Below are 143,879 nucleotides of genomic sequence, written 5' to 3' on the forward strand. Positions count from 1 at the left end.
AATCACATTTACTATAATACACTATAGGACCGGATCTGAGTGTGCATCACTTATTATGTTGTGCCGAGTGCCCAATGATTAAACAGTGTCATAGTTTCCAAAATGCTGGATCTGAAATGAAATCATTTCGGGCTCTTTTTGTTGCTGGTATTCTTAGTGACTTAGAGAAGTAATGTGATACCTATTGTGGTTTTATCTCATAATTATATAATATTATGCAGAACTTTGTTTATTGTTTGCTGCTACCATTTGGTCCCTGACCTGTTGGGCAGCTGTTTCACATTGCCAGTGCGAGCTGTCACATTTTCTTGTTGACGCTGAGAACACTAGTATATAAAGCAGAAACATGAAACACTCCAATTTAATCACCTGTGATGGGACATACCAACACCTACAGACTTTGTTTAATAGACATAATCCATTACACAGTCTGATGGTACTATAGAATGTAGAAAAATACAATGTCCTCAAGTCACCAATCCATGATTGGGATTAAGTGCCTTGCTGAAGGACAACTCAGCAGTGTTAGAAAGCAATGCTGTAGTTCGCATATGGGTCATGTCTTAGAGCATTTAGTGTTTGCATTAACTGTGTTTCAGACTATGTAAACAGCATCTTTGTGATTCTGCTTTTGTTTACTGGCCTGTTGTTTCTAACCCCTCTCTGACCCCGCACAGGTGGTGAGCTTTGCCAGTCTGAAGTTCGACCGCTCCTACGACTGGATGGTGTTGTGTGTGCTGTGGTGCTCCATCGCCCAGTCCATCCTGCTACCCATGTTCCTCTGGGCTTGTGACCGCTATCGGGCTGACATCCGCATGGTGTGGGAGAAATGCGTCGCCATTATGTCCAATGATGACGTGGATGAGGGTAAGCCACTGTCAGGCGTTTCCCTCCCATCTTCCCTCTTCCTCCTTCCTCTTCCTCTACCTGATAATGTTAATGTTGGTGACAATTCCTGTTTCCTAAGACGGCTCAGCAGAGACTGCTAGAAGAAAGAGTAGAGTTTTTCCTGTTGTATTGGGACAAGCACAAACTGAATTTGGTAAATGTGCGAAGGTTGACTGTTGCAGTCACTGTTTAAAGATAATATTCTATTTATTCATCTTTTTATGTAGTTCTCTATGTGGATAATTTGCTTACATTAGTTTTCAAAATTAAGTGACTGTAAAACACTTGGCACGACTCTTTGAATTCAAGGTTTGGACAGAGAAAATAATGTTGAAAAGAACTCGGCACTGTCTTTGGCCATAGGAATTACACTGACAAATGTGATTCATCAACCTGAATAGTTTTGTGTCTTAGCCTTGGGACAAGTTGTACTGGGGAAATTGTGAGTAGCAATGTTGCAGAAGGGAAACATATGTTAGTACCAAGCTGAGTTTAAGGCCTGATGTTTGATAGAGATCTTCAACTCTGGTCCTTGATTTACAGCATAGTGTCACCTCTGTGATTTACAGTCTTCTTAAGTGAATTTAATTGCATCGCATTTGTGCATTAGGAACTGAATCATGCTGTAATTGACGTTACCCATTTTAAAAATTGAATTATAAAAGAATTCAGTACAAAAGTGACCTCATAAAATTGTTGGACATCCATAAAAGCCAGTTAACGTCAAAGATTTGTGACAAGAAAATCAAACATTTCAGAATGTTGGAGAGAAAAGGTGCAGTTCTGTGTACTGGTCTTTCTTAGAGCGTCTGAAGATAACTCATGCTGTCACATCACAACATATCACAGAGAACATGTGTCAGCAGCCTGGATACATTTCTGTAGCCAATCAAAAGACAGCACATTATACAGTAATATGGCTGAAGTTTGGACAATTGAAAGGTGGACTTCTTTTTTTCTTGTCACCAGCCACTCACTAAAACAATAGCTATTTTTGGGAAATATCATTTTACTTAGACCTTCTCTTGTGACAGAAGACTCAGTAACTGTAAGCTTGCATTCTCACCTGAATCCTAGGTTTATCATAAGTCACTCTCCGCAGCACTTCTAGATGTCAAAACCAGCAAGAGACTTAAGAAATCTATGAAGTTAAAGAAAGAAATCTATAAACCTGGTTTCTACCTCATGGTGCTGGTTGACTCAGGATTACTGCAGCTTTAAATCATCACCCTCAATGATTGTTTGCCTTGGTGCTCTAAAAACATGATATCAGAAACTGTCATGCTACAGAATTATTGTTTTAGAAACATTAAACAGTCTGTGTTAGTCCCTTTGTTCTTGGCTTGTGTCCTATCTTTGATCTAAATTGGCTCCATGGTATAAAACAGGATGACCCTCAAATTTGCATGTTGTAAAATATTGGAATTGGCTTAAAAATGCAAACTTAGCTTTTTGAAGTCATTAATTGAAGGTATTTATCCCTATTTTGGGGAACATGGACATCCACCCTGGGCTTTAGACCAGAGTAAAAAAATAAATGTAAAAGAAATGTATCTATAAAAATGACAGTGAATTATCATAAAAAATAATTTCTTATTTTCATCCTACTTAGAGGGACATATTTAACCTTTGGTTAAGTTATCGCAGAGTGGTTAAAAACTTTTTACAAGAGCAATCATGATTTAATCTTTTGGATGTCTGTACATGTTTCTTCTTTGTTGTAGTCTGAGGTCTGAAATCAGTGGTCAAATGTTATCATGTGACCTATCATGTGACCTTTATTGTCAGAAGATGAAACTGAAGTTACAAGTGTCTGTGTAATATATAGCTTTCTATACTAAAATATATCCTTCTGTGTTTTTGTATGTGGTTTGTATTTTAAAAAATGCTTTTGCTTTACCGTGCTGTGAGATTGATGTCTATACAAAAAAAAGAAGAAATATTGCTGGACAAAGGACATACTTACCTTGCAGCACTTTTTTCACTTCAATGCATTGAAACTGGGCAATCTTCCTCTAAAATGCCCTGGCATGAGAGGATGATAATATAAATGGTTCCCTATTCACTCGTTGGGAGCCAGAGTGAAACTGGAATGCTTGTACTAAAGCTGAAAAGCACTTTCATGTCATTATGATGGTCATATTTCCCTCAAGTCACAATGGTATACACCCATGTTTTTCTGAAATAGGTATAAAATTACTTCGTTTTTATATATATTTATGTTCATTTTTAGTTTTGTTTATTTTTTGTTTTAATTTATTTTATTTGTTTTAGATTATTGTGACTTATAGAGAAAAATACTGTATCTTTTAAGGTAGTCTTATACTAATTAAATTGCTCTTAGTCAATAACCGAGGAATAGATAAAAGAGACTTCAGTTTTTCATCACAGAAATATAGATGTATTCCAAGGGGAGGGAACATGAAAGATATCACCAAGGAATCACAGACACTTTAACCAAATTTGGTCCCGAAATTAGGTCACATGATAATCACAGAAAGGCTTCTGAATTGAGTCCATGACCAGATCTCAACTATTCTTGCAAACTGATGACAGCATGAACCGTCTGTCTTCTTTTTCTTCTATTGGCACTGTTTAAACTCAACCCAATCTGAATCCCTTCTTTCCTCTTTGTAACCCTCCGAACCTTTGATCCTCTCCTTCTTGACACCCTCCCCGATAACTGCTCGTTGTCCAGCAGGAGCCACAAAACAACACAGGGCAGTCCATATTCTGTGTGATAATTAACACTGCCAGTTCTCTGCTTTTTTCCAGAGGGCTTGCCATGTATAACTCATCACAGTTGTATGTATAAGGATTGTTTCCTGTTTTTTCCAAAGCTACTGACTTGCATGCCGAGCTGCCTGTGCAAATAGCTGCCGTCATCTTTCATCTTTTGCCACACATTTTCCTCAAAATCAGCATTTTGCACCCATCTTCAATTGATCTTTAATGAACATGAATGCAGTAATTGGGAAAATAATGTAGTGGATGGGTTTTTGTACACTTTAAGATATTTTTGTATGATTTGGTTGGTTTCTGAACTCAAAACCAATCTGGGACCTTTGGATCTTCTTCCTAAACACTAAATTCTTCGATTTTTTTTTTTTACAGAACGATTTTTGATCTAAACTTAAATTCCTGAGCAGACCCGTAGGAAAAGTAAAAAAACTCAACCAGGCAGAGAACAATTGAACTTGTCTCTCTTATCTATTCGTCTGTCTGTCTGTCTGTCTTGTGTACTTCGTTGCTATCTAATCCTGACGCTCGTACTTTTCTGCACTTTGCAGAAAACAGCCAAGATGGAAGAATTCATGCCGACTTAATATATGACAGACCATATGACTATAGCTTGGCGCCTGAAATCGTGACGATAGACCGTAATGCCAAGTATGAGTTCTCAACCTTAGAAAGGGGGGTCCCGCAAGGGTATCCATTGAGGGAACAACAGGAAGATAGAATGCAGTATTTGCAGGTATATTTTTTATTGATTTTCTTCATTTCTTTTACTTGATCAATTTAACTACTTTGAATGACACTTTATTTCTAATGTGCATGGTGAAATGGCCTTTTGGGCCTTTATAGTATTTTGCTTGAATTTTCTGGAATCATAATTTTGTGATGCTATCTCTCCCAGATATGCCACATATTTTTTTGTCTTTTTTACGTGAGTGAGTCAAAATTATACTCTGGCTGACTAATGTTTGGTAAATATGACCATCGGCAGACCCATCAACATATTAGATGTGCTTCATTTATCACCTAGTGTGTCCTAGCCATGGACCAACAAGCAATTGACATTTTTACTGTGTCAGAGGGTAAGAGTTGAGTAAGTGACTTACCTTCTACATTTCAGGAATCCCTCAAAGTTTCAGGAAAGCACTATAAACATCTGCTCATGTTACCCAAAGGCATTGTGTCCATTGGATCCAGCATCCATCCCAGTCAGATGCAGAGCTATGAAATGCTCCTTTTCAGCCTGCATTAACTGCAAGAGCTTGTTCTAACCTGCAGCCTTCTAGGGCAACTCAACAAAAATGTCTTCTTTGATTCCACTACTGACTTAACTCTGTAAACTTCTAATTCTGGCAAAGCATCATATGAGTGATCAAATTTGATGAAAAATATTGATCACAGTGGCACTGATAAACAAAAAACACTTGCTGGACTTGGCCTGGAAGACTGCGGTGTGGATATGCAACTTTAGAAACAACTGATGCAATGCACACAATTTAAACTTACATTTTTGCAAAGCATCATAACACTGTGTCATCTTTGTCATAAATAGCTTAACAACTTAACAGGGGCTTCGGTTTTCTCAGTACAGCCTGCAACTCAAGCCCATATTACATTTACTAGAACAACTTGCTTATTGAATATCAAAAAATGTCAGTTTTTAAAATTTGGTATAAAATCCCAAACACCAATAATTATAAAGGGCATTTCAAAGACCAATGCTCCTACAGGATTGGATAAATATTTCATTTGAGTTTTTAAGAAGCCTTGATACAGAGATGTATACAGTAGCTATCACTTCATTAGACCAAATCATTACCTCATCCATTGTTTCTGTGTCCAATACACCTCTTCACATGACAGTAGATTCATTTGATCATAAAGTAATATTTAGCTGTGTTGTTCCTTGCTGTATATGTGTGCGATGGTGAAACAAATAAGGTGCATTTTTGATATCCGTTACAGGACGACTGGCTTAACATTCACATGATTTTTGTTGCTGCTGGAAGGGTTAAGGCCCAATTAGATCAACAAAACTCTTGTAGTCATTATTAAAGAGCACCTCCATTTGAGAAATGCTGTGGCACTTCTCAATTGGTTTGATGGCAGAATAAAGCCTCTTTGGCTTTATTGGTTTGTTTTCGGCATCTCTCTCTCTCTCCCTCCCTGTCTCCATCCTGCCAAGTCTGTCCTGCATTATAATTCATTCTAATGCTTGTGCTGCCCTCTGCTGTTCAGCCCTCCCACCTAACACACTCGTGCTACTGTATCGTCTGCTGTCTCATTTCTCTGAATTTACTAAAAGCCACCACAGGGGGGCAGGCTGATATCAATCTTGTGGCTCTTGATGTCACCTTGACGAACCCTCTCTCTCTTGCATAGTTGTCAGAACAGAATGGAATGTGAGTATAACATGTAGGAAACTATCAACCTTTAAAGTTTTCATTTCCACATAATGGAGGTGAATACTAGTTCAGTTATAAGTCTGTCAATGTACAGTGTCAGTCAAAAGTTTGTACACACATTCCCATTCACTTAAATGCGAAAGTGTGTCTAAACTTTAGACTGGTACTGCATGTTAGAATATTAAATGTTCATAGATGTCTGAGGGATTAATCAAAACAATAAGTAAAAGTAAAACATCTTGGACAAACAACTTATATGTGCTACATGTAGGATTTTCTACCAACACTACAGCTGAATCAGGGTACAAAGATACAATCAGTATAATCAAAGCTATGTCATCAGCCCAAATATTTGCAAAAGTCAGCTCATTAGGACAATTGCTTAATGAGTGCAAATCAGTCTTATCTCTAAAGTTACAGTATTCTATCACAGTGGCACTAGCAGCCACAACCTTGAAGAATCCTACATGTAAAACCCTTTATGATTAATAATGTAGTTGTGTTGCAGTCTATGATAATACATAATATGTTTCAATGCTTAGGCTTTTGATTCTGTGTTGCTGTAGAACTGTAGGTAAATGAAAATCAAAGTAATTTATAGATTGAAGGGTTCGGTCTGTGTCTTGCGTCCAGGTGCCCCCTACAAGAAGATACTCCCACGACGAAACCGACATGTGGACCAGCGACCGGATCCCCTCATACCTTCACCGATGGGGCTCCACCGAGGACATGATAGTGACTGCCCACTACAGCTCCACCTTGTCGCACCACGAGAGGCGCAGGAACAGCCTGGTCTCCTACCACGAGGAGAGCCACCATCATCATCACCCTCATCGCAAACGGCGACGCTCTGAGGATAGTATGCACTCCCTCAAGCACCTGCCACGCGTGGTTTGCGGGGGGGAGCGCTATGAGGACGAACTGCGGTGTTTCAGCCGCGATGAGGTGATCAATTATATAGATGAGACGCCACTGCCGAGCCCCAGGAAGAGCCCGCGGCGTACATCCACCATCTCACTTATACCCAATGTGTATGAACAGCACACAGTCATCCTTCCTCACTTTGCGCTCACAGACTTTGAGCGTGAGCCTCAAGCGCTCAGGCGGCTCTCAGAACATAAAAGGAGCCGGGGAAACTCGCCTGAAGGTTCACCCAAACCAGACAGACCTGCTGGAAAGAAGAGTCCTGGGGCTTGTGGCTCTGGTAAGGGGTGCCGGGAGCGCCTGCGAGATGCAAAACACCAGGGTGAAGTGGCCTCACCAGGGCGCAGCCAGCAGACTCCAGGGCACTCTGCTTGTAGGCCCAGGACAGGTGTTGGATACGGGGCCGGTGCTGGAGCTGACTGGGTGCATCAGAAGCACCTGAGCAAGGCTGAGAGTAAAGGAAGCACAAACAGTTTTGTAAGCACACCCTCGGCATCGTCCTCGGGATACATTACCTTTCACTCTGATTCTGTAGGCTCCACCACCTAAAAGCAAAGTTTTTCCACGTTAATATAGACTTTATTACTGAAGTTATCATAATGAAAACCACTGGAATATTGGTGGTTTTGGTAAAGTGACATCCTGGATTATTTGGCCTTTTTACTTGTGCCACTACTCTATTTTACTATACAGTATATGCCACCAATAAATAACTGTTATGCTAAATGGAGCTTTGGACATAATTTCTGAATGGGCCTAATGTTGATTTAGTATGTAGACGGGTGAAAAGGTTGGGTGATCCTGTTATTCAGCTTTCACATCACGAAATAGTCACTGAGGACACTTTTTTTTCCAGCACTGACACAAGTAAACTGTTTTTAAATGACGTAAACATTCCCAACACCTTGTTTTTGCTGTTTGATGTTGTTTCCTATGAAATGTTCACAGAATTGAAGGAGCTGGTTGTTAGGCTTTCTTTTTGTTTTTTTGTTTTTTTGCACTTAAGAACTCAAATTGTATTTTTTTCTTTGGCCTGTTCTGGCTACATGTATTGTTGTAAAGGCACTTTTGTTTTCAAACCAAACTTTCCCGAAAACCGCCCATATACCTTGAGATTGACTTAAGGATATGACACATTATACATTATCATTCTTATTTTGATCATGATGTAGAACTTTTCTATTAACATTATAATTCACAACACATGAGAAGTTTTTTTCAAGCACCTTTGTTGAATTAGATGACAGTAGTAATCCCAAACTCTTTAATGCCTAATACTTTTACAGTTGCTGTGTGCGATATTGAGATATAATGTGAGGACCCCTAAATTCTTAATGAAAATGTGAAGAGAGTTTTTAAAGCAGATTGACATGTCATGTATATATATATAGGGTATTGGAATTATGGTTTTCGTGTTATTTTTGTTTGATGAGATCTTTGCTTAAAACATTTCCCACAAGTTCTTATTATTCCAGTGTTTGTGTTAACTTTGGAGATCATCAGGTATAACAGTTGTTCCCCACATTGCACATTTGCATAAAGAACATCAGACTACGAAAGACGTTTTCCTTCACTAACAGAGTGTGTCAGCCCAACCTCACATCTTATATTTTTCAGTAACCTGTACGAAAGCACCAATGATGTATTTGTTGCCAATTAAGAGGTAACATCTAAAATATATAAAATGGTCTAACAGTTCAAAGTGTAATAATCACTGCCCGCAGGCTGACTAGATCTAGCATGACTTAATGTGGGTGTACCTATAGTGCTAAATCCTAACAGGGCGATTCAAATTATTGGCACAAATGAACACGTACATAGTATATAAAAATTGACTATGTATGCAAAATAATGACTTATTTACTGCAACAAAAAGAAGACATCATATTTGATTTTATATCATAAGATATGCTGACCTGATTTAACCAAGCCGTGCGCAGTGATGTAAATTCAATGTAAACATCCCCAAAGCCTCAGTAAGGGATATTGTAGGGAAATACAAATTCAGATTTTTTCTTTATTATAAAAATATATTTGTAGGGTGAGTATGATTACTTCACATCATGACAGAATATTAAAGGTAAAGGACAGAAAGAGTATCACTGAATTATCAGTGAAATGCCCCATAAGTCAAATAAGACTGACGGATGCCCCACTGTTAAATGAATGAATTAGATTCAGATTTTCTTATTTTTACCCAATAATAGTATGTGACAAATTACATCTATTGGTAGATAGTTGAGCCAATTTTGAAATATGATACATCATGGACAGTAGCTGCTACATGAATGTATGTGCACAAATAAAGTCTGAGGATGAAATGAATATCCACGTAATGAAATTGCAGATGTTTGGCACATTGGTTTTCACTCATCAGTTGTCGTTTAAAATCTGTTTAGTTTGATTTCTCATGTATTAGTGCACCTCTCAATTATTGCAGCCTATTCAATTGGACAAGTTTGCTGAAATGTATCTTTGGAAGCGTAACATCATATTCCCCTGTCAAACTTTGCTATGTCGTAGATTTTTGCATTTTGTGTTTACAATATTAAAATATAATTTGTAACATATTCAAAGATTTAAGACTCAAATGCGAATGATGTTAAATGTTATGATTTTCTTGTTTAGATGATGACTTTGTTAAAAAGATATGACTAATTAAATTCACCAGATCATGCTTCACAGTGTTTTTAGAAGTTTTATTCATTACTGTGTTATGCTTGTTGTGGAGTAGTTTGTAGCCTATCCCTTTTGGGATTTTTTTTCTAGTAAAAAGTTTACCACGAACTCCAAGCAGACATAACCACAAAGTTTAATGTTCTGAATATGTCTCATCAAGTCAGTATACTGACAGCTGATGCGCATTCAAAATACATTTCACAGAAATGAAATAAACATGAATTACATTAATAAATAAGAATATCAGAACGCTAGTGTAATCTATCTGCAGTTTGTCCTCCACTGATGTGAACCGATGAGCATCAGCCAACACGAGATAAATTCAGTGGCAGCTGGAGGTCCCGATGCTACTACCGGAAGTGCCACAACTAGCCGCTGCAACTGTGAACGTGTTGATGCAGGTACATTTATGACACTAAACGCTAGCTACAACAACACCAAATGACATGTCACTCCATATCCATGTCTGGGCATTAATGGGCTTTTCGCACTGCACTTAGCCCAGACCTCAGCCCTAAAATCACTTCTTGAACTTTCTTAGCTCCTGGCACATTCCCAAATCGGCTAACCCCGACTTTAAGCTAGGGCTTGGTGGCCCTGCCAGTTGATGTGGGGTTAACCCCTGAACATCAACTATACACAGGGCTTAAAGGTACTAGTGTGAAACGGGGTTAAAGTAAATAGTGGAGAAGTCATTGTAAATGTAGTATATTATTTCTTATTTCTTAATTGCAGGCCTCTTGTGAGGTGTAGGACAGTGTGGGCTATGCATTACATTCCAGTCCACTGAGCTAAAGAGCAGTGCTAGCCTTTTAAGGTAAAACCTATAGCAGTGGGATACATGGTGGGAATAAACAGAACCTTGTAAGGGGTTTTGGGGTTGTATAACATTGAATGGTCGAAGATACCATATGAGGCTAAGATATGATGTTCATGTGTTGTGTAGCTGTTGGATGACGAAGATTCCATAGGGGTATAAAATAACAATTGTTATTGTTTAATTGTTGGGTTTTTAATTTTTAATTTATTTTTACAGATTGTTCACTAGTATTTAAAAGCAATTTCGCAATTTCAGCACTTTCTTTTCATTTACTTTTACCCAACTTTCTCATATAATATACAATGATTAGTTCTAAAGCCATCCCATCATAAACCCAAAGGCAGCAAATTATAGACTGCATCAAGAGGTAGCTAGCCGGCCCCAACAGCTTGTGTTCTACCTCTGAGATCATTTTCAAACCAGCTACACAGTTTTTAATCAAATCCAATAGATTCCAGGCTTTTCAAAGGAATTTGATTATTGACAGTATTGACAGCCTTAGATAATTAAATAAAAAAGGGCGACACATTCCTTCTTGTTGGATTATCATTGAAGACTTTCAATGCTGTGTCACAGTCCTATGCTCAGTTCTAAATCCTGATTGATATGATTTAAAATAGTGTTGAGATAAAAATGTACAAATGAATCATGTAAATTATGTAAAAAATCATTTTGTCAAATTTAAAAAATGTACAATGTATGAACTCCTGAGCCATAGACACCCCGCAACACAAAATAGATAATGCTGATAAAAACTTGATCTGAAAATTTCATACAATGATGAAACACACACCATTTGTAGCTAAGTGGGCATTTGTTTTGCCTTTGCCATCTTACATTTTAGGAAAATGCAGCACTAAACCAACATGAAAGCCATGATAGGAGTATCTGGGGATCTGCTGTAGCCTACTCGTTGTGTTTATAGTTGTCGCACCCACTGATGCTTTGAGTTCTGAATTTGCCGCTGTCCATGGTGCTAAAGCTGCTCAGCTTCACATCATTCCAAATAGAATCAATTCAAGCCTGGAGCCTCTTTGCTAGAGATTTTTGAGTTAGATTCCTTTGTTTGTTTATTTGCTTTATTTTTAGTAAGCTCACCGTCTAGTGATCATTTTCAGTTTAGTTCAGTCTCTTCCGTTTCTGTTTATTATTTTCTGTGTAGTTCTGTGCAACTCTGCTTTTGTCTGATAAAGAGACTAAAAACCAGATCTGCACTCCATCCTTTCATTCTCATTTTGGGTCCACATGCCCTTTCTTACAATAGTGAAAACACAAAAACAGTCCAGGTCAAAACCAGCTTGTCCCAAAGCCAGTCAATAGTACAAAATCAGAGAGTTTAAAAACTCAACAAAACATTGCAGGTAAGCATAACAGGTACAGTCTCACAGATAATCACACGGATACTGGACAAACTGGAAAACACTGACTGATAACATACAGCTATATGAAATATCAGACTAGTTGGGAGTGAGCCTGGATAGGGCTTAAGCATCTAATAAATAAATGCTGCAACATCCTAAAAATAGTCAGAGGTATTTAGGGACATGCTGTAGGGCTACAAGAATATTGATGAGTTTGCTAATAACAATTTGATTTAATTTTCAATTGAATTTTAAAAACAAGTCTATTAAGCAATGTATGCATCATATGTATTACTTTAGTATTTAATTATTAAAATATACTCCAATAAAACATGTACATCATCACAGAGGTACCTGGGGACATGTTGAACAAAAATATGGTGGTGTTTGCTGGTAACAATTAACTGGATTTTCCTATGGATGTTTAAATATATGCCCATGTTGAACTGAATAGGATATTATTATGATTTTAGAATCTAATTATTAAAAAATTCTGAAGTAAAATGACTTGAAAATTATCACAGTGGTGCTTGGTCACATGTGACCTAAATTCATTCACAAGTAGGACTAGTCATCTAAGTTTCCTCACAAAACATTTTTGCGTTAAATTTGTTCTCTTAACGCTACTTTTTAAACCTCTTGCCTTTCTCCCTGCTATATGCTATTCCAAAAATGAGTGTCTAGTCCTAAAATTATAATGGAATAGGAACTACACCTTTGTTTAGCCTGGTACAAACCATTTAACACATGCTAAAGATGTCTACAGTCACTACAGTTGTATGTAAAAGTTTGGGCACCCTTTGACAAGTAACATATTTTGGTATTTTTGGAATTGAAAAGATGTAAACACAGCCTCTCTATAATATGGGAAACATATTTTCAGCAAACATTAATGCATAGACAATTTTTATGTCATGTCATTGAACTATACTAATACTAATACTAATACTAATACTAATACTAATACTAATAATAATAATAATAATAATTATAATAATAATAATAATAATGATAATAATAATACAAAAACATTACTGTGGCAGTTGGCCACCCTACATAGTCAGTGGCCGACTAAAAAACACCCCCTGTGGCAAATAGCAAAGCTTGCAAAACCTTTTTGTAGCCAGCTAAATGTGTTTCAGTTCTTGTATTTGGGATTTTCTGTTTTTCAGTGAAAAAGGCTTAATATTCTTCAATATTCTTGGGTGGCCTTGCATACATAGCTCTTTTAACATCTACCAACAGATTTTCAAATATGTTTAAGTCAGCCTGTGTCTCTTGAGGTAGTCCATAGTGTGTTGTGATAAATGTTTAGGATCATTATCCCATTGTAGAAGCCATCCTCTTTTCAGTTTCAGCTTTTTAACAGATTGTGGGATGATTCCTTCCAGAATCCATTCTTCTCTCCACCTGTGCAGTTTTCTGTGCCACTGGCTGCAACACAACCCCAGTGTGATGAACCCCCATGCTTAATTGGCAAGGTGCTCTTGTCATGAAATGCTGCTCCTTTTTCCAAACACATATATATATATATATATATATATATATATATATATTTTGCTGCTTGTGTTAGTTATTTTAACTTCATCAGTCCACAGCACTTATTTCCAAAACACATCAGGTCTCTGTAAAAGTTCCATTGCATACTTCTGATGCTGGATTTTATAGTGAGGAGGCAGGCAAGGTTTTCTTCTGATGACTATTCTATGAAGGTCTTTGTGCAAGCATCGCTGCACAGTGGAATGGTGCACCACTCCTGAGTATGCTAAATCTTCCTGCAGGTTTTTTGCATCTCTTAATTACATTTCATGCTGTGGAAACTGTAGGCTGACAATGCTTTGTTATGAGGATGCACCGATATATCGGCCAAATATTGGTATTGGCCAATATTCCCCTTGTTGACTAACAGCGGTCTTTCGGTTAATAAATACAATTCATCGATGCCAGTGGCTGATGTTCTGGTTATTTTTGGTCGGATTGTCAGACTCAGACAGTAGTAGGTATGAAAGTACAAAAATTGTTCTTATTAAGTAGGTATAGCAGGCTAGAGGGATTTTAAAGCAGTAGGTTTTTTTTTTAAAAGGAAAAATAATTTATTGTTAAAGTTATTTAAGATTGTTTCATGAATTTTTGCTTATTCAAATATTTAAAACATTTCAGTTATTTATTTTTTACAATGATTTTTTGTTTTCTTGTGGAATGAATAACAACAAAACACAATGACATCATCAAAAAAACCCAAAACGTTATGTATGTATATGTATCGGTTACCAAATTCTCATTTTAAAACTGGGTATCAGTTCAGATTTACACAGTCCCTACTTTATCTTTTCCTGCATTGTGGACATCTATAACTTTACTAATGTACAGTATTACACAGCTGCTTAGAGGAACCCATGGTTGCTAAGTGTTTTCACAAGATTTGAAAAGTCATAATATGTGTAAAGTTCTTTCAATTTATGACATAAAAAAGTGCCTATGCATGAATGTTTGTGGAAAATGTTGTGTATTGTCTGTATCCTAGAGAGTTTGTGTTTACATCGATTCAATTTAAAAATCACCAAAATATGTTATTAGTCAAGAGATGGCCACACTTTTACATACAACTGTAGATGCATCTATTGCAACATTTGATCTACTTTGTCAGCATTAATTCACACTAAGAAAACATTGTCTTCTGGTGCAGGCTTCTCTAACCAGCTGATATTGCCCTGCAGACACTGGATAAAGGAACAGCATGCAGAAAGACCATCAGCTCCAATTTCAACGTTTAGGCTTAATTAAAAGTCTTTGGGTGAGTTAAGTCATAAGTGAGTACCTTGTATGAAATTGCGACAGATAAATCTGGAGTTGTATCATAGAAAGAGTATTTAACAGCGAAATGAGCAGGGAACAGAGGGGTCTGCAGCGCACTTCTTTCACTTTTGCTCTCTTAACAGCGCTTGACTGGGCCCAGTCTAATGGTAATAACTTATTCTCTCCCTCCCTTTGGTTCTCAGCTCTAATATGCATGCTATTATAGTGCCAAACCAAACTGGTTACTTAAACAATGTTTAAAGAGTTCATAGAAATTCTTAGAAAGGTTTAAGTGCATTCCGTGTGGAAGTCACGTGGCCTTTCCTTTCTTAGATAAAACAAACGTTTCTTGTGCCATGGGCCTGTGTTGGTGTGATCAAAAGAGCTTTGACTTTGTGGGAAGCGAGTATTAAGAAGATTTACAGACGGGGTTTATGAGCTGATCTGACCGAACAAAAAGCTGTTGCAGTGAGAGATTCTGGAGCTCAGTTTGGTTGTTATTTTGCGGGGAAGAAATCTAAACAAAACTTGCACCAGTCCGAGTGTGCCTTTTTTTGTCCTCCGCACTGCACAGAAGCAGCCCTCTTCTATGCGAGCCAGCAGTGTCTTTTCACCATGTACCATGTGAAAGAGCTGTGGGCGTTTCCCCGATTCTCCTCGCTGCAAGGTGCCATCCTTTCCAGTGCTGCTCCATAAAAACGGACAGACACTTTATGACACCCCTGCCAAAGACCCCCAACACAAAAAAGCAACGGAAGAAGGCTAGAGCATTTAAAAGAGCTCGCTGATATCTTTGCTCTCTTTATGCACATGGCTTATAGCCCATATGTCGTAGTCATCAGTCAGCGTGCACTAAAATGCATCAAATTATGGTTTATCCAAGGAGCTGAAGTTTCCAGTAATTTCACCAATTTCTCATTCGATTTAGCCAATTTCAGACTTATTAGGGTTTTTTGTTTTTGTTTTGTTTTTGGGACAACTTTTGGGACATAATGAGGTCTCTTTACTTATATATGTGTGCCTAAAGCACATCTGGAAACTATCATACCAGGAGAAATTTCCCAATTTTTGACCAGGCAGTTGAACTTTGCTTTAAAAGATAGCCTACAGAGTATCACCGTCTGCACCTACTACAACAATACCATTAGTACAGACTAGTAGACAAAGGAAAGCGTGTAATTAGTAGCAGAAAATTGTTGCTGGCGGACAAGCATCTAATTTGCCCGCAATTGTTTTAGTGATGCGTGAAACCAGAGAAGAGTGAAAGAGATGACGGTCAAACTATACTATTTCCCCCCCCCCCTATTTGTCAACCCCAATAAATTGCTACTTAATTGCATATTGATTAATTAAGACAATCCAAAAATGAAAAATGAAATTGGGAAATGGCAGTCTCATGTATTTTTACGTTTCACATAATTTGATGTCTAAAAATGCACTGCGCACACATCGGCCAAAAGTAAACGCATACACAAACAACTGGTTTGGGACTCGTAGGCCGCTTATAGTATTTTCTTTCAGTTCAAAGTCTCTTGCATCTTAAGATCAACTTCAGAACGAAACGGACTTAGTTTTTATTTGATTCTATACCACTGGCATCCATTATCAAACTCCACTGGTCTTTTTTGTAATATTGAGAATCATCATCTGACTACAAATCGATCAATTAACTATACATCTATATGTTGTCCCTTTTTTCTTTTCTTTTTACCTAATTGGGAAGATCAGAGCTAAACCTATAGTTTTAAAAAAGTCAACACGTTTTCTTTCATCAATTTTATTCAGAAAATAAAACATATACAGTATAGTAATAGCATATTGTGGGAATCAATACAGTGCAATTATAAACAATCTATCAATTATATCTATATCTACAGCTTTTCAGCAGGTCTACCAAGGCCGCCAGACGTTGTTCTGAGTGTTGGAAACTTCATTCCTGCAGTAATCTGTTGTGTCAAACTTCTTGAGACTTGAACGTTTTTCATGAGTGTTTTGCGTGGACTCCGCCGTGTGGACTGCCTGTTTTGTTCCACATGATTGCAGTGCATCTTCAATCGGCAGAAAACGACAAACACTTGCACTGTGGGGTTTCACCGGTTTAGATTTGGCCGCTTTTCCCTTATCAGGCCCGGCTGCAGATGGAGGTCTCCGTGCCGGGTCGTGTGTCTCAGCTCGGCCCGGGCCGCTGTCCATGGTGCTGGAGTTGTCTCCTCGTCCCCGAGAGCAGCAGAGTTTACTGGAAAGCTGCGATAACATCCAGTGGTCGCTCCCGTTTAAGTTGTCTGCCATCAGCAAGTACTGGTTGAAGTTTGCCAGGCAGCTGCGGAAGCCTGATTGATAGTCTGAAAACTCAGAAGCAGGGGTAGTGCCTGAAAACAATGGAAAGGCATGTTTAGGTGAGAAACACGAAACTGGGCATAAAGTTCATCATATTGGGCATGAAGGCATCCATAAATCGTCTTAAATCAGGCGAGTATTTGACAATCTATTGACTTAGTTTACGAAGTAATTGTATTACTCACAGCTCTGAATCTTTTGAAGGTTCCTCAGGTGTTTCACAGTGAGCTCCAAGATGTCAGCCTTTTCCAGTTTGCGCTTTCGAATCTGAATGGAGAGAATACATCATTGAGCCTTTTTTTCTTCTTAATCATTACGCAGCAATTAACTGCCATAATTAATGTGAAGTATACATATAATGGTGTTTTTGTAAATTGAAAAATTGTAACAATTTCATCCTACTTACATTGCTACTGTAGTAGCTCTCCAGAAGAGATTTTAATTGGTCCAAACACTTGTTTATGCGAGCTCTTCGTTTCTTTTCCATTAGTGGTTTGGAGACCTGTAAAATAAAAACATTTACAATTGATATACATCATGCATCAGCAATGTCATGGTATTTAATTGTTTGCCCTTATATCCAGTTACTCTGGATTGGTTGGTCTACACACCTTGTTTCCAGAGATGGGTTTGGACTTTTCCACGCAGTCTGTTGTGGCCACCATTCTCTGTTAGTCCTTTTCTGGTTTCCTTGAAGTTAATCTCTTTCCCTCTCTGGCACACGAATGAAGGAGTTGACCCCGACTGGATTTATATAGAGACACCCACTTAACATCTCAATGCAAACACTCCCGCCTGTCTTTTGCGCCCAAATGAGCAACACTGGCGTCATTTGACAGCCGGAACGAAGCAAAGACTTCGACTCATCACAGAAAAGCGAACAATTTTGTTTCGAAAATAATTTTGATTTCTGGATGTTTTGTCATTTCTATATGACCTTGTATATTATTACAACCCCGTGCCACCTGGAATTTTCAGAGTTTAGTTCATTTTAGTCAAGTGTCACCAGCCTGCACTGTACAGACGGGAGTGTAAGCCTTTATATGCAGACAAAAGTTAAACAGAGGCCAAGAGAAATTAAAATGATAACCTATGTGCAAATCTAGTTAGAGTTCAGTAAATACAACCTACTGCATAATACAGAAGGCGCAAATACCCAAGAAACAACGTGTGGGGCAGATAACTAAAGAGAAGCGTAAAAATCAAAAACATAATGGGAAATCATAATGGTTCTTCTGGGATAGCAGTGTGGGCAGTGTGGACTGGTGTATTCACTCTTTTATATGTGAGTTTCACGCCACCAGGTTGAAGGCAGCACCGTGGTAATTCCCTGCGTGTCCCCACAAATTTCGATTTTCTGGTGGCCACTTATAAGAAAACGGTTACACCTGTAAAATGGTATTACATCAGGTATCCTACTTTCTTTTGGCTCAATGTGCAGCTAAAATTATGTACACATCCTACACCACATACGGAAAGAAGAAAAGCATAAGAGATTTTGAAAAATTAACACTTTGCAAATCTTTGGCTATTGAGCGTCACCCGTTTTTGTCTTCATACCAAGAGCATTGAGGCACCGAGGAGAATTGTGGGCCGCCCCTTGTCCTCGGTCCCTCGCCTCCCGATTTTCCACACTTCTGTCTGAAAGGGGCGAAGGCTTGGGAAAGTCATAGCAGCTGAAACAATGTATTGACTAGAGGCTCACTGCAGTCCACTGCGCATCTTGTGCTCACACACACACCATCGAAAATATAGATGGGAGGGAATTAAAGCTATAGACATCTACTTATCCAATACTGGGCTCTATCACTGTCGTAAAAGACAGGTGTTCATTGTAGCTACAAAGTCAGACAACAGAGGTGATTTTATTTTTTGCTGCTGAGAAATTTCACTCAAGGAGGAAAGTTGGTTTAGATGTACCTAGTTTTGAAAGACACGCGACAAGTCAGAGAAAGCTTTCTGACATTCCCCAAGTCCTCAGTGTTTAAATAAGTAAGGGGTAAAGAGGGGGGTTTGTATTCAGTCAGAGGCAGAGCGCGCATGAAAAGAGGCCAGGATATAGTGCGCCATTGATCTTTTCTTCTCGACTGTTTTGTGACCACAAACGTGTGGGGATCAAAGATTGGCTCCACTTCTGGAGTGAACCATACTCCTCTCTTCATTCACTTTCTGTACAACCTGCTATTTCACCTAAACTAGTTTTTAGCCTATTCAAGCGATTTAAAATGGCCAATTAAAATTGTGATTGCCTGCAAGGCGCCTCCCTGTTTTAATAACTCAAATTGCATTAACTGCATTGTAAACATAATTAGTTTTAGATTTTAAATTGCATAAACTCCAGCTAGATGCCTATTTCCGCTGTTAGGACTAGATTGATTGACCTCCAAGAACTGATACAGTAAATCAATTTTATGCTGAAGCTTGTAACCTACTGAAAACATCATTCAAACAGCACATATTTGAAGCACATGCATGTCGGGCCCGTGTCAGAGAACACTAATTGCGTAAAATGTACCGAATAATTGCAAGCTACAATTTTGTTGCTATATACTAAAGCGTTTAATCGGTATGAAATTCGGCCGAGGTGCTCTGGTGTAAGTGCGCTTTCTGGGTTCTTTTGTCCTCTATAGACGCCGCATTATCTGCGTTTTCACGCTTGGTGTTAACACAGGACCGTGGAGCGTTGATTTCAGCATGGAGTCGTGGCATCACAACAGTTGCCCGTCTTGTTATTCTGTGGAGAGATTTCACCGCTGATTACTCGGTATAATTTCAATTAGTGTTGGTTCTTTTTTTTACAGGGTCAAAAACAGGAACGAGGGTTTGCAAACTGACATGCGGGGTTGGCAGTTTTATTAAAATAACTACTGCAGTGAAGGAATGCATCCTCTAAAACGGCTTCCCTCCAATAGCACCTCACTTCTCTTAAAAGTCGTTATGTCATCATCTATCCATGAGAATGGCGCAACGAGAAACTTGTGTCCCAATTGGACATAATAATGGCAGTGCCATTAAATGACAAGTTAAGTGTATGTTTATAAAAGGGCTGGGGCTCTCGCTCCACTTTCACTTTTCAGCCCCAGGTCATTCATTAACCTTATCGGACCATTGTCATGGATGCCTGTCGGCGGGGATCTGACAAAGCTGCTGTAATAATTGGACTATTGGGGAACTTGTTAACAACAATTAGTGAGGCAATTATGCAATTACTGCAATAAACTATGTTCTTCCTAGAGGTAAACTGGGACATTTGCAAACCAATGGTTAGGCCTATATCAAACGGTATAATAGAAGTAGAATTGCATAGCATATCTGCATCTTTCTTTTAGAGCACTCCTTTAAAAAAACACAATCTAGCCTACATTATAAATTAGTTTACGAACGACATTAGATAAGAAAGAATAGAGTACTGTTTTAGCAGCATGTAAAAAGGCGTGTATATCAGGATATGGTACCATGATGACTTAGTAAACTCATACAATCCGATACCTCTATTGTATATTTTAAAATGCAATCATTAATTTACATATCTAGTACGTCATTGTATTTTGTATGACAGTTTGAAAATATATTGTAATGAATTTCATCTGTATATTGTAAACCATACATATATGATACACCGTTTCGTGATGTTAGAGCAGTGTTGTTAAAATATGCAGACACAGGCCCCCAATTTGGCGCACAGAGAGCGAAGCAAATCGATGAACCGCTTTCCATTCAGGTAGACTTGAGGCAGCGCTGGTGTGACCAAAATGTTCATTGTGAGCAACAATGCCACAAAAGAGCAGGTACATGAACAGGTGCACTGGAAAAAATATTAGAAATATATAGACAGGACTTTCTGAAAAGCCACGCGACAGATCTGTTGACGAAGCTCTGATCAAACATCAAATAGAAATGGCATCATGAATTTCTATAGACTGGTCCTCGGGTTATTTAAAGACTTCTTACTTTGGTTTGGGAACACAATGGACACTGTTTGCCTGTGTGTGCCGGGGTTACCGCATGAAAAGACTAGAGGTGCACATTAACATCGCTTAAGGTTTTCTCAAGGGCCGAAATGAACTGACTGGAAAGTAACTTTATAACTCGCTGGAGGATGAAGCCTTTGTCCAGCTCTGAACTGAAAGACACAAGTGCCTAACAAAAGGGTAGCGCCATTGTTAAACACTAAAGCGCATGGGTATTGATGCGCCTTGAATTGCAAAACATCTGCCATTTACTCTGAACCACTTGAGTAAGATTTGAATAAGAATAAAAAGCAACCCTTTAGCGCACTGTCTTTAGCCGTGCGTAAAACACCAGTTACCAGGCATATAACTAAAGTGGAAATGATGCGCTTGGTTTGAGATTAAATGCATACACTGTCGTAAATAAAATAAAATAAAATAAGCCAAGGGGAATGTCTTTATAGCCTTATTACCTCAATACCTCGGTTTGGATGATTTATGGCTATGAAGTTCAGATATAGTCCCTTTCATGAAGTCCAGCTCTACACACAACGTCAGTCTCTATAGATTAAGCCTACAGTTAGTTTTGAACAATGGCGCATGGATTAAAAATTAACTAAGTCATTGGTGAAAGGAAAACGAATGTATTGAAACTGAGTAGGTGTAAAGACAAGTCCACTCAAACATGAAGTCATTTGGTAATCAAACCGATATATTATTTAAAGCCTAGCTATGTTTTAATGATGTAACAAATAAACTGTGCTTAATTCAAAACATCATAAATGCGGAAATTGAATCATGGATGCTACTAAGTTTAGGAAAATAAGATGCCAGAACTCTCTAAATCAGCATCCCAAATGGGGGAGGGACCTTGAGTGTTGATTCAGAGGGCAATTTTAAGCCAAATCCCATATGGCCGCACCTAACATCTAATTCAAGTGCGTTTTGTTTTGCCTTGGATGCAAAACGAAGGACCAGTCTCTGGCCAAGTTTTTCCCAGGGTTTTCCCTTTATCTGACCAAAGTGGAAAATTGAAAGGTACAAGTGAAAAGCCATGGGGCGTTCCTCCGATTTTCCTCGCTCCATATTTTGTAAAACAGAAATATGTCCCCTCAGCAGAAATGCTGCGTTCGCCGTCTTCAAGAAATAACAAAATCTTAATCTTAACAAAATAGATCTGGGAATTATTTTTATTACAATATACAAAACAATGTCGGGGTAGTGCAAGTCTCAACAATTATCGTTTTAAATATTTTAAACTAAATTGTTAAATGTAGTAGTAGTAGTAGTAGTAAATGTAACGTTAAATCGGCACACCTTTTTTAAATTACTGCCGTAGCCTTCGCAAATAACCCAATTTCACATAAGTGGGTTAAATTCTGCGTGACAACGTGTGTGGCGAATGTTACTCTGAAATTGGTATGAAATTGTCAATTTGTTGGTGTCAGCGTTCAGCTCTCCAAACGCGCCATATGCCATGCTAAGTGGCACTATTTACCAATTCGTTCCTAGTTTCACGGTCCATCCTCCCCTTCTCCCTGCCAGGAACCTGAATAGCCCCAACAAAATGGCAATTTACCCTCTGGAATTGTCACATACCCCCTGCAGTAAGGCCCTTTCCGTTTCGCTTCGTGGGGCAGCCCAGTTTTACTGTGCGCCACGACATGAAACTTTGACTTTCAAATGGAGAGGAAAATAGTCCTTCTTCAGTGCTGAAAGATCACTCATTCCGTGTCCATGGCCTACTGTCAACACAAAGAAAACCTGTCAGAGCAACCAAAAGATAAATTAGCTACATCTCCTTAATACATTAAAATGGTGTAAAATACATGGTCCACATTTCTATATGGGTGATATATAAAAATGAATGCACAGCTAAAACAGTCACTGTTGGCTGAGAGGCATTCCACAGCAAAAGAAAATTGGCTTGAGGTCATTGACACACATTATTTGAGTTGAAACAGGTTTTAAATGGTTCTATAAACTTACTAACTGGTTTGTTGATATCACTGTCTGTCGGGGTATTTAATGCCTCCAAATGCAACCCTGTTGTCCATAAAACTCCTGTATTTGCATCCAGTTACCAGAGACCAGTCATGTCTGGTGGTTGTGCTTCACTGTGCAATGAAGATGTAATCCTTTACCAGACTGATGCAGTTTATAGACTGAGTGTAACAAATCTAAATTCCTCTTAGGTAGTGAGTAGGAAAATTGGTATGTTGGAGCGGACAGATATGGTAAGTGGTTTGATAACCACTGCTCCAAACTGTACCTGTCACAGAGAGCAGAAGTAGGCTACCTGTGATTATGTGACAGATTGAATAATATGCAGTATTAGAATTCCCAAGATATAGTGGGTGTGCCTGTACTTTACCCTGTAGGCAAGATCACAGTGAAGTGGGGCCATCATGTGGTGAGATCAGGATTACAGACACCTAAAAAACAATAACTGTTGAACAGAGAGGAAAACACACGTTCAATTTTCATATGTTTTTAATGAATCACTCTTACTGTTAAATAATTGGAAAAGATATGAATTAGTGCAGGATTTAGTTGGATTATCACTGAATGGCCTGAAACTGTTAAATAACACATAAAATACAGCACCAGCCAAAAGTTTCGACACACCTTATCATTCCCTTGAATGAGAATGTGTCCAAACCTTTGACAGGTTTTGTATGTTAAATCAATAATTAATGTACAACAAAATGTACATTGATAATGTAATTCATATACAACATCACAAGCACATATTTACAGACATAAGACCTTGCAAAGAAGTGTAAAGATTTGTTCTCCACAATGTGAAATGTGTTTTTATTAGGCATTGTTGCCTATAAAGACCAGAAAGGTCTAGCAAGAATACGTATAAAACTATAAATTCATCTTAAATTAGCTTGCTAAAACTGGCTAAATAATTGTCAAAACAGCTCAGAGTGAAACCATCATGGTTAGTATACATCTATTTTTTAATGCAGCCTGCACACTTGAGCAGTATCATCAAACACAATTTATCTAATCATGATTGTTATCACAATCAGAGCAAGACCAAATTTTACTTAATGTTTAAGTACTTGGATGTGTTTTAAAGAATCTCTAAAATGACTGCTTCTTACTTGTTTCACTGTAAAAAAAAAAAAATCTTGTTTTTAAGAAGCCAAATTTAACACATCAGCTTTTCTGTCAGTAGAAACACATATTTACTGGAGGATCCTACTGGCTAATTGTTTTGGTTTAATTTTAACTGAGACCTTGGAAGTACTGCTTTGTGTTTTTGTTTGATGAAAAATAATGATGTAACATTTTAGGAGGAAACACCACACTAGAAAGGATTAGAGACTGGAGAGCACTGCCACAGTGTTGAGAGTTTGGATGTACTTTCCATGGTAAATTATAGACTCAGTGGCAAAGATGATCCAGGTGAAGATCAGCAGGAGCAGGCAGAACTAGAGGATGCTCGATTTCATAGCCACGTATGATTGTGTCTAGATACAGAAACATGTCATTGTAGGGTGTGGGGGGTCCACAAGCATAGCCAATAAGAAAAATTAGTAACAAACATCACTGTGTTGACCAACTATTGTCTATGATATTTCATTCACCAGCTGTAGAGCATGGGCTGAAAATGGGGGTTGTAGTTACTGTTTCCCAATCTGATGTGAACTCTGATAGCATAGGTTTCTGCCTTTATGTTTGGAGACTCTGTGGTGGTTAAGCCTCAGTGATCATTTCCATGCACTTGTGTATGCATGATGGATCATAAATACATACAGTATGCAAAAGCATCTAAACTGCAGCTGCCTGTGGTGTATACACACACACACACACACACACACACACACACACACACACACACACACACACACACACACACACACACACACACACACACACACACACACACACACACACACACACACACACACACACACACACAGAGGTGTTAACAATATGTGCAAGTAAGTTAAATGTCTCTATCAAGGATTCATCTGCCATTGTTAGAAATTAAACAAAACATTACTTTCCTTCTTTTAGCTGAAATGCCAAATACACTCATGCTTTAAAGTTTACCAATCACAGGGTGTAATGCTGTTCAGCTGACCACGATACAATGACTAAAGCATCAAATTTGAAAATCCAACAAGTATTCCACTGCAATCGCTTTTTAAATACAGTCACCAACTGTGGCAGGTAGTTCAATACATTCTCTTCCTTCCACCCTCAAAATGCTGTTGTTTCATATATGATTATATGATGAATATACAATAATTTCTTATACACAACTTTTATGATGACTACAAAAACTTGATGTTTAAATCATTGTGTGTCAAGCCCCACTTTTAAAACTGTATGGCCCTTTTGAAGGAAGTTACAGTATAAAAGCAATCGTATGAACATTTATCATAAGAAAATACACAAGGCTGGACTCATAACCCAAGCAGCCCATTGGCACTGAAGCCCCCTCACCACCTTCATAAGTATTTTTATTGTCCAGCCTCATTTTCTTCATTTTTAGCCTTTTTTTGAAAAGCTACTTATTTGCAGGACAATTTTTATTGCAGCTACTTCAGTTTCTTCATTTTCTTTTTCTTTCTTTCTTTTTTTTGGGAGCCATGCTGAGCCTTTGGTAAATGCCAGGCCTAAACTGTCCATTTTCCACTAGTTGATAATTTTTCCCACACATTCGTTGATATAGCCTAACCACAGTGTATTGTGGCCTCCTAACCAATCATCACTTGCCCAGCCATCAAATTTGGCAAATAAAACAGTCAGTCAAGAGACTTAATTTTTTTCTTTTTCAGTGACAGTGACCATAATTATGAACATAAGGGGAATGGGTCAAGCCTTGTGTGGTATTTCTGTGGAGCCCTACAGAAAAAAAAGCGCACACCCTTTCTGCGCAAGGGTCCCTGGACACTTGCCCAGATTGTTCATATGGTAAACCCGGTCATGAAAATACATACAAATGAAATGATTTAAAACCAATATCTTCCTGCTGAAAGGCCACCTCATCTTCCAAATGATCCTTGCATGATTTAACATTGGACCACACAGGTCATTTGAATGAGGATAATTTGCAAACACTCATCAGATGAAAAGTGATAAATGGGCATGACGTTCATCAGAATTTGAATTCAGGCAATTAGGCAAAAAGGAAGGGAAGAACTCTTTGTTCTGCTTGGTAGGAAGGGATAATAGAATAGCTATCGCTTCATGTATTTAGTTAGACAACTCTGTACCGCTGTATATGACTTGTCTCCTTGCTGCAAGACGAATAAACATCAGAACTCCGGCGACTCTGTGCCTCTTTGAGAGAATTTTCGTAACAACAGTATTTGTTCATTGCGCTGTATAATGCTATAGAAAGTAGAAATAATACAGAGAAAGTTTTCAGTTTTGTTTTCTGTTGTTTCTTTGACTGGGGACTGCACAATACGTTTTGTGAAAAATTGAAATACTGTAGTTTTTGTAAATATGCATGATGCACAAAGACTGTTCTTCACATATGAAACATTGAAATTAGCCAGTTACATAGAGGAAACATGGGAAAGAGGAAAGAAGCCCTTGATCAGGACAAACTGTAGGCTTGTAGCAGTTATTTACAGTGTAATTCATTTGGAATTTTTCCACATTAATCTGAAATATCTGGCTCTTTAGCTTCTAAGTGCTTGACTATTTTGCTTACTGTGTCTGTTTGCTGTTTGGCGCTAAGCTGGTAGTGTATAGTTGGTTTTTAGAACAGCTTCCTGCTGCTGGTCAAAAGATGCTATGAGAGTGGCGAGAGTGAACCAAAACAGTAAAGCCAAGCAGTGAGCTGAAACTCACTATGAAGCTCTCTAAAGCTGAGGGGAATGAGGAGATACTTCTCTGTTAGTCCATCACTAGTAGCAATGCTTCTCATATTACATATTTTCATTTGATACATTATTAGAAAAATAACGATTATAGCCGCTTTAAAGGTTATGTCCTTTAACAGGCTCTGCTATTGGTTAACCCCTTCATCGCTCTGCCTCAGCACACTGAGACAGATCTTTGCAGTCACTGCCCAATCAGTAGGTAGCGACCACACACCAGTGCACCTATGTTGAGCTCCTTTTTCCACTCAACCACTATTCAGTAAGACCTGCACTTGCAATCTTCAGCTACCCTCCAGTGTTGCTGAGTATATCTTCAATCACCAGCAATCATTGTATCGTCTTCTCTTTACTGTTGTCTTTCTCAGGTGGTTCTGCTGCCTTGGCTGATGGTACCAAACCGGGCTCCTGCGGCTAGAACGTATAAAATAGAAATAGCAGTGACGAGTGGATGTAACAACTCTCTTTCTTATACTGGCTGAGAAGAGAACCCTTTTTCGAATGTTTTTTCTCCACTTAAATCTTTATTGGCAGATGATTTGCAATGATAATAGTGCAGTAACAATGAAAAAAGTGGGAAATTATTTCATACAGAAATAAAGCCCCATACAACTCAAAGGGACCCTAGTATTTGTTCTAGCGCGACCTACCATTTCCTAAGGCAAGGCAAGGCAAGGCAAGGCAGTTTTATTTATATAGCGCATTTCATACACAGTGGCAACTCAATGTGCTTTACATAAAAGAAACATTTAACAGAAAAAATTGAAAAAACATGGAATTTGAGAAATAAAAATAAAACCCAATCATCCAACACATACATACCCCCCCCCCACCACACACACACACACACACACACACACACACACACACACACACACACACACACACACACACACACACACACACACACACACACACACACACACACACACACACACACTAATAATAAAGACAAAGTACAGAAACATAGAAAGAGAGAGAAATAAAATACTATAATAGAGCATTAAAAATAAGATTGCAGCATAAAATAATGATTTGCTTTAAAATCATTAAAAGGACATAGAGTGCAAATGAAAGATTACAATTTAAAGTGCTTTGAAAGAGCTCAATCATAAGCACAGGAGAAAAGAAGTGTTTTTAACCTGGATTTAAAAATATTCACAGTTGGGGCTGATTTCAGTTCTGCTGGTAGTTTGTTCCAGTTGTGTGCAGCATAACAGCTAAAAGCTGCTTCACCATGTTTAGTCTGAACTCTGGGCTCCACTATCTGACCTGAGTCAGTAGATCTCAGAGCTCTACTGGGTTTATATTCTACTAACATGTCATTCATGTATTCTGGACCAGACCAGACCAGGACCAGAACTGACACCTTGCCTGAGTCAGTGTTTAACCTTATGTCATTTAACACTCTAATAAGAGCTGTTTCTGTACTGTGATGAGGTCGGAAGCCTGATAGAAATTTGTCAAAAAGGCCACTGGAGTTCAAGAAATTGCTGAGTTGATTAAAAACCACTTTCTCAATGATCTTGGCTATAAAAGGAAGATTTGAGATAGGTCTGTAGTTGGTTAACATGGAAGCATCCAGCGTTCTCTTTTTTAAGAGTGGCTTAATGGCAGCTACTTTTAGGGGTTTAGGAAACGTGCCTGATTGAAGTGAGCTATTTATTATTTGTCGCAAATCTGTTTGGACAGAGTTCACAATAGTTTTTAAAAAGTCTGATGGCATTTTGTCAAGACAGCATGTTGATGGTTTTAGATGCTGAACTGTTTCCTCTATGGTTTTTTGGTCAACTGTTTTAAATTCTGACATCGCAGTTGAGTTATTCCTGGGAGGTCTTAGGGATTGCGTCTTTTTATTGTTTTGTTGATTTGTGTTGATATTTAACCTTATGGACTGGATTTTTTCACTGAAAAAGCAAGCAAATTCATTGCATTTATCTGTGGAAAGGAGTTCTGGAGCTATCTGTTTAGGGGGGTTTGTAAGCTTATCAACCATAGCAAACAGACTGCGAGTGTTGTTGATGTTCTTATTAATAATTTCAGAAAAGTGTCTCTGTCTAGCTTTGAGTAACTCATAGTTAAAATTACAAAGACTTTGTTTGTAGAGGTCAAGGTGAATTTGAAGTTTAGTTTTTCTCCACTTACGCTCTGCTTTCCTGCATAACTGACAGCAGTTCAGCAAACTCATCAATGAATTTTCCTGAGTATCTTGGAGGTCTATAAATGATTAAAAAAAGAACTTTTGCATCACCTTTTAATAAAAAACAGAGATATTCAAAAGAGCTAAAATCACCTAATGTAATTTCCCTGCATTGAAATACAGATTTAAAGATGGCAGCAACTCCCCCGCCTTTCTTACCAGTTCGGCACTTGTTCATAAAACAAACATTTGTTGGTGCTGTCTCATTGAGAATAGCACAACAGCTAGATTCAGTCAGCCATGTTTCACTAAGAAGTAAAAAATCTAGATCATAGGTCATAATGACGTCATTAACTAACAGTGATTTGTTGACAAGAAGGGTCTCCTTCTTTTTTGAAAACACAATTGATGATGATTTTACCTTTTTAAGCTATCTATTGAAATACATAGACTTTTATTTTATGAATTCTAAATCTAAACCAAGTGGCAGTTATGGTGTTTTTAGAAGGAAATCCCCCCTGTGTTATGCCCCTGCCTTGGTTCAGCAAGCAAACACTGTCAGTGGAAGCACATAGGGGGAATTTCACATAATAAAGACTGTAACTTTGGATTTTGTCCACTTGATTTTTCTAACTCAAATCAATGAGGCTTCATAGTAGTTTCAGGCGAAATTAATAAACAAAATGTTTGTGTGAAGTGAGGACGGTGGATTTTGTCTCCAATCATTGAAATTTCTTTAGGAAGGGATTTCTTTGCTGACAGTAGGCTATGGATAGATATGCATGTCAGTATTGTTTTAAGATAGGGTAATAATCTTTTGAAGTCTGTCTTTTTTGTCATACAAGTATATTTAAGATGTGCCTTTAGCCTAGACTGTAGACAGCATCATAGTGAAAGTAGTGCCACCATGTGGTGAGATCGTGTAACAGCAACTTCACAAAAACACAAGTCCCTTTTTCTATCTTTATTAAATCACTTATATAATTGCAGTAAATGTACTGGTGAATTTATACAGTACAAAAGGGGAAACAACTGTAACATCATATGTAATTAGGTAAATAATTGGCGAAATTATTTAATGGGAAACCATAACAGTTAATTTGTAGACCCTCTTCAGTAACACCTCCACAATTAAGCAATATCATAAATAATTAGTGATTACAGTCATAGCAGAGCACATTTCCCACTGTCTAATATCTTAATCATAGGCGTCTACTAATTTTAACTACTGCTAACCTTTTAGGACGGTGTCATCTGTCTCTGAATTTTCAAAATGTGTACTTCATGTTGGACTGTTTCTAATTGTTTATTGTTTTAGCTCATTTCAAAATGTATTTCATTTTTATATATACCTAAAAAAATAAAAAATAAATAAAAATAAAACACACACACTAAAAAGATTAATTTACAACCCTTTGCAGAAAAAGACATAGACTGTGTCCAAAATCTATCCCTTAATCCCGAATTCAATACTCCCTATATAACAGACACCACATTGTTAACTCTGTAGTGAACAGCAAATAAAGATTTCTGACATTAAATAATCATTGTAATTTTACATCATCGTCATCAGCTGTAGATTTTTCAAGTTTATTTTACATATATAACACTTTAAAAAGCAAACAGACTTTGCACCAAAGTGCTTCACAAAGGCAAGCATATGTATGCACATACAAGCACAAAAGGAGCAAGGTTAAAATAGAACAAAGTTTAAGCATAACTTTAAAACCCAAAGACATCAGATAACAAATAAAACAGATAAAACACAGTTAAAAGCCAGAGAATAAAAGTGAGTCTTTAGATGCATCTTGAAAGTATCAACAGACTGGTGTAGTAAGGGGTGAGAAGTTCTATATGTAGGGACAAGACCATGTAGGGATTTATAGACGATTAGGAGAATTTTGAATGTTATCCTGTAATGAACAGGCAGCCAGCGTAGGATGAAAAGAAGGGGGTGATGTGGTCTCAATTCTTGGACCTTGTTAATAACCAGGCAGCAGTGTTCTGGATTAGTTGTAGATGTGAAATGGTATCTTGAGAGATGCCTAGGTAGAGAGAGTTACAGTAGTCCAGTCTGGATGATATCAGTGCATGATTTACTCGTTCTAGGTCAGAGGGTGAAAGGAAATGCCTGATTTTGGAGATGGTTCTGAGTTGGAAGAAGCTGGGCCTGACAGCAGAGTTTACCTGTTTGTTGAAGTTTGGATTAGATCAATACCCAGATTCTAGCCATGTGGTCTGATGTAGGCAGAAAGGTGATTGAGGTTCTTGGCAATGACAGTGGTATGATGCAGGTGGCCAAAGAGTATGATTTCTGTCTTGTCCTCCGTTAACTGAAGGAAGTAATGAGCCGGCCAGTCTTTGATGTCATAGAGACAATTTTCTAGTTAAGTTACATCAGCTAGGTTTTGTGAATTAAGGGGTAGGTAGATTTGAGAATCATCTATGTAGCAGTGAAAAGAGATGTTATGACTTTGTATGATTCTCCGTAATGAGAGCATGTAATGGGAGTTGTCATGCAACACATGGTCATTTTTACATCTTTAAGATGTGGAGCTTTGCATAGTAGGATTGTGAGCAGAAAGTAGTGTACATGCTTTGGACACTACTTTCTTCGTTCAATTGTAAACATTTTTAGGGCACTATCTAGTGGATATGTGCCGCTATCTAGTGGATATATATATTTACACATTCAGTATTCAGGCACTCAAATAAAATGATAGAGGGTAAATGTAGTACACCATATATTAAATAGGGAGTTGTTTCAGACACAGCCATAGAGACAAATATACAGTACTCTAAAAGGCCACATTTTTAGAACTGCAAGTATTGAGAAGCCCCAAAGCACATCAGCTCCTCTGTCAGTAGAGACACATTTACTGGAGGCTGCTACTGGCTAATTGTTTTGGTGTAATTCTGAATGAGACCTTGGAAGTACTGCTGTGTGTTTCTTTGGGGTTGAAAAATGATGATGTAACATTTTGGGAGGAAATACCACACCAGAAAGGAGTAGAGACTGGAGAGTACTGCCAGTGCACTAATACTTTGGATGTACTTACCATGATAAAGTATAGCTGCAGTGGCAAAGATGATCCAGGTGAGCATCACCAAGAGTAGACAGAAGGTTATTGCTTTGGCCTCATTGTAATTTTTTGGGAGGTCTTTTCCCATGTAGGAGAATATGAAACAAAGGGAGCCCAAAAGTACAAGTAAACTCACAGAGGCAGAGAATGTAAAGAGATTGATGTCACAGCCAAGTATGATTTTGTCTGGATACCAAAATGTGTCATTGTAGGGCTTGGTGGGGGCAGTAAAATAGCCAATAAGCATAAAGAGGGCCTGAGTAATAAACACCACTGTGATGACGAGCCATTGTCCATGATATTTTATCCACCAGCTGTGGAGCTTGGGGAACTTGGCAGCCATTTTGAAAATGCAAACAATTTGAAAAGAGCGCACAACAAAACATACAAGACAGACAGTATAGAACAAAAAAAATGGTAGGAACCTTAGGATACAAAAGGGAATGGTTGGCTTACCAAAGAAAAAGAATACACTAACACTACACAGACTGATGCAGCCTAAAATAAGGAAGCACATTGGTCCCCCGGCAGATCTGACCACAGGTGTGTTGTAGTTGATGGCAAAGAGAACAGACGTGGCTAGTGTGAGGCCCACCAGGGTGCAGACCCCAATCATGATCAGTATAGTCCCTCTGTCTGTGAATGGGACGTACTCCACTACCCGCAGATGACATGAAGTACTTCCTGGTGTGGACCACTCTGTCTCCTTACATTTGATGCAATTGTAGGGATCTTCTGTTTTACATGAGAGAGAGAATGACTGTCAATAAAGTTAAGGTTGAGTTTTTTTTTTTTTTTTAAAACACAGCTGAAGAAGTAGTGTTAACACCTTCATCCATTATACTGTTTGTTCTCCTACAACTGAGAAAGCCCTGGTGCACATGTCATTTTAGATACTGTCTGAGTTTTTACATCATGGCAGACATGCTTTTGTTGTTCATATTAATAACTATCCTAAAGGTATACTGTAATAATTATCACATGACAGGAATGTTTAACATGATGAAAGGAAATAGGGCATGGGATGAAGAGGACTATAGATTAGATTAGATTATGGATAGATAACTAGATTATAAATGGCATTTTAAATGGCATCACAGTGTAAATTGAAACCTATAAATCTCCCTCCAAATAAGTTTAAAGGCCTGTTTAAACCCTCTTAATTACGGAAAAAAAGCGTAACAAAAGTCTAAAGTTAGCATCCATAACGGCCAGAATGACAGCAGTGCTTTTACTCATTTTCATCCTTTAATGCATACCTGTGTTGTTGATGTAAGTTCCCTTTGGACATATTTCACAAGTGAAGCAGCATTTGTGGATTCCATTTTGCCTTTTCGCATATCCTACATGGCATTCTGGGGAACATAGTGCAGTGGGCACCTGTGCAAGACAATTATTTGGCAGCAAAGAAATGTAAGTGATGCAAAGAGAATAATGCTTAGGTCTGAGGCTGGAGGAAGGAAGTGTCAGTCACTAAAGTATGTACATCTTATACAAATTCTTAACAGGTTTTATAAAAGGTAAACATCCTAAAATGTTTTATCTTTATATGCCGTATAATGTCCTGATACACAGTACTACATCATACTATACATAATTAGGGAAAATAAAAACTTACTTTGTTATCGTACCATTGAATTTTGGTGCTGTTGATGAAAAAATGGACTACTGGATGAAATTTAGAAAAGCCAATCTCCTCTGCATCATCATTTTGGTTCCAGTAAACTATGGAATAAGATCCATACATGGGGTCACCATTCTTATCGAATTGAATACTCCGGTTTAAAAGTGTAAAGTTGGACTTCTTCAGCTCTGCTAGAACCTGATGTGGGCACCAAAAGTTCAGATGGGTATTACCTTGTTTGATTTAACAATAGATGGTTGAGATTATTTATAAATTGATTGAAATATTCTTGAGGAAGGAGGAATTGCAGTTGTATGCTACTATTTTAGGTTGGGACACCATTCATCATAGTAATAAATGATCTAATTATGTAAGTATACTTACCATGTATGGGTAGACTGTAATATTGTCATTACATCTTCCAGCTCCACATTGTAAGACATTGTGTACGGCATGAGCGATGGCATACACAGCAGAATAAACAGGAAAAGAGAAAGATGGGTCCATGGCATTGACTTCTTCTGGACTCAGGGTACTGCAGTTGCAAACCTGATTACACAATGTCTGTTGTTCTGCATTTTCACATTGAGTCTGGCTTCTAGAGGAAAATATATAATCACTGAAACCAGGTATTGTCACTACTGGCTGAGAAACCCCGAGTATTGTTCCGATATTTTTGATTCCTTTCTTTTTTTGCAGCTTCTTATTTAAAGACCAAGTATCCCCTGCTATCCACACCTTGTTTGTGACATTTAGTTCTATTGCTGAATCAATGAGAGCTTCAGAAGTTATTTCAGGAGCAAACACAACAATGATATGTACCCCCCATTCTTCTATTCGTTTGAATATTAGGGAGTAATTTATATTGTGGTTGAGCTCTTCAGTGTATGCCAGACAGATCTCAGTATCCATGATGCTCTTTTTAAACAATTCCAGGCTATCTTCACCAAAATCATTGTCACTGTTAAGGAAAGCAACCCAGCGCCATTTGAAATGCAGTATGATGTTAACAATCACTGCTATTATATCTTTATTGGAATGCACTGTTCGCAGAAAAGAAGGAAATTTCTCTTTTTCTGAAAGGGCAGAAGTAGCAGCTCCATAACTGACCTGTCAAAAGAGTAGCATAGAAACTGTCATGATTTTCAGTGAAAATCAATTCTCAAATGTCATGTTAAAAGCAGTTTTTTAGAAGTTTAAATAGCTATAAACTTATATTGAAGTAACTTCTTTATTACATGGTTTGTTTCAAAACAACAGGAGATAACATAATTTGAAAATTTACCATAGGAATAAGATCCACCATGAAGAGTGGGGCTACTGTCAGAGATTCAGTGCTTGAAAAAGGACCGACCACTGCTATCACTTTGGACACTGTAGACAGATTCCTATGTGGGTTACCCCAAGGTTGGATCAAGCCGTTGACTGAGATGAGTTTTAAAATACCTGGGAAATTCTTTGTATCTGAGCAGCGGTCAAATATCTCATAGCCTAGAGATACATTTGGCAGGAGTTTGGTAGAATTATTGATTTCCTCCACAGTGAATCTCATCAACTGAAACCTCCGATAACTTGACAGAATGAAGGGTTGACTGTAGACACAGAAACGACAGCAGAAGAGTAGCCAAAATTACTAAACTATAATTGTTTGAGACAAAGCTCCTCACTTTTGAAAGATCAATATAAAATGTTACAGCAGGAATCTTTCATTAGTTTCAACACGAGAGGTATCTGCCCAGATTTACTGTAAGACTCACCTGGAGCAGTCAGTGTCTTCCGGTCTGTCATGATAAACAGGGCCACCGGCTTGATGAATATCAAAAAGTCCACCTATCAAATAATCTCCTTCCAGTTGAAAATCTGAAGCTTGGACAGTGCATTGTGTCAAGCTGTGGAGAAAAGATCCCAGTAGATACAGAGAGGCAACAATCATTGTTGTAGTTTCTGTTTGCCAATCTGATGTGAACTCTGATTAGCCTCTGCCTTTAATAAGTAATTTGATGCTTGTAATGGCAAACCCCCGGTGATCATTTCCATGAACCTGGGAATGCATGACTTGAGATGTCATGAAGACATATGTGAAGAGGGTTGGAGGAGAATTCACAAATCAGTATGCAAAAAGCACTTAAACTGCTGCCACACAGACTGCCTGTGATGGCTGCACCCAAAGTTTACCAATAGATTAAGGCATCAAATTTGAAAATCCAACAAGTATTCCGCTGCAGTCGCTTTTTAAATACAGTCACCAACTCTGGCAGATAGTTCAATACATTCTCTTCCTTCCACCCTCAAAAGGCTGTTGTTTCATATATGATTATGATGAATATACGATAATTTCATATAGACAACTTTTATGATGACTACAAAAACTTCGGGCAACCAGCAACTCTTGATGTTTTAATCAATGTGTGTCAAGCCACACTTTTAAAACTGTATGGCCCTTTTGAAGGAAGTTACAGTATAAAAGCAATCCTATGAAGATTAATCATAAGAAAATACACAAGGCTGGACTCATAACCCCAGCGGCCCATTGGCACTGAAGCCCCCTCACCACCCCCATAAGTATTTTTATTTTCCAGCCTCATTTTCTTCATTTTTAGCCTTATTTTTTATTGCAGCTACTTCAGTTTCTTCATTTTCTTCATGTTTCTTTCTTTCTTTTGGCAGCCCAGCTGAGCTTTTGGTAAATGCCGGGTCAACACTGTCCATTTTTCACTACTTGATCATTTTCCCCGCACACTGCTGCACAGACCTCTGTGATGACTACACCAATTTTAATAATTATTGTTAGCAAAGCAAGTTTAATGCCTCTATCATTAATTAATTTGGTAATCCTAGATATTCTATACAGACGTGGACAAATTTGTTGGTACCCTTTCAGCTCATTGAAACAATGCGTCATTCCTGTTGAAAAACAATTAAGTTAAAAGCAATTGTCTCATGTATACCTGTATGTCATAGAGTAAAGCAATTTTTGCTTATTCTACAAAGATATTCTAAAATGGCCTGGATAGATTTGTTGATGCCCCCAGAAAAGATTCTTAATAATTGGATTTTAGTGATATTCCATACTAACCATTTTATTTATTTAGTGTCTTCAATCTTGTAATCTCATTCAGCCTAATTAAATGGAGAAATGTAGTCACTCTGCTGTTTGATTTCATCATGTGCACCACATTGAACATGGACCAGAGAAAGCAAAAGAGAGAGTTGTCTTAGGACATCAGAAAGAAAATTATAGACAAGCACATTAAAGGTAAAGGATATAAGACCATCTCCAAACAGATTGATGTTCCTATGACAACAGTTATTATATATTATTATTATGACATTTAAGGTCCATGGGACTGTAGCCAACCTTCCTGGATGCGGTGGCAAGAGGAAAATCGGTTCAATCAGATTGAACAGAAGGATAGTGTGAATGATGGACAAAGAACCAGGGAAAACTTCCAAAAGATTCAGCTGAACTTCAAGTTCAAGGTACATCAGTGTCTGATTGCACTATCTGTCGCATTTTAAGCAACAGTGGGCTTCATGGAAGAAGACCCAGGAGGACTCCATTGTCGAAAGAAAAACATTTTTTTTTAAATAGACTTAGAATAGAAAGAGCTAAAATACATATTGACAAGTCACAATGCCTCTGGGAGAATGCCCTTTGGAGAGATGACACAAAACTGGAGCTTTTTGGCTAGTTACATCAGCTGTATGTTCACAGGCGAAAAAAATGATGCTTTCACAGAAAAAAACACCATGCCTACTGTGAAACATGAAGGAGGGTTGGTTATGTTTCGGGCCTGCTTTGCATCTTGCACAGGGCACCTTGAATGTGTGCAGGGTACAATGAAATCTCAAGACTATCAAGGCATTCTGGAGAGAAATGTACTGCCCAGTGTCAGAAAGCTCCATCTCAGTAACAGGTCATGGGTCCTTCAACAGGATAACGACCCAAAACACACGGCTAAAAGCACCCAAGAATTACTAAGAACAAAACATTGGACTATTATGAAGTGGCCTTCTATGAGCTCTGATCTGAATCCTATCAAACATCTATGGAAAGAGCTGAAACATGCAGTCTGTTTTTTAAACAGCATGCAGATATTTCAGATTCAGAGGTTTGAGGCTGACCTATAGGGTTGAGTGGAGGTGTGTGGGGAAGTTAATTTGTGCTGTTGGACGTAACCGCTGTGAAAAAATCAGGAAATAACGTTTTATTGATATGATTCACTGGCTTTCTAGCTCGCTCAACCACAGTTGCTAATAACAGCATCCTGTAGCCTCTTACTGGCAGAGCAACTCTGTCTGCCCATTCCGTGTCCAGACCTTTTATACAGAACATCTAGGAGGAATAAAGTAGTAGTATTCCCGCATTGAACAGACTCTCTAAGAGCAGAGGAGAGCGACGTGACGGAGGCTATTGTTAGCTGCTCCTCTCCTCTGTCTAAGCGGGGCGGAGCTGAGCCTCCGTGCAGCAAAGTCAGAGATTGTGGAAAATTGTCACAACTTCATTCAATAATTTAACAATATAATCCGTACAAAAGAAGATAACGTCTCATCCTATATCTCGTTTGGAAATACGTTGATATATCTTAAAAACGGACTGCGGCGCCACAGTCTATATAATTAATGGGAAACACTGGCATCCTACTGAGCAAGTATGGATGGAACAATTGCAGTTATGTGCCAGTGATGCCAGTATTAAGACAGTACAGCAGTATATTATGGTCAATGGTGGCAAATGCACCAGTCAGATTGAGCAGAATAAGATTTGAAGAGAAGCCAACATTTGATGACTGCCTCAGCGAGAGCAGTCACAATGGAGTGGTGTAAACATGATGGTACTCAATCAGTGACTCAGAGCTCAAAATTCTTTCACATGCACATTTTACAATCCACAGTGTATATCAGTTAACTTTGAGCAAATTCAGCAACTATGATGCCGTATTTAGTTTACAACAACAATGTTATGTAATATTCAGAATATTGTTTAAAGAAAATGTTGAAATGGGCATACAAAACAGGAAAAATACTTTCATAATTAGCGGCCCCTCCCACAACTCTATCCAGTCTGTTCGCAATGTTGTCACCTCCTTCCTTTGACTCGGGTGGTGAAGTTAGTAAAGTACACCAGTATATTTAGCAAAAGTTGGCAGATTTAATTATCATGGGAGAATGATGACTCAGGCCATGGGGTTAAAAAGGCAAAATGCAGCACTCAGCCTCACGAACTACAAACCAATTGTAGGCAGATAATAGACAAAGGCAATATTTCCAGACTAATTTGATCCATGCAAGGCAAGGCAAATTTATTTGTGTTGCACATTTAATTCACAAATGAAATTCAAAGTGCTTTACATAATGCATCAAAACAAAGAAAAACTGAAAAAAGAAAAACAGCCTAAAACATTAAAATGCTCCTGAAAAGAATAGAAATGTGTCAACATGGCTGGGATGAACACCCTTAAATAAGCATAAGATGTTAATGTTCAAAAATTAGGAAATCATTCTCTAAGTCTTGCCACTCTCCTGTAGCTGTGACTGATGCAGTATTAACAGTTTGATTTTATCCAGTTATAAGGAAACCACAAGTTAGTTATTTATTTCCATGACAATAGGGTAATTACCACAAAAACAAGAAAATATTATTTTCTTAAGAAAACAAAATTTCAAATCAGCCTTCATCATTTTATGAAAGGACTACCACAAAAACTTCCACAGACACAAGTTTTAATTTTGTCCCCATTGACATGCATAGTGGGCAGAGGATGTGATGGTGCACTCGGTGGGCTGGTGGCTGGACAGTTTATTAAGGGGGCATCTGAAACAAAGCTTTGGGAGAAGAGGACACAAAATGAAGCATAAACATGTGAAAGTCAGTCAGACTGTCAGTGGTAGAACACTGCCACATTGATGGTTATAATGCAAACAATTAGAATTGTATACAAACAAATAATACATATTTTTTATGATTGCTAACAGTTTAAAGCTGTAAACCAATAACAAGTTTCAAAGGTCTAATAAAAAAGTTTTTATATTGTATGAAGATTCGATGTAAGATGAGGTTGCAGGATGAGATGGGGTCACAAGCAAATACACACAAATTTATTCATTCATTCAACCAGGCGTCTCTGGTTTATGCTGAAATGCTATATCCTCTTACAAATGAGCTGTGCATGGTTGAACGTTTGGCCACACAGGTCACCAGAGTTTGAATCCAGGAAACCTCTTTGTGAAAGGCAGAATTCCTTATTCTACTTGGCAGGATGGATGGGCTCTCATCTGCAGGAGAGCTACAGTATTGTTGTAGTTAATTGAAAGTAGTATAAGTAAAAAGATTTCTGGAAGCCGCATGGTGGGTACATTTTTTGGCACTAAGCTGTCATTGATGTTTACAGTTTACCTGCAAACGATCACTTGTTAATCAGTAGTATGGCCAGTACTGTGACCAGTACTTTATTTTGTTGGATGTTATGATGCATTTTGATTGTCTATGGTAAAATGCAAACCAATGTGGCCCTGATGCTCGTCTTTTGATTTAATATATAACACCTATATTGCTTGACTGAATTCCATTAAAACAAACCTTTTTATTACATGATAGCTTGCTATGTTGATAACAAGAATCTTTAATATGTTGTTTAAAAAAAGGAAAAATCAACAATGACTAGTTTATGTGGTTTAATTAAGTTTTACTTTAAGCTTGGGATCTGAAGTTTGTAGCCTCAGACATAAAAAAGAACAATACAAAATCTCAAAAGTCAACTTAATTGAGCGAGATACTATTCTGTGCACTCATATCACATGTACACATCGGGTTTTTATGTGTGCAGGTTGTTAGACTAATTAAATGCCATATATGGCAACTTTTTAAAAAAAGAAGAAAGAGATAAACAAAGAGGAAAACACACACAAGTTCCATTTTATGTTTTTATTAAAGCACATCTATTGTTATATAGTTGCAACACATGCACATGTAGACTACAAAATGTAAATTAGTACAGGGTTTAAAAGAATGAACTTGGATTATCTTTGAATGATCTGAGACATTTATTTAACCTAATCAGATTTTAAAGTGTAGTGTAGCCTGAATTTAACAGTAGTGTAAATGTTAATCCTTGTTTCACCATGATTCTCTTGGATTTAGTTATTCAAGGTACAACTTATCACACCAATTCTTTCTGAAGTATGCAGTTGATAGTATTCATGAACTGATGATTAGTTCAGTATTTTAGAAGTTATAGGTTTGGAAGTAATTGTCTAGGCTTATTTTCCTCACTACATTTTTTTCACATGCAGAGTGTGGATGAAATACTTACGTATAACAAGGCCAGAAAGGTATCGCATGAATGGATGTTAAACTGTGCAATGTCTTGACAACTACTGGATGGATTTCCATTACATTTTATACAGATATTTATGGTACCCAGAGGATGAATCCTGATATTAAACTTGGGTTATTTTTCTTCTAATGCAATCAGCAGGACAAGGTTTTCATTTATCTAGTAGAATATCTCAACAATTGCTAAAAGGATTGGTACAAAGTTTTTTACAGATATTCATGGATACCCAAGGAAGTATTCAGATTATGCAATCACTATCTTTTCATCTAGTGCCTCCATGAGGTTCACATTTTTGGTTTTGAGTACAATGTCTCTACAACTATTGGATGGATTAACATGAAATTGAGTTTATATATTTGTATAATCTGAATGACAAATGAAATCCATCTTATCTTATCTTATGTTAACATCAAGATTAATTTGAATCACTTTGGTGATCCTGTACAACTTATCATATTATAGTGTATGACTAAATTGCTTACTAAAGTAATGACATTCCTATCAGCCTCAGTTTTAGTTTGTGTGTAGTGTTAATTGCCACGGTACCACGCTAAGAAGCTAAACAATGATGGTATTCTTATCAAAACATTTACCTGGTTAACATCAGAGTGTATGCATTGTCATCTTGAGGATGTTAGCATACTGATGTTAGCATTTGGTACAAAGCACCACTGAAACCAGTGGTGATTAAACTGTCTTTAAAACTTATCTTTCTGGGAATAAATATGTTCAAACACAATAGTTGGCACATTTATCATTGTAATGAGATCTGCCATGAAGAGTCAGACTACAGTCAGAGTTTCAAAGTGTACCACTTTGGACACTGGAAAGATTCTTGTGTAGATTAAGCTGTTGACTGAGATGCCCCAAATCATTATTTAGGTTGTTTCTGTTTAGGACTAGGAGACGTTTCTAAAACAACAGTATGAGTGCATCTTATTGAAATCGCTATATTATTTTGGCTAATTTGAGCTCATATCAGTACATCCTTCAGTAAACAACCAATTAACCAATCAAAAATATCTGTAACACTCTGATTATCTTACAAGACAAAGAGACAAATATTTAAACTATGCTATCTACTCTAAAAAGCTGTTGTTATCATCGCATTGAAAGTATTCAGAATCGCTGAGGCACATCAGTTCCTCTGTCAGTAGAGACACATACAGACGGGGGACAATTAGAGGAAAAACCAACATCAAGTGTCTTGGTCAGAATGAACACCATTCTTCTAAAAGATATTCCCTCATTTGGTGTTTTGATGATGGTAGTGGAGAGCACTGTCTAACATGTTGGTCCAAAATCTCCCACAGGTTGTCAATTGGGTTGAGATCTAGTGACTGTGAAGCCCATAGCATGACCCCTCATGCCCTATGGATGGGGGCATTGTCATCATGGAAGACGCCACTCTTGTCAGGATAAAACATTTTCATCATTGGATAAAGGTGATTACTCAGAACAACTTTGAATTGATTTGCAGTGATCCTTCCCTCTAAGGGGACAAGTGGACCCAAACCATGCCAGCAAAATGCCCTCCACAGCATAATAGACCACCATATCCCCTCACTGTAGGGGTCAAGCATTCAGACCTGAACTGTTCTCTTGGTGTAGGCCACACATGCCCTCACCCACTTGTCCAGAATATGGTGAAGGATAACCCATCTGACCATATCACTTTTTTCCACATCTTTATAGACCAGTGCCTATGATTTTTACACTACTGAATTCTCAAATGTGCATTCATCTTTGTAATCAGGGATTTATACACTGCCACCCTATTATAATATCCCTCTCAATGTAATTGTCAACAGACTGTTCTTGCTGACATTCTCAGTCACCTGAGGAAGAGTTGCTCTTCTGTTTTTCCTTACATGTCACACTAATGCATAAGTATCATGGCCAACAAGTGTGCGTTGTTTATGATCCTATGTACTGATGTATTTGCCATAGATCTAAATGCAGATGTCACTTTAGTCACTGTCAGTCTTTGTGATTGAAACTCCTGCCATCCATGCCCAAACATTCAAACCCCTTTAAGTCACTTAGATCCTATCTTCTTGCTATTGTGATACAAAATCAGAACCAACTGGGCCTGCTCAGCATTTTATACATGCCACAGAGCATGACTCGATGTTAATTGTTTGATTGTACCATGCAGTGCACCTGTGTGGAAGCACCTGCAGACGTTATGTTTCTAAACACAATTATTCAGGTTTCTCCTTTAATATGTCTCCCGTCTGTATTCAGTGGAGGCTGCTACTGGCTAATTGTATTGGCATAAGTCTGATATACCAGTCAGGGTAAATGTAGTTCACCATATATTAAATAGGGAGTTGTTTCAGACACAGCCATAGAGACAAATATACAGTACTCTAAAAGGCCAAATTTTTAGAACTGCAAGTATTGAGAAGCCCCAAAGCACATCAGCTCCTCTGTCAGTAGAGACACATTTACTGGAGGCTGCTACTGGCTTATTGTTTTGGTGTAATTCTGAATGAGACCTTGGAAGTACTGCTGTGTGTTTCTTTGGGGTTGAAACATGATGATGTAACATTTTGGGAGGAAATACCACAACATAAAGGAGTAGAGACTGGAGAGTACTGCAAAAGCGTTAATAGTATGGATGTACCTTCCATGGTAAAGTATAGCTGCAGTGGCATAGATGATCCAGGTGAGGATCAGCAGAAGCAGACAGAAGGTTATCGCTTTGGCCTCATTGTAATTTTTTGGGAGGTCTTTACCCATGTAGGAGAAGATGAAACAAAGGGCAGACAAAAATCCAAGTAAAATCACAGAACCAGATAATGTCAAGAGATTGGTGTCACAGCCAAGTATGATTTTGTCTGGATACCAAAATGTGTCATTGTAGGGCTTGGGGATTCCTTGAGAAAACCCAATAAGAAGAAAGAGTGCCTGAGAAACAAATGCCACTGTGATGACCAGCCATTGTCCATGATATTTCATCCACCAGCTGTGGAGCTTGGGGAACTTGGCAGCCATTTTGAAAATGCAAACAATTTGAAAAGAGCGCACTACAAAACATGCGAGACAGACAGCATAGAACAAAAAAAATGGTAGGAACCTTAGGATACAAAAGGGAATGGTTGGCTTACCAAAGAAAAAGAATACACTAACACTACACAGACTGATGCAGCCTAAAATAAGGAAGCACATTGGTCCCCCGGCAGATCTGACCACAGGTGTGTTGTAGTTGATGGCAAAGAGAACAGACGTGGCTAGTGCGAGGCCCACCAGGGTGCAACCCCCAATCATGATCAGTATAGCCCCTCTGTCTGTGAATGGGATATACTCCACCATCCGAAGATGACATGAAGTACTTCCTGCTGTGGACCACTCTGTCTCCTTACATTTGATGCAATTGTAGTGATCTTCTGTTTTACAATAAGAAAGACAGAATATAAATCGATAAAATATAAACTTCATAAAAATCCTTTGTGAGTAGAGATCAGACAGCTGAAGAATCAGGCTTTGATGTTTAATCTGTGATACTAACTGTATGTTCTCCTAAAATTTGCTTTTATTTTATTTCAAACTTGCTTTAGTCGTTTACAGTTATATATGCCAGAGGTAATTGTAACAACCTTCCATAAATTACCTGTGCTGTTGATGTAAGTTCCCTTTGGACAGATTTCACAAGTGAAGCAACATTTGTGGATTCCATTTTGCGTTTTTGCATATCCCACACGACAATCTGGGGAACATAGTGAAGTGGGCACCTGTACAAGACAATTACATAGCAGGAAATTAAATGTTGAATCAGATTTTGTAAATGGTGTACAACACTAAATATCATGACATCCCTGCAAATTACACCACTGGTTGATGTTCCTGAAATTGTGGTTGTTCCTCTATCACAGCTATTACTAAACAAATCAACAAAAAAAGAACTTACTGTTCCCTTTGTGAACCATTGAATTTTGCTGGTGTTGATGAAGAAATCAAAGGATGGGTAAAATTTAGTGAAGCCGATCTCCTCTGCATCACCATTGTGGTTCCAATAAATTACAGGATGGAATCCAAATTTGGGGTCACCATTCTTATCAAACTTAATACTCTCATTTAAAAGTGCAAAGTTTGACTTCTTCAGCTCTGTTAGAACCTGATGTGGGAACACACATTTCAGAGGATTGTTACTTTTTTGGATTCACAACTATGGAGATCAGAGATATTGATTAGATACATTTAAAAAAATATTCTGAAACTGCAGTGCGATGCTCAGTTTTTGTGTGCTCATCCAATGTCTATTTATCCTGTATTATGAATTGCTTTATTAGATTGTATAAACTCAATACTGAAGGCAGAAATTAGGCAAATTTGGTGAAATTTCACAGAGATTTAATGCGACTGAGAGATCTCTCAAGCCTTGACAACGCCTGACATGACATGATCGCTTTGACACTTAGTTGTTGCTCTATTAAAATGATCCTATTACAAGCCATCATTACAATGTGAGGATCTGTTGTCTAAGGTTTGTAAGGTAAAAATCAGTCTTGATTGTATTCTGAGGAAACTATACAGGCTTTATTTACATACATATGATAATAAAAATAGACCAGTATTAGAGGTCTATAAGCTAAATTTTTCAAACATAAATGGCCAAGAGTGAGATAGTTAGAAAAAATTAGACATATTATCAACTTATTGGTATAATTTACTTACCATGTATGGGTAGACTGTAATACTGTCATTACATCCTCCAGCTCCACATTGCAAGACATTGTGTAAGGCATGAGCAATGGCATACACAGCAGAATAAACAGAAAAAGAGAAAGATGGGTCTGCAGCAATTACATCTTGTGGATTCAGGCTGCCGCAGTCACAAATCTGATTACAAAACAACTGTTGTTCTGTTTTTTCACACCCAGTCTGGTTTTTAGAAGAAAACATAAAATCACTGAAACCAGGTATTGTCATTATTGGCTCAGCAACCCCGAGTACAGTTCCGATGTTTTTGATTCCTTTGTTTTTTGGGAGCTTCTTGTTTAATGACCATGCATCATCTGCTATCCACACCTTGTTTGTGACATTAAGTTCTATTGCTGACTCAATGAGAGCTTCAGCAGACCATTCAGGTGCAAAAACAATTATGACATGTGCCCTCTGTGCTTCTATCTGTTTAAAAATCAGGGAATAATTTGTATCATCGTTGAGGCCTGTGGCGTATGCAAGACAGACCTCAGTATCCGTAATCCTCTTCATGAACAATTCCAAGGCATCTTTGCCGTAATCATTATCAATATGAAGGAAAGCAACCCAGCGCCATTTGAAGTGTTGCAGAATTTTAAGAACTACTTCTATGATGTCTTTATTGGGAAGTGCTGTTCGCAGGAAAGAGGGAAATTTCACTTTTTCTGAAAGGGCAGAGACACCAGCTCCATAACTGACCTATTAAAAGAGTAACAGAGAAAATGTCATAATTTTCAGTGACAATAAATTCTCAAATGTCAATACGGTTTTAATTAGAACAAAATAATATAAAACAGTTTTTACCATAGGAATGAGATCCACCATGAGGAGTGGGGCTATAGTCATGGATTCAGGGCTTGTGAAAGGGCCGACCACTGATATCACTTTGGACAGATTCTTGTTTGAGTGATGGATCAAGCCGTTGATTGAGATGAGGTTTAAAATACCTGGAAAATTCTGTGTTTCTGAGCAGTGGTCAAATATCTCATAGCCTAGAGATACATTTGGCAGAAGTTTGGTAGAGTTATTGATTTCCTCCACAGTGAATCTCATCAACTGAAATTTTCGGTAATTTGACAGAATGAAGGGTTGACTGTAGACAGAAAAAAAACTGCAAAATGTAAGAATTGATTTTGTTTTACCAGTCTTACCATATTTTATGAAGACTCAGTTAACACTATCAGTTTTCAGACAGATAGGGATATTTAAAAAGGGATTTCATGGGTCAAAGAGTGAGGTCCATGATGTGGATGGTAATGTACAGTAGCGGTTAGCAAGATTTATTATTAGACTCACCTGGAGCAGTCGATGGCCTCTGGTCTGTAGTGATAAATAGGACCACTGACTTGATGAACATTAAAAAGTCCACCTATCAAATAATCTCCTTCCAGGTGAAACTCAGAGGCTGGGACAGTGCATTGAGTCAAGGCATGAAGAAGAGATTCCAGTAGACACAGAGAAACTAGAAAATGTTTCATTGTTGTAGTTACTGTTTCCCAATCTGATGTGCACTCTGATAGCATAGGCTTCTGCCTTTAAGTTGGCAGACTCTGTGGTGGTTAAGCCTCAGTGATCATTTCCATGCACTTAGATATGCATGATGCATCATAAATACATGCCTATAAATGGTTGGAAGAGATTTCACAAATCTTTATGCAAAAGCATCTAAACTGCTGCTGCCTGTGGTGTATACACACACACACACACACACACACACACACACACACACACACACACACACACACACACACACACACACACACACACACACACACACACACACACACACACACACGTTAACAATATGTGAAAGTAAGTTAAATGTCTCTATCATGGATTCATCTGGCATTGTTAGAAATTAAACAAAATATTACATTCCTTCTTTTAGCCGAAATGCCAAATACACTCACGCTTTCAATTCAGGATTTATGACAGAAATTAAAATAAGAAATATTAATGTTTCACATTCATGAGAGACACTTTCATCCTGTTAAAACATTTTTACTTTATAGTTTACAGTCCTCCATAGCCCTGGCTTAAACAAACTAGCTAAAAGGGGCCAGGGGGGCGGGCTGAATGAAGGGTGGCGGATTGTCCCAAAACTAGCTAAAAGGGGCCAGGGGGGCGGGCTGAATGAAGGGTGGCGGATTGTCCCAAAACTTGCTGAAAGGGGCCAGGGGGGCGGGCTGAATGAAAAATTAGCAAAATCAAGCACAGTGGGGGCGTTGTGTGAAAATTGTGAAGGATTCTCCAAAACGGGCAAAAATTGAAAAAAGTCCCCTTAATCATACAAATGAAAGTCTGTGGAATCACTTTAATCCCAGCCCAGTAGTCATTTCTGGAGCATTCAAGATTATATTTGTGATTAAAATCATCAAAGTCTAATATGTTACCTCTCCCATCCGTAAGATGTTGAACAGACCATATCCCTTTCTCCATCCGTTCTTTAAAATAAAATGACTTCTTTCTTATCAATATGTATCGATTATTCCAAATTGGGGTATTGTGGGGAGAAAAGTTGTGTTTATAAATTAGTTTCCAATAATGGAGGACTTGCTGGTGAAATTTAGACAACTTAATTGGCAGTTTACTAATCTCAAAATCACATATTAATAGAAATTTAACACCTCCGACATTAATATTTTTGAGGGCAAGTTATACCAAAAGTGTTCATACTGAATAACAAAACTTTTTAACTGTACTGTAGTTTTAGGGTTCCATTCATGGGGTCAAAGTCGATTGCATTTAACCCCAATTCTTCTATTGACTTAACTATATCACCCTTTCTAATATAATGATGTCTATTTTTCCAAATGAAATTATAAATAATCTGGGTGATGTTTTAATCATATTGGTAGGGATAGCCAAAGAGTATGCCGGATAAATAAATCTTGATAAAGCTTCCATTCTAGATAATAAAATCCTCCCAAATATAGTTAAATCCCTTTGTAACCACAAATTCAGAATTGTTTTACTCTTCATCATAATACTTTCAATATTAGTTTTCTCTCTATAATGTAAATCCTTAGAAATAGTAATACCCAGATATTTAACCTCTTTTAATTGGAATACCTTGAATAGACATTAGGGGGTGATCATGAATTGCCATCAATTTACATTTATTCAAATTTAGATGAAGCCCTGAAGCCTTAGAGAAGATGGATAACCTTTAGAGCCTGTGGTATCTGTGTTGTATTTTTTAAGAAAAGAGTCGTATCATCCGCCAGTTGGCTTACGATTAGAGGACTTCCCATAACATTTAACTGCTGTACATTTTCTGAATGTTTAATCATAATTGCCAAAACCTCTGCAACTAAAATAAAGAGTAAAGGTGAGGCCGGACAGACGAATGGATATGTCTATGGAATGGAGTACCTACTCCAAGGCAGGGACTCGGTTAGACCCCGTAAAAGCTCTCCAATTATAGTAGTAGGATAAGACTAATAGTGCCCACAAATGGGTTTTAGTGAGATTTAAGGAGGAAGTTGTACTTAAAATGGAAGGTTAAGTATAATGACAGCATAACAGTTGCTAGTACTTGCTAATGTATTCTATTTTGATGGTGCACATTAAGTCATTTAATGCAGTCATATCACATATCATTTTTATCTTTTTCTTTTATTTCTCTGAGATTTTGTTCAGTGTTTAAAATGTTTAGTCAGTCATGAACTTTACTGAAATGGGTTCAAAAAGGAAATGAATGTGTAATGGCAGTTTGGGTGCAGTTCAGTTTTTTTTGTTTGTTTCTCCCTTAAATCCTCCATATTAATTGCTAGCACATGACAATGATAAAAAACAATGTATGAGAAATATATTGGCTAAATCAAATCAAGAATCCAGTAAACCAGTTCTGCTTTCATCAATGTCAAGTGAAATGAATTTTAACACTTCTAAATAGTATGGTGGTTGGAAGAAATAAAATAAAAATAATCTCAAAAGAAAATACATAGTTCAAAATATACACAAATCCTCCAGACAACCCTTTTGCTAGAGAAGGCAGGGAAGAAAAAAATTGAATGTTACATTCAACAACATGTGTCTGCTGATTTACAGACATATTATTCAACATGTAAGTCCATGGGGAAAAGTATTTTTGAGCCCACTACTATCACGTAACGTTGTAATTACACAGTTTTGCCAACATGTCTAATTGGCTTCAAAGTTGGGTGTTGCTCCAAGGGGTTTGGTCACAGTACTGTGCTTGCAGAATGCTTTTTGACTTGCATATACTGTTCTGTGCCCTTGTATCACATGCATGCACATATTTTTAGGTTTTTATGCATGCAGGTTGTGAGACTCATTAAAAGCCATATATGGCAACCTCAAAAGACTGATAAAAAAAGAGGAAAACACACAATAATTCCATTTTATGTTTTAATTAAATCACATCTATTGTTATTTAGTTGCTGCACATGCACATATAGACTAAATATCTAACTTAGTACAGGGTTTTAAAAAATTAACTTGGATCATCTTTGATCTGTGGCATAATCAGATTTTAAAGTGTATGTTTAAAGTGTAGTGTAAATTGAATTTAACAGTAGTGTTAATTTTAATCTTGTCTCATCAACATTGTATTTAATTATTCAAGTGCAAAGGTACAACTTGTCATGCCAGTTTTTTCTGATGTATACAGTTCTGACCTGGTAGTATTCATGAAGTGATGAGTAGTTCAGTATTTTAGAAGTATAGTTTAGAAGTAACTAAGTAGAGTGACTTCTTTTCCTCACTGTATAGATATTTTACAATTGAAATACTTGTATAAAAAGTCTTGCATGAAGGGACATCAAACTGTATATTGTGCCACTTAGTGAAAATGCTGCCTATTGTTTTAACCAGGCGGGGAGTTCCGGTCCTCTGAAATGATGCAAACTCGGAAGTAACTTAAAACTGCATTCTATCAAAAGGCCACCAGGGGGCGACCGTTTTGGTGTCAAAAGGACTTCCGTCTCTATACAAGTCAATGGAGAATTCACCAACTTCTCACTTGATTTCTAACCTCAGTAAACGTTTTCAAAATGTGTTTATGGTCTCAATCGCTAGTTTAAAGCCTTCTTCAATGCAGTATGATGTTCATTTGTGAAATTTTGGCCTCCCTGATTTTATATTTGACGATAAAGCAGGGTATGCATTAGGGCGTGGCTACGTCGTGATTGACAGGTTGATTGGTTCGCAGGTTCAGGAGGGCGCCCCTTGCTCCTCCTGATGCCCATATAAGTAGAATCCGTGTTTTTCTTTTACCCGGCATGCACCGGAAATTTTCAAGATGGCGCTGCCCAGATCCGAAACTATTCGCTTCCAAGCAGCAGTCCACAAACCAATGGGTGACGTCACGGATGATACGTCCATTTTATATACAGTCTATGGTTTTAACTAATTTAAAATTTGCTTATCAATGCATCCCTGAGTAAAACAACCAATTAACCAGTCAAAAATATCTGTGTTGCTTAAATTATCTTACAAAAAGACATAGACGAATAATTTGAAACTATACTGTCCACTCTAAAAAGCTAAATTGTTATTATTGCATTGAAAGTATTCAGAAACCCTAAAGCGCATTAGCTCCTCTGTCACTAAAGACAAGAATGCTCAAGGCCTGTGCTGTGGAACTGGGGGAGCCACTTCAGCATGTCTTCAAGCTGAGTCTGCGACTGGGGAGGGTACCTACACTGTGGAAGACATCATGTCTCATCATGTCTCATACAGGTCATGCCACATGCAAAAGTTTTCTGATGATACTGCAATAGTGGGGTGTATTAGTGATGGACAGGAGGCTGAGTACAGGAGCCTGGTGGAGGACTATGGGAAATGGTGCAGAACAAACCACCTCAGCTGAATGCCACCAAGACCAAAGAGATGGTTGTGGACTTTAGGAGGTCCAGACCCCCTCTGCTACCAGTCTCCATTGAGGGGATTAATGTGGAAGTGGTCAGGACCTAGAAATACCTGGGGCTGCATCTGGACAATAAACTGGACTGGTCAGCAAACACAGATGCACTCTACAGAAAGGGGCAGAGCCGGCTGGGGTCCTTTAACATCTGGAGCAAACTCCTCCGGATGTTTTACCAGTCTGTCATGGCCAGTGTCCTCTTCTATGCTGTGGTGTGCTGGGGAGGCAGCACTAGGAATAGGGACGCTGGGCGACTGGACAGGCTGGTGAGGAAGGCTGGCTCTGTTGTTGGTATTGAGCTGGAGTCCCTGCCATCAGTGGCAGAAAAGAGGACCCTGAGCAAGCTGCTGTCAATAATGGACTGTGACCAGCACCCCCTGCACAGCACTTTACCTGGACAGAGGAGTACGTTCAGCGAGAGACTTCTGTCGCTGTCATGCCCAACGGACAGGTTGAGGAGGTCCTTTGTCCCCAGGGCCAACCAGCTTTATCTCCACACTGTAGAAGAGGGATGACTGACTTTTCTTCTTTTTTGCTTTTTTGGACTGACTGACTTTACAACCTGACTCAATATGGACTACTGAATGCCTTAATTGTCTTCGGGATTAATAAAGTATCTATCTATCTATCTATCTATCTATCTATCTATCTATCTATCTATCTATCTATCTATCTATCTATCTATCTATCTATCTATCTATCTATCTATCTATCTATCTATCTATCTATCGGAGGCTGCTATTGGCTAATTGTTTTGGTATAAGTCTGAATGAGACCTTGGAAGTACTGCTGTGTGTTTCTTTGGGGTTGAAAAATGATGATGTAACATTTTGGGAGAAAATACCACAACATAAAGGAGTAAAGACTGGAGAGTACTGCAAGAGCGTTAAGAGCCTGGATGTACTTTCCATGGTAAAGTACAGATTCAGTGGTAAAGATGATCCAGGTGAGCATCACCAAGAGTAGACAGAAGGTTATCGCTTTGGCCTCATTGTAATTTTTTGGGAGGTCTTTTCCCATGTAGGAGTAGATGAAGCAAAGGGCAGACAAAAATACAAGTAAACTCACAGAACCAGATAATGCGAAGAGATTGATGTCACAGCCAAGTATGATTTTGTCTGGATACCAAAATGTGTCATTGTAGGGCTTGGGGGGGGCAGTAGAATAGCCAATAAGAAGAAAGACTGCCTGAGTAATACACACCACTGTGATGACCAGCCATTGTCCATGATATTTCATCCACCAGCTGTGGAGCTTGGGGAACTTGGCAGCCATTTTGAAAACGCAAACAATTTGAAAAGAGCGCACTACAAAACATGCGAGACAGACAGCATAGAACAAAAAAAATGGTAGGAACCTTAGGATACAAAAGGGAATGGTTGGCTTACCAAAGAAAAAGAATACACTAACACTACACAGACTGATGCAGCCTAAAATAAGGAAGCACATTGGTCCCCCGGCAGATCTGACCACAGGTGTGTTGTAGTTGATGGCAAAGAGAACAGACGTGGCTAGTGCGAGGCCCACCAGGGTGCAACCCCCAATCATGATCAGTATAGCCCCTCTGTCTGTGAATGGGATATACTCCACCATCCGAAGATGACATGAAGTACTTCCTGCTGTGGACCACTCTGTCTCCTTACATTTGATGCAATTGTAGTGATCTTCTGTTTTACAATAAGAAAGACAGAATATAAATCGATAAAATATAAACTTCATAAAAATCCTTTGTGAGTAGAGATCAGACAGCTGAAGAATCAGGCTTTGATGTTTAATCTGTGATACTAACTGTATGTTCTCCTAAAATGTACTTTTATATTATTTCAAACTTGCTTTAGTCGTTTACAGTTATATATGCCAGAGGTAATTGTAACAAACTCCCATAAATTACCTGTGCTGTTGATGTAAGTTCCCTTTGGACAGATTTCACAAGTGAAGCAACATTTGTATATTCCATTTTGCGTTTTTGCATATCCCACACGACAATCTGGGGAACATAGTGAAGTGGGCACCTGTACAAGACAATTACATAGCAGGAAATTAAATGTTGAATCAGATTTTGTAAATGGTGTACAACACTAAATATCATGACATCCCTGCAAATTACACCACTGGTTGATGTTCCTGAAATTGTGGTTGTTCCTCTATCACAGCTATTACTAAACAAATCAACACAAAAACTCTTGAAAAAAAAGAACTTACTGCTCCCTTTGTGAACCATTGAATTTTGTTGGTGTTGATGAAGAAATCAAAGGATGGGTAAAATTTAGTGAAGCCGATCTCCTCTGCATCACCATTGTGGTTCCAATAAATTATAGAATAGAATCCAAATTTGGGGTCACCATTCTTATCAAACTTAATACTCTCATTTAAAAGTGCAAAGTTTGACTTCTTCAGCTCTGTTAGAACCTGATGTGGGAACACACATTTCAGAGGATTGTTACTTTTTTGGATTCACAACTATGGAGATCAGAGATATTGATTAGATACATTTAAAAAAATATTCTGAAACTGCCCGTGCGATGCTCTGCTTTTGTGTGCTCATTCAATTTCTCTTTTTCCTGTATTATGAATTGCTTTATTAGATTGTATAAACTCAATACTGAAGGCAGAAATTAGACACAACATTTGCACCCTGTACTGGGAGCTCCCAATAAATGTAATATAATTTAGCGTTATTTCAACATCACAGAGATTTAATGCGACTGAGAGATCTCTCAAGCCTTGACAACGCCTGACATGACATGATCGCTTTGACACTGAGTTGTTTCTCTATTAAAATGATCCTATTACAAGCCATCATTACAATGTGAGGATCTGTTGTCTGATTTCTAAAGTTTGGAAGGTAAAAATCAGTTTTGAATGCAGTAGTTTTATGATAACAAAACAGACCAGTATTAGAGTCACTTTCAAAGGTCTACAAGCTAAAGTTTTCAAACATAAATGGCCAAGAGTGATATAGTTAGAAAATTATTTATAATATTCATATTATCTAATTATCGGTATAATTTACTTACCATGTATGGGTAGACTGTAATACTGTCATTACATCCTCCAGCTCCACATTGCAAGACATTGTGTAAGGCATGAGCAATGGCATACACAGCAGAATAAACAGGAAAAGAGAAAGCTGGGTCTGCAGCAATTACATCTTGTGGATTCAGGCTGCTGCAGTCACAAATCTGATTACAAAACATCTGTTGTTCTGTTTTTTCACACCCAGTCTGTTTTTTAGAAGAAAACATAAAATCACTGAAACCAGGTATTGTCATTATTGGCTCAGCAACCCCGAGTACAGTTCCGATGTTTTTGATTCCTTTGTTTTTTGGGAGCTTCTTGTTTGATGACCATGCATCATCTGCTATCCACACCTTGTTTGTGACATTAAGTTCTATTGCTGACTCAATGAGAGCTTCAGCAGACCATTCAGGAGCAAAAACAATTATGACATGTGCCCTCTGTGCTTCTATCTCTTTAAAAATCAGGGAATAATTTGTATCATCGTTGAGGCCTGTGGCGTATGGCAGACAGATATCAGTATCCCAAATCCTCTTCATGAACAATTCCAAGGCATCTTTGCCGTAATCATTATCAATATGAAGGAAAGCAACCCAGTGCCATTTGAAGTGTTGCAGAATGTTAACAATTATTTCTACAATGTCTTTATTGGGAAGTACTGTTCGCAGGAAAGAGGGAAATTTCACTTTTTCTGAAAGGGCAGAGACACCAGCTCCATAACTGATCTATTAAAAGAGTAACAGAGAAATGTGACAATTCAGTGACAATAAATTCTCAAATAGCAATGCAGTTTTAATTAGAACAAAATAATATAAAACAGTTTTTACCATAGGAATAAGATCCGCAATGAAGAGTGGGGCTACAGTCAGGGATTCAGTGCTTGTGAAAGGACCGACTACTGATATCACTTTGGACAGATTCTCGTGTGAGTGTTGGATCAAGCCGTTGATTGAGATGAGGTTTAAAATACCTGGAAAATTCTGTGTTTCTGAGCAGTGGTCAAATATCTCATAGCCTAGAGATACATTTGGCAGAAGTTTGGTAGAGTTATTGATTTCCTCCACAGTGAATCTCATCAACTGCAATTTCCGATAACTTGACAGAATGAAGGGTTGACTGTAGACAGAGAAAGGTGTTAGAATGTATATTGTTTTTACAAGTCCTACCATATTTTATGAAGGCTCAGTTAACAATATCAGTCTTCAGACAGATATGGATATTTAAAAAGGGATTTCATGGGATAAGGAGTTAGGTCCATAATGTGGACCTCATGTCTCTCAAAACTTCAGTAATGTAGAAGTTAGCAAGATTATTAATATTATTAGACTCACCTGGAGCAGTCGATGGCTTCTGGTCTGTAGTGATAAATAGGACCACTGACTTGATGAACATTAAAAAGTCCACCTATCAAATAATCTCCTTCCAGCTGGAACTCTGAGGCTGGGACAGTGCATTGAGTCAAGGCATGAAGAAGAGATTCCAGTAGACACAGAGAAACTAGAAAATGTTTCATTGTTGTAGTTACTGTTTCCCAATCTGATGTGAACTCTGATAGCATAGGCTTCTGCCTTTAAGTTGGCAGACTCTGGTGGTTAAGCCTCAGTGATCATTTCCATGCACTTGTGTATGCATGATGCATCATAAATACATGCCTATAAATGGTTGGAGATTTCACAAATCAGAATGCAAAAGCATCTAAACTGCTGCCTATGATGTTTGTATGTATATATATGTACATACATACATACACACACGTACGTATATATGTACATATATATACACACGTTAGTATGTATACATATACACACACACACACCCTTTTGCTTTCAAAACTGCCTTAATTCTTCAACAAGGTGCTGGAAATACAATTGGCCGAAAATGTGCCAAGAAAATATCTCCCACACCACCAGCAGCCTGAACTGTTTATAGAAGGCAGGATGGATCCATGCTCATTTTCTTTGTGCCAAATTCTGATCCTACCATCTAAATGTTGCAGCAGAAATCACTCATCAGACCCGGCAACGTTTTTCCAGTCTTCTATTGTCCACTTTTGGTGAGCCCGTGCAAATTGTAGCCTGTTTCCTAGTCTTAGCTGACAGGAGTGGTCTTCTGCTGCTGTAGCCCATCTGCTTCAAGGTTCAACGTGTTGTGCATTCACATCTTCTGCATACCTTGGTTGTAACAAGGGGTTGTTTGAGTTAGTTGCCTTTGTCATCTCAAACCAGTCTGACACCAACAACCATGCCATGTTCAGAGTCACTTTAAATTACCTTTCTTCCCCATTCTGATGCTCGGTTTGAACTTCAGCAGGTTGTTTTGACCATGTCCTCATGCCTAAATGCATTGAGTTGCTGCCATGTGACTGATTAGATATTTGTGTTAATGACCAATTTAACTGGTGTACCTATTAAGGACGATTCATCTGGTATTGTAAAATTTATCATGAGTTTGAGGTGTTTGTTCAGTGACAAAAATGTCTGGTCAATCATGAACTGTAATGAAAAATATATGTATAAAAATATGAAGCAAAGACACATATGTACTGTTTCAAGGGACACAGCCTCTTTAATAGCATTTGGAGTGAAAAAATTACACTTAAGTTATTAAAATCAAGGTTGTTTTTTTTTTTTATAACTTTAGCACAAGAAAACAATAACATGCAATCCATGAGAAACATATTAAATTAATCAAATCAAGAACCCAATTAACCAGTTCTGCTTTCATCAATTTCAACTGAAATGGATTTTAACACTTGTAAATAGTATGGTGGTTGGAAGAAAAAAAAAGAAAAAATCTCAAAAGAAAATTCATATTTTAAAATATATATATATACATAAATCCTCCAGACAACCCTTTGAAACATCAACTTTTTACAGGAAAATGTTTTGATCCCTTACTACAGTGCTGATCAAAGTTCAGTAATGACAGAAAATCCCCAGCATTGATAAAAATGAAGAAAAAAAAAATTACAGGATTATAGAAAAGAAAGTGTGATCTCCACCCACTTCATCCATTTGTTATAATAAAAGCTCTCAATCTCAGTTTTCTTATGTTTCCTCTGTAAAAGAAAGAGAACAACAGTTTGCTTGGAATGACTATATTTACCATAACTGTTTTCAAAGTAAACACAGATTATAAAGGAGTACAACAGCTAGTCTACACAAATCAAATGGGCCTCAGGCTTTGAAACACAGATGGATAGATGTTTCAAAGAGAAAAGGTCAGTCAGGGTTTTATGGAATTGCTTGACTATTACCTCAGATTATACCCTGGTATAAATTGGACTTAAATACTGGGTGCGCACTTTGAAGAAAAGGTATGTTTTTAATAATTTTCCAAATAATGGTGTAAAAATCTGAGGTAAAGCAAATTTGTCAACTTGCCATTTCAAGCAAAATGCCCCCTAAAATGACTGAATTTGGTTTATTGGGGATGTTCAAATGACACAGTATCCCATCTGCCAAAATCTACAATGGTGTCTAATCAAAAATAACTGATTCTTTTAAAAAAAGGTAGACTACAGGCTACAGGAGACTAAATGGGTTGGGGTTAGTGACACTCATCCTGAATTATGCATCCAATGATGTGGTGGGTGAGAGGATTCAAATTTAGTCATCAATACTGGTGGTTGCTCCACTGGCTACACCAGTGATAATCGAGTAATATACAGAATTGTATTTGTAGCCAATTCATGATTTATGACATTCAAAAATGATTCATTTTGTGAAATAATTTCAAGAGATTACAATATGTGCCTATCAAGAATGCATATTCAAGTGAAATGTGACTAGATTCTCCAAAGTGTCTGCATTACTACAGAGGACAACTGGCAGAGATACTCGTAAGCCAGAGCAGCAGCAGTAGCAACACACTTTTAGCACAATTTTTCAACTTGATGACTTGCATTTCCTTCAAATTTAGTCTAATCACATTATTTTGCTAATAACACAACTTACTTTCAATATATAACTTGTTAGAAATGTGTAGCCTCCAATTTATCAATCAAAAGTTTTCCAATTTATTCACTTGGGACCAGGAGATGTACTGAAATCACCAATCACCAATGATGACTAATCACCATCATTGATTTAAAACAATTTTTGAACTGCAATGCAATGTTTTTTTTCCAGTGTGGTTCATTCTTGATGACTATACTTACCCCGTGGGGTTAAAAAGGCAAAAGGCAGCACTGAGTCTCATCTACTACTGAACAAATGAAGACCAATTCTAAAATGAGGATCAAGTCCTCCCCCTACCCTTTAATAGACAAAGGCAATATTTCCAAACTAATTTGATCCATGCTGCTCATATCGTCTTACAACACTGTCAACAATGGATCAAAATTTTTATTTTTTACGTTATGTTCTCATGTTACTGTCCCCCTTACAAAAAACAAACAAAAAAATCTCTAACCCGTGTCACCCCCCACTAGCTGTGACTGATAAATTTCAAATGAGAGGGAGGGGATGGTAAGTGGGAGTTTCTAACTAGCAAAAGGTTTCGCTGTGTCTTCCTTGCCTTTGTATGTCCTCTTCCCATGTGTGAAGGGTAGGTATCTGTACTTGATCATATGCTAGAGAAGACGGGGAAGAAAAAAAGAAGAGAATTAGTAAGTGAAATACCACTAGGGTTTGCTTAATTATTTATATTGACTACAACCCATGTGATAGAGTAGACAAGGACTATCAGATAGATTTAAAAAGAAGGAAATAACCCTTTAAACTAAGTATTCATGTATGAAAATAAAATGGATGCACTACATAGAAAAAGGTGGACATAGACAACAGGACAACAGAATATAATGCACTCAAAATAACCCCTCAAATAAATGTGACCTTTGTGAATGTTAAGATCAATTTTGCTTTGTCAGAGGGGCCTTTAATTTTTGGATTTTATTATATAGTCTAGGTGTTCCTGACATTTTATACAGCTCTTGTGTGGTGCATGATGAATAGAGTTCTCTCTCTCCTTTTGCACAAGCAACAAACAATAGATATCCCGTCTAATCCACAGAGCACTTTCTGGATAAACTGTAATGTGTGCAATGTTTATGCTGTGACTCCAGTTCAGCTACAGTGTAGTCTTATACAGTGCATGTATCTGTTAGTGAGTGTATACTTTTTACCTTGATCTGCCTCTTCATGGTAATGCAGAAGAGCATGATGAAGTACATTACAAGTATAGGCCAGAACACTGGCACATTGAAGGCTTCAAAAAATGTGCAAATCATGGCGATGACAATGCCTTTTGTCGCTGAATGCCTGAAAGAAAAGTAACAGAACTTCAGTTAGAAACAGCGTAACCACATCAGTGACAATGACGAAGCATGAGTTCACAACTCTGTCACTTATTACATGTGTCTAGACACTAATGTATAATTAAATTTCTGATCACTATGGGGAGATTAATATGCAGTCCAGAACAATCCACACACACGGGGGGGGGGGGGGGGGGACAAAAACAAAAAAACAAATGCTTTTTGACAGTTTAGAAATGAACCACATGGAAAATCTGTATGCTGACTGATGCAAAACACTTTCCTCTCTTCCTGCTTTAGTACACAAGAGGAAACAGAGTTTGCATGAATAAATAAATAAATAATATTCATGCAAGGGTAAATACACACTGTCAATGGTAGGACACAGAGAAATGTGGACTTGTCGCAGAGAAAGTATGACAGTGTAAGTTTGTCAAATCCTGCTTACAAGAGTATAATGACAAAATTTTATATTTAATGTGTCTTCAGAAAAAGTGCTATGCTCTATGATCTATGGATGACAGGGATGAAGCAGAAATTAAGTTGAGATGAAGATGTACAATCACAAAAAGGTCACAAGCAAATACAAACTGATTAATTCAACCCAATCTTTGGTTTATGCTAAAATGCCACCTCCTTTTACAAATGAGCTCTACATGGCTTAACTTTCCTAACTCATTTGCAATCACTCTGTGGATGAAAGTGATAGATGCCGAGATGATGAGCTGGACTCTCACCAGAATTTGAATTCAGGCAACCTCCTGATGAAAGGGCGGAACTCCTCGTTCTGCTTGGTAGGAAGGGATGGGCCTTCATCTACAGGAGAGATAGGTTACAGGGTGATTAGGTGGTTAAAAGGTGGCATCTTTAGTCATGAATCAGAATTAAGACCAACAATGGCTAAACTAAAACATCAAAAACATCATCCAACCAAAATTTATTATCAGTATGTTTATGTTTTAATGACATTAGTCTGAAAGGAGAAAAAAGACTTGCTAATGTGACATTTAATTTCCTTTGATGTTATGATTAAGTTTGACTTTGTGGACTGAGGGCTTTTTTTTGATAGCTTGAAACCATCCATGTTTTTAAAAAAACAAGTGTTGAAAGAAAAATGAGAAAAGAATACAAGGATGTCATTCTGTAGCATATCAGAGTGTTTCTTTTTGTCTTTTGTCCTTTTTTAAGTTATACATTTCTAACACAGCAAGTCTTTAAGAATAAATTTCAACTCCATCCTCAAATGTGTACAATAGTAATCTGCTGTTCAAACAATTATATAAACACTAAGAAAGCTTTCATATTAAACATGTTGATGCATGTCTGTATTGTGTATGAGAATGCATTCTTAGTAACATCTGATTTAACTTTGACCTTTGATGGAATTAATGTTGAAAAATTGTGACTATTCAAAAGTGTAAAATGAACAGATGGGTAATGCCCCAAGAGGTAACCCACTGCCAAGAACACAACAACCACGTCACAAATAGCTGATTCTTGATCGACTTGCCTTCGTCAAGCATTGAAGGATCCACTTTTGGCGATAGAAAAGCAATGAACAGGTTGAGATGGTAGATTCCCAAAGCATATGTTACTATATACCAGCCCTGAAAAGCAGAACAGGAAACGTCACCAAATGAAAAGAGTTCCTGAGCAGCCAGTAAACATGAAAGCGCACCTTGGTTAGAAAACACAACATACACAAATAAGTTAAAACATTTGCATGGGAACAGAACAGGCGAGTAGACAAAAAGTTTGAACTCTGATGTCACACACAAACAGGTGAATCAAATGTGAACTCTCAGTCACACTCCTAAAGCCAGAAGAATGAACTCCAACAACAAACATTTGTACAGTCACTGTCCTCTTGGAGTATCATCCAAGACAATCTTTTACCTTTGATGAAAATGAGCAAAAACAAAACACAATGAGCCATAAATGTAATGCAATCCAGTACAAATACAGGACAAAGTGCTAGTTATATAATCAGTACATGTGAATGAACACCTAATCACTGTGACAGTGTAAAATTGGACATTGTAAAATTCTGTTCAGGTATTGTTTATTTTAAGGCAAGATAATGATTTCCGGTACTGCTTTTATTGTGTGTGCTGCTTAATGTAACAATGATCACATTTTTCTAACTTCCCTGAGCACATACTGACAGACAATTGGAAAAAACACCAGAAATTAACAATTACCTGTAGTATGTACACTCTGATCATGTATACAGCAGTAAGTAGTAGAGTGGCTGCCCATCGCACTGCATAGAATGGCGTTGACTTGTCTAGCCATGACTGATAGACCTGTTACAAAAAAAACCCACAAAAGAAAATGAAAGTCAGCCATGAGAGGCAGAGAAATGTCACGTATGAACAAGTAAGAAATAACATAAGTAAATGCTGTCTCTCTTTCATTTTCATTTTCATTTTCATTTTCATTTTCATTTTCATTTTGTGGTGACACAGTATGGTCATACTGGACGTCAACTGAACATGACTATTGTCTAAATCTGTAATTAGTGTAAGGGACAATCAAATACAATACAACTGGATAAACTGGTAACTACCTCCCACCTGAATACTACTACTAGAAAGTAAGCAATTCATGCAAAGATCAGGGTTCAAAATTAACACCCCCAACCCCCCCCCCCCCCCCCGGGCAAATGAATAGCCTATTAATTAGATTACCATTGTTTTTTGGCTAGTGAGTGATTTTAGCAGCATTTGGCTGGTAAATTGTGCTAATTTTGAGCTCTGGCAAAGATTCAAACTAAAAATTCACACCATTGCAAATCTCCTGTTTCTTTGATTCTATGAAAATAAATGGAAAACATCACCAGCATCATGTAAATGGCTTCCACTATGTTGAAAGCATGATTTTTTTTTTCTTAAAAGGTAATTTGTATAAACAATAACACCAGCCGTGCAATATTCCAGTACAGAGTTATTTCCTAAAACTGCCACCACCTACTGGCATGACTAAAAGAAAGAAATGCCTTTAATTACCAACAGTTTAATTGACACCCATTTAACATTATATCAGCAAATCTCAATAATTAGCAATATAGCAATAGTTAGCAATGTAATACGACAAGTTGCTTTATGGTCACGAGACATACAATTCAGTGTTTCGGCCAGAGTATGAAATTACTCCTAATAATTTTAATGATGACGTTATGCATCACCCCAGAGATAATCATGTTACCTGTCCAATCCGTGTGAAAAAGGCAGCGACTACAGATGGTTTCCCATGGATTGACTCCCCAACACTGTCCCCTTCTGACATTCTGCAAGTGAAGAAAAGAGGATGTTTTGAGAAGCGGTGCATACATATAGGCTACTTTGGTAGTCTGACTAAAATAGACTGTATACGCTGCAATGAGCAGTACCATTGACTCCTGTAAAGTGAAATGTGCGTACCTGATTTCAGATATGGGAAACAACTTGAACAAGATTCTCCTAAATTGAAAACACAAAATATGCACACTACATCTCCAAACTGTAACATCTGATATTTAATTTCTGCCCTCATCAATAATCATGATGCTGTGCTTCAACTGTGTAGACATTATTAAAAAATTGTAACAGCATAATTACTTTTTTTTTTTTAATCTTTAAGAAGAAACTATACTTAATGTTTCCAGGTGCTCAGTTATTAAAATGATCTAGCTTCCAGTGAGGCCTTTTCGAGATAGTCCTCCCAGTAGCTATGGGTGATATCATGGCAGTAACAGTCCAAATAATACCATACATTCACCTTTATGTGTTGGCATCAAACATTTATTGCTAATATTGAACATCTGTAGTTCTGCAAGCAGTCCCAAGAAAAGATCACACAGAACAGGAAATGAAAAAGTAAATGGGTGTTCACCCAGTAAGACTAGTTATGAAGGGAATGTGCCTACACAGATATTTGTGATCAGCTTTATATACATATATAAAAATGTTAATGTGATGTACACTTTGATCTGTGATGAGGTGAGTTCAGATGGTCAGCTGTCTGCCAATACCTGCATCTGTGTGTACACACGACCAGTGGAGATATTGTTGATTACGGACAGGGGGAATGACTAGGGGAACACAATATTGCAGGAACTCAGTTAGAAGTTAAAAAGCTATGTAAACATTTTTCATCACTCATATCTAACCGATGGCGACATACAATATTTCGGCTACTTTTACGTAGTACTTTGAAGAGCCCCATTGACTTTGAACCAACTGGATTCGCGGTTGTCCCACTTTTAAAATAGTAGTTTAAGGTTGCAAGTTGCAGATATTTGATTACCAATTGCGCTGTGCTGCAGTAGCGGTCACAACACTTTATTTATTAGTGTAACATTAGCCAAGAAGGCAGGACCGTGGAGAACTACTCTTGGTTATAGCCAACGTTAGTGTTAGCTGCATAAATAGCTAACAGACCAAGGCAGACGAGAAGACTGTTATCAAAACAGTATGAGGAAACCATAACATAACGAGGGACACAGATAAATAAGTAGGCATATAATGCTATACATACTATTGATGTTTCGTCAGTGATGTTATTTTAGAGTTACTCATGTTAGCTTATGAAGCAATCATAGAAATAGCTAACTAGCTATCTATGCTAATTGCCCTTCGGCCCAAATTACGGCTTATATGGGTTATGTAGTTCCACTAAGGCTTCAGTTCGCCACTGTTGGCTCTTAGAGCAGTTTATGTGACTACATGTCCCACAACTCCAGCGCAGTGGACATTATAGCCAGGAAAAATAATTGTAGTTCACGACTCACTCTATTCCCGTTGCAATATAGGTACACCCAGAAAACGTTGAACTACAATTACCAGCAAGGGTCTGCTAAGTGACAACTCACTTCCGGAGGTACAGTACTACGTTGACAACGGCTACACAGTTAGCAAGCTAGCTCAATCAGAAATCACTCTCATTTAATAACCCCATCAGTACTTACTTAATGATACAACTGCTGTGAAACCACTTTCTTTGTTTCAACACGTATCTGTGTCATTTGTCTGCGTTTGCTATTACAGTGAAAATAATCAATGACAGTCTTTTCTTACCTGATACGGCCGCTGTGTCACTACCCGGCTCTACCTAGCTAGCTAAACTAGCCACCTCTCGTGCAAAGTCTGAACACGTCAGTACTTCCGCGAGGATTCGAACGTCCGATAGGCATGATAGCAGAGCCCCGAAAACGATAACCGACTGAACCCGAATGAAACCGGCAGAGCCCGACTGTACCCGAGTGATACCGGCTGAGTCGAGAACGCTGCTGTTTGTGAGTTATAGTTGTACATGAACTGTGAAATATTGATAATAACATTTATTGATAAACAAGAAAAAAAGCATTTCTGATTGAAGTTCAATCAATTGAAATAATGACTGATACGGTAGGCCTGCAGTACTGATGTTTATTTAGCTATTTTGTTTTTATTTATTCTCTATTTTGTTGGTGTTCATTTTTAGAAATGCTTAACAATGTTAAAAATACGCCTAAGAGACAGATCACTTTCTAAGAAGTTGGTCAATTCCAAACCAGTCATCAATTCTCTCTCTCTCTCTCTCTCTCTCTCTCTCTCTCTCTCTCTCTCTCTCTCTCACTCTCTCCCTCTCTCCCTCTCTCCCTCTCTCCCTCTCTCTCTCTCTTCCTTGCTGCTGTTGCTAAGTGCTGCTCATGGGGGAATGTTGGATTTCTTTAAATTAAAGAGTACAGTCCAGACATGAAAATTGCCTTGAGATAACCTCTGTTGTGATATGGCGCTATATAAATACAATTTAATTTAAATTATTTGACACAGTGTTCAACTGGCCATCATATGTAATATGAAATCAGATGTAGTGTTTCTGGGAAATGTAATGTGATCCCACCAATGCCTATCATTATTCATGTATAAAAACTTTACTTAACTATGAAACCTACACATAAACACTGAGGGAGGTTTAGAGAACCTCACAAAAGGGTATTTTGTTAGCTGAGAAGCTATGGCACGTAAGAATAAGATGTATCAGGCTTTGGATAAATACGTAGATCTGTTCATTGTGTGTTTTAGTTTTTCATGTAATTTGTTGACTATAAGAAATTATAGAATGTTATCAGGAATACCCTTTAAGTTGTGATTGTAGATCAAGTTTGAGACAACATTTAGTTATCTTTGTCATTATTGCCAATCAGCATCCCAACATGTCTAGGCCAGCATATATACACTCACACTCATAAACTTACCATACACTGTCCATTGACACAGGGGTTGTTGGTCTGACAGATGGTGCTGATTTGGGGGCAACCAGTTGGGCCATAACCATATCCCATATTACGCATCTCATCCATATATTGCACTTGTAAAAAAAAAAAAAAAAAACTTTTTGATTATGGTATGCTGTATATTACATGTGGATAAATAACAATGAAGACTTATCTGTACACAAAGGAAAGAACACAAACAAACAAATGTTTGTTATTTTGGACATTGTAAGAAGTTTTTCAGCCCTTTTATTGAGAGTTACTGTACAACAATTACTTGGTCAGAGAGGGGACCTGATTTTTTCTTAAAAAACAAGACCCGGACCTGAGTGCAATTGTTGCATTCTGACCGACGCAAACAAACTGAAAGAAGGGGTCACACAAACTACGGTTGAACAGAAACGCACTGTATGCTGTTGGTGTGAAAACATCCTTAAAAACACTCCTATGCACTGATTTGTTCTTAAATCAGGTGTACGAGAGATCGTATAAGATACCAACCACCTTGAGTACCAACCAGGGCTATTATAGTTTTGAAACTTTATTAGTTCTTATTTTTATTTGGTTTTTCTGATTTTCTTTTTTTTTTTAATTTCAGTTCAGTTTTAGTTAGTTTAACAAGTGATTAAGTAGTTTTAGTTTATTTTTTATTTTGAGTAAATAACCCGTAGTCTAAATATTCTCACTTCTTTCTAGAAAATCATAAATTGCACGTTCAGCATGTTCTTCTTGTGCGTTATGTGGCAGCCAGCATCCACTATGCTGCCACCTTCTGGAACCAGCCCCTTATCTCAAGAAGTCAAACTTAACAAAAGCCCCTGACTGTAAACCGGAGGCCCCTCAATATGGGTGGCGTCAAACGTTTATAACCATGGTAATTAAGAGTTGGCAACGGCAAGGACTTGTTATAACGATCCCCAACTATTAACACTTGTAGGCTTTATTAGATTAATGTTGTCATCAACTATATAAATGTGAAATAAAAACACTCTTGGTATCTTTTCATAAAGTTGAAAAAAATCTTTTCATTCACAGGTCGCCAGTGTTGTTTATGTCGCAATGAATTCTGGATAATAAAAGTCAAACGGTTGCAATGGTCCTCGGTCCTAATTTGTTTACACTACAGAGAGATAAACATGTCCTCTGTTCGGACTTTTGAATTTGAACCTGAACGCATGGTTAGTGAGGAGAACAACACAGAAGACATTACTGTGATTTTAAATCAAAGTGAAGACGATCAGAGATGAGGACTTGAGAGGAGGAGAGGCTTTAGTTCAGGCTTTATAAGTGCTACTCCTTAAAAAATCTTCTGAACACCTATACAGAACCTTACAGTAATAATGTTGAGTTGTAATAGCTAATGTGTGGTAGTAAAAACAAGCGATGTCCACTAATTAAATGCAGTCTTTCTACACTGTAAAGATGGGGAAAACAGATATTCACAAAGTTTGTTTCTTCATTTAAAATAGATTTGAGGTTTAAAACTCAAGTAAGCTGCTTTGTTTTAGGTGTTAAGCCACATTCTGTATACAAGGGGAGTATACAGAATGTTAAGACTGCACAAGGGTTAAGTGAAGCTGACTTGACACACACATTGTGTCATGTTCATGTTAAAAAGCTGATTTGGGTAACAAAAATAATCTTGTTTATTTTATTTATAAACTGGTTTAATTAATACAGTAACAAGCAACAAAGTGGCTTTATAACAATGTACATTATACATGTATTACTAATACATTTGTATTGTCATATACTCAATCACACAAGTACAGTGTGCTGTGAAATGCTGGCACTCCTTAAGTAGATTAGAGAATTGTCGCTAGTCACTGGAAAAACAATGATTTTTGAATGAGTCTTCCTCATATCTGCTTTAACTCAAAGTTTTACTTTGAAAGCGTATCATGTTGTGTCTGGTAGGCGTTAACTTGACTGTAAATCGATGTGGGTGGTGTCAAATGTCAAACACACACACACACACACACACACACACACACACATATCATCATCCAGCCATGACATACACTTCCCTAATCGGTAACAACATTTAATAAATAACCTTTTAATTTCAATACACGCCTTTCAAATAACGCTTAAATGTTGGACTATACCCTACACAATACAATAACAACTTTGATAAAGAGAGACATCAAAGCAAGGCAAATATTTTAATATCCATGATTTATAAGAAAAACACTGAACTTAACAACCTCAGAACTAGTGAACATTGATGAACAGCAATAGTTGCATAGGAACACATATTAATAATCTTAAAAAATAAAAATAAAAACGTACCAGGAATATCAAAACAAAGCACAATTTCTATTTACATTGTGGTAATGTATAATACTGATCATACTGTAAGCACAAATAACCCTAAATTATTTCACTTTTAAAGCATTAAAGTGCTCTTTTTTGACCAGTTGGTGGGTGAAAATGTGTGTTTGTAAGGGCCTTTAAAGAGAAAATGGCTGCAAGTCAGGTAGCAATTAAAGCCAAGTACTTACTACAAACAATTTTGACACCATTGCTAGAATTGCACCATGACTAATCATGCTGTATGGCAATGCAATTAAACTGGAATGTTGCTATTAAATATCCACAAACAAGTGCCATGACGATTGATACTAGGTAGTCTACACATCTAGCTGTAATCAATATATGAGGACCTTGCCCTGCAAGGTTTTTCAAAATACACAGAGAGGAACAAAAATGCTACTGTCTTATCTAGTATCTTGGTAAACAGGGATGCCATTTTTAATTTACTATTTACAATCCTGATTAAATCCCTGCTGTTAAGATATAATACTGTATTTGACTTTTTGTTTCTCAACTGTTTTGCAATGTGTTTCTATACATGACTTAACACAAGATTTTCCTATGACTTAACAAGAAAAAAAATCTATGGATGCTATGTCTAACTTTTGATATTACTTGTTGATTTTGATTTTGATTTTACATGAATACATGTCATTAATACCAAAGCCCATTAAATATGTTTTTAAACAATATGATAAACACATCATAACCATTCAAATATACATTACTATGTGTCCTTGTGGCCAGGAGTTGATTTACCACTCAATTCTATGCATTTGGTTCAAACAGCAGATACACTATTTTGAGTCTAAATGCCCCTATTCAATCACATCTAGTCCAGAACATTTACAAGATAAAATATATACATTTGTACAAGTGAAGGGAAACTGAAAGAAAAATAAATACATCAGTTGAGAACTAATTTTGTGTTTCTAAACAGAAAAATTGAAACTGGCAAGTTGCAAAATGATTGTGACATCTGTGTGATTGTGTAATTACTACACTTTATGTTCACCATAAATGTAAGTGGATGCAGTAAAAGAAAAAAAATGGCATGATTTATTGCACAGTGCAACGAAACAACATTCTGTTAATAATTAGAATTTCTCTCCTTTGGGAGCGCCCTGGTGGTCGAGTGGTAAGAGCGCATGCCACATAATAGCAGCATCCCCGGTTCAAATCTGGCCAGGGACCTATGCTGCAGGTCATTTCTCTCCTGTTTCCTGTCTGCCTCTCTGCCAACTACCATCTGAATAAAGGCATAAAAACCTTAAAAAAGAAAAAAAGAATTTCTCTTCTTTAACATACACTTATCAGAGTTCCAAAATGTATTGTCCAGACCATGTGTGTTTAGCATAGCCATGACAATGTAATGGTATTTGCTATGTAGACTTAAGATGTCCTTTTGGGTCATTTCATGTTCATTCTCCTGGGCTGAACAATTATTCAAGCACGAAACAAAGAGTGCACAGGAACATGCATGAGCACACTGAAAATGTCTCATATTCAAAATGGAACTTGATTCTCTACAACATGACTGACATATGACAGCAACATCTAAAAGCATTTTTAAAGACCCTATACACATGGTACTACTCTGTAAACAGGCTGTTGCTGACAGTGTTATTGGCAAAAACAGTCCATAGATTCTTTTTGGGCTCAGTGAACGTCGCTTTCCATGAACTCCTCCTTGATGGAGTGCTTGTTACGTGACACCTTGCAGTCGGGCATGTCGAAACCAAAGTCAGTCCACTCATCAGTAGCTCCTGCCATCCCTGACGTCCCAACAACACCTGACCTGTTGGGAATGGTAATAGTGTGGCGGACACGAAAGTGCACAGCCTCCATGACACGCTGACGCTGCAGTTCCCCACCGGCAGCCCCAATGGCTGCCATTGCTGAGGCAGCCATGTTGCTGCTGGAGCGCAGGAGCTGTTGGCCATGATACTCATGGTGATGAGAAGGGGCAGGCAGTTGGAGGGAAGCACCTTGTCTCATGTCCTGCAGACCTCGCCAGATGGCAATGCGGGACTGCTCCGGTATCTTCAGTGCACCTAAATCCTGGTAAAGCCACAAGGTTAGACATTTCAGAAATAACAGAAAGCAGGAGAAAACTAAGAACAAAAACAGAACAAGAAATGATAAGCTTTATTTGTAGAACTGTGTGAAAACACAGTTACAAAGAGCTTTACAAAACAAAACAACAAAAACATAATTCAAACTTAGAACATAAGACCTGATAAATAAAAATGGGTACAATAAGAACAAGTGAAATTAAGAAGATAAAGAGGAATAGAAACTTGACCAACTTGAGTAGTGCAGGCACATAGGCTAGTAGGGTGCTAGTAAATCTATGATATAGGTAGAGCTTTAAAGGAAATAGACAACAATTTAAAATCTGTTCTATACCTAACAGGTACCAGGTATTGTTGCAAGGATAGGAGTGATATGGTCTTGTCTCTTGGAAATGTTTGAATGAGCTGGAGATGGGAGATGGCCTATAATAATAATAATAATCCAATTGTGATAAAATTAACGCATAGATTTCTTTTTCGAGGTCTGCTTGAGACAAAAGAGTTAACTTTGGCAATATTCCTAATTTGGAGAAACCTTGGTGATTTGTATGTCCAAACAAAGTTCAGAATCAAAGGTCACACCCAAGTTGCTGCAGTGCTTAACATTGCAGGACAAGACAAGATTATTTTTCAAATCACTGGTCAGGTTAGAGGGACCAAATAAAAGAAGCTCACTGAGTCAGAAAAAGTTTTGTGACATCCTGTGTTTGATATCAGAGAGACAAGTTATAACATGTCTACATGACACTATCAGTAAGTAGTACATACTGTTTGGTGTTGTCCGAAAATAACAGACTGCAGCAAGTAAGCAAAATATGGGGCTTGCTCATCAAGACATTGCTCTACGAGTCCACAGGATGAAAACTCCACACATACACTTCTTGTCATAATTATTATTTTCACTTTGAGATGGAGTGCAGGAACAGAGTAGTTACCTCCATGGAGAGAGTCTGGAGATGGTAGATAGTTTGGATGCCTTGGGAGGTGAAGTAGTCAATGAAGTTCTGACAGCCCAGACTGGTTAGAAAACTGTATGGGGAGAAAAGCAGGGCTGCTTAGACTGACATTACACCACAGAAACACAGCCAAAAGTAGGACTTAAATATAAAAACTTCAACTTCATTACTGCTGATGAAACGTACAGGGGGAAAAAATCCTTATCTGATAGTTATGGTCATCATTCATTTTTATACAGAACTGTACAGAAAAGTCCCTCTTTCTACATCATTCCCTCACTATCTACTCATGCTATGATTACTTTATTTTAATATTGAGTGTTATAAAGATTTAGCTTCAAGTGGACAGAAACTATACATCCTGATAGACGCAGTGGAAGTAAAACCATAAACATGCATTTATATTAATGATTCATAAGGCCATTCTTGCTTTGGTGAAGAACCTTTATTATAAATACATGAAATGTTAAACTTTTGGCAACATACAGTGTAACCAAAAAAGAAGCTATCTGTACAAATTAACTGTACAATAAACATAACAATCTAGAAACCAAAGAGATGGACAAAATCTTTGTATCAAAAGTCTTGAAATTGAAATAGCAAAATGACTGCATTGACACATTATCTTAAAAAAATATGAAAAAAAAAGTTTTAAATTAAATAGAACTTGGAACATAAACAATGGAAATTTCTTTTGAAGAAAACTGGCTGTAGTGCATTGTATATACATTGTGACTGATTTTTAGATGTAACTGTATTACACACAGTTTGGGATTTTGCATGACATAACAAACCCTCTGGCAGCCATCGTGGGGGTCTATAACTCTTGAGCAGCTTGGCTGTACGAGTAGAGTAAATAGACATGATTAATGTTTTTGAATGGGAGTTGAGCAACAGATGTGCAACTATAGAGGCAAGTTTAGGTAAGAACATCAGTTGCTTTGTAAATGACTTTTGGACAGCTAACAAAAAACTTTTAGTGCATAGACATAGTCAATTGTACTTATTAAGGACAAACAGTTTTCGTCTCATGGCGTCCAAAATTTTGAAAAAAACATACTAAAACATTTCTACTTTTACTGAATTAACTTACTCCCATATCGCAACATTTCCAGGTATCTCTCTTTTTTCCAGTCATGTTTTTAAAATGGATAGACATTATTTCCATGCAGCCAGTGCTCCAGTGGATCATCTTTATGGCACCAGCCATGGTTGCTAGGAGATTTGTAATGCATTTGCAAAGCCTTTACACAGCAGCCATTATTAAAATCAACCTGACTGCATAACACATTTACCGCAAAAGGGAACTTTTTCAAAGAACAGTTTGACCACATTTGTACGCACATAGCCAAACAAAGTAGTTGTTTTGACATCAGCATGGCACCCGTTCATATTTATCCATCAAGTGCATCTAATTGTCTGCTGGCCTTTTTCAAGGCAATTAAAAGGGAGTGTCATTGGAGAGTGAGGTACCTGACAAGGCCGGGGTCAGGGTTATACGGAGGGGGCGGGCTGCAGTGGGAAGCAGACACTATTGTCTGACTGCTGTGGCCACCATTCATATCACCATTAGTCTGCATGTGGTGGCTGTTGTGCATGTTGGGGCCTGTGAGAAAGGAAGGAGAAAGGAAGGTGTGATCAAGTAAAATAATGAGCAGCAAAATAGCACTATTCTATGATTGCATAAATAGGCTTTCTTGGCATCAATATTTTCTGATATGGAAACTTTACAACAAATTTACTGAAATATGTTCCTAATGAGTAGATCTGATTTGATATATGTAAACCACACATATTGTATAAACACTCACCCATATGAGCCATGTTGGTGGGGGCAGTGGGGTGTTGCTGGGGCTGCTGCCCCACCAGCTGGTTGACTGAGGGTGGTTTGCTGAGGCCTCCGTGGCCGTGAAGCTTCATGTTGGACAGTGGCGAGTAAGAGGACGGAGATGCTATGTGGCTCCTAGAGAAAAGAGTTACATGGTTAGAGGAATGTGTGTAACATGTGTTTGGGTTGATCAAATTCAGTCACATGTAATTATGAACAATGCTGTATGTATGTGTACCAACTGTATGTTTATGTGTGTGTGTGTGTATTGGAGTGACTCACGGTCTCTGCAGCAGCTGTTGCTGTGTTTGTTGTCTGTAGGAGTCCACCAGTGGCTGTGGCACCAGCTCCACCAGCTCCAAACTGTCTTTAATCTTCATCAGCAGCTCAAAGTTCTCCCGACCACGAACCTACAGACAAACACAACACGTTACTTACGATATTAATTAGTTATAGAATAATGACTCATCAAATTTAAAACATTTTTAATTTCTGACTTATTGTACTTTGAAGAATACTTTCATGTAAAATAATAAGTGTGTGAAAGGTTCTCACAGGAATATAGTAAATCTCCTCATCTCCATGCCTCCTCTTCCTCATGTTAATGTTTGGGCTGGGAATACTTGGTGGGCTCTGTTTAAAGTCTATAAATAACAGAAACAGAATCATAGTCAAACAGGTTTCTAACACATTTCTGTTAGATCTGTAAATGTGAAGTTATGTACGTGTCATTCAGTTTAATTGAACTTACTACGCTTGTTGGCGCTGCCATTTTTGGCCACACTATCATTAAGGGCTTGTTGTTCCCTAAAGTGGTCCTCATCCGCTTTGCGGTCCCGGCCGGGACATGCACATATCCGACCTTCAAATGACCTTCGGCCCAAAACTTGACCACTGCAGAGATGTTCAGAGATAGAAAAAAAATCATCAAAACAGGAGTTGAAATGGAGGTTCTTTAATTAAGTCCACATATTGAACAAACATGTCTTTACAATTCAGTGTGACTTTAACTTGGGGGACCAATGCACCAAATGCACACTACTCTCTATGGTTGCAAACATACTTTATGCTTAAATTTTAATTAACACAATAAATAGTACTGAGTATTAAATATATGTAATTTATAAAGTAGTATGTTATTTGCTTCATATTGAACTGTGGGCTGTGAACTGTGAGCACCTTGTTTGAAAAGTCTATTTGCATGACGTATGAATTTTTGACTTACTCCCTGGTTTCCAAGGTAATGATGATGAGGATGGGTCTCCTGTTCATGCCGCCAACACAGCTGCTGTTGCACATGAAGTTATACAGGATGGTGGTACACTCTGTCCCCACCTGCAATACACAATAATGAATCCCACTAATAAGTGGATGCTGAGAGGTGATGAATGTTTGATTGATTTTATTCTATTTGATACTAGACTAAACTATTTATTTCTGCACATCTTCACTCAAGCAAAACTTCCATTTTACAGTAAATGTTACCAATTGACCACTAGAGGGAAGTGTTGCAGTGCACTAGGGGGAGATGCTTGTAGTTCATTAACCTCCTCTGGTGCTATCAGACATTTTGATTTCTCACTCTTGTACTTGTTTGGACGTGCCCGACATCTTTAATTAGATATGAGCTTTCTAGGATGTACTACTAAAATGTACAGTTTCTTTGTAACGAATATGACAGATCTATGGTGTGTCTTGAATGACAATGAATGGGCTGATGTACATAATGTTCTGGACACATTTCAGATATTGAGATGTGAAAACATGTACACAATCCACATCTCATTACAAAACAACATAATTATACACAATGAAATGTCTAAATACCCATTTTAGGTCTAAATGTAGACTAAAGTTGCTGATGTTAAAAGCTGAAGTCATGAGTAAAGTCCTAATACAATACATTGTGTGTCTCTGTGATGTACAGTTACTGATGAACCACCAACCTGTGGAGCCTCATAAGGCACAAACACACTCTGCCGGCCTGTGACAGGATCATCCAAGTACTGACTGAGGTTGTTCCCCTCCACTCTGATCAGGTGACTGGCGGGGGCTACCTGGCCTGATGACAGAATAGAATAATAAAAGGTGAGGATTCATCACACATACCAGTTAAGTGTTGTGATTAATGAATTATGTATCTTATTCTGTCCAGTCATTAACATCATAATCCAGGATTTGCAACACAACAACAAAAATGTTTTGGAAAATTATTGGTATATTTTGGGAAAATCATAAAATATCATAGGTGAGTCAGGTATCAATAAAGGGAGTGGTTCCTAATACCATCATTAAAGTCTCGTCCCAGTTCGTGGTTGGGGCAGCGTTTGACCACCTCTGTGACGTGCTCCGCCTTCTTGTAGACGGGCATGGCTCTGATGATGCTGCCATGTGGAGGAGAGGAGGACAGCTTGATCTGGATTGGACAGGTCTTGGCAATCTGACAGTAGAGCTTCTTCAGCAAGGGAGAGTACTGTTTGGGAAAATAAAACACACAGAGCGATCTCAAATTTGTGATCTCAACTAAGAAATGACAACATTGTGTGTGGTGTGCGTATATTTTTGGTATCACAAGGTAGCCCCCCCCCCCCCCCAATGAAATAATTCAATCAATCATAGCTGTTGTGTTAACATTTGTATCTCCAACTTCAGGAGATTTAGAGTGACTTATAATGAGTGTGGAAAGTAAACATACCTAATGAATAAGATTGATTAGTTAAAAAGAAAATACCGATTGATGCCTTACACTTACACATACAATTACATTTTTCAATCAACCTACAGATATGAATGATGTCAGACTTTCCTCAGTTTCATGTAAATGCTCTCAAGAAGATATTATGGATAAAACTAAGAAGGGAAAAAGGTGGCAGTGAACATGTTAATCTCAAAGATGTTTCCAGAGGTGGATTTTTATTTCAAAATGAATTTCATTTCATTTGAGCCATTAAGTCATCTATCACCAGAGGAAGTGGGCAAATAAAGTGGATCACTGTGAACACACAACATTTTAATTATCACATAAAATCTTGACTGGAAAACAAATTGTGTCATTTGGGGAAAGGGAGAGTATGAAAAGAAAGGGAAAATACACGAGGACTGTAAAGCAGTCAGACGTAATTCTAAGTCTGTGTTGTAAAGGTAATTACTGTGTTATTAGAATGAATAAATGATTATTATCTAGAATACTTGGTTTGTAGGTAGTAATGAGACACTGCAGCAGACGGGAGACACACACACGCTAAAAAGGAAAGATTGGAAAAAATTGCTTTGTCTGTGTTTGTACCATGCAGCTGAAAAATAAATGAATGGATGATCATTTTAAATTGTTCAGTTACGGTAAATTTCAAACTGATTCCTCAGTGTAAAGGCATTTAAATGTGCACATGCATACAGACGCATGCACGTATGTGTGTAAATTCCTGTTTAGATACACAGAAAGACACGAGGACGGGGGATGGAAAAGCCTTAACATGCCCTGACACAATCACAAAATCTCAAAAATCTTCCCGTGGAAATCAAACTGGGACCTTCCAGGAAAAAAAAGGAGACAGTTGTCCTGTGTGGACTTGCTACAATGGGCTTGAATACAAATGCAACAGCGTACCCTATGTCATAAATACATTCACCTCAAGATCTGCATTTCTGCCATATCAAAAAAAGGACTTTGTCAAAGTCTTTCTGAGGTTTTTAAAATTTGGTTTAAACCCCAAATCCTGTTATTAACTATCTGAATCAGAGAAGCAGATTCACTGCATCTGTCGACCAAGTGTCAGTCCTTCTTTTCTTTTGTATCTATGTCACAAAGTAAGTTAACCTGCTGGAAGTATATGCATCCACTTTCCCCAATCTTTTTCTCCACCGATTTTACAGTTGATTCTTCTACTCTGTCTTTCACTCAGCATATGTGTCTGTTGCTTCAATTTGCTTTTCATTTTTTCTATCAGTCTTTTACAAGTCCCCTAAATTGCTGCTACCAAGTTAACCCTTAAAGTCACATCATGCATACCCTAAATTCTTCTGCTCAACACTGATCATTGTTCTTTCAAAAGGGGCTTTCCTTTTTCTTCATTTTTCTTTCTAAACCATTCCTTCCCCCCTCATTCTTGACCATCCTTGGTTCTTGATTCAATTTATTTATCCATTTTAGCTCTTTGAATTCAATCCTTCTGCACCTCACCGTGACTTATAGTGTCAAGGATTTAAGATTTTTCTTCAACTTAACATACATGTAATAACTTTTTGAAATAACCTTTTCAGTCCACCGATTATCCAAACTAGTATTTGACTCACCCACCAGACAGTGTCTGTCCCAATGAGGGCTGGGAAAGCATCATTCCCACACAAACAACTGCTGGATTCATTGTTGTGACACCATTACTAAAGCCCCTTACAACCACACACACACCCTTAGCCATGAGCACTCCCTCAAGGGCAATGAAAATACCTGTACACAACATTACCTTTTCCCACCTAGTTTTCCTTGACAAGTCTCAACAGCCCGTCCATACCATGAATAAATAATTTTCCTGAGATGCAACAGCCAGACAAACGTCTTCTTTACAGACCCGGGGACTATCTCATCTTGAAAAATAATCCATTGGTCTACTTTCCAACATGATTACAACAGAAAGATTATTAACGCATTTGGCATTTGAAAAAAAGGAGGATTGAAGATTGTGATTTAATGTTTTAGCAGGCAGCATCACTGACAGGAGCCATTGATGTCCAGTCATGGTGGTAGTTTAATAGATTTATGTAAAGTTATGCAGGCTGAACACTGACTCTGTGTTTTACTTCTAATACATAATACAAATGTATTACCTTTTAGTAGCAGACTGACAAATGTCAAATTTCCTACAGCCTGTGAAGACAACAAGGAGCATTTAAAAATATCCATGCTCTCAGCTACAATATTATGTGTAACTTAAACTTGAATATTGTTCCTATTAAACAACATATGATAATTAGACTGTTACAAAGACAAAAACGTTTTTTCTTCAGGCTTACTAAGAAACAACTCAGAGTGTTTTTAAGTAGAGACTAATGCCAGATGACAAGGGCTTAGACAAGTCTGTCTTGTCTTGCACAAATATAGTCAAACCATTCACCTTTACCTAAACCACTTTAATCCACATTCACACAATCACAATATTATATATGCAGGTACTTAAAGCCAAGATGTTTTCAGCTGATTTGTGATTTAGTTTTATACTATGGCCATGACTAACATTATTTTCTTTTTTTAATTCTGTCTTACAAACGTTTCTGACAGAAAGTCAGTAATGGTCTGAAATTCCACTTCTATAATCCTTTTGACCTGGTGTTAAAAGTGTCCATTGCAAAAGCAGTTAGTTTCTTAATCAACAAAAAATGATCTCTTGCTAAGTTGTAGGAACCATGGGGATCAGTGGTTTTGGGATATTAGTTTTGAACATCTCAAAGTGCATGAAAAAGTCATAATTTACTTTTTGTATTTTCAGTGTTCGAGAATACAGATGCCGTGGGAGACGTCTCAACTCGTCCTCCACAAAAAAACCGGTGCGTACATGCACAAACAGCACATAGACATGAACACATATACACGAATATGTGAGTTTAGCTCCATGTGTCAGTGGTGTGTCAGTGGTAAAGTGCAGCATTTATAAAAGATCTACAGTGTCTGATGTGCTTCCTGTGCAGACAAGAGATGCTTAGTGATGGATAAACTGATCTCGGACATAGAGATGGATGATGGAATTTGGATGCAGATGAAAAAAATGGTGAGAGAACAAATGCGACTAAAGGGATTATTTAATTTAAGAGAAAAATGTCAAGTCAAATTAGTATTACATGAAGTTTATAAAATGATAGATTACAACCAATACAAATCAGTAAAGACTGAAATGTTCAAAAATTCCCAAATCTATGAGGAAAAACCAATGATCGTTCGCTCATGACCTAGCTAACCAAATTGAATCAAAATCTATTCAAAATCTTTTGAGCTCATGTATACTGGAACTAAGTGTGTTGTTATGTGGTATAGAAACATCCAGCAATTCCTCCTGAAATGTGATTTAGTTTTCATTGCAACCTCAGTGCTATTGATATTGAATCCATCCATCCATCTTTCCTCCTACCTCGACACAGTGGACCATTGGAGGCAGGTCCTGACAGGCTTGTGGAGGCAGGGTGATAATTGCCAGATCGTCATCCATATACACAAGCAACAGCATGCCCGCCGCAAATTCGCTTAACTGTCCAAATATCGAATACGTTTACGTGCACACACACACGGGCACACAAAGCCGACATACAGTCTACACACTGTACACATTCACACAATCTATGCTTTCAATACAGTCTGTAACTATATTGGACATACATTTATCAAGAATGTCCCACACCTTTGTTGACATTAACTGTCTGGTCAGTCAGTGTGAGACATTGGGAATTAAGGCAATTAGGAAGGTATTTATCAAACATTTTGCTTCAGATTGCAATAAATTAGAAGATTTCTCTTTTTTCTTCTTCATTTCAGTTACTTTAGATCTGAAAATAATGACGTCATTATTTTGATGTTTTTTCATGTGTGAAAAAAACACGTAATGTTTTTTGTAATGTGTTTTCATGTAATTTTTCATGCTCCAGCTTGACATCTGTTACCATACAGCCTACTAACAGATGACATACTCAAAGTAGTAAGAGTAAGTCAAATAGCATATCAACTGACACAGCCCATTGAGATTATAAAAGTCTTCTGGACAGGATGGTTTAAACATAGAGTTACACATGGTGTTAAGGGACACACAGCAGAGTAGAGCAAATGTTTCCCAGATTGATGACATCCCATAATCCAGATCATTTCCTGACCAATGTTGATACTGGACAATGTTTTATTTAAGCACTTCATTTACTACAAAAATCATTTCCATTGGCAGCACACTGATCTGAATAACACAAACTCACATAAACTCATATAATCATGAGTGTTTTCTTGTTAATGTTACTGATAAGACACATCCGAGCACCCACATGTGTGATAAACCTTCCTTATTGAGTGTATTTTGTCAGATCTGTTGGCAGGAAGGCCAACGATGATGTGGTCGCAGATGATGCACAGGGAAAGGAAGGGAATGATGCATTGTGCAGGGCATGTTGGGACCTGTGTCCTAACGGAGAGAGGCTAATAGCTGGGAAGAGCAGCTTCTGACAAGCCGCTGTTCAGTGCATGCTCGAGCCTGCAACCCTGCTGCATCACACTCCCTTCCACTCCTGACACATACTGTACGTGCGTGTACGCACACACACACACACACACACACACACACAAATCTGTGTGTATGGAAAGAGGTCTTATTATTTGACAAGGCTGAGGTGTTAGATCTCATTTCCAGCCGCGGTGACGCTTGCCTGCTCCCAAGCCAAGGAATCATCTTCATCTCAGAGTTTCAGAGCTATTATCACTAATGCATGGTGTCTTGACGAGACAGGAGGGGGACTGGAAGATTACCAGACTAGCTTAACATGAGCTTGGATGGACTTACTGTGTGTGGAAACATTATGATAGATGAGGAGAAAAGGGCTTTTTTCTTTCTTTTCTCTTCTCTTCTTTTCTCCTTTTGAATGGTGAAGCAGAATGGCATGGACTGCCTTGAAAGCCAGTTCTGTGCAGCTACAAATCTAACTTTCCGTCAATCATTCAGTAGACAACTTGAAAAGAGGGGATTTAATGAGAACTGCTTGATGCAATAGGCAGCTACCTTTCTCATAATCTCCCAAAGCACTGCATGCCACCCGCTCTTAGTGGGAGGCAAAGGGGTGGGGATAGGGGGGAGGCTAGGTAACTGATTATAGTCAATATGCCCCTATGGCATTCGGCATTCCCCACTGCCTGAGGCTACAAGAAATCGGCAAGAAAGCCAGAGCCTGTTAAGTCCTTCATTCAAACAAAATGACTCAGTCTGGTCCACATAGTCATCCATTTTTTCATGTTCAAACCTGGGCCTTCTACTGAACACTTGTGCATTAACTTTAGACACACACATAAATCCTCACGCATCCCTAGTGTTATTTTTGGGGAATCCCCTATCATTGGCAGAAAAGTACTCATTCCGAAGGGCTTGACTATAATCGCTTTACTTTTCAAAACTAACACTTCTAAAATGATCATCCCACATGATCTGAGCCCTCACAAAGCCACTGTTTGCCACTGAGTTCTCAAATCTAATCAGGCAAACCTTTACGTACACTTGGTTTTCTGAGTTTGGTTTTTAAAAAGTTGCAGGTTCTCTTTTTTACTGTAAAGAAACATTTTCTATGCTGCATCACTTTGTACTGTATTGTACTTTTTATCGTCTTTATGCTATTAATGGTATCACACACAAGATCATGCTGCAAAAATAGCTTATTGTTCAGTTGCAACTGTATAATATTACTTGAAGACTTCCTCTGAGAGTTTGCCAATCGTATAATCAGGCCTGCAAGATAAAAAGAAAGCATTACAGTAAACTCCATAAAAGCCATGAGCAATCACCCGGTCTCTCTCTCTCTCTCAATCTAATCCCTCCTGTTTAATGCTAGCAGAGGCATCAGAATAATCACAGGTTTCCTCACAGTTCTTTTTCTGCTGCCTCATCATCTGTATCTTAAGTCGTGTGCCAGTCAAAAACTCCTTTGTCTCTCCTCTCCTGGTAACAAAAAACGTCTATTCTGAATTGTTCAGACAGATGGATTCAAAGCGTTCTTCTTTGTTCATAAAATTGGGATCATTTTCAAACTAAAGCTGATAAGAGTTTTAATTTTGTTTCAAAGGGGCAGATGTTACTATAGTGACTGAACAAGAGGGACTGTTGGCTACAGCTCTTGAATTTAAAGTTTAAGAGTTTTGGGGATTAGCATGCTTCTTTGATTTGATGTTTTTCCTTAGTCAAGATATTTGGAACTTTGGGATATCACGGAGAGTAAGACAAGTCAATTTGAAGGGCAGAGTAGCAAGTATCACAAGAGGATTTCATTACATTGCAAAAACTTAGACACATTAAACACATTCATAATTTTTGTGGTATTTTCTTGGTTTCTGTTTATGTAGTTTGGTCGTGAGAAAGACCAGAGTCAGACAATGGAAGTGAGAGGAAGGAGATGACAGACATATTTTAGGAGAGGACGAGGTGAAACTTAAGGTGCCAGAGGTGACAGCCATGAGTGTGTGTTAATACCAGAGGAAGAAAGAGACAGAGAAAGAAAAGCAGCAGGTCAAAGACCACCGCTCTAATGTCCAGAGAGGGATCTTCTTACATCACTGAGGAGAGGAGTAAAGGAGCCCATCACGCATGGTTACCTCCAGCAAACACAGCCACGGAGGAACCCCTCAGTTGATCACACAGAAACATTCACAGGCCTGGATGCTAACAGGCTCAAGAAAACATGCACGTGCACACACACACACACACACACACTAAATAAAGGAAATGCAGTTTGTCTCGTCTCTTGTTTCAGAGAGGTCAACTGTGTGACAGTCGGAGGTGACACCTCTCTAGCAGGAGACTTCTCACCAGGTCGTGACAAATTACACAGCTCCCATTTCACTTGTCTCTCACCACCATCACATCACAAGGTAGTTTTGTATGTGTGTGTGTGTGTGAATGTGTGAGTTGTATTCATTAGGTATTGTAAAGTGTTTCTCTAAATTCCTAAATCCAGGTTATTTTGTTTATTCTGTGCTCCTCGTCTAAGTAGTGTATTACTTCTACCACTACTGCTACTGTGTATTGGTAGAAACAGCAGTAGCAGTAACAGGAGTTATTTTCCCACCATTATATTTATTATATTACAATTATATGTAAATATGTTACATTGTCAACAACTCAGAAAAGCTTCTTTTTAGTATGTGGAAGCTCTCTTAGTAAGAAACATGTCCAAAAAGTTCAAAACAAATCTGACTTTCGATATTTTGTAAAAGAGAAAAAAAGGCAACAACAACAACAACAACAACAACAGTGTTATATTTCTGTTAAGACTGACACACATCTGCCTTTCCAAAATATTTAATATCTAGCATCTAATGTAGCGATGCAGTACATGATGCAACAGTTCTTTGATTCAAATGTACTCAAATATATCTCAGAAGTCAACTGTGTGATTAGAAAAAAAGCCAAACTTTCCCTGTTGCATTCATCACATTAGAGTATAAGAGGTGAGTAAAGATGAATCACTGAATGCTCTTTTACTTTCTCTTGCAAGTGACACGCCTGCACATGTGCTGGCTTGAGTGAGTGTGTGCCTGTGTGTGTGTATGTGTGTTAAAGAGTGTCTTTGTGTGCATGTTCATATGTGTGCAAGATAGTTACACTGTAAAACTGAGACCCAGAAAGGCAGAAAGAAAAAAGACAGACTTGCACACACAGAGGCACACACTGCATGCCAAAGCCAAGAGAGTGTGTGTACTCACGGTCCATGTGGCAGACTTAGCGGTGCTGGATTGCTGGAAGGACACCTGGAAGGCGTGTGGTCCGGGGTAGTCGGTGTTGGAGGGGATGGCCGGTGCAGGCGACAGGCCCTCGAAGGTGGAGTTGGGCTGGGAGTAGGGCGAGGGGGTGGGCACGGCTGACGAGGAGGCGTTCTCGGAGCTGTAGGGGCTGGCGGACGTTGCACGGCTCCCCAGGCTCTCCATGCTGCTGCTCAGCAAGTTGTACTGGGACTGGGGAGAGAAGAAATGGCAAAGAGAATGAGAGAGGCAAAGAGGGAGGAGAGAGATAGAGGGAGGACACAGGTAGAGGTGCTGGATAGACAAGAGCTTGGAGGCTTAAAGTGAGGTCGGATTACACTGAGAAGGGAGTGTTGCGAGCACTGTGTGTCATGCTGCATGTGTAACTGTCCAGGTGGATGTCCATGATTAACAATGTACACTTTTTGTGTGAGAAGGACTGAGATTAATGGATAATATCATCAAGCATGCAGGGACACAAAGTTATGTATGTGAGTGTGTGTGTGTCAGTGAGTGAGTGTAAGTGAGTGGCGGCTGCAGTGAGGTCCCCACAGTAGCCTCCTTGGGGCTATATGCGCAGAGTTGTAAAACACAGTTGTAATTTGCGCTCTGCCTAATTGCCTGCCATTCCCCCCTCATCCTCACCACGATTTGAATATGTTTGCTCTGAGGTGTGTGTGGTAACACTCTTTTCAAAGTTAATGCACCCTATGAGGCCCATTTCTAGTTGTACACAAACTCATACTACTGTCGGAAGAAACTGCTGAGGCTGTATCTTTTTATGTTCATTTGTTGATTCCCTGTTACACTATTTGAACTAGAACACACACAAACACACACACACACACACACACACACACACACACACACACACACACACACACACACACACACACACACACACACACACACACACACAAAGACAGAAAATACAAACAGCCAACTGCAGTACAGCCAGTCCACTTATCCACCTTTTGCTCATCAATACCAATAGTTGTCTTCTTTCAGCAAGTCTATAATCTAACCAATTTGACACTGGCTGATTCTGAATCAACAAGAGAAAAACAAGTTGCATGTAATACTATGAAAAAGAAATAATCTGAATAATTTATTTTTTTTAAATCCCAGATATATCCAAGCTGCCCACATATGTGTGTCAAATAACATACACTGATGGCAATACACACTACAGTAGCCACAGCATTGCACACACACAGACAAACACACACACACACACACACACACACACACACACACACACACACACACACACACACACACACACACACACACACACACACACATCATAATAATTATTTTAAGAGCAGGACAAAACAGAATCTTTACCTTCTTTTTCACGTAGTACATCCTCTAATGCTTTGGTCTCATTTGTCAACTCTTCAGTCAGAAATGTCCAAATACAGCAAAGAAAAGAGAGTGCGGGACCATAGCCTAACCAGAGAGTTCAAGCGAGGTGTGCATCAGTGGACACACCGCACACTCTCTATCACACACACATATACACACACAGACACATGTACAGCCAGGACAAAGGTGAGGACTGGTGTGGAGAGAGAGAAATGATAGACTGAGACGAAGGGAGAGAAGGAGAGAGGGAAAGAGGGATGGGAACCCAAAAAATGGTACAACGTTCTAATTATGGCATGTCCGGACATAGACTGCAATGCCGGGGCACATGTACACACATGCTCCAAAACACCTTGTGAAGGCCTGTACTAAGTAAACACTGTCTGGTCTGATGGAGAGTGAGAGAAAAGAGAGAGGGAAAGGCACAGAGAGGCAAGAATTGTAAACACATTAAAGAACAAGAGTTCAAGGGTCAGACCCCTTCCAACCGGTATTGTATATCAGTACAGTGTTAAATTAGCAAAATCATTAATACTTGTTGGAAATAAGGATCAATTATAGGAATAAATGGTTTATTTAAACTAATTTAAACTCTATATTGTTTAAGATAGAAACAGAGGAGTTTTATGTTTAATTTATAACCTCACTGACTTAGTCCACTTCTGGTCAGAATCCAAATCTGAAATCCATCAAAGCACATACACCTTACACTGAATTTCTTTTTTTAAAACTATGTCTATTTGGAGAGATTTAGAAATCATTATTTAATTTGGAAACAGAAAACACCACCGACATTAAAAAAACATTATTATTTGCTCTAACTCTGTCAGAAGAAACACATAAATACCTGTAATTTCTCACAAAGAAGTCAACAGAATACAACAGATGGATGTGCTTGAATTGTGCTTTTTTTGTCTTTGTCATCATTGTCTTCTGTTATATTTACCTGTATCATACTCTAAGTAACCTCATTATCATCCCGCTCAACTCTGCTTTTTGTGTTTTTTTCACTAAAAACTAATAGAAACTCAAAACTGGAGACAGAAGGATATAAAAACCTCATGTGTTTCCATACAATTGCTCAGTAGAGGAAAGCAAAGGTACAGGTCAGTGTCCTAGACTTAATGCAAACTGTGGCTACTGTTGGCTAAATGAGGATGCACACATGCATGGGTGTGTGAATCTATACATTGACAGTATAACACATCATCATATAATATGTGCTAAATCAGCATATATAGGACACAGCTGGTCTCAAAACCAAAAACGTCAGTTATTTACTTGTTTTCTTTCTAGAAATGCAGCTTTAAATTAGTGGTAACAGTAAAAATTGCATGTCAAGGGTCTTAAAGGTCTTTCTATGTGTGATGAAAAATGTTAATCAGTCTAGGCTGCTGCGCTCTGATGTTCTTTTTCTGGTGATCAGTTCTGTTCTGTCCTCACTCTGAAATCCGACTGTTGACTGCTTTTGAAGTCTTCCTCTAACATGTATTGTCAAAGGGGCTTTAAAAGCATAAGGTAAGCCCAGGTGTATGTGTCAACAACAGAAAACACTTGACACACACGCACATGAAAAAATGTGCACACACTGTCACACAGACACATGCACTCACAGGTGTGCTTGGTCTTAATGCCTAAACTCGACCCGCAACAAGTTGAAACAGAGGTAAAACCTCCGCTGCCACTATGTGAACAAGTGTGTGTATATTCAGTGTGAGTAAGTGTTGATGCTTCCCATCCCAACAATGTCTGATGTCCCCCATGGGCAGCCATCCTGGTAGCTGCCACTCAAAGCTGAGCTTTAAAGGCTCAAAACATTTAGAGACGTAGATAAGCCAGCCACAACTACTCTTACCTGTCAAGATGAGTGAAATATAATAGACAGAGGATAAGGAGAGTATCACTCTGCTAATGACCATTGTTTACAGCCACTGTACTTATTAAACTGAACTCTGTAGTTTTGCTGAGCAGCATGGCCACTTTTAACACCGTTAACAACACAGATTCACATATTGCAAATGGTTCTGTTGAAATAACAAAACAACTTGACCAGGAAGTGAAGGTAGGCTCCAAAAATGAATAACATGGCATCATATGAAAACTGGCATGCCGAAACAATACCAACTATGTGCATTAGAAGTGAGGATGAGAGGAGTTCAAAAGTGAAGTGATGTGTAAGAATGTTGCCCCCTGTTGGGTATATTTGGCAGTATAAATCCACACTCAAGCCAACCTGAAGAATAAACATGTGTCAAGACTTTTAAATGGAACTGTATATTTTTATTTTCATATCAACGGTAATAGATTATTATAGCATCTTTGGAGTGAATTCCAAATAACTTCATGGTTAATTTAAAAAGGAAAAGAAGGGACACATAAAATAGAGTAGCAGGTCATGTGGCTGGATATTTCAGGGGCATCATCCATCTATCTAAATTAATTGAACTTGTTAAGCAAGAAAACTAGTTATACCAGGTCATCTACCTAATTGTTTTGATTCATACTTAACAAGTTCAAATTCAAGTAGCCATGCCTATTTATGCATACATTAAAAAAACAATAGATCAAAATGAGATTTCCAAAGATCATCTCATTCTCAAACAGCATGAGTTATGAGTATACACAGATTCACTCTTTCACCTGTTTGATGTTTGCCTCTAAATCAAAGCTGACAACAAACACACTCTTCTGAGGTAAGACACCATTTATGCCAGAACACAACTAACTCTTGTCCACTTACCACACCACACAGCATTGTAGGGCTCCTTAAAGATCAGATGGGGTGTTTCTACGACGTCTCTGTGACCCGGCTCTCATAGAACTTTAACTCTGTCGTGGTCATGTGTGACTGTGGAAGTCAAGCTCCCCAGAGCCAGCTGACCCCTCTGTTGAGCAGGACATGATGGAGGATAACATGAGATGTCCTGCCTGTCTTCTCTTCCACTTGTTTCCCTTGCCTGACTGGGCCTTCTCAACTCGCCTTGCATCTAACAACAAATCCTTGCTCCGCCCCCTTTTTTCTGTCATGACTATTCATTAACTGGCCAGGCAGGCCCAGGCTTGCCCACTTTAAGATTAGAGCCTACCAATATTCTAGATCAAAAAGGGAAGGAAACGTAAAAGTGTCTGAATTAATATTTGGAAGACCAAGTGTGCATGATGACACTAAGAATTGTAGGATGAGACGATGATTTTGCTATTAAGAAAAGTCATTGAGGTCAAGCTGAAAACTAGGCTATGTTTGTCTTATTTCATAAAAAATTCACATATATGCACCTTGCAAAAAAATGCAAGGTGCATATACCTTCAAACATATGTGGATGTTTGAATACGTACACATATACACAGACACGCCCAAGCCTACAGATGGTTCTACAGTGGAGCAGTAAGGGGTCCTGGCTCAGTGTTTAATTAGCTCTCCCCCAACACACACACACACACACACACACACACACACATCCACCACCCCTCAGTCCCTAAAGACCTCATAGCAGTGAGATAGAGAGAGGGAAAAGGCTGCAGTGGAGAGGGAAACTACATTGGAGGGAATCTCCTCAACACTGGAGGGAAAAGTGAAAGGATGCAACAAACAAAATGGGAACAGAAAAGATCCCTGGATGTGTGTGTGTGCTTATAGGGAAACCATCAGTGCTGACACTGAGGAGGAAGACACCTTTTAGGTAACAGAAAAAGTTGCGGTTTCACCAAAAAAAGTACAATTGACCACAAAGATACAAACTGAACTACAATGGGAGCTCATATTCCTACCATCACATTGTCATTCATGTCCCTCATGTGGTAAACGTCCATGGAGACATCAGCAGCACTGCGGTGGTTCCCTGGGGTGCTGGTAGAAGGCATCTGGCGCTCACCTGGCTGCGTGCCTGGAGGAAGCTCAAAGTAGGTGCTGTCTGGTTCCCTGTGAACACACAACATGGATAAATGCTGATCAAAGAGGGATGGGTTTATCAATAATAATCAGAGAACAAAGTGTGTATGTCTTTTATGTGACATAACAAAATGCCTGCTTAGGAGCACCTTGGTAAAAAAAAAAAAAAAAATATTTACTGCAGTTTTCCATGACAAAATCACCAAAAGTACACACAAAGCAAAACATGAACATAAGTGGCTAAAAATAGAGATAGGTGTATGCAATGCATTTTGAGCACTCTCTTCCAGGACGCTGACCTTTAGAGCTTGAAACGCTTCACATTACAGCACATGTAGATTACATTACATGTAGATTTCTGACTCTGATTGATGATATCTGCAAATCAGGCACTTCTGTTAATGTTTTCATTTTTCAATGTTATCCATCATTTAAACAACTTTCCCACACATACAATACAGACTGCTGACATTAAAAGTGCTGGATTAGCTGGATTATCAATATGCTGGATTAGTATTAAATTAAGAATGATCATATTCTTATTTACTCAAGAATGATCTATTAGTAGATGAGACAATGATATGTGTTTTGAGATCAGTGCCTGACACACTTAGCATTTTTAATAAAACAATTCATTTGAGAATATGTTCATCACGTGGAAAGTAAAACAATCTTCAACAGGTGTTGTTGACACTTACAGGGAGCTCCACAGGTGCTCAAAGGTGCCTCCTTCCTCAGTAACAGCAGACTGGGACATCTTAGAGGTTAGGTAGTCTGGCGAGGGGCAGATCACTCTGCAGAGCACGCACACACACACACACACACACACACACACACACACACACACACACACACACACACACACACACACACACACACAAAAGCACACACATGCACACAATAATTATTTAGATTTAACATGATTATATAAAATGAGAATGAACGAAATAATTATAGTAAAACTGACTTATGTTAAAGAGCTTCAAGTGAAAACAAGCTAGTAGTTCATACATGATCATTTTTTAGTGTTCAAGAAGAAGAAGAAGAAGAAGAAGAAGAAGAAGAAGAAGAAGAAGAAGAAGAAGAAGCAGCAGTTCAAAACACTCATTCGTCCAGGTGTGATCGCACCAATGTAGTCCCAGTGAGGTGGCACACGGTGTCAGGGGGCCTGGGCGTGCCCAGACCTGCCTGCCTCATCATTTCCTTCCCTTAAGCCTGAACATCACCTCCTCCGCCTGTCTCAAAATAACACAGGCTGCACTTCATCCCTCAAATGTGTGCAGATCTTGGAGAGTTACCGAAGGAAACAGCAAGTGTACAGCTACTGCAGATTAAGAAGCATTAACCAGAGGGGTAAAGGATCCAACCTCTTGTCTAAACCAGGAGGTCCATGCGCTACACACACAAATACAAAAAATGACCGAACAGATGATGAAAACATGATCGTGAAAGTTTTTTTTTTTTGTAAGTACCTGCAAGCAGGACATCCGGGCCTCTTAGTGAGTGTTTGAGCCAATATACTTCGACTTGTCAAACCAATCTGTGTTTGTCATGAGCGTAAAAATCAAATGGACTCCAAGCCTGTCGCGTAAAACTGATAGATAAGTCTACTGTATTTGTCTCCATCTAGTCTCCGGTTATATTATAAGGATGAGATACAACACGAAATCCTGTCCGGCATATTGGTCGTACCAAAGTTTACAATATTCACAGTTGCGCACCACAGCAGCGTCATCTCCTTAGTAACCTCAGGGCTGGCACAAGAAAACTGTGGCAAAGGTGCATGGCTGTTAAGGTGCTTGCTGCTAATAAAAACGCACATAAATAAATGCAAAAAAAAAACCTGTCAGTTTAATGTTTTCCATCTTAGGAGAGATCGTGGGTAACTTGGTAATTATTGGTTTCGATGTCATTACATCGTGAACTTTTGGGTTATGTTTTTACGTGGGTAACTTGTATCTGGATTGTATGTTATACTTGTTAACAATCATCACATGTTTTTTTACAAGCAATGTTAGAGTCACAGTATTGATTAAAACAGTAGAAGTCAAAGTTATATCTGCCCCCACGTGCAGGTGACCTTATCTCTACATACCAGGGGTCTTTTACTTTGGCCTGCACTGAATCGATTGAAGATATGCAGCTCAGAAAACATCTAAAGAGATGTCATGACTGTGGAACAAAGACTATATTTATAGTTTTTAAGCAGACATTGTGGCTATTACCTTTTTTTTTACTGATCTGAGTCACTGCAGTTTAAGCCACATGGCACAACAGGACATGATGTAAGACCACAGGACGCAACATATGAGAGGCCTATACGCAGCAGCTGTGTGGCTGAAAGTTCCCGCTGTTCCCGAGGTGACTGCCGCCGCAGAAACCATCACCCACTCCCAGCTGCTCGAGCAGTACCGCCTAGTCAGATCCCAAAGCAGCCCATGTGTTGGCGCTAGGGATCTGACGCAGCGTCACTGCAGGACGAGTAGATCTCTGCTGCGCACCTTGAGCAGCTTAATTGGGATTCTACGTGGATTTTTATCACAGGAGAGGAACTCCCTTCAGTCTTACCCTGATCAGAAATACGCAGAAATAGCTAATAGGCCAGTGTATTCTTAAAATATTTATTAGGGCCTCTGAATATGACCGTGGCTCTGACTTTACCTGTGAGGCCTTGTCATGTATGGCTTAGGCTAAACATTTGCAGTATCACTTATATCCAGGCTACCTTTATGCCTATGTCTTTTAAATTTCAGTCTTGTTTTTGTTGTTTTTTTTTTACAGATACGGATGGAAAATTTGCATAGGATACATGCTGCCAGTTGTTGTCTATTAATGGTCGTATAAAATCAAATTGTAAGCACAATGTCGAAGATAAGATATGATAAGATAGATTGTTCAAATACAATTTGTGTTAAAACGACATCTTTATTTTTAATATTAATTTATGAACACATTCTTCCCTCTTCTTCTCTTTTAATAAGCTATATATTATCGTTCAAGGGAGTCTACAAACTCGTTATAACTGTACAGCACGGCCTCTGCCAGTTCCTTGACTAAATGTAACAACATCCTTCAAGTCTGACATAGTGCGTCTCTGATATTCACCTGTCTCTACTTTGTGTCTCCACTCCCGGGTTACAGGACCCATGACAACACACACACACACACACACACACACGCACACACACACACACACACACACACACACACACACACACACACACACACACACACACACACACACACACACACACACAACACACACACACACGGACACTCACGCTGTCTTCCCATGGGCCAATTTATGCAAAAAATAAAAAGTCCCAACTGAGAGTAAATTAATTTAAAATAGTTTTATATTCGATCCTCCTTAGTCTCAAGTGAAATACGTCAAATGCATATGAGGATTCACAGGACGATGTTGTGTGTCTATGGTTATCCATTTACAGCATTAAAATGTAGGCTATTGGAAAAGGGAAAAAACAGATGAATTGCCTACGTATCTCAGACCTTTGTCAATGTTACCGAACGAAGGGGTGATACAGATGATTAAGAAAATAATCAATAGTGTTTTGGCTATATATATAGCCTATATTATTTATTTTTTTATTAAAAAAAAAGTGAATTAGATATATTACTACTGTGCAAATGTTTATCATATATGCATGATTTGTAAGACCCAAGATTTTATTTAGACAATCGATTAATATTAGATCTGTTTTATTTGCTGTCCTGAGAATTCATAACCTTTCATAAACTATTAGTCTACTACCGAAATCACGATCAGCAAAATCTGCAAAATAGCCAAAAAATATTTAAAATAAGAAACTGTTTAAATACAGGGAGCTTTATCCAGCTATAGCCAATTCTCAAAACAGCTTAGACTTCCTTGTCAACAACATGGTTATTTAAAATACATAGTTTTGATTTTTGCAAAACAACAAATGCCAAGAATCTTCTTGGCCTGCTGAATAATAATAAGAAAAAAAGATGAAGAAAAAGAAAAAGATGTTCATATTATAGGCCAATAAAACAAATCAACGTACCTGAAGGTTATTATTATCCCAATCCAAATATCCAGGAACTATGCTGCGCCGAGAACCTGTCTGTTTATTATTGAACATGCCAAGAGAGTGACCCTCCATAAAAAAACAGCAATAACAAAAAACTGAAAAATCGACCGAATTTACACTCTGATAACAGCGTTTGGATATGATTGAGTTTTCGGAGAACCCAAATTAACTGCGAAGAAAAAGGAGGAAATCTGATTTGCATGCTGGTCAGGGAAGTGTGAGGTTAGTTGAGGGAGACCAAAGAGGAGGTGAAGCGTTTTCTGCACTGGAGAAGCAGGGAGGCGGTAGCGCGGTTTGGGCGCACACAAGCGGGAAACCTCCTCCAGTTTAGGATGATGGTGGGGAATATAAAATAATTAAATTCAATTGTTCTGTACGTACAGTGGAAGGCAGGTTTATGTGAATAAAACTTGTCCCATAGACTAAGGAGGAGTTAAGGATGATAGGTACTTTTGGGAATATGGTTTAGACTATATGAACAAATAGGCCCTTATCTCCTAAATAAAAATGTTCCATAGCACATGAAAAATTCCAGGCTGATTATCCTGTAATAGAGGAAAAACTCATGTTGCTTATACATATAGCCTGACCAATATGAATTTGGCATACACAGACACACGTTCATAAAGAGAAAAAAAAAAACAATCATAATGATGAACTACATTTCCCAGAAGGCAAAAGGCTGCCGCCAGATGATGATTGGACAGCGCCGTTCTGTTGTCATCCGCTCATACAAACAAACTAGCAACAGTTAACTCGTATCAACATCCCGTACCTTGAGGACAATCATGCGAAGAAAACAACTTCTCTGAACTCCTAACGTGTATCAGCTAATCGACAAAAGCGTCACAATATTACGTTAGAGGTAAGTCAGACTGTGGATTGTGAAGATAGCGAAGGTCAGCTAACTAACATCCTAAGTTACTAGCAGCATGATAACGTTATCCTAGCGTTGAACAGCTAACTTAACTGTTAACATAGTGTTTGCTTCTTGCTACATACTGACTAGAGTCATAAAAATATATTGATAGCAAGAAGATACAAAGGAAATGGGCATCCTTGTGTCACTTTATTTTACATTGGCGACTTATTTTAATTGAGTCAGCTAACTCTAGCTAGGCTAATAACCTGTTTGCTACCTGTAACGTTAGCTCTTTCTGTAGAGGTTGTTCTGAACCTGATTAAATCCACCTTTACTTAGGTAACTCTACGTACTTTCCCCATGTCACGACTCTCATTGGCATGAGATGTGTGTGTGTGTGTGTGTGTGTGTGTGTATATGTTATATATGTGTTTGTGAGAAGCATATTTATTTATTGGACGTGTGGCGCCATCATGTGTTAATATTTGGAAACTACAGTGGTTGAGACCAGTAGGCTGTCAGTCAAGAGTGCACCTATAATGCAGTTAAAACTCAGTTGGGCTTTTCTTTAAATTGCCACGATAACTTAAAATTGTCTTTGTGTAGGAACAGTTGTGATCATAAGATGAATTTCTCAGAGGTCTTCAAACAATCCAACCAACTTTGTAAAGTTTCCCCAGATGGGAAATATTTAGTAAGTATGATTTAAAAAAATAAATAAATACATAATGTATCTGTTTAATTTTAATTTGTAGTTTTGTAAATTTTGTACAAGTAATGCTTTTAACTAAATTCATTATTAGTAAGTCATAATTTAAATCTTGTTGTTACAGTTAGTAGTTGCACTGGCTACAAGTAAAGTAGATAAGAGGCCTTTTTCTAATGTATCTCTTTGGCTGTACAGGCTACCTGTGTGCAGTACAGGCTGGTGGTACGGGATGTGGGCACCCTGCAAATCCTGCAGCTCTACACCTGCCTGGACCAGATATCCCACATGGAGTGGTCTTCTGATTCTCTCTTTATCTTATGTGCTATGTATAAGAGAGGCTTGGTACAGGTAGGTTATGAAAAGCAGACAGTAATGTGGTGTAAAAAAGTAAGTGAACCATTTAGAATAACATGGTTTTCTGCATTAATAAAATATGATCTGACCTTCATCTAAGTCACAAGCATAGACAAACAATGTGTTTATGGTAATAACACACAACCCATTATAATCTTTTGTGTCTTTTATTAAACACACCCATAAATCATTAACAGTGCTGGTGGAAAAAGTAAGTGCAGCCTTACATTTAATAGCTGGAATAACCTTTTTTGGCAGCAATAATCTCCACTAATCACTTCTGGTAGCCCTGGTTCAGACTTGCACAATGTTAAAGAAGAATTCTGAATTCTGGACCATTTATCTTTTCAGGATTGCTTGAGCTCAGCCATACTCTTAGGATGTCTGGTGTGAACAGCTCTCCTGAGGTCATTCCACAGCATCTGTATTGGGTTAGGGTCTGGGCTCTGACTGGGCCAGTCCAAAAGGCTGATATTCTTTGTTTGAAGCCATTCTGTAGTACATTTACTTCAGTGTTTAGGGTTGTCACGCAGTTTCTGCCGAGCTTGAACTGGTGGACAGACATCCATTAACCACCCATTATCCTGTAAGATACCTTAGTAAACTTTCGCCTTGTGATGATGGCAAGCTGTCCAGGTCTAGAGACAGCAAAGCAGCTCAAAATCATGATGCCGCCTCCACTTCACCATTGGGATAATGTTTTTATGTTGGAAAGCAGTGTCCTTTTTTGCCATACGTAGTGATGCATGTTCTTCCCAAACAATTCAGCCTCAGTTTTGTCAGTCCATAAAACATTTTCCCAGTAGCGTTGTGGAGTGATGAGGTGCTCTTTGGCAAACTTCAGGCATCCAGTAATGGTTGTTTTTTTTGGAGATCAGTGGCTTCCTCTGTGGTGTCCTGTCATAACCACGCCTGCCCAATGTTTTGTGAATGGTGGTAGACTCATGAACAGAGATGTCAACCAGCTCCAATGATTCCTGTTAGTGAGTTTCTTTTTTACTTCACTGAGCATTCTGTATTGTGCCTTTGGAGTCATCTTAGCTGGGTACCCAGACTAGCCACAGTACTAAATCTTCTCCATTTATAGACGATTTTTCGAATTGTCGACTGATGAATGGCTAAACACCTAGAGATTATTATGTAACCTGTTCCACCTTTATGCAAATCAACAGTTCTTGATAGTTAAGTCTTCTGAGATGCTTTTTTGGAAGCCATGGTTCACATTAGCAGATGCTTATTGTGAATAGCAAACTCAAAAATAGTGAGGGGTTTTTATGAGTCAAAGTATCTCTCTAATCCACACCTCTAATCTCGTTTAATTGATTAGACTTCAAATTTGCTCACTCCTGTGTCCAGTGTCGTTAGCCCATGGGTTCACACACTTTTTCATCCCTACAATGAATGTTTTAATGATGTATTCAGTATGGACAACAACAATATAATGATTTGTGTGTTATTAGGTAAAATAGATGTATTTGTTCATAATTGTAACTTAAATGAAGATCAGACCGTATTTCATCTCAAATGTATACATAAACGTAGGTAATTGTAAAGGGTTTGCTTCATTTTACTGCTGCTGTACTAACTTTGCTAGATTAGCAATGTTAGTGGTGATATGATTACTTAATTGTCATTATAAATGACAGAAAATGTTTTGCACAGTGGCCTGAGACAGTCATTAAATTTGATGTTATTTTTCACATTTAATGGATTTAAAAATCAAAATACAAAACACTGGATTTCTATTGCCTACTCACTTAACTCAAAATTTGACAATAGATAGAGATAATAGTCATCATTTATCGACTGGGTTGTACTATGTGCATTTTCCTAGGCATACATGCAAGATAATAAAATGGCAGAGAATAGAATTCCGTACGTTTTAGGTTTTTTATGCTTTGTAGTTATTTAAACTTTGAAAAAAGAACAAATTAGAGAGGGAATGAGAAGAGGAAACAGCAGTAGAGAGAACAAAGTGAGAGGAGAAATATGAAACACTATTTCCAGAAAAACTCATGACAGTTATGTTTTTTCCTCTTGCTGGAAACAACATTTCAAACAGTGCTGTTGTCTTTAAATCCGCTGTGGGTGTCATTTGCATAATCTACATGGTTCTTCAGATGCGGAGGAAATGTAAACATGAATGCTCAAAAGGGACTTTAAGGTATCGAGATTAACACCTCTAGTTTCATCATTCCTGGAACCTTTTGGTCGAAAAGGGGATTTCTAAAAGTGTAAGGTGGCCACTTGAAGTCTCCAGTGCACATACACTGAGAATGGTGTTTTCTGTAAAGTATTGCTGCTGTACTATTGTACAGCAGCTGGATTCTTTGAAATGAAAAATGTTTTTATATTCAGATCCTGGATTTTTTATTCTGGGAGAAAAATAATCCTTAAATTTAAGAATTTTTAGCAACATAGTTTAATTGGTAAATCAAAGATTGGCTAATAGGACTGTGTGTTACAGTCTCTGTAGTTCAGCACTTTAGTGTGGTTGTTCCTTCTCCTGATTTGGGACCGAAAGTTACATCATTAGTCAAAGTGGAGAATTTTATGTCTTAAAACATGTTTGGAGGGGGATCTTTAATAAGTTCCATCAACACTGCTGTGTGTTGACTTTTTTTGTGGCTAAATATCAAACTTTTTTCAAGCTTGAGTTTTGTCTGACAGACAAGGCCTTCTTGAAGTAGCGAAAAATAAGATAAAATGCTTTCCAGATTTTATTTGCTCAGAATTGATTGAACTATACAACAAAAAGACAAATTATTCACAATGTCAATTCACCATATTCTGTGTTGGCAAAATAAAGAAATCATTTAACAGTAAATCAAATACGAAAATAACATTTTCTCTTCAAAACAACATTTTGTATGTACACTGGTTGTGTTTTGAGATGGGTGAGTTAGTTAGCTAAGTTACTTCAAACTTACCCTGCTATACATCACATTTAGTTTAACTGTCATTTTGTGCTCTTCTGTAAACCAACTAATTTTCTTGAACAGTACTGCAGATAAATTTGGTTTTGTCTCCTCCGTTTGAATGAATCTCACAGGGTACTTCATTGTACATACTGTTGGTTACATTGTTAAGCAGTGTTTCAGCATTTTTTTTGACTGAACATGTAGACCACACATGACTGCCACCATAAAATTAAATTCACCATTTAACAGAACAAAAAGAATCTTTAAGCTTTTAAGTTTTAACATTTTTATCCTTATTTATACATGTTTGTGTCCTAAATACAAAAAGATTTAATTTACTGACTCTTGAACCTGACTGTATAATTCTCTTGTAATTTTTTTACTCATCTACATCAGGTATTTTTTACTTTGGAATGCTCAAAAATATAAAAAATCTCCGTTAATGAAAGATATTGATATTGCTTTTGAATTCATGTAATTAATCCTGTGCCCAATCAACAAATAGAACTTGCGGTTATTTTTGTTTTGTCAGAGTATTCGAGTGGTGAAAACAAGTGCTGCACACGAGTGACAACGCCGCCAGCTTCATGTGCATTGGAGAACAAGTAGCTTACCTCTGAAAGGGTATCCAGCGCCAGTCCTTCATGGTTTCTGTTGCTCAAGTGGTGCTTGCTCTGTGAAATGAAGTTGAAGAAGATACTGGATGTGTGTTAGGGATGTCATCAATGATGGCTGTCCTTCTGTCACTCTCCCTCTTCTCTCTGGCTTTCTCTTCAGGTGTGGTCTCTCGAACAGCCGGACTGGCACTGTAAGATTGATGAGGGTTCAATTGGACTAGTCTCCTCGCGCTGGAGTCCGGATGGACGTCACATTCTCAACACCAGTGAGTTCCATGTAAGTGTGAAGTCAGTGTGTGCATGTGTGCATGAATTCATGTGCACACAAGTGTGCTTATGCATTGGCTTGTCTGGTTTCAACTGTTGCTGGCCCACAAGGAAGGGGGACCTGAAAATAGCCAGACACCAGAGCCTTCCTTGAACACCCCTACAACCCCCCCCCCCCCCCCCCCCCCCCCCCCCCCCAATACCACTGACTGCTGCATGTATTGAGCCTGATTTTATTGCTCCCCTCCTGTTAGCGTCCTGTCATACATGGGTCTCAAGTACCTCTAGACATGGGTGCAATGTGTATGTGTTCTTCTGATGTAGGTCTGGTATTTTCTTATTGGCAGCAAGTCCTGCCAATGATGGTCTGCTGCTCATAAAAATATGACAATAGTAAACTTGAACAACAATGAACGAAAAAAACATTAACCCAGACATAAAAAACCCCCCAAACAATTAATTTAAAGAAACCAATCCAAACACAAAACGTAGGAGGAGTTTAGAAAGTATGTTTTGCATAGTGATTGAATTAATCGTCTTTGGCAGATTTGTTCAATTAATTAAATGCTACTGAAGAAAATATCTCTCTTACATTTATTCAAAACTACAGCATTCTCAGTGTAGTGAAATATGAATGGAAAACCTCGGGTCCTATTTTCAAAGAACAGCTTATTTTTCAGATGTTTTCCATTAAGGAAATAGGATTGCATAATTTAATGTGTTTTTTTTAAACAGACATTTTCAGGAACCTGAACCAGCTTAACCTGAGTTGGTTTGGTAGCATTTCAATTAATCAATGAATGTATTGTAGTTCAACTGTCACTGGATTTATTAGGCTGATGATTATATTTGAGAGTTTTTAAAAAGTCTAATATTGATAAATTAAGTTTTACTGAAACACACAACACAACACCACACAACTAAACATTTTTAATAAAGATCCCTTCAATTTGTTTTTGTTTTTTTAACAATTGTGTCCAAGATATGTACTGAGTGTTACATTTTATAGTTTGAAACTGATCTTGTCAGTGCTCTCTGGGGGACAAATTATGTAATTGAATTATAGAGCAACTATTTCTAGATTATTGCTAACATACTGTATGTTTGTACTGGAAGTCTTTAATGTACACAATGAATCTGTGATGAGCTAATATGTGCCAGTATATTGGCATAGGCATGAATGGAAATATTGCAGAGAACAGAGAAGGGCCCAGAATCAAACCTTGGTGATCACCAGAGTTTGGCAGTACTGTCTGTGGCATTTAGATTGTTTTCTTCAGTATTTACATAGTATAATGGGACATCCCTATGTAGTGGGTGTGTGACTAGTAGAAATGATTTCATACCATGATACAGAACCTCTGACATAGCAAAGGTCCCAGAAAGAATTCAGTTAATTACTTTATGGATCACTCTTCACTGGTAGTTTGTGCGCTTGCCCAAAATAGGTTTATGGACAATGAAGGAAGACAGTGATGAGATGTTGAGTGTTGCTTATATAGGTCTGTAGAGAGACACCCAGACTTTTAAAGATGCATTTCCGTTCCATGCTGTGCCTTCCGACTCCTGTTTTATATTCACTTCTCAGTAAACATGTGTTGTAGGGAGAGAGAAGATATAGCTGCTACCCTTGGGCCATGTGGAATATGACGGGGGCACTGTGGTGGGCCCTGTCTGTCATGCTGAACCTGACTCCAGGAATCACTTGACAGGTGTTGTGGCCAACACAACTGTGTCTGGTCTGGAGAAGGGTGCATGGAGTGCAAGCGTCTGTGGCATGTCTGCTTTGTGTCTGTCTACATCTTCCAAAAAAGAAAAAAGGAATAGGATTGAATGGAGACTCCTTCCCTGATAGAGATATGGCATCTGCATAGAACAGTATATCATCGGATTTAGACTGTCAGTGTGAGTTGCAATCATTTTATGGATCAGCACATGAAGTAGTAGTTCAAATAATCAATATCAAAAGTAAATGAATCCTTGTGAACATCCATTATTTTTCTTTAAGGTGCTTAATGTAATTTGTTTACTTTCATGATGTTTGGCTGAGAAGGAAAAATCATTTTCAACTATTTTGATAATGAGTCAGTTTTTTTCTTGTAAAGAAGAGACATTTCTTAGTTCCTCAATAGTGAGTATTTCTTGTTTTTCTCTGACTTATGTCATAGTCAAGTGAATATCCTTTATGGAGTCAAGTTGTTGAACTCTGTTGGAGTGTTGGTTGGACAAAGCAGGACGTTTGAACACTTTAAGCTTAAGGAAATTGTGATGATGGACATTTTTCACTGTTCTCTGGTATTTTTTATAGCAGAGAAACTGATGTTGTCACTGGAAGATCAGATAATGATACTCTGTGATCTTTAAGTCACACTGGGAACAGCTATTAAATTCTGCTCAAACAAGTCTCCCCAAATCAGTATGTCTGGTCAGAAAGTGTTGAGCCACCAGGAAATCAGGTTAGGGAGGATTAGGTTATACCATAATGTTGGGCACAAATTATTCCTCATTTGTCTTTGTCATGGTTGTTTCTGAGAAAAAACAACAACTTCATGGGTATTTTTTAACGGTTTAACGATAACAAGCTTCTCATGGTAGTTCACCACATCACAATATCCTCACACCCAGGTTTTTTTTTTTTTTAAACAAAAAAAACAGCTGTTACTTACTGCCCCATAGAGGTATCACTTGGTTAAATATGAGCAGGAAGTTTAAGTAGTGATTAGTGTCACTGAGAATCTTTGTATAGTTGAGGTTGCGAAAACAAATTTAACAGAGGCAAATTAGGCACTTGCTACCATCTTGCCAAGGGGCCCACTGAACTTACCTTCACCCCAACCCAAGATTTCATTAAGGCTGTGCCAGACTGGTGTTCGTGTCAGGCTTGAATTTCAGCCCCACTCATAAACAGCCTGCTATATTAACTTGTTTAGGGACAGCTGCCTGTGGTGTGGATCGTGCCTCTATGTGTGTGTGTGTTTATCTGTCTGTCTATGTGTCAGTAAATCTGCTTAGCTAGCTGTGTATGTGTGTGTCTGTCTGACTGGCTGTCTGTCTTTGTGTAGCTGGTGTGTTTCAGTTGCAAACATAACATCTTCAGGTCTTTCTGATTTTCATGTCCACAAATTACTAGCTCACGACTGAAATTATGATAGTGGGAGAGTGACTTAAGGTGTCAGTCTCTAGTGCTAATAGAGGTTTATGACAGATGTAGACAGACTACAGGTGAGTACTGCTACTCCAGCTAGAAATGTAAAGGCTTTGATTTAAAACTTTCTTTGTTGTCTGCGAAAGAAGACAAACAAAACAAAACAAACCCCCCCCCAGCTGTTTTCAGATGCAGGGCGGTGCCATGTCACAGATTTCATAGAAAGTCACATTGCTGAAACCCAGCCTGGATTGTGAGACTTCACGCAAGTCATCCCCTCTTTGAATTCCAGTCCTTTATCTTAGAACCTCACAAAATGCCACTCACACATCCATGTTAATCCACGTTTACCAGCTGAGGGGTGATAAACTGAGCGTGGAAAAACTCCAGCCAAGGACATCATTGAGCTTGACGTCTCTAATGGTTTTTACATTGCTGGCATCGGATTAGCAATAGCATTCTTGGCCAGAACTCCTGGAGCCTTGCTAACATGTAGCATTGTTGGCAGCAATGCTTCTGGACTAAACTGCAAGCGTAAGCAGCTGCCACACTAAAACATGGGACAATAGCTCACCCATACCTATGTGTGGGTGCGGAAGGCTCCAGTTCCTTGGTAGAATCATGAGTCTGTAACAGGAGAAATAGGCCTATATTAGTTTGAGATGGCTTCCTGTATGGAATGCGTACAGTCTAATCCTCTGCTGACAGATAGGCCTATATGGCATCAAACACACTCACCCATTCTCTAGCAATCGCCTAGGCGCACAACAAAAATGGCTGATAAGTTTTATTCCAGGTTGCTGTCAGTAATCTGCAACTGATCTTATTTATCATGTTGCCAATGGCTAGCCTGTTGGGAATGAGAATGAATCTTGTTGTGAGTACTTGCTAATAGATATTAAATGGATGTGCTGGTAGAAATTGGCCACACTTATCTCATTTGGCAGTGTCTTAAGAAGTTGTCTTGTCATAACATGTCAAGTGAAGTTTATTTGTATAGCTTTTATTTACAGTCTCTAAGGATATCACAACAGCCCCCCCCCCCCCACACACACACACACACACACACACACACACACACTCTTTACAACTACCTCGTTTATGAAACAGTGGGAAGAAACTAGGAAATATCTCCTAATGAAAAATCCATGTGCATACAGTGATCAAAACAATACTAAAATACAATGATGTATTTGTCTGTAATTAGAGCCAGTACTGATCAAGAGTTGCAATTGATGCTAACCCCAACACAGAAATGATTTTTTCCATCTCTGCTGGATAAACAGCAGCTGCCGTAGTGGAGTTTTGCCTTTTCACACCATCCTTAAGTCTCTTGCCCCCATCCCCAAGCTGCTGCTCACCTTTGGAGAAGATACTTAATCTAAAGTGTAGCTTTAGAAACTAAGGATCTTATTCCTTGCCACCCCACATGGAAAAGCATGTCCCACCTATTTTCCTCATGCTACCCTTCCTCCACTCAGTTTAAAGTTACACTGCCTTTCGGGTCTTGATCTCCCTGCATCCCCTATGCCGTGGGTTCAAGGCATCTAAGAAGTGTAAGTGTGTTTGTGTTTGAGCAGTGTTGATATTGGTTGCCATGGCACCGTGTCTGAGGGGATGTCCAGGAAGCGTGCAGTGAGGTGTTATTACAGGGTCTACACAGCTGGATGTCTTGACCAAACAGGAGGCTCGACACTTCAGCCCAGTGAGGTGACAGACGTTGGCCCAGTTCAAATGTCTGTCTGAACACCATGATGAAAGCTTGTTCAATAGTTTTAGCCCTGCACATTCTCAAATGCAAAATGCTATAATACCCTAAAGGATAAGCTTACATTTTTACAGATTTTTTTTAATATAGTATAATTTATTTTTGTTATTAATAATTTTCACATGAGTGCGTTCAGGGTTCTGTCCATAATTTCTGGCTGTGTTTATTATCATTTCAAAATAGTAAGATGTTTTCTTGTTACTAGCTAAAATTGTGCAAATAATGCAGCAGTCTCATTTGTAGGTGAAGTGGTGGTGATACAGTAATGGTACAGTGCCACTGTTTGTGCAGACCTTGGTGTTGAAGATAACATGGTGGCTTATGTTAAAAAAAAAATAGCTGAGAGCTGGTTAACCCAAAGTGAAGAACTTGGCAGGAGACTGCTGTGTCTTACACAGGAACATTTATTGAAGCTCGATTGAGGAGAACAGAGTTTCAGTACAAAGTGAAACACTGTTCAGTGCCATTCAGTTGTCCTCAATCAAGCTTCATAATTATTTTTTTTGTTTAACATGTATTTTGTCATCTGTTTTGAGTTGGCTTCTTATATTTTTTGTCTTCTTGGCTAGCGTACATAACCAGTTTAGTTCAACATTTTCACAGCCTTAACATGCAAAGCATGATCAGACAGGGCTCCATGCACCCATATTGTGTTGGCTCACTGTAGGCTTTAAAATGAAGTATGGGTGCCATGCTTGTGCAGTGCAGTGTTGGACTTGCATGCCCATGCTAATTGGATTGTTTGTCACTGTTGTGTTTAAAAGAGGAGTGAAACATACAAGAAGCTGCAGAAATCTTGTTGTGCACTATCAGAAAAGCAGCTTTCAACTATTGAACTATGTTGAACACAATGGCCTGCAGAAAATGAATGCTGATGGTACACTGTATGTATATGTAAATATCATCAATTAGTAACATTTAGTATGGTCACAAAATGTAATGTATTTGTGTGCTGTCACTTGTGGCCAGTTATTGTTGGCAGTGAATGCAGCAACAGAGTCTGAACAGCTCAACACTCAGGCAGCTGCACAGTAGTACAGACCACAGATCTGTAATAGTGTCACAAAGACACTAAGTCACTGTTATGTGTTCCTTGTTTCTTGAAGGGCAAGATGCCACACTTCATTCTGGTCCTTGGGTCAAAATATGCTGCATTGTTGGCTCAGAGCCACCTACGTTTGGCATCAATCTTGCTGATGTGAGACTGGTGGGTATTTGTGTGAATGCCGTCAAAACTGAGTATTAACACATGTGGTCTCTGTGTTATGTCGACTTGTGGCTAGATAGTTATTCTTTGGCGCTGCTTCTCATTTATGGGAATACACACAACTTGCTGTTAATATGTCACACATGTGGAGACATGTCTAAGATTACACATCTTGGCTGCTAAATGGACCAGTCCGGTTTTCCTGCTATGTGTCGAGATGTTGTTTTGGATCCGTTAATTTAATATGTGCCCAACTCCTAATTTAATCTGTATAATCGATCCCTGCCAGTGACTGATTGCAACCCTTAAACATATGCACTCATTCCCTGTGGAGGTGTACTGATGGACAACACTCAGGGCCCTATTGGGCCATTCATTTAATGATGGATGCATTCCATGTGAGGGTCTCATATCCCTCACAGGGATTTATCATAAACCTCTTCAAAGACAGAAGGTACTCTGTCCACAGCTGTTAATGGGCATGATGGACCATACTAGCCTGGCATATAGTCTGGATTTGCCCGGCTGATGGACAAGTCTTTGGGTGTAGAGGAGCACTTAAAGGCCTCATTAGGCTTGTGGCCTGGCGGATTGGCTCTTATTAATAGGTCGCTGTTGACACCCAGTCACCATACGCAACATTCATTAGATCACAGATCTTCTTACAGAAGACAAGTAGTGGAATAACTCTCATATAGACTTCACTTTCTCATGGTTGTAGAGAAGCTTGTGTGGTCAAATAGTCATGCAGTTGTCCTAAACCCGGATCCCCAAACCAAGATATTCCTTTTACATAGTGGTTGTGTGAGATTTATTGTTTTGTGTGTGTGCCTTAACATATGTAAAATGCCTAAGGACATCTGTACAATGATTTTTGTTAACACATGGTTACGACGGATGTATTAGGGCCATATATGTAAAAAAACAAAAAAAAACAAAACACTGACCTGGAGGGTCAGTGTTTTATTTCTGACAAATTTGCCAGAAATAAACTCGCCAACCGGAATAATCATGAATTGACTCTAACCCAGTGTTTGTTATCGTAGCCCAGAATCACCATATCTTCCTAAGCATCTGGACTTTGAAAAGACATTGCAAGAAACTGGGTCTGTTTCGGAGAAAAATCCATACAATGTCAGAGAATTAAGAGTTTATTTCTCATACATTTGAAGGAGTATAACGGAGAGCACTGAAAAGTTTATTTTTTACATTGTCACAAATGATTTAAGAACCACATTCAAAGGGCCCATATCAAGGTGTTTGTTCACATGTCTGTTGAATAATGGATGGCTACAATATATGTATATAAATATATATATATATATAACAAATATACAATTCTTAAAAATAGATACTGGTATTGAAAATTCCAGTATTTCTTCTCCAAGTTAAGATGTCTTATCTGCCCCTTCTGCTTTCACTTGGAGATGATCCACAGTTTTTTCCCCCCTCCTCTTTTCTCTGATGTCTTGACAGCTGAGAGTCACCGTCTGGTCCCTGTGCACCAAAGCTGTGTCTTACATCAAGTATCCCAAAACATGTCAGAAGGGTGAGTATGAGAATAATCTTGTTTTATTTATTTGCTTGTGGCTTATCAGTTTATTTGTATTACCAGGAGTACCTGAGGACAGGGCCAGCGGTCTGAGTGCTGCAGCGTGCCCCGTGAATCACATGCTGTTCTTTACCTTGTGGCGCGACCCTGGGTATGTGGCCAAACTATGGTGCTCTCTGCTGACAGCTGTGCCCCTCTTCAGTAAATGGGGCGTGCTCTTCATAACTGGCCTGTCAGCAACTTGGGGAAAAATGATTGTCTATGACTCTCCCCATTTTTCAAATGCACTTCTGTGCCCTTCTGCGACCTGTGCATCCTCAGAGCCATCATATAAATAATATGGCCATGATAGTTAAGTACCACCAACTTGATGGTGCCAAAATGTCAAATCATTATATCTGATGAAAGACACAGAAGCATTGAGGTTGGATATTCATTTATTGGATAATTACCTAAACACAATAATATATTGATTAAAAATATATATATTGAAAATATTTTTATTGTGTTGTATTTATTTATTGCTTGCTGCTGCTCTGATTAAACCTCCCTTCAGGAGTCATAGTTCAAGTGGTTGAAAACTGAACATTAAAATCTTGCATACAGCTTGTATAATCAAAGTATTAAACCTGACTAGTGCATTTCCTGATTCTGGAAATGTTAACGTAACTTTGTAGCTTTGACAAATGTATAATGTGTTTTTTATTATATAGATATTTTTCAGTATAAATAACTTGCAGCTAGATAGATCAGCTGTCACAGTGTCATTGTAAGGTCTTTATTATACTTGTGAGCATTGCCAATAAAAATATAGCTTTCCCCTGTCATCTTTCACCCACAGGTGTAGATTTCAGCAGAGATGGCTCCTATATGGCCTTGGCTGAACGCCGTGATTGTAAAGACTATATCAGTGTATTTGTGTGCGATGACTGGCATTTACTCAGGGTAAGTAGGACATCAGAATTTTGCTTCAGTTTCATGACTATTATCAGAGGACATATTTATACATTTACAAGTTGGCTTACGCTGTAAAACCTAAATTTAAGTGAACAAAAGTTTATACAGTTTCAGTGGCTGACGTTAGGCAAACATCTCAGACATGATTTGCATGTCAGAATGATTTACAACATGGTGCAACAGCTTCAGTGCCTCCAAACTGTCATTCTTAAAAATTGTCATTGACCAAGATGGAGAGTAACTTTCATCATTTGATATGTCGTGCAGGAGATGCCTTCATAGATATATGGACACTAAAAAAAAACTTTTTGTCAGTCTTGATGACATCAGTGATGATTGATTTTTGTTATTTCTTTTCTCTACCCTTGGTGATTTTTTTTTGCCTTAATTGATTGTTCAGGGTTTTAGGAAGAATTTTGTATTTTTTTTGTAAATGTGCAGCATAAGTTAATTTAATTTAACTCTTTCACAGCATTTTGAGACTGAGACACAGGATCTGGCAGGTTTAGAGTGGTCTCCCAATGGTTGCGTGTTGGCAGTGTGGGACAGCTGTCTGGAGGTGAGTCATTTGCTTTACAGGCTCGAGATTGAATAAGGGAAAAGGATAGATTAAGCATCCTGATTCCATTGTTAGCAGGACGAGAGTTGAATACTCCGAGGTAGAAGAACCCTTAAGGGGTCCAGTTCTGTTACAATAATTGTAACAGAACTGTAAACACTAAAGCTGCATTCAGGCTGACTTTAGTCCTGTGTGAAAAAACAGTTTGGCCGCTGTCGTTCATTTGAATGAGGCCAATCCACTGACATAGTGAGGTTGCCAATGCAGAGTGCTCAACCTTTGCTCTAAAGCAATGTGATGTCATCCAAAAAATGAAATTATGTGTGAGGCATCTAACTGACCAGGCCTAGTGGAGGCACAAACAAAGTAAATGTGTAGATGTTTTTATTGCTTTTTGTGTTTGTGTGTCCTCTCTGCAGTACAAGGTGTTGCTGTATTCTTTGGATGGTCGCTTGCTGTCGACTTACAGTGCCTATGAGTGGTCTCTGGGTGTAAAGTCTGTGACCTGGAGCCCCAGCAGCCAGTTCCTGGCTATTGGCAGCTACGATGAAAAAGTACGGACAAACTCTTACTTAATGATGGCTGATGAGAGAGAAATCACATTAATAGCTCGACACAACTAACACAGATTTGAAGTAATCACTATAACGTCTGGTCTATGATTAGTACATTTTCAATATTGGTGCAAAGTAGATCATTAAAAACGTTATTACCCTCATGTCAGGTGCGCATCCTCAATCACATCACATGGAAGAAAATCACACAGTTTGAGCACCCGGCAACCATCAACAACACAAAAGCTGTGAGTATTTTCCAGCTGTCATAATTATGTCACAAAGAATTGCACTTCAGTTATTTACTGTTTGTTGTCTTTCTAGGTTGTGTACAAGGAAGTGGAGAGCAGGACAACTGTTGGTAGTGATGACTTGTCGCTACACAACATCACAATTGGCACCACCCTGTTCAACACCCAGAGCAGATGTATGTCAGCTTTTGCCATCATTTGAAGAAGAAAAATCTCAAACCTCTATTTGATTAAAACTACTGAGGTCAAATACCAGCTTTGTCTAATCACCAGCCCTCTTTTGTTATTGTTTCCTAATCCAGACGAGATCTGCCCATTCCCGGTCCAAATACCTGTGGTCAAACCAGACCCAGACCGTGCCAACCCCAAGATCGGTGTCTCTACTCTGGCATTCAGCTCAGATAGTCGCTACCTAGCAACCAAAAATGGTAAGACCTCCGTTATTCAGTTGAACCTTCATGTCGAATACAAGTGAACTGTACAATCGTCACAACATGGAGTGGTAGTGGGCTTCCTCTGATGAGCTTTTGTGTTTACTTATTTTTGCTACAATACTTTTTGGGCTGTTAAGGCTGAGAGCGGTTGTGAATGAGTAACTGTGTCTCCCTGACCATAGACAACATGGCCAGTGCTGTCTGGGTGTGGGACATGCAGAATATGAGCCTGGAGGCTGTGCTTGAGCAGATATCGGCCGTGCGTTGCTTTCAGTGGGACCCCCGACGCCCCCGGCTGGCACTGTGTACAGGCAACAGTAAACTCTATCTCTGGTCCTCGGCAGGCTGCGTTTCTGTCCAAGTCCCCACTGAAGGTAACAGTAGCTTGAAAACACGACTCCATTATCACATTAAATAGATACCAGTTTGTTTTGGTCTTCATTTTATTCCTGCCTGTGCAAGGGGAAGGTTGACCATCCCCAGTTTTTCCTTACACAGGGAGATCAGTTGGCTGTCCCCGTGTACACAAGGCAATGAAAGCAAAAGCACAAATTGAACATTTAGATATTTACTGCTGTTTGTTATATCTAAGTTGAGCAAAACCTTCAAAGGCCTTTTTACTGAGCTTTGTTTTAAATTTGGTAACTTTCAGACTGAGAGAATCCTGACATTTATCAAAACTGAGTGTGCCTAATTGTAGAGGAGCTACAGCCAAAATACATATTTTTATATACATATATGTCTCTCTTGCTGTCCTGCATTTTGATTTAGCCCCCATTTTGTGTGCATGTATGTTTTTTATCAGTTCTCTCTCTCTCTCCTGGTAGGTGGTTTCCAGGTCCAATCACTAAGCTGGCACTGCAGTGGAGACTCTCTTATCTTGCTTGGAAAGGATCAGCTGTGTTTGTGCTACATGGACACTGATCAGGAGGACAAGTAAATCACACAAAAACAATAACTGGATAACATTTCAGACTTATTCTGCCATAAACACTTGGCCAGGAATGTGTTATGGTGGGGATGAAGATGTTGAACTGTAGATGCTGACTATTAAATGCCCCCAATGCAGGTTAGTGGGATGTTGTTGAAAACCTGACATGACATGCTTGCATCCTTGAATGCAAACTGAAGCACTAGTTCCAAGCACTGTGAGATGATTTTATAAAGTTTTATAGCATTGAGTTTATTTTTTGTTTAAGTATTTTGTATATGTGTTCCCATGAAATTGTGTAATTATTTTTGAATAAATTTTTTGTCATGAATAATGTGTTCACAATTTATGCATCTAAATCTTTCAGTTTATCGAACAAAAATCTAAGATGTTACCTTATTTCAGAATTTGAAAAATCCTGAAATGCAGTTACAAATGTAACACAATCTCTTCACAAAGCTTTAGTATTTGTGATCATGAATCTGATCATTGGAATGTATTTTTAAAGCATTACTTATTATCTTTTATCTGGTAATACTGCGTCATTAATGGTATAATTCAATAGCTGCTACCTTCAAGCACCAAACTGAAAGGCCAGTAAAAATCTAAACAACAAACAGGCAGTGCGAAATATATTATGACTGTGTTACTTGGCCTAAGGCATCATCATCTGAATGCTGTCGAATTTATAAAAGCTTGAATTGTGCAGACATTTGAAGTGTGACATGTTCACTCTGTTGCAGTCCTTGACAGAACAAACACAATATAAAAGCACTTCTTAAAAACAGCCAGAACTGAGACCCTGACAAGAACATGAAAGCATTTATTATTCTCCATTGTGGCTCGACTGTGTGCTACAAGTAGCTAGAACAAAAGGTAAGCCTTCACATGTTTGTAACACAATCTCTTTTAAAATCCTTAAGTAAAATACTTCAGAACTGGCAATTAAATATTTAATTTCTAGAGGCATTCATGAATTAACTGCATCAAAATAACAGCAGATAAATAAAACATCAGTATTTACAAATCCAATTAGAACACTCCTTTAAAAACATCTGTCATGCAAGCTCAACATGCAGGGCCATGCACAAGTTAACACCAGAAAAGGACAGACACAATTGTTCATCGGCATTGTTGCATGTGAAGATATGGCATGTTGACTTTGGTAGCACAATGATGTGGTATAGGGTGCAATTAAGGAAAAAATGACTGTAATACAAATCACAAGGTATACACAGTATGTGGTTAACGAACTGATGCAAAGCCTTGCCTGAATGTATTTGATTTTGTAACCCATCCATTACAGCGGTGTAATGCAGCAGAGTGCAAATATATGCCTAAAATGACAGAAAGTTCCTGTTGCATAAAACATCTGTAACATACGAGAACATTTTAGTTTCAGTAGCTAAAACAGTGCTCCAAATGGTACAGCAGCTCCCTACTCTAAGCAGTGACATAATTTAGGCAAATGGAAGCATGGAGAGCACAACATTGGCCGACAAGAGCGGAAGGTCACAACATGTAATTCATCATTTCCACTGAAAAAGTTTTGTGGACGCTGAAAAGTGACCAGCTCTTATTTTCCACACAGCTTAGCCCAGGGCTTTTGACAACATTAGTGCAGATCATGGAACAACTTCCTTTTAAGTAACATTTATTACAATTATCATGTGACATGACCGTTAACCAGATGCTGCTATTCCATTTCAAGAAGCTACCCTATAGCCGTGCGATCTGAATAAAGCAATCCTTCATTTCAAATCTTATTAATGTAGCAAACATGGAACATACTCCTGGCTGATGACATGGTTTTACTGCATGTTCTCAACCTCTGGGCAGCCTTTTTTTGCTTTTTTTTTTAGAAAAAAGTCCAAACAAAGCACATCTTTGAGCATGAAACACTGACCCTGATGTTAACATTCCTCTACTGAAAACTTACAGTTCACATTAATTTTGACAGTCAGTTGTCAAACAAGAAGTGTGAGACTGCACAACTCTCAATCTAGTATGAGTACAGAGAAGTGATAAATTGAAGTACTGTCACATGGATGTGCACTCCTGAAGGCCTGTGCAGGTATGACAGATCTGGGAGCAGCTCTTTGAAGGACACAGACAGGGGGTGCTAAAAACAAATGAATAGACAGTCCATGCAGCGCTGCGCATCATCTCCCTACAGAAGGCTGACCACATGTCTGTGACACCAACTTAAAGAGTTGTGGACATCTCATGGGCTCAACTTACACACACAGACTGGTTGCGCAGTAGACTGTTGTGGGGAAAATGCTTCCCTCAGAGAGCACAGTGTAACACACACATATGAGTTAAATTTGGAAACGCTGTCTGTTTTAGAAACCGATCTTGCCACGGGTCATGGAATAGCCCAACTTAGCCTCATTGTTGATGAAGGACATGATGCCCAGATAAGTCTCAATCAGCAGGGGTCTCTCTAGGATCAGGACACCGTTAGCTCGACCGGGGATGGGATGCTCCTTATGGGCTTTCTTCACTGCCTGCACCAGCTGGGTCTGGAAGTTGTCCAACTTAGCAGAGTAAGAAAATCAGAGTAAGAAACCAAAACAGCCCCCAAAAATCTTTCAGTCATCAACCACAACTACAGAACCAGTGATGTGTTTTCTTTTCATAGCATATGATTTATGTGATTAATAAACGTCTAGAATGAAAGAAACATTTCCTGAAGCTGCTCTGAAGTGTGGAATAATGGATATGATTGAGATTTTACAGCCAAATTAGCTCCACTTATTTTATGCAGCAATGATAACAGCTATGTATAAGAAAATGTTATACTGCAGACATTTGCCCCAGGTGCTGTTGTTGCCTTGCCAATTTGAAATAACCAAATATCTTAGAAAGTAGTTGCTTATACACAAAGTCGTGACTACACTGTTTTAAATTACATGAACAACTGCCTTTCTCTTAAGGGATGAATTTTGTCTTTGAGGCACCAATCGGCCTATTGTTGTCAGTTGAACTGTTGCTGCTCGGTCTGTTGTGCATAAATTGCACCAGCAGTCACCATTGTTTGTCTTGTGAAAAAACCGGGCCAACACAAAAAAAAAGTCAATGACCCTTTACATGTAAAACTTTAAATCCTATTATGTTTTAACACCAGTCCATTAGATAAATTACTAATAAAATAAATGTTCTGCCTTTATATAGTTAGAGAGATTATACCTGGCACAGAGAGGCCACCTTCTCATCAGCACGGGCCATTGTATGCTCTGTGAAGGTGGCATAGGGCATATCTGTAGACCAAGGGTTCCAGCGGTTAAAGAACGAGGCTCGAGGACGTTTGTCCCACTGGACACGAATGCCATAGCCCTCTCTCCTGTAAGAAAACATAATGGTGTAAGAGACATGTGACTTTTAAGGAACAGCTCACTGCTTGAGTCTTTCTTTCTTTATTATGTAATATGTATCTTCCCTTTCTGTCTTATAAAACTCTCATTTTCCTGTCATCATGTAAAACGTTTACATAAATGCTATATAAATCTGTTTGAAAGGATTTTATTAGGTTTTATAACCTAATCTTAGCTTCAATATTTCAACAATAGCAATTAATACTAATGTGCTGTTGTCAGACTAAATTGTTTTGGCGTACTTGTTTAGGGATTTTGGTGGGAACTCAAACTCGCCCACTGAGATGGTGTCTACAGCATTGAGAGAGATTCTGATGACCTGCTGACACAACAGGTTGATGAAGTCGTACTTGCACACCAGCAGGGACCTGCACACACAACCAAAATGTCAAATTGTATTAACGGACAATGTCAAATTTCATACCTGATGATGTGTATTTCCTCACATATGTGAGGTAATCAAACATACTTTCCGACTTACCTGTCTGTGATAAGCACAAGTCTCTCCCTCTCATTGTTCCAGTGGTCAACTCTGTAGAAGTCACACACAAAATTGACATTATTCCACTGAATGTTTAATCATTATAAAGCACAATTTGAAACTGAGCAAAGGAGTGGTGTCAAAGAAATAGTTTGGCTCAATATTACAATGTATTATTCTCTTCTCCGTCCATTTATTATCATGTGACATAAGAGTGAATCTTATAATAATAAAAAAGTGTAGGTTTGCAAGTAAACCAGTGTAAAATTAACTTTTTTGTCCACCAGCGAAATGGCCAGTTAATGTTCAAATTTAACCAGCGACTCAATAGCTTACCTGGTGAGTGCATATTTTACCAGCATTTGGCTGATAGCTGGTGCTAATGCATGTGCCCTGAATGTATCCATTTGAAAAATGTCAGAAAATAGTGAAAAATGTCCAGCTTATGTCCCCAGAGTCCAGGCTGACATCTTGAAATGAACTGTTTTATCTGACCAACAGTCTTAAAACCCCAAACTATACTAGGACTTCCATTGATATGAAACAGAGATTAGCTTTCAATACTCATATTCGACAAGCTGATCATGTTCAACATGCTTTACTTTACCAATCATTAAAGATGAATTATTCTTTTGATTCATTTTTTTCTTGATTCATTAATGCATTATTCACAGAGGTGCATATGCATTTGTTTTTACAGTGAACTTTGCAGTTGCTCTACGTCGGTCCCCGCTGCGATACTCACTCAGCCAGCAGCCAGACGCTGTGCACCTCTCCATCCTCAGAGGGGAGTGCCACAGTCCGGATGTCGCTCACTGCCTGCTCGATGGTACCTGGCTGAGATCAGCATCACACACACAGCCGTCAATCATCAGCATCATCTTTTCAATGGGTGTACTGCTGTAGCTTTGTTAACACACTGTAATGCGTTGCAATGCACTGTTAAAAGTGGTGTGTGTGCACGCAGGGGGTTATTTTGAAGAGACACAGATATACACTAACTGAAAACAATCCCGCCTCGATGCTGATTAATGCCGATTAAGCTGCTAATTATTCATTCTAGTGCATCAACTTACTCTGAACACGAAGTAGTCCTTCACTTTGGCTTGCATTGTAGGGTTGTGCACATTAAAAGGCGTCAGCGTTTGTAGCGGGGGACAGCAGGCCACGGAGGCAGCGCGACCGAGACTTCGCTCGGCCTCCGGCGGCGTGAAGGCAACCTCAACCCCCTCCTCGGTTTCTGCAGGGTGGATAACCGCAGCCGGACTCTCCGGCTCCACCGTGTCGTTCAGCTGGAGCATGGTGCAGCAAACGCTGGTCGAGGAGCTTCAGGTGTTAAATCAGAATGTGTCCTTTAAAGGATGCAGACTCACCCATTGCGCACCAATAATGTTTTGATTGTGAAGGCTATGAGGAAGTAGTCCCTTCTTGCTTCACTTCCCCCCTCTCTATTTTCCTTCCTCTTAAAGGGACATTATGTTTTAACCGCTAATTAAAGAAACAGGTGTTTAGAGTGGATGAGCCCGTTTTTCAGATTTATCAGCACTATGATGACTACATCCATAAATCGTAAATTGACTGTCAAACTGAGAACACACACTATTAACATGATATTAGGCTACCATGTGATTTCCTCATTCAATTCCACATCCACAGCTTGCCTGAGTATTTTATTGACTTCAGTGGATTAAAAATCAATTGAAATTGAAAATCAAATAAATTAGTCCATTGAATTATTTTGGGGCTACTGCATTTTACAACCAAGACAAGAAGTTAATACAATAATAGTGTGTTTGCCATCCAGTCATAATTGTCATTTCGTGCATAAATAATGCCACCGAAGACTCCCCTATGTATTTTATTTCACTTGAGGAAAAAGGAGATAGTATAGAGTATGTGGGCAGGACACTCATAGGAAACCTACAAAATGGCTGAAATTCGTTACATTTGTTAGGCAGAGTAACTGGAGGATCTCACAGCAGTGAGTGACTTTTTTACTTATAACCCTTAAAAACAAAACTACTGTATGTCCAGTTGGTACACTTTCTCACAATTATCACATGTCAACAGGTGATCATTTCAATCAACTCTAACCCTTGATTCTGGTATTGTTTTATCTGATTTTGATTAATAGTAGGCTGAAGAGGTATTCCATGATTTAGTAGACAGAAAAACAGGGAAAATTGGAAAATGCTCCCTTTTAAAAATAAAAATGTTCAGCATCTGAAAATATACCTGTATGTTCTCATTTGTTAATCAGAGACTAAACATGGACTCTGGCACTGTAATTAGACAGCACAATGTAAACATAATGGATACATTCTTGAATTGACACATTAATTTCAATTAGTATACAGTACCAGTCAAACGTTTGGGCACACTTTCTCCTTGATGTGAATGGGAAAGTGTGTCCAAACTTTTGACTTGTACTGTACATGTTTGTTGTTTTTAAAAACATCAGTGTTGTTGTTCTTCAGAAAGCCAGACTTTATTACATGATTGAGTTATTGAGGGAGCAAACACAGAGATACTCTCTCCCCTCCCTTTTAATTGTGTTTTCGGTAAGTCTTTGCTTATCTCAGCCAATTCACAACCTGAGAGATTTCACAATATCTGACCATGTTGTTAATGTTTGAGCAGATACAAATGATATTTTTTTGCTCACTACTCCTTCCATGACGTGTTTTACATAAAGTGTATTCAATGTTTACAAATCTAAATTACTGTGATGATGGAATGTACATAATAATCCATCAGTGTTATCAGTCATGAGGTGATTTTGAGCAATGATTTAAACTTTTGAATAATCCAAAATGAAAAGTCATGAAATAATAAACTCTTAAATTTACACAGTGAGATTGCCTTGACATACAAACCATTGGGAATGTATATGAAAATACACTTTTTGAAGTTTGGTAACCTGATTATTCAAGCATAAGGTGTTACATTTCTATAGACTGTACACGTGCCAGGATCATTTATGTTAGTGTAGTGTTTCTATTGTTGTTTTCTCCTCCACTTTTCTACCCACAGTGAGTTATTATAACCATGTGTGACTGAAACTGACTGTGTTTTACTTTTGAAATACTGAAATTGTAGTGACACAGTACATACAGTAGTCATAGTTTGATTTTTTGAATTATAATTCTGTATTGTTTTTCCTTCTACTCGTTCTTTCTACATACTTTTTAAAACTTAATTTAAAATGTGTATAAGTACTACTCTCTTGGATATTCAGTGGTAAAGAGTTCCACATCCTGGCTATTCTGGACCAAAGTGTATTATTAAATTATACTTTATTCTTTTTGCTATTTGTGTTATTTTGTTTTTAGTGTTGTTGCTTGTCAAAATTCCAACTAACCCTAACCCTATAATGCTTGATTTATTGAGGAAACATACTTTTTATAACTCATTTAATTTGGGATTCTGGTAAGCCTTGGTTTATCTCAGCCTCTTATCTGAGGAAAGTGTCTTTATCTCACAATGTCATTAATGTTTGAACCACTAAAGGTTATGATAGATGATGTATCTTGTTTCATGTGTGTGTTGTGTTTTTAGTGTTGTTTTACAGATAACATGCTCCAAGTGTTATCTACTTGCACATGAGTTTGATCAAAGAAAATCTGGTAATGAGTGAGACAGTCACAGATTTATTTGCACAGACTACAATTCACAGAATGGAGATTGTTTATTCCACTGCTGCTGCTGATCTGCTCTTTCTTCATGGCTCAGCTTCAATTTCAGTTCATTTAGGTTAATATAATCGCATATAAAACTAAACCAAAATACTTCAAGGATGGGGGCTTTTATCCATCATGCTCTCTACATATTTTTTGTGTTTGTGTTTCCTCCTTTCCCCCAGCATCTGAAGATATGCTTGTATATTCAGATTTAAGAATTCTTAGTTGTTTATCAGAGAATAAATATGGAAAATTGCACTGTAATGAGAGAGAACAAAGGTCAATCATAATGGTTACTTTCTTGAATGTATGCATTTATTTCCATTAAAAAAACGCAGACTAATATACATGATCAGCTTTACTGCGCTGCAACAGTCACAACAGTCCCACATTATGACCTAACACTTGTCTTATGGTTTGGGGAGAAGCCAGTTTCATTTCAGTGGGGGAAAACTGAAAGGTGTGATATCAATGTTGTTGTTCTTCAAAAAGCCAGACTTTATTACATGATTGATTTATTGAGGAAGCAAGGACAAAAATACTCTCTCATCTCCTTTTTAATTGTGTTTTCATTAAGCCTGTGCTCATCTCAGTTAATTCACAACCTGAGAGCTTTCACAATATCTGACCATGTTGGTAATGTTTGAGCAGGAAGAGATGATCATTTTTTGCTGAATATTCCTTTAATGACTTGTATTGAATGTATACAAACTTACATTTTTCTGATGATGACATGAGAATTAATTTATCTGACTATGTCATGAATGTATGAACCACTAAAGGTACTGATAAATCATCTTATTTCAGTTGTGTGTTATGTTTTTATTGTTGTTTTCCAGATAACATGCTCCAAGTGTTATCTATCTATCTGCACGTGAGTTTGATCAAAGAAAATCTGGTAATGAGTGACCAGGGTAAAACACTATTTAAGGCTGGGATTAACACAGAAACTACACAGTTTAACGGCACAGACTGAAATTCACAGAATGGAGATGACCATGTTTATTCCACTGCTGCTGCTGATCTGCTCTTTCTCCACGGCTCAGCTTCAAGCAGAGCCTGACAATGAAATTATTCCACATGGAAAACAGACTGAATCCCGGGGAGGAGAACCAGCAAATGCCTCTGATCAGCAATTGACCTGTCCACAAGACATTCATGCTGTGCTGAGAGAGATGAGCACCTTGTTGGGTGAACAGAGGGTGGAGATCAGGCAGCTACAGACACAAAATGAAGGTACAGTAGTATGTTGAGTAGTGAGGCATGAGACAGAAATTGTTTTCACAAAATATGTCTAATACATTCTCTCCTTTTTTAGCACAGACAGCTAAACTGAGAGAACTGGAAGTGCAGAAGACTGAGGTGGACAACTTAAAGCAACAGCTACAAGGTGTGGAAACAATCATAACTAATCATTCCTGCTTAAAATTACTCAGACATTTTAAATTACTGAACCTGCAGGAACAGATGTCAAGTCATCATAGCACTAGAAATATAGTGCATATATTGAACAATGAAGATCAATATAACAAATCATAAAGATAACAAATGTGAAACAATAAGGTCACTGAAAGCCAGTTTTCCTAAATGTCTTTACAAAGGATTTAAATGACGTGTAACTGGACTTTTCTGGAAGGTGATTTGTTCAAAAATATCCAGATTTCAGTGGATAAATCAAAGCTTAATGGAAACAGTGATATTGAAATACTTTTTTTCAGCACATAAATCTGAACTGATTACCATTCAAGCCAGGACAAATGTCACAGAAAACCAGGTGGAGACTCTGAAGAGAGATGGAGAAGGTAAGACTCAGAACTAATTTATATGTAGACTTTCATTGTAATCATACTTAGATGATTGAAAACCTGACCTATAATGGTGATTATTAGACAATACACAGAATAATGGTTTGTTTTTATAAATATTAATAGAAGTGGATTCATAGTTATTAACCATCTTACTGGAACATCCTCCATTATAAAAGTATGTTTGTCTCACTCTCAGCCAAACAGGTGGCTTTTTCGGCCTCTCTGTTGGCTTCCGGCTCAGGAACAGTCGGACCATTTAACACACACACTCCTCTGGTCTTCAGACGCGTCGTCTCAAACATTGGAAACGCCTACAACCCAAACACAGGTACTTGAATTCACATATTTTAACAATCAATTTGACTTTTTTTAAAAGTCGATTCTACATTTACATCAAATGACAAAAATGTCCCACAGGGTTTTTCATTGCACCAGTGAGAGGAGCCTACCACTTCGAGTTCTACATAGGTGCACATGGACATAGTTCACATGCTTCAGGTGCTGTGTTGGTGAAGAATGGAGAACATATTTTTATTGTATATGAGCATCAAACTAACGGTTATGGGAGTTCTGCCAATGGCGCCACACTGCTTCTAGAGGTTGGAGATGTTGTGTTTTTGCGTCAGTGGCAAAACACAAGAATATTTGACAATGGAAATCACCACAGCACCTTCAGTGGTCATCTGCTTTTCACCATGTGAGAAAGAAACAGTCCTTTTCCTTTACACACTGTAGCAGTGTACCAGTCTTTGCAGATAGAAGCTGTTTTAATGAGAAGAGATTCATGAATTGTTCATCTATTTCTGGATGTACATCAAAATATATGATAGACTGTGATGAGCCAGATTTTTTTCGTTTGATTAAGGAAGTGCAGTTATTCATGTGAACATTGTGATACTTATCAAACATCCATTATTTCATGTTAAGAAATAATACAAATAATTGTGTATCTTCAGCTGGAATCACACCAGTGACACTACTGTTATTCCTCTGTTCTTTGCTCCATCTCACCTTTACTGTCTGATTTCTTTACAGCATGTTTTACTTTGTTGTATAGAAGATGCTCATGTTGATGTGAAAGGAAAATTCCCTCTGTACCTTTGATCGTGTATAATTGTGCTTTTGTTTTTTACCTGTATCTAAGTATGCAATAACAACATCAATAGTTTGTACATTTTAAGTGTATTTTTTATTATTGCATTCTCTTATATTTGAATAAAATAATAAATATCATTACAGTACTATTTGTGGACTATTGTATTTATAAATGATCATAGCTGGCAGTAGGAACTGTAAGATTGGTCAAAAGTATATTTATGCTTGAACAAAGGTTAGACCCACCACCTAAACATAAACTGTATTTTTTATTGAGAGTATAATAAGTATAATGTAATTAAAACTGACTGTGTTTTACTCATTCATGAGATTATATTTATCTTATTACAGTATTTAATATGCACACTAGTTGTATTTTGATCTCAACTTTTACAACCATGAAGTTTCTGTAGTATTTCTCTCTGCCTGGTCATTCACATTCTGATCAGTGGGTGGGATCAGTTTGGTGCTGTATTAATTGTAATGTTGTAAGTTATTTTGTAAGTTAATTTGATTGTTATGTTTGGTTTTTTAACATTAAGCTCTACAGCTATTCCAGCTACTTATAGGCTGCAACATATACTGGGTACACTCTACTTAAGTGCTTACAGCTTGTGGCTTCAGTTCATTTATATTAATATAATTTAGATTTAGTTTCATTTAGAAACTAAACCAAAATACTTCTGAATGGAGGCTGTTATCTGATGTCCATCATTGTTTCAACAACTTTTTTTGTGTTTGTGTTTCTTTTCTTCCACCAGCATCTGAAACTATACCTGTAATGTTTAAACATTTCTAAGTTGTTAATCAGTCACTAAATATGTGAAATTGCACTTTAATGAAAGAGAACACAAGTCAGTCATTATGGTTACATTTTTAAATTCAACCATTAATTTCCATTAAAAAGCTGCCTCATATACATTCCAGTCAAAAGTCTGGACACATCATCCCATTTCCTTCAATGTGAAAGTGTGTCCAAACTTTTGACACTGTACACAACTAGGAGAATCAGCTTTACTGTCTGTGCTGCAACAGTCACAACAGTCCCACATTAGGACTTAATGCTTGTTTTTGCTTTGGAGAGAAACTAGCTTCATGTTGATAGGGGAAAATTGAAAATAGGTTCAAGGTTCAAGGTATCTTTATTATCCCCGAGGAGAAATTTGGTTTACAGCCAGCAGTCAAACATAAACAGCAACCACCACAAAAAATAAATAAATACAACAATAAAATAAATACAGGATTGAAATTTAAGAGTCATTTAAAATACTGATAGCAGCAGGAATAAATGACTTCTTGGACCTATTTTTTCAACCAACCCAAACACAGGTACTTGAATTCACATATTTTAACAATCAATTTGACTTTTGATTACAAAAGTAGATTATCCATTCATATCAAATGACAAAAAATGTCCCACAGGGTTTTTCATTGCACCAGTGAGAGGAGCCTACCACTTCGAGTTCTACATAAGTGCAAGTGGACATAATTCACATCCTTCAGCTGCTATGTTGTTCAAGAATGGAGAGCATATTTGTAATGCATATGAGCATCAAACTAACGGTTATGGGAGTTCTGCCAATGCCGCCACACTGCCTCTAGAGGTTGGAGATATTGTGTTTTTGAAACTGCGGGATAACGCAAGGATATATGATGATGGAGAACACTATAGCACCTTCAGTGGTCATCTGCTTTTCACCATGTGAAAAAGAAACAGTCCTTTTTCTGATGTGCAGTAATTCATGAGAAAATTGTGATACTGATCAAACATCCCTTATTTCATACTTTCATAACAATAAATGTGTATCTTCAGCTTTATTCACATCAGAGACACCACTGTTATTCCTCTTTGCTCTATGCTCCTTCTCACCTTTACTGTTTGTTTTTTGTTAAACCATGTTTTACTTTGTACTAGAAATGTAGATGCTCATGTTAATGTGAAAGGAAAATTCCTTCTGCACCTTTGAAAGAGAAGCTGTATTTTTTATTTTTTATTAACTTGTAAGTATCTACTTATGAAACAACATCAATAGTTTGTACATTTTAAGTCTTTTGTTTAAAAAAACAAAAAAAACAACCTAAAATATTGTCTTGTATTTGAATAAAATAATAAATATAATTGAAGTACTATTTGTGGACTATTGTGTTTCTAAATGATCATAGCTGGCAGTAGGAACTGTAAGATTGGTCAAAAGTATTGTTAATGGTTGAACAAAGTTTTAGACCCACCACCTTAACATAAACTCTACTTTTTTATTCAAAATATAGTAAGTATAATGTGATTTAAACTGACTGTGTTTTTTCATTCATGAGAATTGAATTACCTTATTGCAGTATTTGCACAGTAGTTGCATTTTGATCTCAACTTTTATAACCATAAAGTTCCTGTAATATTTCTCTCCGCCTGTTCATTCACATTCTGATCAGTGGTATTGTAAACTGTATTCTTTATTTCAAGTATAATAAGTATAATGTAATTCAAACTGGCTGTTTTACTCATTCATGATATTATAATGAGCTTATTACATAATTTAATATGCACAGTAGTTACATTTTAATCTCTTTTATAACCATAAAGTTTCTGTAATATTTCTCTCTGCCTGTTCATTCACATGTTGATCAGTGGGATTGAACACTAATTGCTTGCAGACCTGCTCAACATATTCAAACTTGTTATCAATAGCGCCGCCATGAGGTCAATAATAAAACTCCTAGTCTGTACTTTTTTTGTATATACCCAACTAGATACAGCTAGAAACTTGTAGAAATTATTTAATTTGTTCATCTTTTGGATATATGCACCACCATGTGGTCAGTTATAAAGCCCCTTTGAGACAGAGCCTGATGCTTTGAATCATATTTGCTTCATTCGATTTTGTTTGATTTGTGGTTGTTGCTTGTGCAGATGGTTTTGGAAGTTGCTCCTTTTATTGTTTTTAAGCTTAGCTGTTGAATGCAATAGGTCTGGTAGGCTGTTTTATCTGCTGAGCATGTCAGGCAGTTAGTTGTGCTCCACTTTGGTCCAAACTGTAATATCTCAACAATTATTTAATAATTCTGATGCTTTTGTCTATTTGAAACAATAACTGTACAACATAATACTGGGTGTTCATATTGGTGTCCAAATATCAACAAACCTTATTATCTGCTTAGTGTATCCCATATTTTTAACAATTTAAGCATGAAAACAGGTTTTACTGGATGATTTAACATCTGCTCAGAAAGGGTGTAGTTGTATTTTACCTTCACATTGTAACTACAGTATTGTGGATGCAACTCTTTTTTAATGATATATTGTAACTATATTCAAACTTACACATACATGGTGCAACCTATACAGTCTATGGGTGCAACACCTGCAGAATTACAAAGTGTTAAATTAGGCTGGATGAAGGGCAGCAATCACATTATCCCTTGATTACTTGTTTAATCAATTATTTAGAATATAAAATGGGTATGAATGTAAATGTAATGTTTAATGAGGCTAAGATTACTCTTCATACGGCTTGTTTGGTCTGATAAACTGTTCCAAACCCACATGTATTAACTTTACTTTAATATAAAATAGAGAGTAGCAGCAAATACTCAAATACGAGAAGCTTGAACTAGAAAATGCTCTTTATTTCAGCTTGATCAATGACTGCAATGACCAATGAGCACCATTTGGCCAGTTGAAGAGTTGTAAATGCTTTGAACAAATGTTGCATTCATTGATTTTCTGTGATTTGTGTTTGTTGCTTGTGCAGATGTCTTTTGTAGCTGCTTCTTTTATTGTTTAGCAACAAACAGAGCGATAGATAGAACTGTTCTATCTATCGCTCTGGCAACAAAGCACTTACTAAGTACAAAATACTTACTTTGTTGCACAAATGCGTCATCATTAACAGTATTCAACTGTATTTATGAAAAATGTATTTTTCTGTATGAAATTTCCTGAATTTTTACAATGACTGCCCCGCATAAGTAAACACAGCACAGGACAGTTAAACACGCATGGATATAGTCAAGAAGACACGCCGTTTTGTTCACACGAAGCTCAGCTAGTAAGCTAGCACAATTTACAGCTAAACAAAACACAGGTAAAACACAAGCGACTGACTGTACAGTAGCAAAAAGCGCCCTCCGTGCGGCCGCCGCGAGTTTACATAGAGATTGCATGGCTGCTTTTCGCCGCTCTTCGGTGTGTTCCCGGCGTAAGCAAGGTGCATGCCCGAAGTCACAGTGGTCCTCATATCTTTTATTTCACGATATCAACACATCAAATAAATCCTGAGATTTCACTGTTTCCAGCAGTGTAACTCCCATTACTGAGTCTGTCCGACCAAAACTCACTGAATAAACCGTCAAAGAATAATCAAAACAAACTTCCCATTGTAAATTTACAACTCCAAATTTTGTCTTACCTTCGCTGTTTTTGTGGTCAAAAGTTGTGTAATATATTTCTAGTAAGAGCTACTCCAATGTCACTGGATCATTTTGAGTCGATTCAAGCCATTTTGTATTTATTTACATGGCCTGAGGGATGAATTGCAGATAGCCTGCTTGTCGTCCTCAATGCGAACACAAAGTCTTTGTCTCCATCTAGTGGTTGAACTGTGCTGTTGTGGCAGATTTTTCCAACTGCACTACTTTCTAGAGGCCGTGGACTTTCATTAGAGGGATGAGCCGTCCATATTGACCAATGGGTTCCCGAGATATTGATGTGCTTCATGAACATATTGATTGGATAAGCTGATATCAATATGCAGTGGTGCGCAGAGCAAAGCTGAGCACAGGCACATATCTCTACTAAAATCTCTCTAACTTTGCAGTGCTTTACTACCCAGGCAAGTGCTTCACTATATTAGCATAAGACTTGGCACAGATAATGTTCAGTTGTGCTACAGTTTTTTTTAGAGGTTTTTGGCTACAATTCAGAAGGTGTTATTCACTATAACAATCTTCATTTACTCTGACCCAGTAACATATATGCTGATGGTTTCACCTCTACAGATATTGCAAAAGTGTCACCTTTATTATGATACCAAGATTATTCATATAGACCTTGTAGTTGCAGAGATATACTATATTCATTTTCGAGCAGGACCCTGAGCCAGAGGCCTAGGGATTAAGAGTCCCAAACCCAAATGTATTAACTTTACTGTGATATGAAACAAGGAAAAGCAGCAAATCCTCAAATATGACAAGCTCAAACTAAAATGATCATCATTTCAGCTGGATCAGTAACTTAAATGTTTATTACATTATCAAAGTTGTTGATTCATTTTCTGTCTGTTGACTAATTAATTGATGGACTAATTGTCTCAGCGCTAGCTGGCCATAAATAATTAATTATTCATTTGAAGGGAAACATTTGATGCTTTTCTTGTTTTACTGCTCTACTGTTGTAATTAAAACACACAGTGGACGTCTCATTTAAAAAGCACACAGGTTTTTATTGCATATCAATTTCATGTATAAATTCTTCATAGCATTGGAAAGATTACATTTGGTATACATTGCTATTCTACAGAATTAACATCAGTCATATCTTTTCAATGAAATTTCTCTAAAGTACATCTTCAATAATCACAAGCATCAAAAGAACTGCAATTTCAGAATTGTTCAATATTATTCTACAATCCTTTATTGTTTTTCATTATGTCTTCTCCCACAAGTCTTTTCTACGTCTTTCAGAGCCACCTGCCCAAACATCTGTAAGGCAGTCAAAAACTTGAAGTCAAACCTACTAACCTAACCACATGTACAATAAGTGCATCTACGGATTTATTTTCTTTTTTTTTTCTTTTTTTTTGATTTGATACACATTTCACAAATGGACATCATTATGACTGCTAAACACGTCATGCACAATATCTTTTTTTTTTGTTTGTTTTCAATAAACATAACAGAGGCGATATACAACTCAGATTCAAACAAAACAAGCACCATCCATTTAAACCCATATTTTTCAATGTTTTTTTTTTCTTCAGACAAATGCACCATTGTTTTTCATTCTTTAAAATACTATACAGTTAAAAAGAAACAATATGTATATTTTTACTTTCTCCTGTAACAGTGGGGGGAAAACAGCAACCGTGTTCTATTATGCTGAAATATATTTCAGCGGCCATCTGCCAGAATACTTTCTGAAGTTGGCAAAATGGAAAACTTCAATGCCTTCAATTCCTTTGCTTTACACAGCGCGTACTTATTACAGTAGTCCATGACAAGAATTACTACATATAGTCAACCTCAAACCTTAGCAACCAAAGTCTTTACATTTTATAACCTAAAGTTGGAAAACAATGAGTTTACCATGAATGAAATCACATTCAGTAGAATTATAAAAAGAGACTCCTGTCTTTAGAAAAATGAGATGTCCTAGCATCACACTCCCACCTGCTGTCGTGAAGAAAAATTACAGTGCTTCTGTTTCAGGTTTTTCTTATCTCTCCATGCTGAGCTCAAGTTACTGCTCATCTACTGAAAGTGAAAGAAATCTGAATAGGTGTTTTAAGTTCTCAAGATCTAAGCCTGATCAATTTATGGCTTGGACCCATAATATGGTTTAAGTGCTAGTTTGAAAATACAGCATCAGGCCTAGTTCTGAAAGTCCCAGTAGCAGGGCGGACAAAGGCAACAATTATCAACAATGCTCATCCCCCCTGCCTTCTGCAGCTATCTACAGTTATCTACAGTAAATGACTCAGGCCCTCCATGGCACAGCTACCTTGTAGACCATATGGAATGAGTTTTCAGCATGATCTCAGAAAGAAAACAGGGAATATAAAGATAAACTCATGATCAAGAATTTCTGTTTTCCCCATCCAGAATCAACTACACATTTTTTTTGTGTTAAAATGTATTAGAAGGACCGGCCAGAAGAATTATGATGTTCATTTTAATACTATTTGTGGTTTAGTTTACTCTTTTTTTGGTTTCATGAATCCTTGCCTTCCTTCTTGCTTGGCCAGCTATTCTTTCGCTCCAATGCAGCAAGGACCAGATGTTCATGCAGATGTGACTATGTTTTAGACTTTCAGACCAACTATTTCTTACAGAATATTAATTGTTTACACTAAACGTATCAAATTAAAAGCAGCGGGAAAGGGGAGCCTGAGGTGGTAGAAACTAGTCAGATTCAAGAGTTTGACAACATAATGCCCTTTTCTGACATTCATAGTGACAGATGTCGAAATCTGCCCTCCCCCCCATAATACTTGAACAAGACACATTCAGCGTATTGGGTAAAATGGTTGAACTGAAGCAAGAAAAAAACAAACAAACTACAGGACACTGCAGGATGTTACTATGCCAAATAGGATCTAAAACTAACTACAGCTACCTTTCACTATAAATAAAAACAATAATTTCATGGGTTCTTTCCATTTTGGCACACTGACGCATCAGAACTCGAGATTCAGAATCTACCTCGCGTCCTGACAGGCGTTCATTCCTTCAGCAACAAGAAAAGAGGGATAAAATTACTTTTCTTCATTTTCGCTCCTCCAGTCATGACAGAACAACCAAAAATAAATACATACACACACTTCTGAAATCAAATATATAAGAGCATAATAAGAAAAGAAAAATATTATGACAGCAAATGCAAGCCCCTTGGAAATGAAATGATTGTCAGAGAACAAAACATTTTCTATGGGTTATTTGGCACATACCACTCTTGCTATGAACATCTAGGTTATTTTGTACATCATATGACAATATCATACAATTTTGGTCCTTCTCTAAAATAATTATATTAATAATTTAGCACTGTGGTGCCTACAAAGAAACAATACTGTGGTATCTAAGAGGAGAGAAAGTAAATAAAATTAACAAATGATGTGAAATGAATAAGCAGAGAAAGACTTTCCTCATTTTTTGAGTGTGATTAAAATTCATTTTCAGCATGATCACATTGGGTAACCAATTACAATGGCTAACGTCCCAGATAGCTCATTGAAATCACCAGTCACTGTGCACATTTGAACATTGAACATCATTCTCCATGTAATCATTCAAAGAAATCGACTTAAACAGTCTACTGGAACTGTCATTTCCTCAAGTAACATTTAGTGTGGTGCTATTGTTGATTCTGCAGTTAGAACTGAAACAAGATCAGTAAATGTGTCGCCCATGATTGGTGGGGAGAACCTGGAGACAATAGTGCACGCGCCCACTATGTTCCTGGTGTTGCTCCGGGTGAAACAGCACCACTTTGTGGACATACAGTGCTAATGCAGTGCTGATGCTGCAGTGCTTTTAGCAGGCGGTGTACACAGACTTTAGTGACATACTAGTCATTCATTGTCTTTATGAGAGCCTTACGTAGGGTCTCTGTGGTGCTGGAGTGAGCCTTGTGGACTTGGGGAGGATCAGAGTAATGCAAGGTTAAAATGCTGTTGAGAAGCATTCATCACGTCCTTCACATCAACAGGAGCTTAGCAGTGCTTTCTATTTGACAGTTTTGCGAGACCCCTCACCTAGGGACAATGTCTCCCTCCTCTTTCTCTCTCTCCCACAAACACACATATTCACTCACACACATACATACACACACACACACACACACACACACACACACACACACACACACACACACACACACACACACACACACACACACACACACACACACACACACACACACACACACACACACACATGTGACACTGAATTCTCCACTCTTCATGTCTTCTCACTACTTATGTCCACTCATGTCTCTTGTTTCTATCCATTTGTGAAACTAATGTTCCTCCAACTCTTCCTCCCACTTCCTCTCTTTCTCTCTCTCTTCTAGATGTGGTTGAGCGGGTGAAAGCTGCTCGTCTCAGACGGTCCACCTCCCATGCTCAGCCAAGCATCCAGAGAGTTCTGGGAGGGCGCGTGCAGAGGGTTGTTCTCCGAGAGAGACAGCATCATTGCATAAGCCTGTGGGAAAAGACAGTTGACTTTTATAAATGGTTTGATATTTTCAAACATTGGTTTTTAGTACATTTTCTCTACTTGTCCAACAACCTGTCAAGAAATTAAAGAAGGATTCTGGTTTAATATTAAACTTTTGTATTCTATTTATAATTTTAAGATTGTCTGATGGCAAGTGTTTCTTGCTCCACTGAGCAATCTTGCCATGTTCGCCGATTTCATCAATGAATCTTGTAAGTGCAATCTTGAATGCTAAATAAATGATAGAACTAATGGCCAAGACATAGAAAATAAGGCCCACATTGTTATAAACCAGAATTATCCTTTAAAGCTATCAGAAGATCACAGAAAAGGTAAGAGCAGTTTACAGGTAAAATGTTAGTTGGTTAAGTGAGAGAGAAAATAACTGAGGGGGCTGTTTAGTTACAGATTTATCCACTGGATTAAGAACCTCTTTTTATAAAGCCCCTGGAAACATGAAATAATCCATCTCATCCCCTATCTCTGTCTCCAGAGGACACATTTTGGCCCTCCTTCTGTTTTATCAGAGCATGTCTTTCCTGATTTTTCCTCTCTTAGTGGACATCCAAAAGCCAGTCACATACCTGGGTTTTAGCCTGCCTGTACAATGTCTCTTTCAATGCTTCCGACTCTAGTGAAGTGTTAAATATGTCTTTAACATCAAAGGGTTGCTCGTCACTGGCTGCTTTACGTAACCCATCCAGGCTCTTGGGAAAGCTGGGCAGACCCTCAAGATCCAAGAGAGAGCCCTCCTCCTCTATACACCTGCACACCGAGGGATGGATGGATGGATGGCAGAAATAGTGCGGTATAGATGGGTTGGTAAGGATGAGTAAATGGATGGAAAGATAGATGGATGGAAGAAATGGATGGAGAGTTCATGCCATGGAGGTGTGGGTAGGGGATTTAGGTGAAATAAAATATGAAAAGAAGAGAAAAGGAGAAGTATGATTAATAAAAGGTATAGACAAGTAGCAGGAGACCACTGGAGGAAGAAAAAGGAGAAAATAGACGGAGCAGAAGCTGACCTCTCATTAGCTAAACTGAAACGAAAGATGAAAAGACTATTGATCTACGCTTCTGGCAAACATATTGATGGATGAATTAACAGGATACAAAAAGAGATACCACTGTTGTCATTCTTTATTCACATCAAGTTATGACGGTTTCACTAAACAGATGACCTCACCCCTTGAAGCCAGCACCCTACTCATGAATGTTCAATAGAAAAAAAGCATAAAATGAAGCTCTTCCCATTTTGAAATTCATATTCATAACTGAGGGAGAAGGATCCACAAGGAATCTAACAAATATTCAGATATATACAAATTCAAAAAGTAAATCATGTTATAAATGATGTAAGTAAGAAATGATGCACTGTACAATATTCTCAGTACAGCAAGCTTTTAGCTAGCCTGCCTTCCTGATTAATTAATGCATTTGTTATATGTGTTGTTGCTGCTGATTTGTCATATATAGTCTTCTAACTTCAGTTTTCAAATTGCCAATAGAGACAATAAGATCATGACAAAAAAGACAAAATCTACATTAAGTCAGCAAGCTTTCAGAAGAAGGTGAACCAGGAGGGATTTTTGAGGGAATCTATACCCTCAGTCTTTCTTTGTGTGTTGTGTTATTTAGGATTGGCTTTAGTTGTAATGAAAAAAGGTATAATGAGAAGTTTCTGTTAAAGGTTTTGTTAAATAGATATGTGTTTGTGGTGTATGTTGCCAGATTTAGGTAAAGAGTGTCCATGAGTCCTCTGTGTAGTTGAGTGACAGAGTGGCTTGTTTATGTTTATAACAGACAGATTACCTGCGAGTGTGTTCGTAGCTCATAGATAATGGAGCCGTCTCTGTCTCTTCCTCCTCCTCGTCCTCCTCATACACTCCTGTTGTGACAGGAGACGGGGACTCAGGCGCTTCATCGTGAGACTTTTCTGTCAGGCTGCCTTCCTCCTCCTCCTCATCGTCGCCCTCTGCTTCCTCTTCCTCCTCCTCCAGCCCCTGAAGCCCTAGCTTGGAGTTAGACAAACTGTGGCTGGGTGGGCGCTCCTCCTCTGCCTGGTCTGATCTGTAGACGGATCAAAGGTCACAGCAGGGAGGAAGTGTTACTAATGTTGGCAACTGTTTCTGAAACAACTACTTCTTTCCTCCCGTGTTGGTGACATTTCAGTACAAGAAACAGGCATGCAGAGCTCAGGGGTATCAAGTCTGTGGCTTTGCATGGTCTTTGTGTTAAAAATTGTTAAAAAAGCCAATTGTAATTGCGACTGTCTGACTGTCTGTCTTAAAGAACAGCTGGCAAGCTCTCTTAGCTTAGTTGAGAAGAGGGTATAAGCATGAATAAGCCTGTTAAGAGAGCCAGCAGAAAATACTATCCTTTTGCATTGTGGGTAGTGTAGTACTCAGGTTTTTAAGAGAAAGAAGTATATAGGGTCTGAAAGAGGGGATATCTCTATTTTTCAACTCTTTTTAATGTTTACAATGACAGAAAAGTGAGAACTTCTTTCAGTTTGTTCTTGCATTGTGTTCGGTCTTGAACTAGATTGGCTGTTACCATTTTCTTGACCACTTAAAGACATGACTCATCACGAACAGAGAGAGGAACATAAATAATCTGTTGACAGTGCGCGCAGCCCAACTCCGGTGTCCACACAAACAACATGGGTGTTGACATACTGCCCAGACTGCTTTTCAAACGGCCCACACATGATTAATTGACCAGCTCCTCAGAAACAGAGCAGGAGATGGCCTGCACCAGACTGAGCCCTCGACACTCTATGATGGTGGAACATACTTTGTGTGACTGAGGGAAGACGATTGCTGATCTGCAAACAGGCTATCAGCACAGCGCCATTATGACCTGCCATATGTACATTTTCCAGCTCGCGCGCCCCCCAGACCACGATGTCATGGCTCATGATATCATTTCCTCTGGGACGGGAAATTTACCCCTTCCATTTTTTGCCACACAGTGGACATTTATCAAATCAGACAGGATTACCTCTGGGAAAGGGTACACAGGGACAAGATTGGGTCACACAAAGTGGGTGGGTAAATGTGGGTAGGGGGGAAAAAAGTTCTCCTCTTTCAATCTAGATTAAATATCACCATAATCAAATTGCCAAGCTGGTTGGCCGGGAAAAAGTCCATGCCTGCATACAGAGAAAGAAGCGTAGCTCTGACATAGGGGGCCCTGGGTTTTGTCATTTAGTCTAAACACGTCAGTGGGGTGTTTGTGTTAGCAGGCCAGGAGTATGGGTATAGCGGGTGGATGGGGGAAGAGCTCCATCATCAGTGGATCTCCTCGATAAATGCCTCAACCTGAATCCCCCTTAGGGTCCAAACTGCCAGACACTGTAGCCCAGTCCCAGACAAGGAACCAGCTCCAACTCTAGTTTGATCCAAACCAATGAGCTCAAACCATGGCCTGGGTCCTTGTTCCAGCCCTAATTATGACCTGGATTATGATCTTGAGGAGACATACCTCTTAGTCCTTCAACACTGAAGTGCTGGAAATATTGGTGTACATCTAAACTTCCTAATGTTTTTCAGAGCAGCACTGCTGCCTCAGCATCTATGACATCTCCAGCTTGGAAACTGGTCAAACAAAGTTTTCATGTGAAAACAAGAGCTACAAGGGATTTATTTTGACTTGCTATGATGCTGAAAAAGGAGTTTTAAAGGGGGAGAAACTGTGTTGCAAGGGCGGTTAAGAGCGATTACAGATAGTCATCCATGAATGTGTGTTTGCGTTTGGCGTTTGACTTCAGTCACTCAGAGAGAGAATAAACAGTGGGCTGTCTGGTGGGAAGACAGAAAGCATAACACTTAGTCTGAATTACAGATATTAAAATGTCAGGCCAGCTTGTTGTGGATGAGACAGTATTGATCCCAGATGGCAGAGGGGCTAAATTGCCACTGAGTCTGCTAGCCATAATGTGTGTTGACAAGAGGAAGGGGAGATGATGGAGGAAGAAACAGACAGAAAGTGAGACTACCAGAAAGGAATTCACAATGAGTATGAAAGACACAAACACATTCAAAGAAAGAGGGCAAAACCGCTGACTGAAAGAGAAAAACATTTCATCCTCCTTTTCTTTTCCGATACCTTCTTCTTGCCTGAAACCTCTGAAGCTTCCCACAAGCTGAGCTACTAACACTGAAAGCATTTCAGGACCTAAAGCATGAAGGTGACCTTTTTATCCACTGGCCAGAGTGGCTTCTTGGTTTTTAAAACAGACCAGACATTCTCATTATTTTACACAGCAAGTTGTGGTTTTTTGAGAGGAGGAAAAAACACACTCAGGGTGATCACTCTTGCCAGAGTTACTGGTAAGCTGGGTAATTTAGCAACTACAGCGGTACTCAGCAGGTATAAATTTCAGTTCTCCACAAAAAGAGCTCTAATTAAATTTTAGACATGGCTAAAATCTATCAAACTGGAAAAACATTGATCGTTAAGACAAACTCTAGACTAGTGACATGTATGTTTTCTGAGCTCCTAAATCCATACTACTCACTAAGTTTCAAGTTATGTAGTATTTACACAATGAAGAAGTGAAAAAAAAAAATTAATTGACACATTTTGGATGGTAGAAAACTACAGAAAATATATATTTAAAAAAGAAACATTTGGCTTTGTCAAGTGTTTTAGCAATGGCTTTCCAAAGTAGCATTTGAACTGACATCCACCGTATAATAGCTGTGCAAGTAATATATGAACATTTGTACATACATACTATATACTGTTAGTATGTAGTATGGAATCGGGGAGCAACTCTGATGTTCAAGTAATTCTTGCTATGCAACTTCAAGCCACTAGAGTGCACTGTTTAATAAGAACTAGCATTTATGCTGTCGTATACAGGAGGGACAAGGAGCAACTGAACTGAATGCACAACTGTGGCAGTCAGCTGAACAAATTAAGTGTGTGTCTTCCTGCTTTTTCATACCTGGACAACTACCTAGGAAAACTTCAAGTTAGATTTAGGATTAGTTTAGGGGTAAGAATCGTAGCTTGGCATAATGAGTAAAATGTTATGCTAATGGTTCAAAAATCACTGTAAGTCTTGACAAAAATCTTAATACAACTGTTGTTCATACGAGTGTGTTTTCTTTTTACCTCTTATCTGTAGAGCTGGAGGCCTGGTTCATCTCACTGTTGGAAATGAAGTTGCGGATTTCTGAGAAGTATGAGTCCTCCTTCTCATCTAAAAGTGCATGATTGTCTGGCTCGGAGTTTGGCGAGGAGATGGTGGTTCCTAGGTTGGAAAGCATCCCGGACTGTTGGCTCACTGTTGAGGAAAGTGTGCAGACATACACATCCACACACATAAACACACATGGACACCAGCCACACACACACACACACACACACACACACACACACACACACACACACACACAGACATATGCACACATGAGCATGTTTAGTTTGATGATCCTCAGACATACATAATAGATGAGTGTAAGGAAAATGCAACATATTATGAGGTTTATTGTACACAGTATTCCCATTTTAATGTTATATTAAAAATAAGATATTGTGGGTTTTTTTATCATGTGTGTTGTGTTTGCCTTCAACTTTGAAGGGGAATACCAGTCACGTGATGTGTCACAGTTAAGTAATGCAATCATTTAACAGATTCCAAATTTCAAATCTCTGTGTTTGACAAAATCAGACACTTTAATTAATTTAGTCTTGCCTCAGAATAAGAGATCAGGACACCCCAGGAAACAAAAAATCTGGTCTCTTCCACAAGAAACTTGCTGACTAATTGCCTCTTATTAATCCCTTTGTATTTGAAAAATGTAGTTTGTACTGCTATATGTTGTGATGTCACAACAGTTTACAGCTCCACTGACAATAAGTTGATTAAAGTGGAAACTACATATATTGCCTTGTTTCTCTAGGATGATTAGAAATGTAAATACGATTGTGAAGTGCAGAATACTTGGATTTAACTGGTCAAAATGTTGTGTTCCATCTATATTCAGTGGTGTTCTTTTATGCTGGACAGAAAAAGGCTGTTTTTTGTGAGGCAGTAAGAAAAACAGGTGTGAGTTCTTTGATTAAATGGTTTTCACACAATTAATAATTTGCTGCACCAAGCTAAGCATTTACTGTGGTGATCAATTCCAATTTTCCAAATAGGAAATGTGAACTATGTATTATTATTAGTTTTTTCTGTGGCATAGACACCTTTATTGACAGTAAATCACGGGACAGAGGGGGGTGTGACATGCAGCAAAGGTCCGCTGGTCGAGACTCAAACCGGGGTCTGCTGCGTACATGGCATGCGCTCTTAACCACTCGACCATCTGTGCGCCTATGTATTATTTTAATATGAATAATATTATCCATATTGGTCCCTGTTTAATAACCACATTGCAGTTCCTATCACCTTACTTTTCTCTGAGAAAATGGAGTCATAGCTATTGCAAACTAACCAGGAATGTTCTCATGCTCGTGCTTCTTGAGATGGCGGTCGAGGTTGGTTTGCTGACCAAAGCAGCGGTTGCACAGGTGACACTTGAAGGGTTTCTCCTTGTTATGGATGTTGCGAACGTGGCGTTGAAGATTGGATGAGATGCTGAATGAGCGGTCACAGTATTTACACCTGACACAGGAGAACAGAGGAATGTGAGGGAGAGTTAAGAGAGAAACAGAGCAGCACAATCAACAGGGACTGCCCTTCAACCAGAGATGAAGTCTGGGTTCATGGTGTTTTTAACTGCCCATCTGCTAAAGTGAGCAAGAAACTCATTAAGGCTCACCTTATTTTTCAAAAAATATCTGGATTTCTTAAGAAGAGGCATGTCAATTTTAGAAAAATCTTTCAGTAACTGAAATAAAGACAATAATGGGACGTAAAGGCAAAGGAGATGCTGATTATGTACTTTATCTATCTAAGGACAACAGTCCATCAAGTCAAGTACATTAATGCATCTTTGGGAGCAAAGAGCAAGTTTCAAATATTTCACAAAATTCAATACTAGACTGAATGAGAATAGAACAGAATACCTGTATGGCTGTTCGCCTGTGTGTGTCCGCAAGTGTCTGGTGAGGTTTGCTGAACGAGGGAAGATTTTCCCACAGTACCTGGAGGGAAGAATGGACAGAAAGGAAGGGAGAAAGTGTGGATGAGTAAAATAAAATGTATGTTTTACTGTCGCTGCAAACATTTAACGTAATATAATGCAGTTTGAAAACATCTGGAAATAACAAGACATCAACACAAAACATTGCATCACAAAGCAGTTACCTGCAGGCGTAGCGCTCCTTGCCCTTGCGTAGGATGGCGTCTGAGAGAGAAGGTGGTGGTGAGCGGAAGTTGAACAGTGGATGAGCCGAATGTTGCAGTGAATTGGGCGGCGTGTCCAGTTTAAGGGCGCCAAAGCTCTCCAGCTTCTCTGTCATGTTCTCCATGGCTGACATCTGAAGATGAGGAGATGGTGGAGAACAGACAGATAAGATAATTGAGAGATCCTGTTTTTTTTAAGGTTTTTTTTTTTTTTTTAGTTTAGCGACAAGTTCATTGTAGCAGTTCTGTTTTTAATTCTGCTATCAGTGTTTTATCTTTAATCACACATTAACAGGAGCCACACAAACCCTGTGTGTGTGTACAGTATTTGTGAGAAAAGTAAGCACTGAAAACAAAGACACAATGTCAGAAAAAACAGGGAGTGAGGGAAAGAGACAGAGAGCGGAAGCTTTGAGGAAGCAGTATATCAGAGGTTAGCCTTGTTGGTTGTGCAAAAGGCGAGTCACCTCCATGACCTATAGCACATTCTCAAATACTCAAGTACCATTCCTCCAGTAACCCCCTACATACACCCTCACCTTAAGCTTCAGCTTTGTTCTCTACCTCTCACCTTCTGGCGAAGCTACTCTTGCTGGTCGGCAAACTGGCTAAATGAGGCATTCAAGAGTCCCAATTGGACTCATACAATACAGTTTGAGATACCCCCAACTGATAGCCACTTCCCCTCCGCTAGAAGCCTGTGAACAAAGGGGGCCGGTTATGTAGGAGTTTATTTGCCAAAAACAGCTTACATCCTTCCTTTTTTAGTGAATACGGGACGGGTGAGACACAGGGACAGACACTCCGTCTCGATGTGTTTATTCGCAGTCTGAGAACGAGTGGAGGGGGAGCGGGGTGATTTCGTCATGAGACCGAATTAGAGGTGGCATTGTGTTTGGATCACTGGGAGGATCACAGCTTAGACACAATAAGATATGATACGTTTTCACGTGGGAGCCTATGAAAACTTTTCTTTCAGGGCATTATTGATCAGTTATGAGTAATCATTTAAAAACTCTGGAATGCTGTATAACTTAAATATTCTGTGCTTTAACCTACTAAATCTAAAAAACATTAAAGGTCAAGGTCTTAAAACATATCGTTATCATCCGATAATAAATAACAGATTTAGAAGATTATGACTACAGGGTGAGGAGAAGAACCGCTACATAATTTTTGGTTCTCTAATTACAGGAAAGAAAGATCAATGCTAGCAATTCTTATATCAAATAGTTGTACAGGCATACACACATATATGTGTAATGTCATATACATCTGTCTGCATATGCACCAAATGGATGTATTGCAAAGTCACAGTTGATAGAGGACACAGATTTCCAGGTCAGATTAAACCGTTTCCCCAACAAGAGCCCCCCATTCTCCTGGACACAAACACAGGATGTCCTTGATGGACACGGTGCTATTATCTAGCCAGCCAGCCAGCCACAGAGAAAAAAACTTGGAGGGGGTTGAGTTATTAGCTGGCCTGTGGGCTCCCAGTACATGAAACAATGCCACAGCTAAGATTAGCGTGGCCAAGTGAGTCAATTTGTTACAATTCAAACGGTTATTATTCTCTTTTTTATTAATACTATCATTCTTTGTAATCAAGATTTGTAGAGGTAGGGAGGGTCTAGGGACAGTTGAACAATGTGACTGATTATCAAAGGGGCTGCGATAAGAGACTGTGTCTTCTGAAAAAGGTAGAAGTGACGAGGTACACAGGCGCCATTCGGTAAACAAAGGAAGAAATCATACAGAGCCCTTGAGAAAATAACATCAACACTGTGGAATGATGTTTCATAGTACTCTATCAATTCAGGTTACAGCAGCGTGGGAGGCAGGAGAGAAGTATTTTCACATAATACATGGTTTGAAAATGATAGTCGATAGCATCTGGGAATAATCAGCCTGGATGCAATACCTGGAGGTCAATTCCCCTGTTTGGTATTTCCTTGCTATACTTTTGTGATGACTGTAACATTTATTGTTTCTACTAAGATTATACACACTGCATTCCTACATTTGAAATGTGTATGTGTATATGGTGTCAGTCTACCTGTGGATGGAAGAGTGGTGGTGAAGGCCTGAGGAACTTCTCCTTCAGGGCTCCTACGGGGTCAAGTAGCTTCCTCTTCTCCACCCTGCTGGACCAACAACAAGGCAGAGGGTTACGTACGGAGGTCAGAGTTAATCTGCAACCTTCAACCTCATACTAAATACCTTTTTCAATGTATGTATATAAAAGATAAAGTGGGAATAGCAGTTTCTGGTCTAATCGGGGCAGAAATACCTGTATATGGGGTCCATGAAGAATGCGGAGGGCTTGGCATAGTGCAGGGGTGGTGGCTGGTGTGGCTGTGCCTGGTGCTGCTGGTGCGGGGTAATGGAGGATTGGTGCAATGACTGGGAATGGATGAGTGGAAACCCAGCTGGGGTTTCATCCTTGATGGAGCACCCTTTTCCAACTCCATACATGTGGTTCTTTCGATTTTGTGGCTCAGCTGTCACACCATTATGACCACCTCGGTTCCGGCTGCCTATGCTGAGATCCAGTGGCTGTTCTTCACCACTAGATATTGCTAAAGGTCCACTACTACTTCCAGTACTACTGTTTGGGTTTGAGGGGTTTGTTGGGGTGGGAGGAGCTAACTTGGCCTCCTTGGGCTTTATGGTGAGATCAAATGGTGATTCTGCTGTATGAGCAGGAGCTTCTGGGGCCCCAGAAACCATCTTATGCAGTTGCTCACGAGGTGACTTGGGCTCTGCCTTAAAGAACATGTTAGGATTGAGAGCACCTCGATCAGCACTGAATGGATATAGAGAGTTGTGGAAGTTGGGCAGGAACTGGAAGGGAAACATGGAGTGGTAGGGCAACGGACCCATCTTCTTCTCCTGATGAAGACCAATCAAACCTGGACCAAAATATTTCTCAGCAATAGAGGCGATGGCTTTGATGGAATCAGTGGTGACTGCATTGGCATTTGTGGTGGTTGGAGGGAGGGCTTGCTCATCAGGTGGTGGGAAGAAGGAGTGCTGAGTTGATGCAGAAGAGAGAAAAGGGCGATCAATAGCGAGGTTCCCCGAACTAGACACGGCTGATAACAACGCACTATTTGTGTCTTCTAATTGGTTGCCTTCTTGACTTGATGTGGCTCCAGACGGCTTCCTTCTTTTACCACTTCGCTCACGTTCACTCTCTCCATCACTGTCCAGGTCAGAACCATCACCTGAAGCGGTACCAGTGGTGGTGTCCAAATCTGTCCCACTTGTGGTATTAACATCTTCAAGGTCACTACCATCAGACATGTCAACCATCTTAGATTTTGGCTTGGCTTCTCCACTAGAAGACAAATCCAGTTTGTTCTCTCTCTCTTTGTCTTCCCCTTGACTCAAACTGTTACCTCCATTGCTGTTTGTGGAGCTAACCAGGGACAGTGGAGGGGCATCTAGGGGACTCCGAGGCAGCTTTACCTCCTGACTGCTGCTGCCCAGTGGGCTCTTTATCAACGGGCTGGCCGGCAATAAAGGCGGTCGCGGATATAGTGATGGGGGGAAGATACCTGGGAAACCATGTGCGAGGGATGGGAAGCCATGGGGTCCTGGCGAGAAGGGCAAGCCAGCATGAGGGTGAGGTCTGGAGGGAAAGTAGTCAGTGAAGCCTAAACCTGACTGGTTTAGACCAGCAAGGTGGGGATGGTGGGACTTGACCTTGGCCATGATGGGGCTGGAGCTCATGGGGATACCAGGATTGAACATCCCTGCTGGAGAGCCGTAATGGTTTTTGCCCTCACAGAAGCGGCGATGCTTGTTGAGGGAGGAGGTAGTGCTGAACAACTGCCCACAGTCCTTGCACTTAATCTGGGTGCGGCAGTCAGCATGCATACGCTTGTGGCGGCAGAGGTTGGAGAACTGGGTATAGGATTTGTGGCACACCTCGCCTGGGGGAACAAAAAGACGCAGCCCATCAGGGCCTGGTTAAACCCATTTTAACACTGTCTCTAACTCTGTATACCAAATCAACAGCAACACATACATCTGATTGGAAACTGGTGATGAAATCGCTCTAGAAAAGGATGATACTAACCTCAGCTTTTTAAAAGCTTTTAAAAGTCAAGTTAAAACTGTGTAATGTAACTAATGTAATTTAATGTGTAACTGTGAAATTCTGTAATGACAATGTAAGTACTTTACTGCCAATATACACAAGTGGAAACATTTATGACATATATATTTAATTACCTTAAAGGAGGGAAAAAACTGGAATAGGTCTTTGATCCATGAAGTAAAAATAATGTATCAATATTAAGTTTGCATTTTTTGTAAAGAAGTCTAGACTAATCTAAACTACAAGTCATAAAGTGATGCCTACAAAACAAGCTTGACAAAAAAAGAGCATAAGTGAATACAAATATGATCCCTGGAATTGTGTGGGCTTTGTTCTGAAGACGTAAACAGTATCAAAAAGTTTATATACAGTACATGAAGGGAAAAGAAACTGCAGGGTGTTGGAGAAGGAGATGAGGTGGAAAGAAAAGAAGTATAAAATAAATGGACTGTTATAATACAGCACCATTAACTTCAAAAGCTCTCACTTACAGATAAAGGGTTTGACACTGCTGTGGATGTGCTTATGCTGCTTGAGGCCTGAAGAGGTGGCAAAGGTCTTGCCACACTCCGGACATGTGTGAGCACGTGCCCCCACGTGCTGGGAGCGGATGTGGCGCTGAAGGTTGCTGGGATCTGTGAATACCTGAAATTTGATATAAATATATTGAAATAAGTGTATAAAAATACTGTGTACACCATATTTATCATGATAAAAATAATAACTGTCATTCTTTGTAATGTCAATGAAGTCTAAAAAACAAGACCAGCAGAATTTCTGAAGCAGATAAGTCCTGTGTGTGCTGTGCACAACTTACGTGCCGGGTATGCTGTACCTTATCACAGTTTTCACACTCAAAGCGTTTGCCACTATCATGTGACATCTGGTGACGGATGAGGTTGGACTTCCAGTTGAAGGCTTTGGGACACTGGTCACACTTGTACTCCCTCTCTTCTGTATGGACTATCATGTGTTGGCCCAGACTTGATAGGGAGAGTACAAGTTCATTAGCGAATTCAATAAATCTTACAAGTCACATTCGTAACACACATACAAAATTATTGTATGTTTGTATACCTGTACTCATTTGGGAAGATCTTCTCACAGTCTTTACACTCGTGGACAGGCTCGTCGCTGTCCTCTCGTTCCTGTTTGAAGTCCTCTCTCAGTGTGTCAAATATGGAACCGGCACTGGAGCAAGAATACTTCTGGTGCCGCCGCAGCTCAAGTGTTGAGGAGAACAGCTCATCACAGTCTTCACAGCGGTACATCTGCTCATCTGCACACACACAAAACACTGATTTATCTGACTGATCACACATAATTAAGCTCACTGAAATATGTAAATCCATTTTAACTACTTTAAGAAATGTCTCACACACTACTGAAAAAAAACTCTTTCTTGTAGATTGCATCACAAAACAACAAACAATATATCTAAAATTAAAGATGAAAGTTTTTTTTTTCTTTCTACAAGGAAATATCTATCTATACGAAACAAACTGGAACAAAAAGTTTTCATAAAGATAGGGAGCAAACGTAACAATCTCCAATTGTTTTTTCACACAAACTATTAAAAGTTTTTTTTAGCTTATTTGTTTCCACTGACTTTAAAAATATGCATTCAAAAATTTCTAATCTTTATGAGAGTCAAGACAATACCAGTTACGCTGTGCACAAAAAACATTTAAGTGCTTGTTGGCACCTGATGTTCACTAATGCCTGTGGGCTGCATCTTAAGTATCCAGTTGCTACAACTGTTGATCCCCAGTACTAAACAAGAACAAAAAATCTATCACCTCTCTCTGTGTTAGTTACAGTTAAATGTACTCCCACTCAAATGGTAAAATCAACAATGCAGCAATTGACATTTGCATAAAATGGAAATCAATTAGCAGTGAAACGTAGCCTTCATTAACACAGTTAATTGCTTGTTAAAGCGAATGTTTGCTGGGACTGTAGGTGTAATAGCACACAGGGGAAACAATAGGGGCTGGTCTTCCCCTTCCATGTTGATAACCTTTACAATACTTCTCACTACCAAGGTCAAATGCATAAAACTCGAGCCAGCTTTTTCAATAGCGAGTTCCTGAGTCAGAAGCCAAGTTCAACAGATCAGGGGAAAGCCCAGTGGAGTGTCTTTGTGCATGGTCATAAACGTGTGTATGTGTGTGTGTGTGTGTTTGCGTGTGTTTATGTGAACATTTTCCAAAAAAGAATGAGCCACAAAAAAAAAAGAGGTAAGCAGGGGCACAGTGGCGCCAACCCCATGGTGATTTCTGCGCCAACCTGCCATACCCTCTTTGCCATGACCCAAGCAGTCAATGCCTGAGTTGGCCCCCCAGGTGTCCCAATATGCCATGCACACCCATCCATCATTTCAAGCTACACTAAATGAGTTTATCCGCAATGACTTACAGTGCATGGCTCACCTGTTTTCTACTGCATGTGACCGTTTATCCAGCTGGAACTTCTTGGACACATTAAAAGGGCATTAGTGTTGCAACATCAATGTGTCTAACCTTGGGGAGAAGGATAAATGACCTTCTGGTCAATGGGCCATTAAACTGAGCTCAAATGCTAAACTAACTAGCCCACTTTGACACCAGTGTGCACATATTTCACATGGAGAGTGAGTGTTAAACATCTACACACTGATAACTTTTTTATAAAGGTGGCTCAAATACAGCTAAAATAAACTTTGATTTGTATAAAAATGGAAAAGCATGACTGTATGTTAAAAGTTTGCAAACTCCTCCAGCGACAGGAACATGGATGTTTAGAAATCCTCTGAAAGGATGTTCAGGCATGCATGTATGTGCCTTTTATTGGGGATGCACGTAAATGCAGGTGCTTGCATGTGTGCATGAGCGTGTTTTTTCAGTTAGTCTGGTCTGGGCGGGTGGGGTGGGTTATAAAGGGGAGACTAATAGCTCTCTGGGAGACGATGGGAAGCACAATTATGTGCAGTTTAGCAGCTAATCTGTGAG

General features: G+C 38.5%; 11 protein-coding genes across 15 annotated transcripts in view; 3 read left to right on the plus strand and 8 right to left on the minus strand.

Annotated features, from left to right (window-relative positions):
- Positions 1-7,502, plus strand: part of LOC133988186 (probable G-protein coupled receptor 153) — a 16,996-nt gene extending 9,494 nt beyond the window's left edge. Inside the window, exons 3-5 of the mRNA XM_062427744.1 lie at positions 678-867; positions 4,179-4,363; positions 6,663-7,502. Of these exons, the coding sequence (XP_062283728.1) occupies positions 678-867; positions 4,179-4,363; positions 6,663-7,502 (1,215 nt within the window). The remainder of the gene's footprint in view (positions 1-677; positions 868-4,178; positions 4,364-6,662) is intronic.
- An 8,997-nt stretch (positions 7,503-16,499) lies between these two features.
- On the minus strand, positions 16,500-17,611 carry her3 (hairy-related 3). Its single transcript, XM_062426642.1, has 4 exons — positions 17,558-17,611; positions 17,353-17,448; positions 17,132-17,213; positions 16,500-16,978 (listed from the first exon to the last, which is right to left on the minus strand). The coding sequence occupies exons 1-4, from the start codon at positions 17,609-17,611 to the stop codon at positions 16,500-16,502; spliced, it is 711 nt and encodes a 236-aa protein (XP_062282626.1).
- Positions 17,612-31,780: 14,169 nt separating this feature from the next.
- Positions 31,781-35,531, minus strand: LOC133987324 (taste receptor type 1 member 1). Its single transcript, XM_062426643.1, has 6 exons — positions 35,356-35,531; positions 34,884-35,190; positions 33,983-34,708; positions 33,593-33,796; positions 33,234-33,354; positions 31,781-32,709 (listed from the first exon to the last, which is right to left on the minus strand). The coding sequence occupies exons 1-6, from the start codon at positions 35,529-35,531 to the stop codon at positions 31,781-31,783; spliced, it is 2,463 nt and encodes an 820-aa protein (XP_062282627.1).
- A 7,867-nt stretch (positions 35,532-43,398) lies between these two features.
- LOC133987361 (taste receptor type 1 member 1-like) lies at positions 43,399-47,120 on the minus strand. Its single transcript, XM_062426692.1, has 6 exons — positions 46,939-47,120; positions 46,447-46,735; positions 45,616-46,341; positions 44,849-45,055; positions 44,552-44,672; positions 43,399-44,327 (listed from the first exon to the last, which is right to left on the minus strand). The coding sequence occupies exons 1-6, from the start codon at positions 47,118-47,120 to the stop codon at positions 43,399-43,401; spliced, it is 2,454 nt and encodes an 817-aa protein (XP_062282676.1).
- Positions 47,121-52,270: 5,150 nt separating this feature from the next.
- On the minus strand, positions 52,271-56,063 carry LOC133987362 (taste receptor type 1 member 1-like). The gene is made up of 6 exons (XM_062426693.1): positions 55,882-56,063; positions 55,378-55,666; positions 54,550-55,275; positions 53,735-53,941; positions 53,424-53,544; positions 52,271-53,199 (listed from the first exon to the last, which is right to left on the minus strand). Exons 1-6 carry the CDS (start codon positions 56,061-56,063, stop codon positions 52,271-52,273), a joined length of 2,454 nt encoding a protein of 817 aa, XP_062282677.1.
- Positions 56,064-57,090: 1,027 nt separating this feature from the next.
- On the minus strand, positions 57,091-64,946 carry rer1 (retention in endoplasmic reticulum sorting receptor 1). 3 transcript variants are annotated; one of them, XM_062426697.1, is made up of 8 exons: positions 64,865-64,946; positions 63,015-63,096; positions 62,009-62,113; positions 61,318-61,414; positions 60,545-60,623; positions 59,676-59,811; positions 59,069-59,123; positions 57,091-57,608 (listed from the first exon to the last, which is right to left on the minus strand). In XM_062426697.1, the coding sequence occupies exons 2-8, from the start codon at positions 63,093-63,095 to the stop codon at positions 57,598-57,600; spliced, it is 564 nt and encodes a 187-aa protein (XP_062282681.1). In that variant the 5' UTR covers position 63,096; positions 64,865-64,946; the 3' UTR covers positions 57,091-57,597. The 3 variants fall into 3 exon arrangements, with proteins under 3 accessions (XP_062282681.1, XP_062282680.1, XP_062282678.1); XM_062426696.1 differs by adding an exon at positions 63,820-63,879 and having other exon boundaries at positions 57,091-59,123; positions 64,865-64,905; XM_062426694.1 differs by having other exon boundaries at positions 57,091-59,123.
- Positions 64,947-70,020: 5,074 nt separating this feature from the next.
- Positions 70,021-98,507, minus strand: tp73 (tumor protein p73). 2 transcript variants are annotated; one of them, XM_062426471.1, is made up of 14 exons: positions 98,476-98,507; positions 89,641-89,736; positions 88,822-88,972; positions 83,650-83,898; positions 75,507-75,693; positions 75,167-75,282; positions 74,446-74,555; positions 73,972-74,114; positions 73,776-73,864; positions 73,503-73,630; positions 73,204-73,355; positions 72,866-72,998; positions 71,372-71,465; positions 70,021-70,422 (listed from the first exon to the last, which is right to left on the minus strand). In XM_062426471.1, exons 1-14 carry the CDS (start codon positions 98,505-98,507, stop codon positions 70,021-70,023), a joined length of 2,082 nt encoding a protein of 693 aa, XP_062282455.1. The 2 variants fall into 2 exon arrangements, with proteins under 2 accessions (XP_062282455.1, XP_062282456.1); XM_062426472.1 differs by lacking the exons at positions 88,822-88,972; positions 89,641-89,736; positions 98,476-98,507 and adding an exon at positions 85,033-85,053.
- On the plus strand, positions 93,750-110,417 carry wrap73 (WD repeat containing, antisense to TP73). Of its 2 annotated transcripts, XM_062426473.1 has the most exons (13): positions 93,750-93,880; positions 94,484-94,571; positions 94,782-94,934; positions 98,639-98,755; positions 106,342-106,414; positions 107,259-107,362; positions 107,847-107,933; positions 108,353-108,487; positions 108,658-108,735; positions 108,812-108,914; positions 109,041-109,166; positions 109,355-109,546; positions 110,000-110,417. In XM_062426473.1, exons 2-13 carry the CDS (start codon positions 94,503-94,505, stop codon positions 110,110-110,112), a joined length of 1,350 nt encoding a protein of 449 aa, XP_062282457.1. In that variant the 5' UTR covers positions 93,750-93,880; positions 94,484-94,502; the 3' UTR covers positions 110,113-110,417. The 2 variants fall into 2 exon arrangements, with proteins under 2 accessions (XP_062282457.1, XP_062282458.1); XM_062426474.1 differs by lacking the exons at positions 93,750-93,880; positions 94,484-94,571; positions 94,782-94,934; positions 98,639-98,755 and adding an exon at positions 99,093-104,865.
- Positions 110,418-110,947: 530 nt separating this feature from the next.
- tprg1l (tumor protein p63 regulated 1-like) lies at positions 110,948-115,327 on the minus strand. The gene is made up of 6 exons (XM_062427454.1): positions 115,038-115,327; positions 114,707-114,798; positions 113,962-114,012; positions 113,723-113,848; positions 113,296-113,449; positions 110,948-112,643 (listed from the first exon to the last, which is right to left on the minus strand). The coding sequence occupies exons 1-6, from the start codon at positions 115,260-115,262 to the stop codon at positions 112,449-112,451; spliced, it is 843 nt and encodes a 280-aa protein (XP_062283438.1). The 5' UTR covers positions 115,263-115,327; the 3' UTR covers positions 110,948-112,448.
- A 3,300-nt stretch (positions 115,328-118,627) lies between these two features.
- LOC133987325 (complement C1q-like protein 2) lies at positions 118,628-120,211 on the plus strand. Its single transcript, XM_062426644.1, has 4 exons — positions 118,628-118,877; positions 118,960-119,031; positions 119,646-119,777; positions 119,867-120,211. Exons 1-4 carry the CDS (start codon positions 118,628-118,630, stop codon positions 120,148-120,150), a joined length of 738 nt encoding a protein of 245 aa, XP_062282628.1. The 3' UTR covers positions 120,151-120,211.
- Positions 120,212-129,301: 9,090 nt separating this feature from the next.
- Positions 129,302-143,879, minus strand: part of prdm16 (PR domain containing 16) — a 16,754-nt gene continuing 2,176 nt past the window's right edge. Inside the window, exons 2-13 of the mRNA XM_062426993.1 lie at positions 141,967-142,168; positions 141,707-141,872; positions 141,381-141,534; positions 139,075-140,755; positions 138,841-138,928; positions 136,743-136,915; positions 136,502-136,579; positions 135,928-136,097; positions 134,600-134,771; positions 131,288-131,545; positions 130,057-130,237; positions 129,302-129,457 (exon numbers count right to left, since the gene is read on the minus strand). Coding sequence (XP_062282977.1) covers positions 129,323-129,457; positions 130,057-130,237; positions 131,288-131,545; positions 134,600-134,771; positions 135,928-136,097; positions 136,502-136,579; positions 136,743-136,915; positions 138,841-138,928; positions 139,075-140,755; positions 141,381-141,534; positions 141,707-141,872; positions 141,967-142,168 — 3,458 coding nt within the window. The 3' untranslated portion in view covers positions 129,302-129,322. The remainder of the gene's footprint in view (positions 129,458-130,056; positions 130,238-131,287; positions 131,546-134,599; positions 134,772-135,927; positions 136,098-136,501; positions 136,580-136,742; positions 136,916-138,840; positions 138,929-139,074; positions 140,756-141,380; positions 141,535-141,706; positions 141,873-141,966; positions 142,169-143,879) is intronic.

The sequence above is a fragment of the Scomber scombrus genome, chromosome 10, assembly GCF_963691925.1.
Source record: "Scomber scombrus chromosome 10, fScoSco1.1, whole genome shotgun sequence".
Classification (NCBI taxonomy): Eukaryota; Metazoa; Chordata; class Actinopteri; order Scombriformes; family Scombridae; genus Scomber; species Scomber scombrus.

Excerpts from the sequence above, each read along its gene's own strand:
- LOC133987362 (XM_062426693.1), bottom strand. The coding sequence starts at position 56,063 with ATGAAACATTTTCTAGTTTCTCTGTGTCTACTGGAATCTCTTCTTCAT. Across the intron at positions 55,667-55,881 it reads GAAGCCATCGACTGCTCCAG|TCAACCCTTCATTCTGTCAA; the intron begins GTGAGTCTAATA and ends CTCTGTCTACAG. Across the intron at positions 53,200-53,423 it reads AACTTACATCAACAGCACAG|AAGATCACTACAATTGCATC; the intron begins GTAATTTATGGG and ends ATTGTAAAACAG.
- LOC133987325 (XM_062426644.1), top strand. The coding sequence starts at position 118,628 with ATGGAGATGACCATGTTTATTCCACTGCTGCTGCTGATCTGCTCTTTC. Across the intron at positions 118,878-118,959 it reads GCTACAGACACAAAATGAAG|CACAGACAGCTAAACTGAGA; the intron begins GTACAGTAGTAT and ends CTCCTTTTTTAG. Across the intron at positions 119,032-119,645 it reads CTTAAAGCAACAGCTACAAG|CCAAACAGGTGGCTTTTTCG; the intron begins GTGTGGAAACAA and ends TCTCACTCTCAG.
- LOC133987324 (XM_062426643.1), bottom strand. The coding sequence starts at position 35,531 with ATGATTGTTGCCTCTCTGTATCTACTGGGATCTTTTCTCCACAGCTTG. Across the intron at positions 35,191-35,355 it reads GAAGACACTGACTGCTCCAG|TCAACCCTTCATTCTGTCAA; the intron begins GTGAGTCTTACA and ends CTGTGTCTACAG. Across the intron at positions 33,355-33,592 it reads TTCAATGGTACGATAACAAA|GTGCCCACTGCACTATGTTC; the intron begins GTAAGTTTTTAT and ends TGTCTTGCACAG.
- LOC133987361 (XM_062426692.1), bottom strand. The coding sequence starts at position 47,120 with ATGAAACATTTTCTAGTTTCTCTGTGTCTACTGGAATCTCTTCTTCAT. Across the intron at positions 46,342-46,446 it reads TGGTGGATCTCATTCCTATG|GTCAGTTATGGAGCTGGTGT; the intron begins GTAAAAACTGTT and ends CTCTTTTAATAG. Across the intron at positions 44,673-44,848 it reads AATGGTTCACAAAGGGAACA|GTGCCCACTTCACTATGTTC; the intron begins GTAAGTTCTTTT and ends TGTCTTGTACAG.
- wrap73 (XM_062426473.1), top strand. The coding sequence starts at position 94,503 with ATGAATTTCTCAGAGGTCTTCAAACAATCCAACCAACTTTGTAAAGTT. Across the intron at positions 106,415-107,258 it reads TCCCAAAACATGTCAGAAGG|GTGTAGATTTCAGCAGAGAT; the intron begins GTGAGTATGAGA and ends TTTCACCCACAG. Across the intron at positions 108,736-108,811 it reads CCATCAACAACACAAAAGCT|GTTGTGTACAAGGAAGTGGA; the intron begins GTGAGTATTTTC and ends TTGTCTTTCTAG.
- tp73 (XM_062426471.1), bottom strand. The coding sequence starts at position 98,507 with ATGAAGGACTGGCGCTGGATACCCTTTCAGAG. Across the intron at positions 73,865-73,971 it reads TGGCAGCGCCAACAAGCGTA|ACTTTAAACAGAGCCCACCA; the intron begins GTAAGTTCAATT and ends TGTTATTTATAG. Across the intron at positions 71,466-72,865 it reads CCTGACCCCGGCCTTGTCAG|TTTTCTAACCAGTCTGGGCT; the intron begins GTACCTCACTCT and ends CTCCCCATACAG.
- rer1 (XM_062426694.1), bottom strand. The coding sequence starts at position 63,095 with ATGTCAGAAGGGGACAGTGTTGGGGAGTCAATCCATGGGAAACCATCT. Across the intron at positions 62,114-63,014 it reads TTTTCACACGGATTGGACAG|GTCTATCAGTCATGGCTAGA; the intron begins GTAACATGATTA and ends TTTTTGTAACAG. Across the intron at positions 61,415-62,008 it reads TCAGAGTGTACATACTACAG|GGCTGGTATATAGTAACATA; the intron begins GTAATTGTTAAT and ends TCTGCTTTTCAG.
- her3 (XM_062426642.1), bottom strand. The coding sequence starts at position 17,611 with ATGGTGGCCACAACAGACTGCGTGGAAAAGTCCAAACCCATCTCTGGA. Across the intron at positions 17,214-17,352 it reads AGAGCTACTACAGTAGCAAT|ATTCGAAAGCGCAAACTGGA; the intron begins GTAAGTAGGATG and ends CTCTCCATTCAG. Across the intron at positions 16,979-17,131 it reads CCTTCAAAAGATTCAGAGCT|GCACTACCCCTGCTTCTGAG; the intron begins GTGAGTAATACA and ends CATTGTTTTCAG.
- tprg1l (XM_062427454.1), bottom strand. The coding sequence starts at position 115,262 with ATGCTCCAGCTGAACGACACGGTGGAGCCGGAGAGTCCGGCTGCGGTT. Across the intron at positions 113,450-113,722 it reads CCACCAAAATCCCTAAACAA|GAGAGAGGGCTATGGCATTC; the intron begins GTACGCCAAAAC and ends GTTTTCTTACAG. Across the intron at positions 112,644-113,295 it reads AGGTGGCCTCTCTGTGCCAG|TTGGACAACTTCCAGACCCA; the intron begins GTATAATCTCTC and ends TACTCTGCTAAG.